Source organism: Daucus carota, chromosome 4, assembly GCF_001625215.2.
Source record: "Daucus carota subsp. sativus chromosome 4, DH1 v3.0, whole genome shotgun sequence".
Taxonomy (NCBI): Eukaryota; Viridiplantae; Streptophyta; class Magnoliopsida; order Apiales; family Apiaceae; genus Daucus; species Daucus carota.
The window spans coordinates 30,425,009-30,565,236 of record NC_030384.2 but is presented as its reverse complement, the minus strand read 5'-3'; the positions used below and the strand labels follow the sequence as shown (position 1 = coordinate 30,565,236).

Genomic DNA, 140,228 nt, shown 5'->3' with positions numbered 1-140,228 from the left:
ATTAACCTTTGGGAAACACCATTGCGGCTGTGAAATTTAAGTTTAAGGTTGAAAATGGAGATGAAGGGAAATCATGGTTCTGGAAACTCTACCACATGCAATGTTGACATCCAAGAAACTCTGGGAGATAAGATCATGATGTTCTCATCTGATCAGGTTATGGTTCTTGAGCAATTCTTTGCGGTGAATCAGGTGCCAAGTCATGTGATGCGGCTTGCAATGATTCATGAGAATTCTGTGCTGTCTAACCTCGACTCTCAACAAATCGAGGCTTGGTTTGAAAACCGCAGGTAAAATTTTATTGATTGAGGGTCTGCCTATTCTTTCTTTGCATATTTCATTTAGTTTATTTGTAAGTACTAATTTATTTACTCTATCTGTGTTAGTGTTGGTTAAACTTTTGTTATACAAGGTTAAAAAGTTGGATGATCTTTCTACTTTTTTAATTTTAATGCTCAAAGCAGCTGGAACTGTTTCTTATCTGTGGCTTTTATATTCAAATTTTTGTAATTCACCTTGTTTCTCATCTCGAGAATTTTACTGACATTTGGTCACTGAGAATACTTAAAACATTAATATTAGTCATCATGGTTGAAGTGGGGGGCAAATAGACCTCATTGAAATTGTAATTATATATTCATATTTGTTATACTTAGCATATTTGCAAAAAAAGAAACTATACATAAAAATTAAATTGTCGACCCCGCATAATTAAATTTTTTGTCTTATCTTATTAATATACTAAACCATCTGAAGTTTTAACCACATTGATAATGGTGTCTTGCTTTGGCAAAAAAAAAAAACTTCTACAGAACCCTTGAGAACAGTAAAATGATTGCGATGAGGCAGCTACTGATGTTGGAGAAAAGCTTCCTTAATGACACTGTGGAACAACTGTCAAGGCAGAGGCTATATTTGTTCAGGATGCTGCGTTTTGTAAGCTTAGTTATTTGAAGTACTTCCACTTACATCTAGTTTATATTACTTGCACCGTTACACATGTGCTTCCTTCTTATACAGGCTTCTACTGAGACTTATCCGGCTCCAGGAGCTCCAAGATCTGTTTCTGAAAATCTGATGGTGGAAGCACGGAGGGAGCTGCTGCTGTTAGAAAATGAATTACTGCACGGAGAGGTGCAACAATTGAATAGGGGGAATGGATACATTCAAAGCCTACTCGAAAATGTATGACATATGGCCAATCATTGCAAGTACTTGATTTTATTTTTACCATTTAATTTATCAGACTGGTATGTACTTGCTTCTGTTTTATTAAGGTACCTGTTGAGAGTAGATCTCATCAAAAGTTTCAAACTGGTCTTGGATTTCATAATTCTGATATTTTTTGTTGGTCCTTTGACTTCGTGCTGGAGAAATTTCATTCTTGGTATTTGTAAAATTGTTGACTGCTGCATTTATATGATTAGTTTTTGTCGGCTTATCTATCACTGGAACCAAAATTATTGGAAAAACTGTGTTATATTTATTAACTGATGTCAGATCTCTTACTCTTTGTTTCTTCCCACTGATATGCATATAAAAAAATTTTAGGGCATACGTCTGCTGATGATTATTTTCTTTGTCGGACTTGTGCCAGTTGATATGATTGCTAGCTTTTGTCCGATTCGATGACATAGGTGCTAAAATCTTTAATAATTTATATTTATATACTTGCTATATATAAAAAATGAGTACAATTAATGAACGATAATGCATCGAGCATTCGAGTCCACTTCATCATCTTCAGCCTTTGTGTATATTAAGTTACTGCCGACAAAAGGTTTGCTTTTGATTATATGTCTAAGTTTCTCCTGTTTAGAAAGATCATAAAGAGGGTGGATTTATGTGTGTCCCTTGGGTTGATGCATAGATATAATTGTCATTCCAGCTTAATCTTATATTCTTCTTTTATTGCTTCCACTCTTTGTCCCTTCTATCAGATATGAAAACCATTCCATGCATTCCTTATTACTGGTCCCTATAAAGCCATTTTATTTTCTTGTTAGGTTGAAACTACACCTTAAGTTCTTCTGAACTTTCTGTTTTCTTGTCTATAAAATTACCACAGGGTTGAAGCACCATATTCTATTCTCAGCCCCCATACAAAGCTTAAGGCAGTGACCTATAAATCCATCTCAGCAAGAGCAACCTTAGGGATGTAGCAAATGTGATTCTCTTTATTCTTTCATTTACAGACGAAGTTTATAGTGTCTCCTGTTGCCCGGACTCTGTGCTCAGATGTGACATAAGGGATTATGAATATTGTAGTAGAACACTCTTATGCGTTACCATGAAAAATAAAATGGAAATACTGAAATTGATGATCCTTCCATTGTGTCAAAGCATCCTGTTCCTGAGTGCGTATAGTTATAGACTTATTGCGCCTGTAGCCTCAGCTGAAAACCCTAATATTCTCTTCAGGATATTCTGAAGTACCATGAATGGTTCTATCAAATATTTTTACAGGATCCTCAAATTAATTAGAGAACTAAAAACTTTACATTTATATCAACTGTAATTCATATAGTTTGCTCGCTTTGCCCAGTTTATTTTTCCACATTAGCAACAGGAAAAAAGGATCCTACAAACATTCTGTGTTAGCAATAACAACAAAATTGTTCTAACAATTGTGTTATATAAACTATGAGTAACTTATGAGACATCCAAGTGATGCCTGTGATCATTCTTGCTGCTGATGATACTAGACACAAACTTAACATTTCTTCTTATAAATTTAATCTGATAAAAAAATTGTTGCAGGTGGATATAATTTTAAAAAGTGAAGTTCCGGTCAACTCTGATCCATATTTGTTCGCGAAGTTTATCAAGGGGTACTCTCGGTGTCAATCAATAAACAACGAATCTCAGTATTGTTATTATAGCAATTCAACTGGGCCCTTGACTCTCTTTTTCTTTGCTCATCACAGGTTGCTCTGGTTTTCTGATACCATGACGGAGTTTCCTCCCCGAACTTCAATTGCTTGTGACTGGGTCCAGATCCCAAGGATGAAGGTTTTAACCTTTTTTCTGTTATCACAATTCATTATGCTCATATTCACATTTGAAGTTCAAAGCTTTCCTTGCACCATTGCACATATCATAGCCTGTATCTCTAAGTTTTGAATTCTAACTATCATATGCTATTACCTCATCTACCAAGTCCCATTTTTTCTTTGAAATTTTTATTCTGGAGTACAAAAGTATGGTGTAGTTTTCAATATTATTGCAAGAAACAGGTAGAAATATTGAAATCTCTTGGCGACCTTGGCTTGGCAAAGTCTTAAGGGAATGTGGACAATGCCCAAGAAAAATGTTATTTCTCTACAGCAGTATTAATTTAAATATATTGTTGTTTCCACTTTAATTTTCTCTTACTAAGATCATAGAATTTATATCTAAAAGAAAACATCATGTTATCACGTATGTCACCCTTCTACGGCAAAATAGATAAATGGTTTAGTGGCCGTTCCTTTTTTGGCTTAAGTTATATTTTAAAGTCTGTCATCTGTCTAATAGCATCATCATAAGCGTCTTTGCCTTTTGTTTTAAGCTATGTAAAAATGCACTGATGTAACTCCTTTTACTCAATGAAGGTAATGTTCTGTTAACAACTAAATATCCATGTCTCTGATTATGACTGCACATGTACATGTACATGTATAATTACACAACTTTATAACATCTGTACAAGTTTCTTGGGGACTCACGAATCATTTTTACATCACATAGCTGAACACTGTGCTAGTCTTGACTTTTGACTTCAAATGAATTTCTCAATTTGGAATGTCCCAAAAGTTAACTGGCCAAAATACATACTATAGTGGTGAAATTTTCAATTATCTCTGAAGGTATATGGGAGTCTATTATGTTTCTGTGCTTTATATACCTTGATTACTGATATATAACATAACTATATTTTTTGCAGTTTTTGGAAGGAACCAGTGAGATTTTTGTCAAGACCAGCTTAGATTGGACTTATTTTCCGGTCAATGGCATCATTGTTGATGCATCTGTCATGCTATCATTTGTGAAGGCCGCAATGATACCAGATGGAACTCTTAATCCTTTCCTGCGTCAGCATCAGGAGTTCGTTGTATTCTGCTCGGTCAAGGTAAAAAGCAATATCTGTATTACATAATAATAAATGAAACTTACATATACGCATAAATCTGAAATCTAAAAAAACAATGACAGAGTTCATGCATGCAGTTGAGGTTTGGGCATGCTATCTTTTTGTCATCTGATATTTGTGTTGAGAATTTGAAAAAGACTTGAATTTGAAAAAAAAGTATAAGTCTTAACACTTAAAGACAACTCAATCATACAATCCATGACCAAAATAGACTTGAATATCTAGCCTGCCCGAAAGGTAAAAAAATGAATATTATGAGGGCCCAGACTCATTGCATTCACGCTCCGAAGAGCTTTTAAAAGGTATAAGGACTCACATGTTGAAGGTTAAGATTCACGGAACTTGCTGATAGATCAAGATCAGGTGTAAGACTTATCTTCTAACCCTGCTTGAGCTAGTAATTATCCAGAAAAGGTTACAAAAGGTCGTGGATTAGATCACATAAGGTTGGAGATGAGATGGTACATACTGTAGGATCCGGTATTCCTGTAGTCATATCGCTTTCTTTTGTGTAGCAAGTGCATTAGATAGCTCTTATCATGAACCCATAAGAAAATGCAACGGATGGTTTTGCAGGACATCAAGCTGGATCAGATATTTTTCAAGGATGGGGAGAAATCATCTACTGCCATTGTCCCTGCCCTCCTGCCGCTGGTAATTCTTTTTTTCTTTTTCTTTTTTCTAAGGAATACTTTTCCAAGCACGTAATCTTGCTTAAGGTATGTGTTGGCTATATCTTGCTTCGTGTTATGAACATGTAGATCCAGGATATAGAAAGTACAGTATATAGCTTTTAGCTGGAACATATAACAAGATTATATTCGGTGGCTGTCACAGGAAATTAAGTTGAAGCAGACATCTTTGAAGGAAGAAGACATGCTGACTGCTGCTGCCTCTTCTTTTCTGCCGCAGGTAATTCTGCCACTGTACATTCTTTTTGTAAGGAACTCATTTTCAAGTACCGTACATTCTTAAATATGTCATTGCGGTAAAGTTTGCAATGTAGTCGGTCGGATCTTGATGTATATTACCAACACTTTGGGTCAATTAGCAATTTAGTAAATTTCTATCGGTTGAACAAATAAACGACCCAATGGGTGACTTTTGCAGGACATCAAGCTAGAGAAGATAGCTTTCAAGGATCGCGAAGAGTCGCTGACTGCTGTTTCTTCAGCCTTTCTGCCTCAGGTAAAATTACATATAAATTATATGAAACTACATTTTTAGTAAATCTAGTTTGAACACGTCAACTTGCTTAAGGTTTTTCGTTTAGTTGCATTTGCTAATATTACTAATCTTTATCTGATGAGGGTAAGGGGGAATGATTGTGTTTAGTTGTGTTGGTCACCAAGTTGCCTAATTTACAATCATTTCTTTGACAGCGCTTTGGTGTTGCGATGGGTCGCTACTGTGTGTTAGGGACATGGCGCTACGTACCAAACGGACCAGCTGCTTCTGGGGAAGTCAAGTTCATGCTTCGCTTCAAGTTCATAAACTAGTCATCTGTATTAGTGTTCTATGTTACTGTGAACCTCCGACTGTTCTGAGTACTATGTTTATGTTTACCTGCGACTGTTTGTTGTGCCTGAGAGGCTGTACTCTCTAGTTTTAGCTGCTGGATGCAGCTATAATAATGACTTTCGGCACCTATATCTCCTGTTATTTTTGGTTATGTTGTTCTTCTCGTATGTTTGCTTATATTTGTGGCACTGCAGCCTGATGCCTCCATTGATGCTTGTTAACATCAATAAAAGAAAAGAATAAACTAGTAGAAAAGAAAACAATGCTCAGATGTTGACAAGAGAAGAAAGTGAAGTTCTCTACTGTGGGGAGAAGGTTTTCGGAAAATCAAGAAGGGATCATGTTATTGAAATCATTAATTCTCTACAGAGAACTCCCTTAAATGAGTTTTGTTAAACAGATCTTCCGATGTTCTTGTATTGATATCACATACAAGTTCTCCATTTCTATTCCTTTTAAGGCCCATCCTACAACGACTTCATTCACAACTTAATAACAGGGTTTGGAAAACGGCCTCCTAACCCTTGTGTTGTATTCTTTCAGGTTAGTTGAGGGGTTCCAGTGATTTTGTCTCCGGTGGAAATTTCCAACCCTTTTATTTTCTTTCATCTTCGCTCAATAAAACTCAATTTTTCGGGTGTTTGTGTGTCTCTTCTTTTGGAGTGTTTTTGGTTTGTCTCTCCTTTTCGAGTGTTTTGTTATATTATTCTTTAGTTATGTTTGGATTCGTTCGATGTTGAATCTATTTAAACTGATTTTATTGATGTTTTTTGGATCCGGAAAACCCGCGTCAAATATTAGCCGGTGTTAAATATGGCAAGAGCTCACTTTTCACAATTAAAGATTGTTCATTTGGGGTTTACACTTTCGGCAGTTGGTATCCGGCATGTAAATAGCTAGGATGTCGCTCCTCCAATCCCAGCTTTATGAGATTAGGTTTCCGAACATGTTCTAACAATGACTTTTACGTGATAATGTCAAATGTGATGTTGCTGCTTTATGCGATGTTGGTTCAATTTGTATTGCTTACAATATCTTTGATTTCATTTTAGCTTTTAAGAATTTTTAAATTCTATGTGTCAAACGATCATGAAATAAATCAAACTAATTATTTTTAGTATGTTATTTGTTTTTCCAACCTGGTTGTATCATTAGTTGGAAGATCATTTTCCATTAATGAAATTGTTTTTATTTTGTGTCAAAAAATTGACCATCCTACAACAAAACCAAACCAAATCCATTTGGTTTTAGTTGGCTTCATTCATCCAACAGACAATTTTTTTTATCCGATATATAATTTATGCTATATATAGTTCGAACTTCGTCAATTTTGTAATCACCATTTATAACACTTTCATTATATCATAGATTTGGACAATAGTACCTTCATTATGTTATATTCTAGATTTGAACAAAGATATGGACAATAACACCGTCATTATATAATAGTCTGTTGGCCCTAACCGACACAAATTCATACTCTAATGTCTTGAATATCACGATCCAAATAAAATGCTCCTCAAATTTATTCACTGACGACGCATCGTGTAGTGTTTTGCATTTTAGGGCAAAATGCTAGATCGTGTAGAGTTCTAAGCAAAAATAAAAATACTAAAACGCAACATTATATAGAGTTTTAAGGTAAAACGCAATTTTGTCTACCGTTTTAAAACCAAAACCCTATATAATGTAGTTTTTTCCATTGTAGTTGTATAAATATTATACTGATTCTTAGGCTTTAGAGAGCTTCTCGGCCCCAAAATCTAGAATTAATTAGGGTTTAGACTCGGGGGTTTAGGACCTAACCCTAACTCGCAGTCAATTTATTTAAGTATAAATAAATCATTCTAAAATCCAAATATGAAACTTAAAATATTAACAATTGTTAATTTATGTGTCAAATTATTATTTTATGAAACTGGTCGGCCCTGAAGTCATCAGACGAGATTTTCAACTTCCTTAATCTCTCGTGATGAGAGCATCTCCAATGATGCTCCTAAATTATTTTAGAACAATACTCTTTCAGTCTCGAAATAAGTGTCGTTTTAATTTCTTACACGTAATTTAATTTGAGGTGTAAAAAACACATATTTCCATACATCATTTTTCAAATATTTTTTTTCTAGAATAATAATGCATATAATTATGTGTTTTGTACGTCTTAAATTACGTGTAGCAAGTCAAAATAGACTTTTATTTTGGAACAAAGGGAGTAATATAAAATATGGCTCCTAGTCAGAAAAGGTGGAAACTGCAATGCTATTCTTTATACCTAAGATGAGAGGAAAATTAATATTAATATTAATATTATATTAATAACTAAAGAGTTAAGAGGTACTAGATGCTCTTTAAAAGAGAGAAGAGAGTGAGTAAGCTCTTAAATTTTAAAAAACTTTTACAACCCATTTGAACACTAATTCTTAATTTATTATTTAAATTCAGAGTTAATAATTTGTTCAAAGATTTTCTTAGAGATACTCTAATTTAAAATTATAAAAAAAAAGAAGTTCAAAATAAAGGTGTAGTTTTTAAATTCGTGAAGAGATTTGCGAATAACCTAGCTCATCATTTAGCTAGTTGTAGTTATTTTATGCTGACCGCTGGAGGAATTATCAATGTCTCAAATGATTTGATTTAATGAAAGTCTATTCTTCTGTTGGAAAAAGAAAAAAAAAACCCGCAGTTAGCGAACTACGTAACGGGCTTAGTACTGGGCCGAGGCGCAGAAAGAGCCCAAAACATGTATTTTAAGGTGTCATTCACACAGTGGCCCTAACCCGAAACATCTTCATTTCAATCGACAGCGAGAGAGATCAAGGGAGAGAGAGATTAAGAGAGAGATGAGGAAATTCGATCCATGGCCAGTGTTTTTCAAGAGAGAGTGGAACCGCAACTGGCCTTTTCTCGTCGGTTTCGCCATCACTGGCACTATCATCACCAAGTTCTCTCTGGGTCTCACTGGTATTAATCTATCTATACTTCTCTCTCTCTCTGTATCTATATGTATATTTCTTGTTTTCTGAATTTATTATAATATGCTTTTTGATCTCTTCGCAGATGAGGATGCCAAGAATTCTCCTTTTGTTCAGAGGCACAAGAAGTATGATTTTTTTTAATTGAATTTGTTTTAATTATATTTTTTTGTATATTTAGTTGAAATATCTGATTCGCCAATTGATATTTTGATACTGTAGTTTTTTGACTGATAAACCTGCATATACACGCATTATGGAACTAGGATTCCGATAGAGCTGGGTCTATAAAAATTTAATTTTAACTGTGGTTGAATATATGTTGAACTAGAAATTTATCAAAATGATTTTAAAGCTTAAAATAATCTGTTATTCTTGCACAAATTGGCAAGTAATTAGTAAGATTGTGAGCAGCTCTCGAGCAAGAAAATATGAATTTCGAGTCATAAGGCCTGTCAATCTTCGTATAGGCTCGTCTGACCATACTTTTCTCGGAAAAATTAAATTTGGTCACATTGGTGATGACACTTTATTAATCTGACTTATCTTCAACCTATGCTTATGTATAACCATAATTTGTATATATGAATGCTTGAGAGGTACGGCTAAACCTCAAGTATAATAATGAGTAGGGGCGGGCTCTGATTGGTTCTTATAGCGTATTACGCGAACTATCACATTATTTTCTGATGACTGGGTATGTCTTTATGTGTTTTTTTTATCATGATTTTGTAGATTCATATACATTTGTGTTCGACAGACAATTTGTTGTGCCTACAAAGCCTAGTTTCCTAGTTATATTGACCTGAGAGTTTCTACTTGTCATGCTTACATTTTGTGTTCAAATTTAGTCACTGCCTTGTATGGCTACTAATATCTTGTATGGGTGTGGTCAATCGGTCCTTAGTTGAAGTAGTTGTGTTGATAGTGTAGATCTATCTCTATCTATGGACAACATCAGTAAAAAGATTCATTACAAATTTTTTAGCCAATTGTAAATATTTCTTTCTAGCTTTTAGTGGGTCTACACATCTTTTCGCCTTCCATCTCCACTCCTTGCTCTCGTTCCTCATCTGTGACGTTCTGGTTTGAAATACAAAGTATGTTGATGGTTTGTTAATTGCCTGTTGCTTTGTCTTTTCAGGTCGACTTGATGCCGTTGCTCTTTGGTGATAGGCACAATCATTGAAGACGATAGATTTCTTTCTTTATTCCCCCATTGTATTTCATAAAGGGATTTGATGTAGTACTTGAGCTTGTGTTGTAGTCTAGATTTGTTCTTTTCATGTTATCCATTGCTTGGAAAAAGTTTGAGATGGGCAGGTTTTGAGTGTCAAATATTTTGCCTGATCATACAATCAGAAAAATTCGTAATAAAGAACAAGTACTCTGATTTCTTACATTGTAGCTGCCATCTGTCTTCTATACTTGCTCCATTGGATCTATTTCGAAGAGTATTTTGTCTACTGCTGTTAAGAGTGATCTTAAACAGACTGTAATGCACAGAAGAAGCAATTCTCTGTTATTACACTGGATCACAGAATCAGTAACAGCTGTGATTAGTTGAATCCGAGGATGAGGATGTTACTAATATTGCTCTATGATGGTTGGTTATAAATATTCGAAAATAATTAGACAACTAGATAAGAAATTTGTCCTCTTTTATGAAGCATGCAACTTAAGAATGGCAGTGTGCACATAATTTAAGTCTCAAATCAACCTGAATTCTAATGAACACAATCAGAAGCGATTCAGGCCCAAGCGTTTGGGTGAGTTTGTAAAGAAGTGAAGTAGAAGTAGAATTTTTTTTTTTTGACAAAATGCATATTCATTCCATTAAATTGAAACAAGTCTAATCGGGACAAATCCCCAACTGACAATGCAATCAGGTTGATTAACAATAAAACGAGCTAAACAAATAGCCGCATTGTTTCCAGATTGCTTAACACACTGAATCCAAGGATTCTTGAAACTGAAAATGATTACAAAAGCTTCTCGAGTAATCCAGCCTACATCAATCCCGAAAATGATAGCTTCACAATTGACCTTCACAATAGTTCCATGGCTGTTGCGGTGTTCAGGCGACTCAGTTGTAAAAACTAAGCAATGAGGAACAAGCTAAGACTTATAAATGATTAAATTGTTTGGGAATGAAGTAGAAGTAGAATTTAAAAACAAGCTAAGACTTATAAATGATTAAATTGTTTGGGAAAGAAGTAAAAAACATTAAACAAAAACTAGTATTCTCAACTTTCTATAAGTAATTCTTAACTTTTACACAAACGTTATGAATAAGTGCTTTCAGTGAAGTAGAAGTTAAAAACAAGTTAAGACTTATAAATGATTAAAGTGTTTGGGAAAAAAGTAGAAGGCATGAAACAAAAACTAGTCTTTCCAACTTTCTATAAATACTTCTTAACTTTTTACACAAACGTTATGAAAAAGTGCTTCTAACTTATAAATCTAGAAGCCGGGTTTTAAGGGCTCGTCAAACACCCGCTTAGTAAGTTATTTTTCTGATGGTGAACTGGATTATAACCGATGTTGTAAAAAGCGAGAAAATTTAATCAATTCAATGAGTTACGAAATAGGGATTAGTCGGTGATTAATTGTGATTATCACCGACTTTTAGAACAGTGGTCGAGTAACATTGAGTTGAAGAACACCGTGCATTGATGAGTTTTAAAACGGTGACCGTAAGTTATAATTATATGTTCTTCTATTTGATGCATCAAAAAGAATAAAAAAAAAATTAAGAACACTCGATTACTCGAATGAGTCAGATAACATTAACCAACAAGGTCATCCTTTATTTTGAAAAACAACATTCAAGTGATAATAATATGATCAGTTTTTTGGATATATATTTCTTGGAAAAGGGGAAAAAGTTAACAGATTTTAAATTTATAATTTCATTATATAAATACTCAAAATTATTTTTACCACATCAAATGTAACAGCTTATATTTTTTAAAAAATTTTAATAATTCAATTTTGAGAAGGAAAAAAAACTAAAGAAAATGAGGCATCTTCTATCTATTCTTGGTTCTCCCAGTAAAATTTGCTATCAACCTCCATCAAATTCAATCCCCTATCCACAAAACTCCACACACAAACAAATACTGTGTGTATTCATAAACCCAGAAGAGCAAAAAAGGATAAACCTTGCAAGAAATGGCTGGGAGAGCCCATTTCTCCATCCAAAGAAATGGAACATTGTTGTTGTCTTCATCTTCTTTTTTCCACAACTCCATCAATTTTGGACTGACCCACTTGAAAAATCCCAACTTTTTTCGTCCAAAGGGCTTGTCATATTCATCCAGAGGGGCTTTGTATTGCAGTTGCAGTGCTAGTAATGGGCTTGAGAAGCAGTTGAGCTCTGACCCTTTTGTTTTGACGACTCCTTTGTATTATGTTAATGCTCCTCCTCATATGGGCAGTGCTTATACTACTATTGCTGCTGATGCCATTGCTCGTTTTCAGGTATGGTTCCATTTTTGTGTTGATGCCATGACTGTAGTATGTATCTTATGTGTGTGTGAGAGATAGAGGGAGGGAGGGGGGGGGGGGGGGGGGGGATGTATCATCATGTTATTTATAATTGGAAAGTGTTGAATACTTGAATTAACTTTAAAAGTTGGAAGCTTTTGAGGATGGTAGTTATGATTATGAACAGAAAATATTGGGTGAACTCAAAGTTATTCAGTCATTAATTTGCATATGTATCCTTCATGAAAAATGAGAAGAGTCTTGTAGGATGGAAGATATCGAGTTTTAGTATACTTTTTGCAAACAATATGGCACTATCTGTCACTGAATTTGATTCATAGATGTTCAAATACCTAACTTGCCTGACTTCTCTATTTTTTTTTTATGAAAGATTAGATGTACATCTACTATGTATTTATAGTTTTAATATGGATGCCATCTTGATTATTTACATGGCAGAGGCTTTTAGGGAAAAAAGTTATATTTATCACTGGCACAGATGAGCATGGGGAAAAGATTGCTACTGCTGCTGCTGCCAGTGGTTCCAGTCCAAGTGAACACTGTGACGTCGTTTCCCAAGCTTACAAGGAGCTATGGAAAGATGTAAACCTTCTTTAATAACAATTCTTTCGATGTCTGAACTAAAATGCTGTGACATTACTGATGATATTTTTCCTTTGGATGTTACTACAGTTAGATATAGCTTATGATAAGTTTATTCGAACAACCGAGTCGAAGCATGAAGCTATAGTCAAAGAATTTTATGCCAAGGTTCTTGCGAGTGGTGACATATACCGGGCTGATTATGAAGGCCTCTATTGTGTCAACTGTGAGGAGTACAAGGTGATACCATGTCATTGTCATTTTGTTACTTGTGATTTGGTCATTAACTTGTCAGACAGTCAAAGCAAAATTTTGTTCAATTACATGAAAGAAGAGTTACTATACAATTATATTCATCCTATAATATTACTATAGAATCTACATTTATTTTTCACGATCTTTAAAATTCTTTGTCCTATTACCCTGCTCTCTTACTTCTGATCAAGTCAAACTTAAAAAAAATGGTTACTTGCCTAGCTTTTTTAATTCAGTTGGGTTCAGCAACTTTGCATTGGCCTTCTGAAAAAGTAAATTGGTTAGGCTCAAAGTGTTATGTTGTTTTGAAGGGAACTGGACTTTCATTTCAATTGATGGATTTGATCCAGATGACATGTTTGGAGTTTCAGAATAATTTATTATATGGTTTAATTGAATGACATTCAAGTGTCATTGACTGCATTAATTATGCCTTCATCTTTTATCCTTACAGTTTATTTTACCTTAATTTGTTCTGTTTCTAGTATGATTTCCCTCTCTCTCTCTCTCTCTCTCTCTCTCACACACACACACACACACAAGCTTGCTCTGCTGTTTATTTTTTCTCTCAGAAGATCGTTCTTAAATAATATCCACAATTTAAATTTTGTATATGTTATTGTACAGATTGCCTTTTTTTCTTTCTTTAATATACCAACTTTTATGTTTTTATATCATGGAAAATTTGAATCAGATCATCTAATGTCTGTCCACCTGTAATATTTAAGCTTAATCAGAGATTTTTGAGTAGCACCCGCTTACATTGGATACTTTGAGTAATCTAACAAGACCTGCACCATCTTTAGGACGAAAAAGAGTTGCTGGATAACAACTGTTGCCCTATGCACCTTAAGCCATGTGTTAGCAGGAAGGAAGACAACTACTTTTTTGCTTTGTCAAAGTATCAAAAGCGATTAGAAGATACACTTCAGCAGAATCCAGGTTTTGTGCAACCATCTTATCGGCTGCATGAGGTAATGCCACTGGCTTTCTTTTCAGACCAGCTAACATTTAGCATTTTTTTCTGCTTGACTCATAGTCCTTGTGTGTGCATTTTTGTGTCTGTGAATTATTAGCCATGTTTTTAATTTTATCTATTTCAGTTGAATGATTCATGATCCGGCTTCCTTCAGAATATGAAATGCTAATGCATGCCATTTTTAGGTGCAAGGTTGGATTAAAGGTGGCTTGAGAGATTTCTCTATTTCCCGTGCAGCAGTAGATTGGGGTATTACTGTTCCCAATGACACTGATCAAACTATTTATGTCTGGTTTGATGCCTTACTTGGGTATGTTGGGCTTCGTTGAGTTTTTTGTGAGTCTCCGTGCTTTTCTAATAATGAGATTACTTCTAGCCTGTAAGCCTATCTATGGAATTGGAATTAGTATTCGTGTTTATCTTTTTAATCTTAAGTATGTTTTTCCTGTGGACTAATTCTTATCTGTATATCTTATCACTAGTGTAGTTCTTAAAGGGTGTTCTACAAAAAAATAAGTTGTAGATAGATCTTGCTCGCTTGAAAATATTACAAACATAGTCATAATTTTGGTGTCTCAATGTTTTAGCTTTTGCAGTTAACTACGAAGATGTGGTAAATGGATTCATGTATTCAAAGTTAAAATTTGAAAAACCCAGATAATTGGAAAAAGTTATATCCCAAATTATATTTCTAGAACTAGACATATTAAACAGCCTAAATAAGCTAATTGAACCTTTCTCCCAATTCCCATCAATTTTGTTATAAATGTATTCTACAAAAGTTGTTGGTTTTATTACTTCTATTTTTTAAATGTTATGGAATTTACACCTGTGTTTCATACTCATTTTTTATTGTTTTCATGTGTACCTACTGCAGTTATATTTCTGCATTATCAGAGGACAAGGAACATTCTGATTTACAGTCTGCAATTTCTTCTGGCTGGCCTGCGTCATTGCACTTGATTGGCAAGGTATAGTCGATCCTGTCTTTTCAACACTAATCCTCTTTCCCAGATTTTGCTATGTATATGTCTATTAATACTAACAGCACCTTAAACCAGGTTATTGGTAGCATGTTGCATCCTAATTTTGATGCGTATATAAACTAAATAATCACATGACCTGTTAGTTTTATGTGGCAGAATTCAGATCTATCTTCAATAAATTGGAAGCTACAGTTTTTTCTTCGATTTTGTGTTGAAACACTTTTGATACTAATACAGCTTAATATGTAAAAATGGTCCTTGACCAATTTACTTCTGATGTGCCATGCATCCCATAATATGGTCACTTTGCACGTATACCAATTATGTTCAAAAAATTATGCTTGCATATCGTAGTTTTAAAATTTTCATCTTTGCACAAAAATTCGAATTTTAAACTTGTGTGCAACAAAAAAGAGAGTTTTAAAAATATTATGTATTTAAGTATATTTTTTATAAGTTTTAAAATGGGTGAAAAAGTTTAACGGTGACAAAAATAATGGGACGGAGGGAGTATAATATGCTGGACCAAATTTATTTTTTAAACAGTGAATATTCTCCCTACCTTCTATCTCCAAAGATATATCATCTTGCCTATATGTTTTCAATGATTATGGATGATTTGCTTTGGCTAGTTTTCTGCCGTTTGCCTTACATAGTTGCATCATCATATGACCAGAATAAGGTTCTTACCTGCTGGGCCTAGTACTTGCAAAAACAAGCTAAACTGAATAAGCTGTGTATAAAGAGTAGTGCAGCATACGTACTTTGTACATATTATTCATGTCCTGATATATATTATATCTGACCTGTAGAGTTTATGAGAAACTTTTAACAAGAAATATTTTAGGCCTCCAATGTGGTGTATGCTCTATAATTTTGTTTTTTTTAATATCACAAGTGAAACTGATATAGAAGGACTCTCTATTATGTGGAGTTAAAATATGAAACAATTTATTTTAAGTGCTGTAGTGCATGCCTTATACATGTAATTGTCATGTTCATTTATATATAGAATATTATTAAGATTAATATGCACTTTGCCCCCATAACTTCCATTAAAAAACACTTTGGTATCAAAAATTTGCATCCATAACTTCCAGTCGTGTTGACAATATGCATCCCTCGATTGATTATCCATAAAAAATGAATTTTATTGCTAATAATGAAGTGCATGTTGAACACCTACCTCTAAAGATTTTAGAAATTATATGAAACACATTGTATCTTCTCCTTCATTCTGAAACTATTCCATTTATGGTTTACCTCACCCTTCATCTTATCACCATCCATGACCCTTTAAATATATGGGTGTCGATGGAAATATTATGGATCTCAAATATTCTGTAGATGTTACGACAGCAACCAGTTTCTTCTCCAAATTTATCAATCAGTTCAGTTGTACACATAGTTACATAGGGTAGGGTTCGATACCAACGGGGTATGGAAATGGATACATAAACATCACTTTTTGTTTATCCGATATGATGGAATGCATACGTACGATTGGATACTTGGGTATGATGGGTTTTTTTTACCATTAGTTTTATACATATTATAAAGGGCTTTTTTCAAAAATACATAAGTTGCAATTTTTTTTTTCAAAAACACGGTGCAACCATATATGCAACCTTAATTGCAATTGTGGGAACTTGAAACTCAACTGCTTTCGACCAGCGTTGCAACCTCATATGCAACTTTGACCGTGTTTTTAAAAATAAGTTTGAAACACGAGTATTTTTGCAAATTTCCCTATTTTGTTTTAAAATACAATATACATTTTAATTAATAAAATAAATATATATTATAAAAATTATTCTGTATTATCACAAGTTCAATATGATTACTTGTGAGTTATAATGTTTTCCAAATTAAATGATACAATTAATTGGACATGTGTTTTCTTTTATAATATATTTATAATTGGATATAAATTTATCTAAAATAGAATATTTATATTTATAAAAATATTCGATCCGATATTAATCTGATCTAATAAGCATGGATATGGATTTTATATGATCCGATCCGTTAAGAACCCGATCCGAATATGTCTAAGTATAGTTATTATTTATATACATGACACATATTAACAAGTATAAAATTTTTAAGCATAACCATTGTTGAAAAGTAATTATGAAGTTTAAGTTGATAAAATATCATATTTTCTGACTTGGAAACTAAATGTCTGTGGAGGCAATTTATGCATATACTCTTATTGAATAATGTTTATGAAGTTTTGTGATAAATGTTTACAACTTAATGTAGGTTTCTTTCCCCTCCAAGAATCTCTTAAATTTTTATAATTATGGATCAATATTTATACATGCCGATTTAAGAAATATCTCTGAATCTGGGTGTTACCACAAGATAATGAATCGTTTTAGGTTGTCTCAATGATATGATCAGTACTTTTATATATTTAAGTTTTTATTTATCAAAAAGAAGATTGTATCAGAGATCTGATCCATAAATCGATGATCCGATTGGAGCGGTATGAATTGTCTTTGAAAATTCAATACTTGATCCGATTCGTGCCGGTCCAATATTTTGAACGGATATAGGTATGAATTTAGGTTGATCTGATCGAAATTCAATCCATTGACATGCCTACTAATTTTGATCCTTCTAAAACCCAGAATGTCACAAGGCATGCATAATCTATAAAATAAAATATTTATTCCAATACCTTTCAGTGTTTAGCTGTAATAGGACACAAAATGTTCAGTTCAAACTTCTATTACTAAAGTGTTTTTTTGATGAAAGTTCTAGGTGCAAAGTGCAAAGAACTCTATTATTAGTTACCCTCCCACGGTTTTGAAACATTTTGTTTTTTTTTTCTTTTTCGAACTCTAAAGGTGTAAATTTACTGCAACCTATTATTTTATATTTTCTTTTTTATGTTCTACTTTATGGAAATTGTGTTCAGATTGAGTTCTCATGTAAATGTGTGGGACTAGATTGTAACAATTACTGTCCTTGGCGCCTGTGCAGGATATATTACGGTTTCATGCTGTTTATTGGCCAGCAATGCTAATGTCTGCTGGACTAGACCTTCCAAAGATGGTGTTTGGCCATGGTTTTTTGACAAAGGTATGTTAATTGGTGCTAAAATATATACAGTATTCATTGCTAAACTTTTAGTTATTGTAAGGTATTCTACTTGCATTGAATACATGTATACCTTCTGTATGGTTTTGTGTATAATCTGATGTAAGCGCAATAGTGCATATCTTGTGATTACATATCATATACTAGTGGTATAATATGCAAAAATATGATAGTACTAGTAATGTATTGTAACGCTAGAAGCCTAATATAGACTGAATTTTTCTTAATTTGTGCAAACACTTTAAACTAGGAATATTGATATAGACTGTATGAAGCATGTGCAATACCTATAAAGCTATATCTTGTTTGAGGAGTTCGAATGATATATCTTTATACTAACGGACTCACAGTTACAATCATCAAGAAAATTGTGTAGATCTGTATGAATCATGTGTACATACCTTATACCTATCGGCAAATTTTTATGTTCATAGTTTTAACAATTATGTACACTTCATCATAGTTATATTTACATCAGTGTCAAGATACTTTCAATAGACAATAATGTGACTCTCTGAACCCAATAGAATTGTTAGAATATAATGATCCTGATAAAAGGTATTTCCCTCACACCCTCACACCTTGAGATTTTAGGAGAACTGGTCACGTGACAATAATATATCACAAGTTAATGTATCTACTACAGGTTTAATTACTGTTAGTGTGTTTGTAAGTTACCTGAAATTGCTCTGTGTATACTACTGCAACCATTCATATGGAGAGAATTCGTTGGTACCCTACTCGTGTCCAAGCTTTCTTCTACTAATGCAATTTTAAATCTAGCCTGTCAAGAAATCAGACTTAATATATTTGTACAATTTTTGCTATCATCCGGTATATTTTCTTTTCTGTTAAGCAATATAGTTTCTATACATTAGGCTATATATAATTTGATGTGTGTCGGCACACAGTAACTGTCACAAATTTGTCAAATGATTAGGGTAATTTAAAACTGAATGCATATTGAAAGAGTTGCAGAATCTACCTATTCAACAAGAAGAGCATTCCTTTCCTGTCCGGGTTTATGATCAGTGTTTAGCATGTATGAAAACCATGAATATTGCTGTAGTATTAATCTCAACAAAATGGACAGAAGTATGTGTTTTGTTTAAAATATTTTGGCAATTCTGCATGAATGTGGTTTAAATTTTTTTTAGTCTGTTGCCACTATTAATGTCATATAATTCCTATGGTAACTTAAAGTTTAAAACTTAATACGTGACCATATATTTCATCTATACCACTTGATGATAATTTATTTAGCTTATCTGAAGTATGGAAGGGAACACCTAACTTAGTAATTCTCATATGCTAATTTTATTTCATGCAGCAATGCTTTTTATTTTTGCAATTTTAGGATGGCATGAAGATGGGGAAGTCTTTAGGCAATACAATTGATCCAAAAAGTCTAGTGGATAGATTTGACTCTGATGCAGTCAGGTACTTTTTCCTAAGGGAGGTTGAGCTGGGGAATGACGGAGACTATTCAGAAGAAAGATTTATCAATATTGTTAATGCAAATCTTGCTAATACAATTGGTATGTCTCTTTTTTATTATTATTATTTAATGATAATTAAACACCATCTAAATCAGAGGTAAGTAATTCTTTATGTTAATCATGCAGGAAACCTTCTCAACCGTACACTTGGACTTCTAAAGAAGAATTGTAATTCAACTTTACCAGTCGATTCAGCTGTTGCAGCTGAAGGAAATACATTCAAGGACTCTGCGGAGGATCTGGTATTTGGTTATATGAATATTTGTATAAAATTATTGAGGGGACACTTTTTGCTGATTTTTTTTTATATCAATATTGTTGATGCATTTTAGATGATACACTATGCATTTTAAATATGAAAAACAGAGAATCAATCAGTGCCGCAGCAGCGGCAAAGGTACATTGGAAGTATGTCAATAACCTATAACAAATTAATGAACATTCTGGACCCACCAAAATGTGAATGTGAACTGTAGAATATATCTATTTAGAACTCTGACACTAATCACTAATTTAATTTAAGTGACACCCCATATCCAACAAACTTTGCTAACATGTGTTTTCCTTTGTGGGACTAAAACAAAAGATGTGCTAAAAACGCACAACTGTAATACTTCGGTTTCCATGTATGTACTCTGGTTCCTTTGAATCAACTACTTCCAAGTCAAATAGCAAGAACTAAAAAAACTCACTTGCAAGTTAACTGTACCTGTACTTTCTTAGACTATTGCTTATGTGTAAATTGCAGCATGTGTCCTCTTGTAATCCAGGATTTGTTTTAAATTTTTATATACTTCTCTCTACTTGGTCATCTGGAATCTTTGATAATGTCATAGTTAAGATTCTGATGAAAATATTACAAGCTCTCTTTGTACATTCAGTTTTTTGTAACTCAGTTCATTCTATAATCTGGAAATAATGAGATGCTAAATTTTTATATATAAGATGTAAACACCTATATGAAGATAAAACTGCTTATAATACCTTTAGTAGCTCTTATTAACAAAATAATAATGTTTGTCTTATAGCAGAAAAATGCATCTCCTTATTCCCGGAAAACTATATAGTATAAGTTATATATAACTCCATGCACTCTACTAAGTCTGCAGACCACATTGGTCAAATGTGTTACACTTCACCGGGGGAGAGGTGTTTAAGTTGGAGGACCAGTTGTACCTATCATTGATGATTGTATAGCTTGCTAAGTCTATGGTTGTGTTCATTTGGGCAGAATGAAACTGGGAGAGAATGAAATGAGATATATACTCTTTCATGGAGAAATTATGCTTAGCTTCTTTTCTTTTAGCATCAAAATTTTAAGTGGATTGAGTTGTAGGTCTCAGGGAACTTGCATTATCCAACTATAGCAGCCAAATATACCACCTTAAAGGTTTGAACTCGTCTTCAGGTTATTAAGAATCATTCTTGTAGGTGGCAAAGGCACGAACGGAGTATGAAAACCTGGCAATATCATCAGCATGTGAGGCAGTACTAGAGATAGGTAATGCTGGCAATTTGTATATCAATGAACGGGCACCATGGTCTCTTCTTAAACAAGGAGGTGATGCTTTTGAAGCTGCTACAAAGGTTTGCTCTCATCAACCTTATCTTAAATCTCTTACATGGTTTTTTGTATGTGAGATACCTCAGTTATCTTTTCTGCCTGAGGTTATAACTTATAATGGCCGGATAGTATATACAAGAGTTAAATGCTTTTTGTACTACAAGTTATTTTCAAGTGCATTTTGTGTACCTCACTCTTCAAAGCTAGCACTTGCAGTAGTCTAATTACACGGCCCCGGGATTTGTGTACTTCTGCCAGTTGAGGTTTAACTTTTAGTTCTTTAACTACTTCATCTTCCCCAATTCTGTGGCAAACATTGATCAACTTTGCTATAAAAAAAAACAAACTAAACAGTAAACACATCTCGCTTAATTTTAACAGAATCAATTCAATAAATGGCAAACTACTTGTCCCCGTATTCTCTATTGAATAAAATTATAATTATAAACTTAAAAGTTTTGTGAAATCAATTTCCTATGGCCAGAAACTTAGACTTTAAAGTTCTAAATTTTGATTGTAATAATATCTCAACAGGAATAAAAGACAATATTTTTGGTGATTTTGGTTCATGTTAAGACTTCTTTAGGAGCTTTTTTTGGATATATACCACTACCAGAGGCAGGTTGCATGGTCGCAACTCCCTTGGTGGTATATATTTTCTGGTGAAACTGATAGTCTATCTCTGTGCATAAAAATATTAACTTTGATCTTTAGTAACAGTTATGTACTCATCGTAAATCACAGCTTTCACATAGCGCGTGTACTTCCCTGCTCTGTTTGGAGGATAAGTAGTAATAGTAGCAGCAATGGTCCTAAATTGTCTGCTACCATCTTTAGAAACCACAGCATCAGGTCTAATTTGTCGATTTTTTGTAGCCGACAACATTCTGCACCTAACAAGCTGCTCAGCCTAACCCTTCATTCATGTTTTCACTCAAAATTTAAAGTTTCCAAGTTTAAGTTCAGGGCACTGGAATTTTTAGTTCTATAATATTAAGTTCAATTTTGAGACAGTTTTGTAGAGAATATGAGGACTTCTTTTGTTTGCTAAATAATATGAGGACTTCTTTTGTTTGCTAAATAATATGAGGACTTCTTTAACTAAATTGACTTAATTTCTGTAGATATTGACTCAGATATATAAGTTGGCTAAAGAGTAATGTAAGCCTAACTGTGATAAGGGAAAATCGACAAAAGTACACAAAGTGCACATATTTTAAAATTGGTGTATTACAAGTGCTACTTTCAGAAGTTGAGGTACAGAAAATACACTAAGAACAAACTTAAGGTATATAAATTGTATTTTACTCAATATATAGACATTTACAGAGGAACAGAGGCCATTTTGCTAGGTACTACTTGCTGATTATCACCAATACTGTCAGAAGTAAAGAAGGCCAGTGCACTTACTAGAACCAGCTTTATCTACTACACACTCATTATGTACAGTAACAACTATCAACTGTCTCTTCTCTCCACAGAAAAATAAAAAGCATTTTAGTTGGTAGGACATGTAACTTGCTGCAGCTAATTAACTATTAGAAATTAAGCATTTATAAGAATTAACAACAATATAATCTAGTCTATTGTGAAGTTCTAGTAAATTCTAATTTGCTGGGACAAGGTGAGGAGGGTTTTCGAGTGGTGAGGAACCGGAGATGGCCAGGGAGATTGAGACGAGGTCTGGAGAAACTAATTTAATTAAATGACACTCAGAAAACTCGATGATGAATATATATGCATCTGAATGAAAGAATTTTGATTAGTTATTAAGCATTCTAAAGTACTTCGTTGTCAGGTTTTTATCATAATTTTGCTTGATTTCTTAAATAATCAAACATTTAGGCCTTCATCAGGGAGTAGATTTATATAAGCATAAAATCAAACAAATTTTCTCTTCCCCTCAAATTCAAATTTAGAACATTGCCATTACCTTTTAGCAATTCTCAAATTCAATTAAGAACATTGTCTGTACCTTTTAGCCATTTCTTAGTGCCTGATTCAGAGGCTGGGTAATACTGGCTATATACAAAAAGCTAGATATTCTTATGAAAGAAACTCTAAGCATCACTAAATTACACATTCGATTTTAACCTGAGTTCGGAGAAAGAAACTCTAAGCATCACTAAATTACACTTCGATTTTAACTTGAGTTCAGAGAATGAAGATTCAAAATCCACCTGGCCACAAAGAAGTCTATCAAGTTACAAGTATCATCTTATATAGCTAGCAGTCCAGTACTGTAGCACCATCCAGTTGTGAACTTCTATAGTTACAGTTTCTTATATCCTAATCCTAAAACACGTCTTAAATTAAATGTCTCCATATTCTAATATGATACTCTTAGATATTACATTCATCATTTTCCATCAGGACCTTGTCATAGTACTGGAAGCAATGAGGATTATAGCAGTTGCTTTGTCTCCAATCACACCAAGCTTATGTCTGCGAGTATATGAACAGCTCGGCTACACAGAAGAACAGTTTAATGCTGCCACCTGGGTATTTTTCTCACTCAGCTTACTAAAATTCATTCCAGTACATGAACTTCTGTTGTATATCCCAAGTTTTTTGCTTGATCTCGCATTTTAGAATGAAACCAAGTGGGGAGGGCTGAAGAGTGGTCATGTCATGGCTCAACCACGGCCCGTATTTGCTAGAATAGAAGTGCAGAAGGAAGAGGAAGATGTAGCTCAAGTGGTGAAGAAAGTAAGCAAGAAGAAAGCAAAGATACCTCAAGTCCAGACAGTTGCAGAGGCATAGAAATCTAGGTTCTCCTCTCCATGTATATCATGTGTATTTTTATTGAAGCGATTTTGTTAAGAGCAAAGGTTAGCTTGCTTTTCTAAAACTGTAATTTTAAGATTATTTTTTTTTATTTTTATCATCACCACATAGTCTAGTACTAGTCAAATTATATTTTGCATTACAAATTTATTTATTATTGGACATAGTTATTTCGGACTCTCAAATATCAAACCTTTATAATTTTATTATTATATACTTCTATATAATAATAAGTGTAAGTGAGATAATTTGATCGCTTGTATGGTCATGTTACTACCAAAAATTTATCATCTCATATACAGGGCAAATAAGCACTCATATACAGGGCAAAATACCACCGCTCAACTGGGGGAAAAAAATTGTTCTATTCTGTAAGGCAAGTGATAAATATTGATGATTTCTTTTCTTAATTCAAAACAAATTCTGTCTTTCATGTGTTTATGATTTTTTAATGTAAAATAAATATTTTCTACCAGTTTTATTTGTAGAATCATATAAATTGAACCATCTGTTTTAAAAAATATATATATATATATAAATCGCATCGTCACAATTTTTATATAATATATTTTAAAATTAGTAAGTCGGATTTATGTGAAGAATGAATACAAAAACTTTTTCTTAATCCAAAACAAATTCCATCTTATTACATGTTTATTATTCTTTTTCTTAATTCAAAACAAAGTATGTTTACCAATTTTAATCTAAAACCATAATTTGGAAACATATTTAATCACATTTTAATAATTTTAATATAAAATACATTGATAAATATAATTTAATAGAAGTTGGCCTCACATATCCAACTCAAAATTTTATTAAATTTTGATATGAAGAATTTAATAATTTAGCATGATACATATGAGAAAAGGAATGACTTGATTGCAATCGTTTATTTGAAGACATTAATGGCTGTGATGGTGTATTTACAACGGTTCTAACTTACAAACAAATCATAATTTTAAATTTTATTTTATTGAAAATTTTGATTTATTATTTATAAATTAAATTTTTTCACACCATTTAAAATATATTTTAAAAAAATTATAAATAATTAAAAAGTTCTCGTGCGTTGCACGGGCTATAAACAATACTTATATATAATAAGTCTAACGGAGATAATTTGGTCACATGGTTGTACGGTCATGTTACTACCTACCAAAATCTTATCATCCATTGGATCATATACAAGACAAAGAAGTACCGTTAGAAATAGGAAAAAAAAGTTGTTCAGTTAAATAAGTACCAAAAGCTTATCATCTGTTGGATCATATACAAGACAAATAAGCACCGTTAGATTAGAAAAAGAAAAATTGTTTTGTTCTGCAACTGATATTTACTTGCATATATATGATTTCTTTTGTTAATCCAAAACAAACTAGGTAATCCGCATGTTTATATTATGGGACGTTTGGTTAGGGGTAAGTAACAAAAGGAAAGCGAAGCACGGACTCTCCTTCCTTTTGTTGGTGTTTATTTTGAAAAAAGTATCATTCCCTTTCTTTTTTTTCTTTTTAATTTTAGATTTATCCAAAATTTTCCGTAATCCATTCCCCACCCCCATTGAGTATTTCCTTTTCCTTTGATTTTTGTTTTCATTTTCATTTAGAACTTATTCTAAAATTCATTAAAATTAGAAGTACCATGTAAAATATCTTTGAAAATAAAAAAAAATTTAATTTAGTTTTTATGTATTTATTTTTTAAATAATTATATGTCAAGATAGTTAAAATATTAATGACTTTTTAAATAATCAATTGTATAAAAAATATAAATAAATATATTTGAGTCATTTAATATTATTTAATTTCTGAAAAATCAAATATAAAGATAATCATATAAATTTTCATTTCGTTTTTCGGATCAAAACCAAACAAGTAGTACAATTTAGTATCATTTCTTTCGTTTCTCTTCGTTTCATTTTCTGAATTGCATTCCGTTTCCGTAAGCCAAACCAAACGGTCCCTTATTATAAAATAGAGATAGTGAAAGAAATTAGTGGATGTAGTAATGTTTCATATTATTAAACATTGCTATTTTTAGAATGTATAAAAATGATAAAACATCTTAAAAAACAAATTGTATAGAAATGAATTGTGCGGGGAGAGTATCAATCAGATATGAGATAACTCTTCCATTACATTCTCTGTGTTCGTGTACGGTGCACCTCTAATAATTTTACAAAGACGACATAATAATATTTACGTGTATAATTTAAGACAAATTTCTGAGTGTTGAATTAAATTTCATTTTTATTTGGAAATAAATATAAATATATTGATTTAGACAATAAAAATTCTTACCAATTCACTCTGATACTCTCTCTTTGGCACAGTAGTTGATCAAATTTTATTGTAAATAATCTATTTTACATACTTGGACATACTCTCTCTGCCACTTTTTAGTTGTCGCTGTGATTTTTTACACGTAATTTAAGATGATTAAAAAACATATTTTCGCTTATTATTTTTAAAAAAATTTATGAATAGAATTATAGACTATAATTTTTAATTCAGAAAAAAATTGAAAAATAATATGTGAAGGTATGTTTTTTAATCAAATTAAATTACGTGTAAATATTCAAATTGGCGACTAAAAGTAACGGGTGGTATATAACTTACTCAAATGTCACAAATTATTAATTTTTATATTATTAATTTCCTGCGTGACTTCTTTTACTCTCTTCACTCTTGTTTTGCATGATTCGGTTATTTAAATGATGAATGTCTAACAACGCAGTGTTATACTATCTAATAAATGTTAAATATTTTCTTTTAAATATTGATAAGATATTAGATGTTACTAAATTTGACCGTAAATGAGTATGAAAAGTTGTCACTGATTACGTAAATGAGTATGAAAATTTGTCATTGATTACGGTTATACATTATCCTTGACAATTTTGTATAAATTCTGATTCTCATATTAATTTTAAATATTTTATTTAGAATATTAAATAATAATTATATAATATTTCAAAATCTGAATGGTCAATGTAGCCAACGTTCAGGATCCTCTAGACAACTGTTAATTGTTTGTTTAGAGTATAAATTGGGTTCAAAAAGTTATTTATAAATATTGTGTCATAAGTGATATTTGAATATTATATGAGGGTCATTTTATTTTATTATTACAAATATGGATATTTTTTTTTTTGAAAATACAATTATGGATATTAACAAATATTTTTAATATATTATGTGTACACTTCGTTGCTTGTTCCGATTTCATTAATTTTTTCGCCAAAGCTTTTGTGCGTAAAGAATTGTAACGAGCATGATCAAATGGCGTAGTAATAAAAAATTTGTTTTATGACTTGGACTTAGATACCTGCAAATTGCAATTGAAACCGTGTGACGCAGACTCATTACTCATTACTCATTACTCAGTTGGCAGGAAAAAATAAAGGGAAATTCCAAATGGTACTCCCTCCGTCCCAATAGGTTATATACATAATAGGTTATATATATTTGGTGTAGACACGGAGACCAAGAAAAAGTGTAAAAAATGAGTAAAGTTAAATGAAAAGTGGGTAAGGTGGCGGAGCCCATTTGTATTTAATTATAGATTTGTGATAGTGGAGGAAAGTAGTGGGTGTAATAGTATTTATATTACGATTTTTCTATGGTGTGCCCATGGGCACACACTAAGCACTAAAATTTATGAAATTGGAGGGTTTCTATTGGCTTACCTTCTTTAATAATGGTGGACCCCCCTGCAGTTACAACAACCACACCAATCAAAACCCTCCATTTTTATTAATGTTAGTGCTTAGCATGTGCCCATGGGCACACACTAGCCAAACCGTTTATATTATTATAAAATGAATACAGTGGAAGAAAGTAGTTGGTGTAATAGTGTTTTACATCATTAAAAGTTGCTATTTTAGGAATGTATAGAAATGATGGAACATCTCAAAGAGGAAACTGTATAAAAATGACCGGGACGGAGGGAGTAGCATTGTACTATTGGCTTTTCCATTTGATACCATAAGATATTTTAGTTTTTCATGCGGTACCACTGAGTTATTGACAACAAAACTAACATAACATTTTATTAAACAAACATTAGTTGCACTGTTAAATAGCAGAAAAAAGCATCTTCCTCTAAAAAATATCCAACAGGACATTCTAAGTAGTCAGTCATACATTTCAGCAGCAAACATGTTTCAACACAAATTCAACAAATACAAATATCCAAAATAGTTCAGTAATATAGGAACTTAGGCTTGAGATTGTGATTGAGACATCGGGAACTAGGAATCAGTAAATTTAGTTGGCTGAGATGTCGTAGCTGCTGCCTTGGCTCACCTCCAGCCTCTTTTTGTTTCCCTGTGTTTGCTCAATTGGTACATTTGATCCCACTACTAGTCCTTTCCTTCTTGTAGTTGTTTTAGAGATCTTTCTTGCAAACATGGACTGATTAGAAGGGTCAGAAGGCTGCTCTTTAGTAGGGTTAGAAGGTTGCTCTGAGGTAGGATTAGTAGTACTGCTAGTTATAGAAGAAAATCTAGGACTTCTCCTTATAGGTAGTGATTGAAAGGCTGTTTTAAATTTTTTTTAAACGGCTAAGTAACATTTCAGCTGATGGAAGAGCATTTACGGTACAATTAAATAGCTCAGTAGTGCCGCATGGAAGACCAAAATGTCTTATGGTATCAAATGGAAAAGCCAATAGTACAATGCTACTATTTGGAATTTCTCAAAAATAAATTATGAAGAATTCGACAAGTTTTCTTTTAACGCCAATGGACCCGTGAAGTTAAAGACTATGTTGATTTTACTTCAGAAAATACACATGTTCAATTTGTAAATACATAAAATATATCGCGTTATAAATTATATGATTAATTTACGTAATTCTCGTTTTTACATATATACAGCTCGGAAATCTTTTCTGGAAAGAACTTCTGAATAACGTTTGTTTATTTGAGTCAAGTTGGGTAATTACGGAGTGATTTGTCTTGAAGGTTGTCACTGAATGGGAAAAATTGAAATCAAATCCATTCAATAATTATAGGAAAAGACAGGTATGTTCGACCCCACTAATTTACTTTATTTAGAATTATTGATATATAAAGTAATATTATTATCTTAAATCGGTTGCATCTTGCGATATTTTAGGTGCAATAATGTTATCTTGTATTTAAAATATAAATTGCAGTTGTAACAAACAGCCGGATGTACGTGTACAAGCAAGATGACCATAATTTTTCTAATCAGTTTCAAATTTCTAAAATTGTGATGAATAATATTAATATATTTTGTGTATGGATTCGTACAGATATTAACAGTCTAACAAAGCAAATGCGTATCCCCGCAGGTATACACATCAATTTGTATTTTAAAATATTTTATTTGCGCATAATAATAATAATAGAAAATTTGGATGTTATTCTAGGTGAAACTAAATTTTAAAATATTAAATAATAAACTTGTGGCTCGATTCTTCGTTTTGCTTCGAATGCTCGTGTCTATCGAACACTCGATAGACATTCGGATATAGATATGAATCCTCACGTATGTAAAATTTTCAATACTTCATTTGTTTTTTAATATCAGACGTTTTGACTTTTAACACACACTTTTAAGTTTTTTCACCGGGTAGTTAAAATTATTATTTTATAAATTTTCTTTTTCTGAATAAATATAAATAATCCAAATTTTAATTCACAAAAAAAATCAATCAAGAATAATATTTTTAAGTAACCGATCTAAGCTCTTAAAAATATGTGCCGAAAGTCAAAACGTCCAATAATAAAAAAACCGAGAGAGTGTCTTATAAAATCCAAGTTGGTACAATTTCAGACTATTCCTGGATTTTACCATGAAGATGACATAAATTTGGATAATAATATTTGTGGTGATGATTGTAAAATGGCAACAAAATAGTAGTAAAATGATAAATATATAGAGTGAAGGCAAGTTGCAATGCATTCAACGGCTTACAAATGATGGAAAAAAGGTGTCAATTTCAATCGCAATCGAGATTCTAAGCCAAGGGAGCAGCCATATATTTTAGTGAAGGGGAAAGTAACAACTAACATAAACAAACAAATATTGACTTGGTACTGACTGTGCAGACCTTGTCCTCTAACATGTTCCCATGTTTTTCTTCTACCTTGTTTGTACAAATAAACAGAGCTCATATGTTAGCTAGAGCTACGTGTTCTACGTCAGGTCTACAGTAGTGGTTGGATACTGCTCCAGAGTTTATTATTTGTAACCTTGCTGCTGAGGAAGTTTAATATATGCAAGTGCTTGTTTCAAAAAAAAAAAAAAAAAAAAACAGAGGTACGGAAATAATTGGTACACAAGAGAAGTGATGCTACTCCTATATTTTACATTTTGTGATCAAAATCGGGAATGAACATCGAAGCGCCCAACCAAAATTATTTGTATGGGCGATTAGTTAGGATTTTCTTTTGATAGTGTACTGTCGTAATTAGGATTCTAACTGTCATTTTAAATCTTCATACATTTACCGGTTAAATCATTTTCGCTCTTCCATCATTTTTTTAATTTTAATTTTTCAATAAAATTTAAGATCTCACATATCTTGTTCAGTATCTTGTTATCAAGATTGTTAGGCGTACCCATATTTTGAAATTTTAGTATGTCATATTTTGAAACTTGTATATGTATTCATATGGTTGTTGGGAGTCTCTTTAAAAAAGATTCATATGATATTTTGGATGATCTATAAGACTCGTATTGATTGTGAGATGATGGTGGATATCGTAAAAACTCACTTTTCGCAATAAAGAATATTTATATTTTGGGGGCATTTATTGCCTCAAAATCAGTTGATGTGACAGATAGTCCTATGATGCTTATGTGAATATCAATTGTGATGTTAGTAAAGTTTCATACGTGACATAGGTTAGATTGCTCGATATGTCATTGTAATATTTTTTAGATCAAATCTTGAATATTCTATGTGTTGAGCGATTTGAAAACAAAACGGCTATTTGTTTAGCTTGTTTTTTATGTCACAGTCACATTGTCGTTAACAATTTAGGGTTTGTCTAGCTGGGTTCCGATCAGCTTGTTTGTAAAAAAATTACGAATGAGAACAAATCAGTTGACCTGATAGAAATTTATCGGAGATTTTTTGGATAAAGCGAGAGTTTTTCGTCAAATTCCAATGTAATCGATTAATCGGTGATTTTTTTTAAAGATTAATCAGATTCTTTTTTAATAAATCAAGAATTTTGTCTACTTCCTCTGTCCCATTTTAACAGATTTTTTTGAATTTGGTTGTTGTCTCAAAATAAGTGATTTTTTCTTGTTTCCATACACTATTGGATGGGTGAATTTATATTCTAACTTCTACTCGATCTAGCGCCACGCAAGCAGAGCGCACCGCTTCTTGAGTTGAACGATATGTTGGGGTTTAAAGTGAGTATGAAGATTAACAAAGAGAGGCTTGGCGCTATGTATTACAGGGTGGAGGACACTCAGTGGGACGCGGTGGATTGGAAACTTGGAATTGTCCAAAATCAAAATGATTGTATTGGAGAAGTTGGAGGGAGTGGTGTTGGTTGGTGTTAGCTCATTTTCTTCGCGTTTTCTTTTCGTAATAATTGGTGGACATTATTATATTCTTCTCATACTAAATTGCTAAGTACATAAATATACATTGATTATACGGCAATAATGTGTTCTATATTTGGATCGTCCCTTTCAAGTTGCACCAATCTATGAGCCGGTTGAGTAGTTTTAGATAATTATATGTGATTTACACACTAAAGTAGTTTAATACAACCAATTCTAGATTAACATCATTTTGATAATCTATACTAAAAATAACAAATCAATTATTAACAATATGACAACAAAAATAAATAGTTTATTTTGTAAGAAATGATAATTTATTCATACCTGAGTGTTAATTCTATTATATAAAATAACAACAATAAAATAACTTAATAGTTATGCTTAGAATTTTAAACTATGTGGTTAGATTATATAAAAATCTGTGCTGAAAAATTAAAAGAAACTCTTATTTGCCAGTTTTTCTTAAATTTAAGATATTCGTCTAAGTAGAACTAGAATATACACTTTCTCCTAAGATTAAAGAATGTGCACATACTTGTTTTTCTTTGTTAGTAAGATCAGAAAGTATTAGTAAAAGTCAGATCATGATATCCCACCAAATTAGAGCTATATAAACCAATTTTAGTAAATATATTAATATCATTTTAGGAGACTGTGTTACGCAATATTATAGACATTATTCTACACAAATATCCATAATAATAAGGCCTACCATGTCCTACTCTAAATGACACGTTTTGAAAATGTGAATAAAAATATTTTATATCAGATCACCGGTCACAAAACTGATTACATGCATGAATCGAAGTGACATGAAAGTGAAATAAAGTCTGGTCAATAAAATGGTAAAATGTTACTCTATCTGTCCCTTTGAATATCATTTTTTATACATATTTTTAATTTTTAATAATATAAAATACTATCACATTTGTTGCTTTCTTCCATCATCTCTATTTTACGAAGATAAAACACTATTATGCTCACTATTTTTCTCCACTATCTCATATCTATTACTGGTATTAAATACAAATTGATCTCATCTAACTTTATTCATTTTTTTACACATGTCTTGATCTCCATGTCCCAACCAAATGTATACAATTGGTTGAGACATAAGGGATAATACTCACGGTTGAATCTCCTCGTGACCATCCCTACTTTTTAGGTGTTTTTTTTTTTCTTGAAGTGATTTTGTTGAATTTTTTATTTTACAGGTAATTTTGTTGATCTGGTATTGTTGTTTTAGTTCATTGATCTCTCTAAGAAAAATTCAATTGGTGTTGGTGGGTTTTGAAAGTCTCCGTTTGTAAAAATTCACCTTTTATAATGAAAGATTATTTATATCGTAAGAATATTGATTCCAATCTTGATCGGTGTATAAAAAATTCTCAACATTTGATGCTATTGATCTCAAAATGATGTAACTTTGAAGGCCGAATTTAGCAAAAAAAAAAAAAAAATGATGTATGTTCAATTGTTTTGGAAGGTCTTTATTATTAATTTTCTAGTTTAAAGGTATTTATTTATCTATTTCATTTTATTATATTTTATAAACCAAGTTGTATTGTTAGTTTGAAGATTTTCCCCTGACACAATATTTTGTCTAAAAAACATATTTTTATATTTATTTAATAATACAATAATTTATAATAAAAATAATAAAATTATACACGAATCACAATGGCGAGATGCATCTACCAAAAGATCCATAGAAGATGTGCAATGAAAGAGAGTCGGCTATGCCTATGGGGTCACGTGCTATTTGTCTGTCAACTTCCTCTCTGACGTGGACATCGCACACTTGGGGGCCCACATTTCGACAGACAACAACTCTCTCTAGTCTCTCCCCACCCCAATCATTATCGTCTTATATAAATACACACACATTGAGATAGGAATAGAAAATAACATGAGGCTCCGTTTCACCTGAACCCATACGCCGTCGTTTTCTGTTTTCTCTGCGCCGGAGAATGGCGATTCCGTGCTGGGACGACGTCGTTTTGATCGAGAAAGGGAAGAGTTCTGGTGATACCTCCGTCGTTACGGTCAATTGTCCTGATAAAGCCGGCCTGGGCTGTGACCTCGCCAGGATTGTCCTCGAATTTGGCCTCTATATCACCCGTGGAGGTCTCTCTCTCTCTCTCCCTCCCTCCCCTCTCTCCCTCTCTCTCTCTCTCTCTCTCTCTCTCCCCCCTCTCTCTCTCCCTCCCGCTCTCTCTCTCTCTCTCTCTCTCTCTCTCTCTCTCTCTCCCCCCACATATATAAATCTATTTTTTGCCATTATTTTTTATATATAATTGTTAAATTGTTAGTTCATGTGTTTAGCTGGTCTTACATTTTGAATTGATATGCGTTTGTGCTAGTGTTTGAGAAATGATTTATTTGGTTATTGCTAAGAAGGATTCACCGCGTGGTTTGTTGCTCGTTTGCGTTTTATAATGTTGATAGTGTTGTTATGAGTTTGATGCTCGTCTGTGTTTTATCTCGGGTGATAATGTTGTTATGAGTTGTGTAGTATTGGATATGAATTGGGTTTTCATAAGGAGCTCTACCCTATTTACTCTGAATATTAGAGGAAGGTCTTTGACTCGCTTGGAGAAGTTATTAAATGGAATTATTTGCAGTGTATATTAATCGATTTGTACTATGTGAGAGGATGGACTTGCTTTCATTTTTTGTAATTTCGCGATTTTTCCACTACAACTTGTTTATGTGTTTGAGATGAAATTGATTTATTAGTTTGCTGCATTCATTTGGACACTCTCTTTTGTGGATGTTATGGATATTGACATTATCAATAATGTTGGTTGTCGTTTTGCACAGCCTATATTTGGTGTGTCGGTTTTTTGTTACTCATTAAGTATGTAAATAATGTGAAGCTATATATTGTTGCAGATTTCTCTACTGATGGAAAATGGTGTTATGTGGTATTGTGGGTTGTTCCACGCCCAATCTCATTGAAAGTTGATTGGGAGAGCTTGAAAACCCGGCTTTTATCTGCTTGTCCATCATGTTTGCCTACATTTTACTTGACTCAGTCCAGCAACTCTTCTCAACCACCTCCATTGTATCTTTTGAAGGTTTTTTCACTGGATCGTAAAGGTTTATTACATGGTAATTACAAACTTCCATCTCCTTGTTTTTTTCTAGTAATCTAATATATTTTATTTTCTGACATGTTCCTGTGCTCGTGTAGATGTCACAAAAGTGCTATCTGAGCTTGAGTTGCTAATCCACAGAGTAAAAGTGATGACGACCCCAGATGGCAAAGTCTTGGACCTTTTCTTAATTACAGATGTCATGTAAGTCGATGAAAGATAATTTCTATTAACAAAATGCCTATAGATGCTATTTCCTAGTATGTATGTCATAATTTCCAGTTAGGATACGTATTTCATCTCTGTGGTGGTTTTCATTTTATAGATTTTATTGGATACCCATGTTTTATTTATCTATTATAAGAATGGGTAACTGGTTTCTTTTACTTTGATCACTGTCTGACATGATTTCCTACGACTTCTTTTGCTCTGCTTTTCCTCTGAATGAACTCTTTGTGCTATCTTTTTTTAAAGGTCCTGTGTGTCTAGTTTACTTCAACGTACATCTTAAATGATAAGGAAGTATATGCATTTGTTCAAGTCCTTTTATTGGATCAGATTATAATGAGATTAGGTTTTTTCTTACAAATTGTACATCAAGATATTGAAAGATATATCTACGAATATTATTCATTTCCCTTTTGATATAAGTTTAGCAGATTTGTAGCAAAAGGAACTTTCTTCGCATGGGTGTTTGAATTTATTAGAATATAAATATTTTGAAAGTACAATTTGTGATCTACCAGTGATTAGATGGCAGGACAATTATTTCTGATCTGTAAAATAGAGTCAGAGAGAAGAAATCATGACTCTTTTGGAGTTACATTGGTTCAATTTAAGATGCTTGAACATGTGTTGTCTACTGAAACGGAGAGTATCCTACCTTGTTCAATTGACCAATAGAATATTAAGAGGCATGCTTTCATCTTCTGAGTCTTTAGAACATTTTTTCCGTAAAAAGGGAGTTTTCTCTGTTAACTGAGGTTGGGCAGCCAACTTGGCTAAAAGGGAAGATATAGGATTGTCAACTTGATGTATATGTATTCGGGATCTAATGGTTATTTCTAACTGTGTATTTTGTGTTTAGTTGAGTTCTGCTTATGCTATTTTTGAATCAAGTCATTGCCAGATTTCTTATCTGTCATCATCTTGCTTGGCAAATCATGCTTCAGAGCACATCTACTTAATCAAAATTTATCATCCTGAAAAACAGAGTAACAAGTAGTAACATTTTAAGTGGTGGTTGACCTCTGTAATATGTTGTTGCTTCATATCAGGGACTTGCTGCACACCAAAAAGAGACGAGATGACACTTGCGAACATATCAATGATGAAATAGGAGAGGATTGTATTAGCTGCGAACTTGATCTGGCAGGTCCCGAGTACGAAAGTCAGTTGGGTTTATCTTCTCTTTCTAAAGCAGTTTGTGAAGAATTGTTTTGTTGTGAGCTTTCTGATAGAGAAGCCTGTTCACAAGCCCTGAGTGCTGAGATAACTAAAGTTAAGAAGGCCACTATCACAGTTGATAATCATCTGAGCCCAGCACACACCTTGCTTCAAATACAGTGTGTTGATCAGAAGGGACTTGTCTATGATATTTTGAGAACTGCAAAGGACTGCAATATTCAGGTACATCAACTTGATTTTTTAGCAGCTGGATTCCACTTCAAAGTCGAAGTATCATAACTTAGGAGGCAGGAAGTGTTTGACGTGTTTTCCCTCGTGGGAGTTTTCGTATGTAGAAATGCCAAGGGATCATAAGCTAAGAGTTAGCCTTGGTTTCTAATTATTTGGCTAATGACAACTTTCTTTTTGTAGATTGCATATGGAAGAGTCCCTCCAAGTGTAAAGGGTTATCGTACTCTGGACTTGTTCATTCAAAAATCAGACGGAGGAAAGATCATAGATCGCGAGTTTCAGGATACCCTGTGTTCTCGTTTGAAGGAGGAGATGTTGCATCCATTGCGAGTCACCATCACTAATCGCGGTCCAGACACAGAACTTTTGGTTGCTAATCCAGTTGAATTATCAGGAAAGGGAAGGCCTCGTGTTTTCTATGATGTAACTCTCGCCCTAAAGATGCTAGGAATATGTGTCTTCTCCGTGAGTAGTCTCAAACTTGCACATTCTTTTCTTTACCACTCACATTCTTCTGTATTGAAGTGCAATTTGTTCTTTTCAGAGTGGAAACAAACATTGATGTATTGACATTTAACATTATCTTTTTAACTTAGGCTGAAATTGGAAGACATTCAACAGAAGATCGCCAATGGGAGGTTTACAGATTCCTTTTAATCGACAGCCGCGAATTTCCATTAGCCAGCAAACGAGCTAAAAATGAAATCGCGGATAGAGTGAGGAGAACACTGATGGGCTGGTAAGAGAACATTTGGCAATCTGACGGGTTTACATTACATATTGAGATTTGAGAATATACTTTTCTGCATCGACCATGTCCCTTGCCTGGCATCGGAGATACTTACCAGCCACAAGTCGATGCACCAGACAGGCAGGCGCCATCCGCTGCCTCGCTGCTGCAAGATATAAGTTGGCGTAAGCAGCTGCCATGGGCCGTCAAGTGTATGGATCTCCTGAACAAGGGCTAACGCAAGTAATAGGCCAGACTTTACCATTCCTTTGTTGACTTTCTTTGTTTTTAAGAAGCTTTTGCAATTAGGCTGCACTGTGTATGCAATGCTTAGTATATCGATCGATCTTCGTTGTGCTTCTATACAATTTCAGTAGTATGATATAAGTGATCAAGTTTCTAGCTGAGCACTAAGATTTTTACATTTTTTTTTTTTTGCGAAGTGTGTATCAAGATCCAAAAGTTTGTCGAAATTTTGTATTTGAGCGAGCCCAAAATTAAGTTGCAACGATTACTGTCGCGCTTCTTTCTCTTGAAGGCCTATTTAGAGACATGGAAGGGTCTGCTAGGGATGACAACAAAAATTGACCCGATGAATATCCGATCTATTTCGACCCAAACGATTTTTATTGAGTCCGATATTTTGATTTGGATTTGGATTTAGATCTTTTTTAAATTTGAAAGAGTTAGGATTTGGATTTGAATCTCAAACCGAAACCGACCCTAAATTCAATATCCAATCCAAATCGGATTCGGAAAAATTAATAGCAATTTAATTCCGATTAATGATCCGATTAATCAGTCCGATTAAACTCTCAACAGTGGTTATGCCGACAAAGCCCGATTCTCCTTTTTTATAACACTGATCTACTCTTGTTATACCTGACCACATAGAACTAGAAGTTTAAATTCCTTTTCCTGACGGGGTTAGACTGATTCGTTTCTCGCATGCCCTATATATGCATATCATAGCCCCATCGCATTCTTCACAAAACTTGAAGCAGTCATGATGAATACTCTTACTAATGCTTTCGCACTCTTGGCTGATGAACAAGGCAAAGATGCTACCAGCATTATAGCACTCAAGACTGCCGAGTTGAAGAAGATTTCTGACAAGAACAAGAAGATTGCCGTGGAAAAGAAGAAAGCCGAAGCGAAGAACAAGAATAAAAAGAAGAAGGCAAAGGCCAAAATCGGGGATGGGCAGGCTAATGAAGAGCACAACACAGTTGATGAGCATTCGGGTATTCGGGTTGCTAGAGAGAAGGAGAAGGAAGAGGAAGCACGACGACGATTGCTTGCTATGGACAAGGAGAAGAAAGAAGAGGAAGCACGACGTAGAGAATGTTGGCTGGCTAGGCAAGCCGAACTTGCTAGAGAACGTGAAGAACGACGGCTGGCTAGGGAAGCCCAACTTGCTAGACAAGCAGAACGTGAAGAACAGAGGCTTGCCAGGGAAGCGGAACTTGTTAGACAACGCCAAGAACGATGGCTTGCTAGGGAAGCCGAACTTGCTAGACAAGCAGAGCGTAGAGCAAGAAGTGCTGCTAGAGAGGCAGAACGTGAAGAACGACGCCTGGCTAGGGAAGAGGAGAGAAAGAAAGAAATACAAGAGCGGAGAAACAAGGAGATGGCAATGAAGACTTTGCGAGAGTATGAGGAGGAGAAGGCCTTTGAGAAGCAAAAGGCCGACAAGGAGATTTTGAACTTGAAAGACGAACCCCTGAAGAAGGATAGCAATATTAAAAAGCATGGGAAGGTTCGAAAGGCAATGAACATTGAGGAATTCTTGAAGCTGCCAACAGGAAGAGAAGGCTCAGAAGGTCGAGACGGACACAACAAAGAATCTGCATCATCTGATGAGAATAATAGTATCAAGGTGAAGGCAGGCCATGCTCCTGAGTTTAGTGAGGAGAGTTTTCCCCTACTTGGTAAAGTCTCAAAGCCAGCAAAAGTTTACTGAGAAGACACCAAAAAGGATGATAGCTTATAGAACTTCTTTGTAACTTTAATTTCTAATGTTTTTATTATAAGCATTTTCCTCATCTAAGTTTCATTAGTTTTTTACTCAAATTCTGCTTTACTTTTAAGATAGTAAATTAAATTGACAATACTGAAAAAGGATGAAGATTGCATAACTCATAACATTGAATTACAGGGAAAACATAAGAACATGAAATTTTATTTTGTTTCAAGATACTTGGCTTTCATATAACATACAAAGTGTGTATCCAGATCAAAGGCGTGACATGACTTGTTTGGTTAGCAAACGAGAATCCTGTAACATTTTATCAGTTTCAACAACAGCAAGCTCATGCAGCACCGTGCTGTAAAGATATTTCTTGTTTTCTGCATACACTTGACCGTCCCACTTTTGGCTCGCCAACTCTTTCCCCAGCTCCACCGCTGCTGTCACAGTCTCCTCCACAGTATCATAAGCCGCGTCAATGATGTTCTTGGTCACTGCAGCCTCTGCTGTCACCTTTTCTGCCCTTAAAACAATGTCACGTAGCACAGATGGGCTAGAAATTTTGGCCTTGAGTGTAGCCCAGACATAAGTTGCAGTAATTACCACCCCCCTATCCACTTCACTCATGTATAAAAAACCGTGGTCCTTTCTCATGAAGACGTAATCATGGCTCAGGGCGAGAATGTAGCCAATGCCAGAGGCGTGGCCATTGACAGCAGCGATGGTTGGCATAGGCAGAGACATGAGTTGAGTAAGAAGATGTCTTATCTTCGACATCATGATGAAGAATCTTTGTTTGTTGGATTGAGCCCAAGCTATGTCGATCCCATTGGAGAAATACTTCCCTTCTCCTGTAGTGACAAGGGCAGCAGAAGTGGAAGGTGTGGCTGTGAATTCACAACGAATGCGATGAAGAGCAGCAGAGATGGAGTCTGCAAGAGATGGGTTGAGACGGTGATCATCACTGCCTGTAAGCGTTAGAAAGTAGATGCTTCCTCGTTTTTCTAAGGTGCACATTTCTTGCTTCCTCTTGCAATTTTTATCTTCTCGTTCTGATTATCAACTTAAGGGTATGCATTGAAGGTTCTGGTACATATACTGCACTTGCTCAGACGCACAATTCTTATTTAACACATGCGCTGCAGCTTTATAATGTGTTGTTTTCATCCACTTATCAGAGTGGTAGTTTTAGGATGACAATTTTGATATATAGTTTTACCAACTAACCAAAAATTTAAATGAAAACCCCTGTCGTTTCTCAAGAAGACATAGGGGGTGTATTCAATTGGGATTGTAAAGTATTTTTTTTGCATTCATGAAATATTATGCAGAAATTGTCTTTCATTTGGTGTATATCAGTGTTAAAAACTTAACTTAAATTAACTCTGAACTTGGTTGTGTTCTTTAAAAGCAGTAGTATATTGAGAATGTCAGGAGAGAAAAATGACTGTCATAGACAATAATTAATTCTGAAGTAGATATTTCTCGTGTCTTGACATAGTTACACATCTATTGTTGATTAAGGGGGTGTTTGAATTAAGGTTGAGAATGAGAATTGGGAATGGAGGGTATGGGAATGGGAATGGTATGGTAACCCAAGAGATAGGAAGGGTATGATTTAACCACCTAAAAGGATTGAGGTTCCCATTCCATGACACCAAATAACTAATCCAAACACTTGTCATGAGATTAAGTTTCCGATTCCCTTTAATCGGGCTCATTAACCATGAACCAAAACCTTATTAGGACTTATCAGTTTAAAACTATTGATTAAAATACTGATTGCACCATTACTTTACAAGTTTCCATACACATAACATACTTTGCTCTGAATTGCTTGACAGGGATGTCCGGATGCTTCTGCATACCAGAACAAGTGCATTCAGAATTGGGATGACATATGTACTTTATTTGCCTCCAATAGAGCCACTGTTGATGCTCCAGTTTGAGGAGTCAGCAACCACCATGGAGCTAGTAAATGACATTAGCACTGTTGAGACGGAGTCTGGTGAATCAAATAAAAGGCAAAAAAGGGATCGTCTGGCTGATGCTGTTACTAGTTTTGCAGAATCATTTAAGGATTATGTGAGCTTTTTATTATTAGATTAACATCTTTGTTTCAAAAAAAAATAATATATAATTGTTATGCTTTTTTGAGATTCCACATGATTAGTGTAGTTTAGGAATATATTTCATAAATTTAAAATCCAAATCCATATTCCCAAACAGGTTATTTGTTCAAATTCAGAATTTCAAATGAAATCCAGGTTTCCAAATGGACCATTATTGTCAATCTAACAAAGTAAGATTCCAGTTACAATGAGCCTGATCAAGTCCAAGTCAGTGGAGCTGAAAAATTTACCAACAATTCATTCTGAAAATTGATCAAAACATTGAAAATTGAAATAAAATCTAGTAGTTCATTCTCATCACACAGACTGTAAATAATCACAATAATATATAAACTAGCTGAAGAAACAAACATGTTTTACTTAATTATTCTTGAATTGATTAAGTTTTTTATTAAGGAAGAACATATAGATTAACAGAAGATTCTGCAGGAAAGAAAGATTTACTTCTACCAGAGTAAATCCACAGATTAACTGAGAATCATGTCAAGCCTTATTATGCTACCCTTTCCATCCTCATCAACCCTGACTTAACTTCTATTTATCCCATAGAATACATATAATAATTAATAAGACATTGTTCGTAGCACCTGCAGGTTGGATAGCCTGATCAAAGCCGGGACTTGGGTTCAAACACTCGGGAATTCTTTATCATTTCATCAGTTTCAGCAATAGTTAGTGCATGCAACACATCATCAAAAAGAAATTTCCTATTTTCTGCGTAAACTTGCCCATTCCAGTTTCTCCTTGCCAACTGCTCCCCCAGCTCCACTGCTGCTGCCACTGTCTCCTCCACAGTATCATAAGCAGCGTCAATAATCCCCTTCTGCAACGCCACCTCTGCTGTCATTTTCTCGGCCTTCAGAACAATGTCACAGAGAACAGCTGGACTAGAAATTTTGGCCTTAAGTGTGGCCTTAAAAAATGGGGTAGGAAGTACTTCCCCAATATCTAGCCCACTCAAGTATAAAAACCCGCGGTCCTTTCTCATGAAGACGTAGTCGTGGCAGAGGGCAAGAATGTAACCTTGGCCCGAGGCATGGCCATTGAGGGCGGCAATGGTTGGCACAGGGAGAGACATGAGGTCAGTAAGAAGGGATCTTACTTTGGACATCAAGAGCAGGAGTCTATCTTTGTTGTACTGAACCCAGGGTATATCGCCACCATTGGAGAAAAACTTGCCTTCTCCAGTAGTAACAAGGGCAGCAGCAGTGGATGGTGTAGCAGTCGCTTCAGTTCTTATGTGATGGAGAGCAGTGGAGATAGAGTCCAGAAGAGATGGGTTGAGACGGTGATCATTACTGCCTGTAAGTGTTAGAAAGTAGATGCTTCCTCGTTTTTCTAAGGTGCACATTTCTTGCTTCCTCTTGTAATTTTTATCTTCTCGTTCTGATTATCAACTTAAGGGTATGCATTGAAGGTTCTGGTACAAATACTGCACCTAAACTTGCTCAGACGCACAATTCTTATTTAACACATGCGCTGCAGCTTTATTATGTGTTGTTTTCATCCACTAAATTACTAATCAGAGTGGTAGTTTTAGGATGAATATTTTGATATATAGTTTTATGTTTTACCAAATAACAAAAATTTTAAATTTTTTGAATCTCATAGTACTATTTTACAATCGGTGCAATGATGTATAAAAAATCCCTGTCGTTTCTCATGAAGACGTAGGGGGTGTATTCAATTGGGATTTTAAAGTATTTTTTTTCATTCATGAAATATTATGCAGAATTTGTCTTTCTTTTGGTGTATGTCAGTGTTAAAAATCTATCCTAAATCAACTCTGAACTTGGCTTTGTTCTTCAAAAGCAGTAGTATCTGGAAAATGTCAGGAGAAAAAGGACTGTCATAGACAATAATTAATTCTGAAGTAGATATTTCTCTGGCTCATGCTAACACTATCTGCAACCTTATTAGGACTTTATCAGGTTAAAACTATAAATTAAAATACTGATTGCATCATTACTTTACAAGTTTCCATACACGTAACATACTCTGCTGTGAATTGCATGACAGGGATGTCCAGATGCTTCTGCATACCAGAACAAGTGCATTCAGAATTGGGATGACATATGTACTTTATTTGCCTCGGATAGAGCCACTGGTGATGGTGCAGAGCAGTTAGGGGAGTCAGCAACCCCCATGGAGCTAGAAAACGACGTTAGCACTGTTGAGACGGAGTCTGGTGAATCAAATAAAAGGCAAAAAAGAGATCGTTTGGATGATGCTGTTACTAATTTTGCAGAATCATCTAAGGAATATGTGAGCAAAGCAAAAGAGCCTCCAAGACCCACGTGCAAAGAAATATATGAGGTCATATCTGAAGTTAATGGTATTATGGATGATGAAGCTATGAGGGCTGTCAAGACTCAACAGATTCGTGAATGGCAAAGTTGATGAGTTTGAAATCCTTAAAAGTTTACCAGATAATGAGAAAAAGCGCAGCCAGATCATGTTGCTTATTACTGATTAATACTAGTATTTAGGCATGTTCTTGAAGTTTTTCAAAAGACTATGTAGTTGAATTGTATTTTGATGAATGACTTTGTAGTTGAACTGTATTTTGACGTATTTTTGAATTGGATTTTTCAAATGAAATTCTAGTTATTTCAAATGGAATTTGGAATTCTTATGCTTAACAAACAGGATATTTGAATTTGAAATTCTGGATTTCAAATCTAGGAATTAAAATTCATTGTTTGAAATAAAACTTCTGAATCCAAATGCAATCTTTAATATAATTGTTATGTTTTTTGAGATTTTACATGTTTAGGAATATATTTATAAAATTAAAGCTAAGAAGCAAAATCTGTTATTGTCAATCTAACAAAGTAAGACTCCAGTTACAATGAGCCTGATTAAGTCCAAGTAAGAGAAGAAAAATTTACCAACAATTTCTCTTGAAAAATCAAACATGTTTTACTTAATTTCTCTTGAATTAATTAAGTTTTTTTATTAAGGAAGAAAATATAGATTAACAGAAGATTCTGCAGGAAAGAAAGATTCACTCCTGCCAGAGTGAATCCACAGGTTAACTGTGAATCATGTCAAGCCTTATTATGCTACCCCTTCCATCCTCATCGACCCTGACTGGTAACTTTTATTTATCCCATAGAATACATATAATGATTAATAAGACATTGTTCGTAGAACCTGCAGGTTGGATAGCCAGATCAAAGCCGGGACTTGGGTTCCAACACCCGGGAATTCTTTATCATTTCATCAGTTTCAGCAATAGTTAGCGCCTGCAACACATCATCAAAAAGAAATTTCCTATTTTCTGCGTAAACTTGCCCATTCCAGTTTCTCCTTGCCAACTGCTCCCCCAGCTCCACTGCTGCTGCCACTGTCTTCTCCACAGTATCATAAGCAGCGTCAATAATCCCCTTCTGCAATGCCATCTCTGCTGTCATTTTCTCGGCCTTCAGAACAATGTCACGGACAACAGCTGGACTAGAAATTTTGGCCTTAAGTGTGGCCTTAAAAAAAGGTGTCGGAAGTACTTGCCCAATATCTAGGCCACCGAGGTATAAGAACCCACGGTCCTTTCTCATGAAGACGTAGTCATGGCAGAGGGCAATAATGTAACCTAGGCCCGAGGCATGGCCATTGAGGGCGGCGATGGTTGGCACAGGGAGGGACATGAGGTCAGTAAGAAGGGATCTTACTTTGGACATCAAGAGCAGGAGTCTATCTTTGTTGTACTGAACCCAGGCCATGTCGTCGCCATTGGAGAAAAACTTGCCTTCTCCAGTTGTAACAAGGGCAGCAGCAGTGGATGGTGTAGCAGTGGCTTCAGTTCTTATGTGATGGAGAGCGGTTGAGATAGAGTCCACCAGAGATGGGTTTAGACGGTGATCATCGTTTCCTGTGAGTGTTAGAAGGTAAACATTGCCAAGTTTTTTTAAGGTACACATTTCTTACTACCTCTTAAAATTTTGATCATATTAACTAACATGCATCTTATGACTAAATACTGCAACAGTGCACTGTGCTGCGCCAGCCAGCTTGATGTTACGGTACAACTTCCAGCAGCTTGCATAGCGTCCATGAATTAAATTTTTACAATTTAAATTTTTCAAAACATTAAGAGTGGTATGAAATTTGCTAATGTACTATGGGTCAAATGTGGCCATCCATCGATAAACAAAATTGTCCTCAGTTGTCAGGTCAAACTAATTTTGATTGTCAGTTCTCAGTTTCTGAAGTTTTTCTCTCTAGCCAAATATTATTATTACTGCCCCTCTGAAGTAATATGCAATGAGTTCCATTTGTGCTTTAACCACCTATTTATAAAAATTTATTATGTCATGTTCATGTAGAAAATATATATTGAATATCTAATTGATAAGAAATACAACCTACAAGAACCTGACTATAAGTAAAAATTGCAGATTACAAACAGAAGTGAAGGGTGCCCTTTATCTGATTTGATTGGTTCCATCTTTGAGAAAAACAATAGCAGGATCAACTACAGAAACAGTAACACTGCTCGAATTACTGAAGCAGTAAGTTTTAATTGATTAAAGTCTGTCCAGAAAATTTAGTAAGATATATTCCAACTATTACGAACTTTAAAAAAGTAGAAAAAAACATTCACTAGAACCCATTGTCTGAAATTGATCCAGGTGTGAACTTTCACGACCTCCTCTTGCACATACGTAATGGATCATCCATGATATATCTAGAAGCCTTCCATTATAGTATGGACTTGCTAGGACAGCCTTCTTGCTCATAAGGGTATGCATTGAAGGTTCTGGTACATATACTGCACCTAAACTTGCTCAGACGCATCCTCAAACAAAAAAAGGAAAAAAAACCTTGCTCATACACTCAAATTCCGATTTTACACATGCACTGCAGCTTTACGAAATTTTGTGAATAAACCCCAGTTGGGTCTTAAAATTTCTGGTTTGCACAAACTTTGTAAATGAAATTTGTGGCGTCTTCTGAACATGAAGCTCAAGAAGACAAGGAAAAGATTGAATTTTGAGACTTTACGAAGACCATTTGATAAAAAGATTATGGTGGTTGTGAGTTGTTTTTCTCAAATCATGATTGGTTTTCAAGAAAATGTTAGAGAGTGCTCTCTGATGTGCTGTCACAAGCTGCGGAAAAAAGTGCCGCCCAAGTGACGGGTCGTGCTTCTTTTTGCGCGACTCTAGGATGTTTATTTTCTAATGTAATATTATCAAGTCATTTGTTGGATTCTGTGGCTACTTTAAAATCAGGACCGTTTATTTTCTAATTCAATGATTCTCAAACCATTTGTTGGATAAGGCTTAATTAGCAAACATTTGCAACGGATCTAGACCCTTCTCTTGTATATGTTTTGAAAAGTAGATATATTTTTGATGAAATTTCAAAGTATACATTAATATGTTATAATTTAGTTAAATCTCTTGATGTTGATGTGAATAATAGATTCTTATAATTTATCACATAAAATCATGTTACATAGATGTCAATAACATCAAAAGGATTGAAGGTACTCAGTAGACGAAACTCTGATGATCGACTCCGCATCTCCTAAAGAGGCGAGGATCGACAAAGAGGGCAGAGGCCACTGCAGATCTGCATTAGCTAATTCTTAGAATTTATCACATATGATTATGGCTATTATAATTCATTATTTGGAGAAAATGCAGGTTGGATAACCGGATAAAAGTGGAGATCTAACTTCCTCCATCAGTAAATGAGAATTCTTTATCATTTCATCAGTTTCTACTTTCTACAATAGTTAGCTCATGCAACATGTCATGACTCCACTTTTCCTAACCTACTGCTCAGCTTGACGGGTGCTGCCACAACTCCTCTAAAGTTATTGCAGGTGGCATCAATAATCCCCTTCTCTGCTTTCAAAACCACGTTATTCTGAACTGCTGGAATCAGAATTTGTAAATTAAATTTTTGCCTTCAGCTCAGTTACGTATAAAAAAACCCTGTCAATTCTCATGAAGAAGTAGTTGTGAATGAGAGCGAGGATGTATCCAGTGGCGGATGCATGGCCAATTGGCAACTTGGCAAAGGCAGAGACATGAAGTCAACCACGGATCTTGTTAGTCATTATAAATAAAATTCCATCTTTGTTCGATCTGGCCTATACTATGTCGCCGCCATTAGTACAAAACATGCCTTCTCTTGTGGTGATCAGAGAATCAGACGGTGAAGGTCTCCTGGTGGTTTCAGACTGAAGTTGATGGGGAGCTGCAGAGATTGCCTTTAGTGAACTGTTGTTAGTGTATATCACAAATACTATAATTGGTCAGTTTTTTTTTTTCTTTTTTTTCCAGATTTTACATGGTTACTGTAGTTTAGGAATCTATTTCTTAAAATTAAAGCTAAGCACCAAAATCTGTTATTATCATTACAAGAAAGACTCCAGTTGCAATGAGCCAAAAGTCTATGTCAGGGGAGCTGAAAAATTTACTAACAAATATTCATCCTCAAAAATGATCAAAAACACCAAAAATTGAAATACAATCTATTAGTTTACCCTCATCTCACATAGATAAAGTATCACAAAAAATATATGAATTTTCAGAAGTTGTCTCCCATCAGTTATGGGAGGGCAGATTGCTAGAATATAAGCAGTTAGCGAGATAATTAACTTCATTAGTATGAGCTAAGATAGACAATAATAAAACTGCTCTGGTTAAATTTTCTCAATTTAGTTAAGTTTTTTATCTAGGAAAAACATATAGATTATGAGAAATTTATGTAAGTTTTGAATCAAGGGAAAACATATAGATTAAACGAAGATTCAGCAAGAAAGAAAGATCAGTTTCCGCCAGAGTTAATCCCCAGGTTAACTGAGAATTATGCAGAGCCTTATTATGCAATCCCTTCCATCCTCATCCACCCTAACTAATAACTTTTATTTATCACATGATATACATATAATAATTAATAAGACATTGTTCGTAGGACATGCAGGTTAGATAGCCCGATCAAAGTCGGGACTTGGGTTCAAACACCCGGGAATTCTGTATCATTTCATCAGTTTCAGCAATAGTTAGCGCATGCAACACATCATCAGAAGAAATTTCCTATTTTCTGCGTAAACTTGCCCATTCCAGTTTCTCCTTGCCAACTGCTCCCCCATCTCCACTGCTGCTGCCACTGTCTCCTCCACAGTATCATAAGCAGCGTCAATAATCCCCTTCTGCAACGCCACCTCTGCTGTCATTTTCTCGGCCTTCAGAACAATGTCACGGAGAACAGCTGGACTAGAAATTTTGGCCTTAAGTGTGGCCTTAAAAAAAGGTGTAGAAAGTACTTTCCCATTATCTAGGTCACTGAAGTATAAAAACCCACGGTCCTTTCTCATGCAGACGTAGTCATGGCAGAGGGCAAGAATTTAACCTAGGCCCGAGGCATGGCCATTGAGGGCGGCGATGGTTGGCACAGGGAGAGACATGAGGTCAGTAAGAAGGGATCTTACTTTGGACATCAAGAGCAGGAGCCTATCTTTGTTGTACTGAACCCAGGGCATGTCGTGGCCATTGGAGAAAAACTTGCCTTCTCCAGTAGTAACAAGGGCAGCAGCAGGGGAAGGTGTAGCAGTCGACTCAGTTCTTATGTGATGGAGAGCGGTGGAGATAGAGTCCACAAGAGATGGGTTTAGACGGTGATCATCATTGCCTGTGAGTGTTAGAAGGTAAACATTGCCAAGTTTTTTTTAAGGTGCACATTTCTTACTACCTCTTGAATTTTCAGTCATATCAATTAACATGCATCTTACGACTATATACTGCAACAGTTTGCTGCAGCCAGCCAGCTTGATGTTACGGTACAACTTCCAGCAGCTTGCGCGTCCACTAATCAATATTTTTGCAGTTTAAATTTTGCAAAACATTAAGAGTGATATTAAATTTGCTAATCTACTATGGGTCTATTGTGGCCATCCATCCATAAAAAAATTGTCTCAGTTGTCAGGTCAAATTAATTTTGATTGTCAGTTCTCAGTGGTTGAAGAGGTGGATAGATGAGAGGTTGAGTTTTCAGTTTCTGAACCCTTAAATATTAAATATCTAACAGATAAGAAATACAAGCTACAAGAACCTGACTAAAAGTAAAAATTGCAGATTGCAAACAAAAGTGAAGGGTGGCCATTATCTGATTTGATTGGTTCCATCTTTTAGAAAAACTAACCTTTGGCCAGTTACATCTAATTCAAATGAAAATCATTTGCAGGAATCATAACCTCTTTGCATGATCGATTACAGAAACATTAACACGGCTCAAATTACTGAAGCAGTAAGTTTTAAGTGATCAAAGTCTGTCCAGAAAAATTAGTAAGATATATTCCGACTTTAAAAAAATTGAAAAATAACATAACTACATCCATTTCTCTTCTTGTTCCTTTATTTGTTCTCCCTAAATATAATTAACACTACCAAATGCAATTGAAATCACAGAACTATGCAAAGTATTCAAGCATTAAAATTATTTAAGAAAAAAACGAAGAGTAAGATCAAGATCCATGTACATCCGTGATTCTTATCAGGGGCCATCTCATAAAAAACACAGATACCATGTTCTTCATATATATCCGGATCAAAGTCGTGACACGGCTTCCTTGATCAGTACACGAGAATCCTGTAAGATTTTATCAGTTTCAGCAATTGTTAGCTCATGCAACACATCACTATAAAGATATTTCCTGTTTTCTGCATACACTTCCCCATTCCAGTTGTTCCTCACCAACTCTTCCCCCAGCTCCACCGCTGCTGTCATCGTCTCCTCCATATTATCATAAGCCGCATCAATAATCCCCTTCGTCACTGCAGCTTGCGCCGTTATCTTCTCTGCCTTCAAAAGTATGTCACGTCGAACTGCTGGGCTTGAAATTTTGGCCTTAAGTGTAGCTGCAAAGTAAGTTGGAGAAATTACTGTCCCCGTATCCAATTCACCCATGTATAGATAACCACGGTCCTTCCTCATGAAGACGTAATCATGGCATAGGGCAAGAATGTAGCCACCACCAGAGGCGTGGCCATTGACAGCAGCAATTGTTGGCATAGGGAGAGACATGAGGTCAGTAAGAAGATGTCTTACTTTCGACATCATGGTGAAAAATCTCTGTTTGTTGGACTGAGCCCATGCTATGTCGCCGCCATTTGAGAAATACTTGCCTTCTCCTGTAGTGATGAGGGCAGCAGAAATAGAGGGTGTGGCTAAGACTTCACAACGAATGCAATGAAGGGCCGCGGAGATAGAGTCTACCAGAGAAGGGTTGAGACGGTGATCATCATTGCCTGTAAGTGTTAGAATGTAAAGGCTTCCGCGCTTCTCTAGGGTGCACATTTCTTGATTATGAAATTGAGGGTATACATTGAAATTGCTGGGATTAGTATATATACTGCAGAATGAGAATCTTTGTTGTGATATAATGATTTTACAGCTGCAATTATTTAGAGTGTTAGGTTTTAGGATGACAATTTGGAAATATGTTTTCACCTCTGCTTAATGTATGCATTTTTATCATGCATTCTGTTTATATATCTGGATATTTCGGTATTTCTCATAAGATATATATTCATCTAATGCTCAGAATGAAGGTTAATAAGATCCAGAGGAATTGCTTAGAATCTCATGAATGACAAGAACTGAAAACAAGTAAATATAAAACAAGAAAGCATACCAACAGCCTAGCCTCTTCTGGTTATGACTCTAACCAAAACTGCAAGTACCCGGTCTTAGACCAAAAGAAGACCTGACAAGTAAATGTCAAAAAATACCATTATCTTCGTTCTTCGAGACTAAAATGAGGAGAGAACATTATGGAGTCTGGTCGGATAGGCCAGGAGTATGGATTAAAATTGTGCTAGTATAGATTCAGCCCCAACTATATTAAAAAAAAAATCAATGTAAAAATTAGTTTTAAAGATATTCAAATTTAAAAGACAGCTTGAAAATGATCTTTAGTTGCGACTAACTTCTGATGTGGTTGATCATTTTTGATAACTAGAAAGAAATTGTTAACAGAAGCAGTCAAACATATAAATGACTTGACCAAAACATATAGAGATTTCAATAACATCTGAAGGATCGAAAGTACTGATTAGGAGAAGATCTTATGATCTACTCCAGCCATCTGCTAAACAGAAAGGGAGGTCTCTGCAGATTTACATTTATTCATATCGAATCACATACAATACCTGTTATAATTCATCATTATTAGATGACCAGATCAAAGTCGGGACTTAACTTCTTCCAAAAATATTTAGCAAAAAAAAAAACTTCTTCCAAAATTCTTATATAAATTACTGAATTATTTCTTTTCTCAAAAAGAATATGGAATACGAAAATACGTAATACTACTTAATACGGAAGAACAGATATAGAGCTATAAGTCATATTTGTCAAAAAAAGAAAGGACGGTCTAGACCGGAGTATTTCGTGTGCTCATTTCGCCATTTGCCAGTTGTAAAGCACAAGTGCACAACACTTCCTTCGTCAAGAAAACGCGAACTCGTTGTAGGTTATTACTACTCTCGATTTGATTTAAATTCTGGAATCCTCATGATTTCTGATAAATAAATTGAACTCGACAAATTTTACAATAATCTTCGTTCAAATGCAAGAGTTGTTAACTTTCACAGTTGTCGCCGATTAAAACTCATATATAACCTCTATATACACAATCACTCTATACGCACATTGCGTATACGTATTTCTATGTCGGCGAGTTCCAGTCCTGCTCGGAGCTCCGGCAGCTCCAGATTACACCACCTCGGAAGCATCTCGAAGCGGCGACCATCGCCGGCGAAGAAGCCGCCGGAGCCTCTCCGCCGTGCCGTCGCGGCTTCTCTCTCGCTTTCGCACTCCAGCGAAACGTTGCGGATACTTAGGGTTAGAATTCACTCCATTCTGGTGCTTAGTTTTCGTATTGCTTGTTCATTTTGTTCATTTTAGTATATTGCTTTCCCTTCTATGAAAAAATTATGTAGCTGATCAGTTGTGTTAAGTATATCACTTAGGGTTGAAATTTGTGCACGTTACTTATTGCTTGATGAGTTATTCTTGGTTGAATTATGCTCAAATCGAGCAAGGGAAAATTAAGCCATTAAATGGCCGAAAACATTACATTCCGTGAAAATGGCCCTCTCTATCACTCAAAAACTCTAATTTAACATGAGTTTTTTAGAATCTCAATCGTGTCATGCGTTTTTACTATTTTTTTTTTTTTGAAACGCATGCATGCGTTTCTGGTGTTCAATGCGCAGCATGCGTTTTCACCGAGTTCTCATTTAAAAAAAAATAAAATTATTGTGTTTTAAAAAACAAAAAACTGGTATCTGTTTTTAAGAACATAAAAACAATTTTCGGAAAACAGATGTGGTGGTTGATCCTTTTATAAACTGAGTGAGAAAATATAGAACTAGAAAATAGTTTGGAAAAACAGAAGACATGATAATATTGTTTCTAGACAAAGGTAAATAGAAAATAGAAAATACAACCAAACAACAGCGCATAAGATGACTAACTACTTAAATAACACTATAAATGGAAGTATTTGTTGAGATTGTTATTATAAGATGATCAACTACTTAAATAATTGTGTAATATACAAATTTTAAGGTGAAACTTTAATTACGGCTGAGAAACTGCGAAGCTTGATTTCCTTTTACATACTTATATTATGAGATCTATAGTTTTTATATTAGATGATGAAAGGCAATTGATGGATTTGTAGCATCTACCAATCAATGAGATTGTTGAAGACACAAATAAAGTATGTGTTTGGAAGTTAGAGGTTTGGGATAAAATTAGAGGTTTGGGCCATATAAGAGGTTTGAACATATGAATTTAGCTGTTTGAAATAGGCTTTTAGACTCAAAAAGCTGGTTTTGAAAAAGCTACTTGTAGGAGTTTTTCATTAGAGGATCTCACGTATCTAGTCTAAGTACAAAAAGCTAATTAAACAATTGTTTACTCTTTCATCATCCAAACCAGGCAATTCAATCCTCTAGTCAAAGCAGCTACTTTCAGCTAGTCCTAGTCAAAACTATTAATTCAATCAGCTGATTTAATAACCGCTCATTGTCAAACAGGGCCAAAGTATTTTTCTTGTCCTAGTGATTGGAAATATGATCCCTGACTTAGACTTATATTTATCAACTAAAATTGTTTAAAACTTTTGTATGGAGAAACTGAAGTATATAATCTTTTGATAAGAAAAAACTGAAATATATTATCTTGTCAGTGGTAGATAGAAGGTTGTTTCTTTCATTTCAATTCATTGATACATTAAGTAGAACAGAAAATTATGAATTGGTTCTTAAACGAGTACAGTAGCACATATATAAACTAACTTCATACATTGCGTTTTCAGATATTTTTCAGTGTCTGGATAATTTTCTACTTTTTAAATCGTTGTGCTGTGTGTGGCATCAGTTGATTGTTTTCGTGAATTGCAGACATATTAAAATCATGGGTTATTTTGTTTGACATGAATTCCCACAATTGTATATTTCATTTCCATGTGCTGCTCACTACCATCCAGATATTCAATGCTTGGATTATATGTTTAAGATAAATTCTCAATGCCAGGATTATCTGGCAGCACATACAACAACTGACTTGGCTTACAGTCTGATCATTGAACATACACTTGCTGAGAGGGAGAGGAGGTATCTTGTGATGTTACTTTCTTTCTAGATTGAACCTAATATAGTTTCATGTTTTACTGCGTCGTATGCCATATTTTGTTTTGGTTTGGTCATGAATTTCTTCTGTGGCTGGAAATAGTTTTTAAAGTTTTGAACTCCTTTTCTGGGCTTAAATCTGTTATTATTTCTAACCATTTATAATTAAGATCGATGGAAATGCTGAATTTATTGTACATTTAAGTGCAAAATTAGTTAGTTAAATTGAGGTTTTTAGACTAATGTTGTACTCCCTCTGCCCCTTCCTTCTGTCCCTATCAAAATCCACCTTTTACTTAATTATAATAAATAAGCTATATGTTACCAAAAATTTGTATTGGTTTTTAAGAAAATTAACAAAATTAATGTGCAATTTACAATATTAACATAATGTGGACAACCTTTTTGGACAAAGAAACAAGGAAATGGGGACTAGAAAACCGGGTGGGAGGAAATAGTCCCTGTCATGCCCAGATTTCTAAGTGATACCAGTTTTTGCTTCATCTATAGTGGACTGCGTAAATGTACTGTTCAAATATTTGAGCTAAAGTTTCGGACAAATATTCTCTTGTTTGATGTATTTTTCCTGGATAATATAAGCTTACTATAAGTGATGGAATATGATATAGACAAACATGGGAGCAATTTCTACAATATTATTGTTATTTCCTATCTGTCTTTGTCTTGTACTATATAGCTCTTATGTAAATTACTTTCTGTTTACTACTTTGGGCACTTATACTACTTCCGGTTGCATCAGCCCAGCTGTAGTAACAAGGTGTGTGGCGCTTCTAAAACGTTATCTTTTACGGTATGTTCTGGTCACAACTCCTGTAAGTCTTCTTTGTTTATTCAGAATGCATATCCGTGGCTTAAAATTATGCCAAAAATATAATGCACATGATTCATGAAGTTGGTTACTCTGCTTGTTAATCAATATCCATCTTGTTTAATTGGTTACCTATGAGCAAGTTCGACATAGTCATTTACTTCCTGGACTTTTGAATCTTTAAGGAGTCAAAATTGAATATTTAATATCTCAATTTCATTTAATTCTATAATGCCTCGATGTCTTATGCTGAATTTTGACTTAAGATCCAAATATCTGAATTGTGCTAGTTTACATATAAAGTTGTACCATTGTGCCCCTTCCATTTTACTCTTCACAGTATTAAGGTTTCCATTGTTTTCTTACTTGTATGGATAACATTTTAGGGTTAGCTCATAAGGGCTGGTGATATATACAAAGCTATGCTTTGAAATGTATAGCACTGAGTTCAAATATGCTTCCATGGAATTGAAGTTTCATTTATTTTGTTACAGATATAAACCAAGTGAGGAGACATTACTACTGATCGACTGTTTTTGTGCAAACATAATTTGTGAGTGTGATATTAGCCCAAACAGTAAGTTTTCACCATGGTCGAGATCTTTAAGCCAATGTGGACCTTCCGGAACATCTTCAAAAATATCTCTGATGCCCTTGTCAAGTTTTGCATCAGGGGAACTTGTCAAATCTCTCAAGTATGTTCGTTCTCTAGTAGCACAAGTACCAAAAAGATCATTTCAAGCTGCTTCTATGACTGGCACACCTACAGCATTAAGACAGTTACCTCCGTCATTGTCATCTCTCTTGAGCAAGTCTTTCAGCTCTCACATAAACCCTGAAAATGTCAAAGAATCTTCCGAGCTTAAAGAATCATCTGCTGCTTCTCGTTTAAATTCATCAATTACTGAGACAGTTAAAGTAAAAGAAGATTATGAGTTTATAGCCTCCGATATTTCCAAATGGCGTTGGCAAGGACATCAGCAAACATCATTGTTTTCTCTTGATAGGTAGACTATGTGTGTTTGGCTGGGCTTCTTAAGCCCAGCTTCTCACTTATAAGTCAGAATCAACTTATAATTTGTACCTTTTGTGTAACAATATTATTTATCTGACTTATAAGTTGGGATATGAGAAGCTGAAAACTTTAGCTTCTTTCACCGACTTATTTTGATTCTTAAAATTGGACTTCTATAAAATGTATATGATCACTTCAGAATATGATTTATAATATGTTATTATCATATTACTAATTTGATACCTAATAAGTTGTAAATTATCAATAAATTTATCCAAACTAATATATTAGAAGTTACTTTTCACTTGTAAGTAGCTTCTTACTTATAACTTGTAAGCAATAAGTTCTTAAAAGCTAAAGCTAAATGGTCCCATGTACATCTTTAGTGTGTGTGTGTTTTTTTTTTTGCCAAGTTGTAATTTTTTGCTTGGACTGATTATATTTTGTGTCATGATTTATTCATTGTCATTTGTTTTAGTTGTTTGTTATAACATGTTTGCTATCTTGTCTTGCAGTGATCATCTCCTGAATATGCAAGGTGTAAGTAAGCATAGTTTTCTTGAAGCCGGGGCTGCTTCACTTCTTGTTGAAGACATGGAAGCCAAAATGAAGGGTCAACCATGGAGAATTTTTGGGACAGTTGGTATGCCTTACTTTGATAAATTGCTCCAAACTTCGCTGCTTACAACTACGAACACTGCCTCTGCTCTTTCCCATATGAGAGCAATAACAGCATCGAAACGCTCTAAGACAGCCTCTTCACAGATATGGCATGTTCTTCTTACTTAATCTACTGTTATATACTCAACCACTCTATTATTTACACTCTTATCATTCACTATTTTATTTTTATTTTGTCAGGACTTATCATTCACTATTGAATATATTAATTTCCTGTTCATCCCACTTTATATATTTATCTTGTGTTCACAACCAATAACATTCAACGAGCAATTTACCAAAATGGACATGCTTAATGTTGAAGTTTTCTAGTAAATAATTTTGTGATTATATAATTAATAGAGGTTAAGCAGGAATTTGATCGAAGTAAACTTGGAGGTTTATATTAAGAATTCTGAAGTTTCTTATTAATAAGAAGTGAATGGAAAAGATGTAGGATTAATTCATGCTAGAGAAGAGGAGTTATATAATTTAAGGGGGATGTATGACAGACCGAGAAAAGGCCCCAGATATCACAAAACCCACAAGTAACGTCCATAATAACAGAGTTGAAAAAATTGGCCCCAAATACCATTTACTAACGCCGGATAATCTGGCGTTTTGATTTTTGGGAGAAACGCTAGATCGTGTTGTGTTTAGGTCTGAAAAACTCTATACAACGCTAAACGATCTGGCTTTTTAGGAGCAAAACGCTACATGAAATAGTGTTTAGGGTTTCAAAACGCTAGATCGTGTAGTGTTAAGAAGAAAGAGGATAAACGCCAAATGATATAGCGTTTTGGATTGTAAAATGGTAGCTCACGGCCATCTTCTCCGGCACTATTATTTGGGGCCATTTTCTTGAAAATTATGATAGTTAGGGCCAACACCGACCAGATGTATTCAATTTGAACGTTTAGGGGGAGTAAGATATCTGGCAGAGAAGTTGGAGATAAAAGGTTTGTCCAGTGTGTAAGCACTTCCCTTGTACCAATTAAAACTTGCATAACCCTCCAGATTGTATACTTGCATTTTAACAAGACCTAACTGCTGTAAGACTCAAGAATTTGCCATCTTACTGGCACTACGCAACTCTTGCCTTATTTACATTACATTCAATAGCTACCCACACAAACAGAAAATTCTGAGAATGTCGAGAATGCAGGTGGAACTGCTGAAAATGAAATACTAAGATGCTGCAGAAATAAGAAAAAGATCACCGATCATATAAAGTTTAATTGGGGGCAACAAAACATCGATTCAGTAGAATATATTTTTCTTGGCGTAATACACATATCTTTGATAAAGTGATTTCCTGCCTCACAATTAATTAACAGACACCCCGTATCACATTGTCTCGACTTAAGAAAACTCTGCCTCAGATTAAAATGTAGATGAACATATTGAAGATCATGCTAAGAGTATGTCTAAAGGTTTCTATATAGTTGTGAGTGTATTTCTTGATTGGATATACAGCATACAAAATATTTTTCAAAAGTGACATAATATGAATATCACAAGGTGAGCCTTGTCATGAACCTTGTGATATATTTTTGGTAAATGATACAAAGTTGTGATTTAGAGAATGATGTTTGTGCCATAGTTCAGGTAATAAGTTTATAACCTTATTTTAGAAAGTTCATGCCTTTCGATTGAAAAGTGGTTTCTGATAGGATACAAACTTCACATGGTTCTATAAAATTGCATATCTTACAATTGGAGCCTCATCTTGAACCTTATAGTATATCATGTATAAATATAACGCAAAGTTTGAGAGTTCAGAAACAAAGTTTGGTGATATTTTGCAGCAGGAAGTTTGATGATAATGTTATGTCTGATGTCTTACATGTCAAAGTTAGTCACATTATTCCAGGATGTTCATGGCTTTTAATTTGTGATGCACAATACACTACTCATCAAGTAATGCACCAAGCATATTTTTATGCATTGTTGTGGTTTAACCAATGGACTCAATATATAGGAAATTTAATGCATGGTATGGATAAGGCCAACGAAACATTGGTCAATAATTTTTATAGGCTTTGTAAGCCCAATATTTAGAAATTTTAAAATTAAGTTTATTTATTTTATTGTTGTAGTAGATTTTATTATCGTAGTAGATCTTTACGACAAGAATCAGGAGCATTTATTTTTGTAGAGTTTGATTTTAATTTGAAAAGATTGTTAGTTCTATTAAAAATAGGGATTCGATCTTGTAATTTCAGAAGATTAATAGATTATTGTCATTGCTGAGTGTGAATTTTCCGAAGTGATGTAGGTTAACTTCCTCTTATTACTAGTATTTAGCCTTTGAACTTCTTAGTTGTGGGATTACCAAACTGGAAGCTGAATCAGCCAATTCCTTTTCTTTATGAAAGAAAATTCCTCAAGCTATTGTTTTATTTTAATCGATTAAATGATCAAACAGCTTATAAGATCCTAGTATTTATATGATTTCTTGAGCCAAGTAGGTCTGGTTGGGTTACTGTGTGTTAGACAGTTGCAATTAGGTTCATAATTTGTACCATTTGACAAATGTACTTGTCCTATTTTAGGTAGATGACCTATTTTTGCTTCCCTACTTTAAGTCTTTAAATGGTATGGGATTATGGCTGATGTAATTCACTTTTTGCTGGTCTTTGGGTAGGTTTAAGGATGAAATATATGCATTACGCAGTGAGGCTTTCTAAAGAAAGTTGTCTATCGAGATTTCTTATAGATAGCTTTCCTTGACAAGAGGAAAGCACTAAAGCATTAAAAAGAACAGGTTTAGAAGTGCTTCTCATTTCCTCAGTCTTTCTCTTCCCCCAAATAAACACTGCCCTTTCGTAACTATCAAATTGATATTTTTTTTTAATGAAAATCTGTTTCTTTGTTATGTTAAATACATGGAAAGCTCCCCCCCCCCCCATCTCCCGCACCCGGGATCTCACTCGACGTTACGGCACATTTAGTCCCTCGCTGACTGTGTTTAAGTATTATAACTTGTCTAAATGTTGTTTTAGTTGTCAGAGAATTATCTTGTTCTTTTTTTCCTAATTAGAATCATTTTACTTTTTTATTTATTTTCAGGGAAGATACTCTAGTGAGCACCTACCGCCCGCGTCCTCGACCACTTTTCCACTACCGTCATTACAGGTATATCAATCTTTAAAATTTTAATTTTATCAACCATATTTTTCTTTCTGCCACTCATAATATATGAAGTTATGTTAGTCATTGCATTATTGGTTTCAAAATCACTGTGTTGATGCCTAGTGATAATTTTCCCATGGTATTTAGTTGGACAGCTTTATTTTAGGAAAATATTCAGGAAAATGTACATTATGTCCCTCGGTATAAATCTGTATTTACATCTGATATTTTCTGATTATTTGTTTTGTATATATATGTACATCAGTGAACAACCACCGCTAAAACTAAATTCTGTGGAGGTATGTGAGGTCATTGCTGCCGTATGCTCGGAAGCCCCTTCTCCTGCTGCTAACCTGATGACTATGTCATCAAAGTTAAGTGACAGAAATGGGAAGCCATCAATGGATGTTGCCACGAGCATCCTTATTAAACTTGTTATTGACATGTATGTTTTACTTCCTAAAATCTTTTCATTAATACATGTTGCTTTATGTTCCTACATACTCCACTATCTTCACAAAGCAGAACGTGTTTTTAAAACCTTAAAGATTCCCCAATGATTCAACTGTTGCCCTAGAATTTTAATCTAGGCAGTAGATGGTACTCTCCTGCCTCGGTTTAATCGGGTATACATTTGAAATTTTATGCTTCATCTGCATGTTTTATTTTTAATAGAAATGTAGGTTGATGAAATGATTCAAACATTCCTATCTTCACCTAAGTAACTTTTCATGGTCTAGATGCTTACTCATGAACGCAGTTTAAAATTGATGTTTACTTCCTCGAAAAATGATGTGTCACAATTTTTCATTCTTTCAGTTACTCCTGTCGTCTTTCCACCTACCCATCAAATTGTTTTATGTTTTAGTGAGTACCTAAAGTTTCTAATATATGTATCATTTAACCTCGAGTGGCCTTTGTCCTCTAGTAGTCCACTTCAGTGCTCCCTTTGGCTGAGTATAATGGAATGAATAATTTAAAAAAAAACAAAATGATAAAGTGGAGATTGGAGGGAGAAATGGACAACAATGAGGCTGTGCAAATTTTTTATTACAAGATTTGTTAAATAAATGAGTAGGATGGGAGATAGAGCATTCCTTCTCAAATTGTATTTTAAATTGTTTTGATTGGAAAGGAGGAAGAAATGAAAATTAAAAATTATTACCCATATCTTACTACATTGTCATACCATTCCTTTCTTTTTATTCACTCCAACAAAACAAAATATAAGAGTTTCATGGTATCTGATTTAGTAGTGTCTTTGGCTATATACCTCATTTTATGCCATGATGATGAAGTACTGTATTTCAAATTATCGATTTGAACTAACGCATATTTGTCAAGTAGTCACCACTAGAAGACGGGGTCAGTATAGTTCATTCTAAAGTCATATTTCCATATTGATTTGCTATATTTGTTACTATTCTAAAATTAACTACTCAACATTTACTGTACAAGATCGTTCCACAACATGGTTTTGTAGGTACATTATGGATTCTGCATCAGCTGCTCCGCTGACTCTATCAATGCTTGAGGTTGAAAAAAATTCTCATCTTCATTTTGTTGTATATGAATCATTTTAGACAAGAACTAAATATATTAAGGTACCATCAAGATTTTTATATAATTATCTCTGTATTATGAATTTTATTTACAGGAAATACTAAGTACATCTAGATTAGCCTCAAAAGCTCGAGCTTTTGATTTAATTCTGAATCTCGGGGTCCACGCCCAGTTGTTGGAGCCTTGGGTAGCTGACAATGATTCGACAACTGAAAAATATTTCCAGCAACCATATCTTGACAGTTTAGCACAACTTGCCAACCATGGCACAGTAATGCCAGACTACTCAAAGATAGGAAACTCAACAGCTGTTGATAAGTTTGAGTCTTGGATTTTGGGTATTTTATATGAGCTTCTACTGCATCTCGTTCAGGTACCAGATCTCTGTTACTAGTTTTCCACATAGCAAGAGTCTGGAGCACTGGAACGGAACATATTATGTATTATTACTTTAATTGTATACCAGAACAAGAGAGTCGCGCACATTCTACATATAAAATATGGCAAAGAGTTCAAAAACACCATTATCTCTTTAATAAAGCTTATCAGTATTATTTCGATTGCTTATGTAGTTATTATTGCTAAGAAAGCCTGTTAAACAAAAATAATTAAATAATTTACATAAATAACCTTTCTCCATATAGGTGGAAAAGATGATACTTTTCACAAATCTTTAAAATATTGCCCATCTCAGAATTACACATAATATGTAGAAGTATTGGATTTTTGCACGTCCAATATGTTGAAAAGTAATCCACTTCAGAAGCACATACTGCTGAAATTTAGAGCTAGGTGGTTCCAATTCTTTTTGTTTTGGATCATTTATTATCTGCTCTGAAGTGTGAACAAAGTCATAGGCGTCATAAAGGAAACTTTTTGAATCTGTCGTATGCTTGTTATCAGATTAGTCAACCCCTGACTTAAGTTTATCTCCATTCCTGTGTCAAAAACTCGACATTATATTTTATCCAGAAACATGCACAGAGTCAAATTATTGCTGAGTATAAGACTTGGACGAATATGTATGTTGGACACTTCCAGCTAGCACATCAAAGGTTTAAAACCTTGGAGGAAGAACTTTTTAAGTTATTCATGCCATATTATCCCTTGGAGTCATATTAGTATGTCTTAAACTTTTCATGATAGAAATGGTAAATAAGGTGCAGATCTCAATGATAAAGATTAATCAGTTTCGTCTTGGGGCATCTTGCACATTCCTTTGTCTGAAGGTTTTTTTACCTTCTTATCTCAGATGCAAGAGAAGGAAGAGTTTATTTGGGCTTCTGCTCTTAGTTGCTTACTTTATTTTGTCTGCAGTAGAGGCGAAATCCGCAGGAGCAGATTAGTGGGTCTTGACATAAGAGTAAGCCATCCTTTTCATTTTCTATGCAACTTTATTCCTCTAGTAAATATGATATAGTGATGTTGGTGGTTTAGACTTTAAATCACTAAAGACTTCTGTGGATATTTTATTAGTGGTGTCGACTAATACTAAAGATATATAACAGGGTCATAAGCGGTAAAGTATTTCTTTAATTGTAGAGTAAATTAGGCCAAGGAAAAACTGCAATGTGAGAATGGAGATTCTATTCGTTCAAAAGGGATAAAGATTACAGAACTGTTTTAGTACGAGAAATATATTTGTTGAACTTCCTTTTGTTCTTTAGTTTATTTAATTTGTTTCCAGAAAAGAGTGCTTGCATACCTATCGTTTTGTTAAGTATTTATTCCCCTCTTTATGATTTTGTAAGCTTAGTTATGATTCTATTTCTTCTTTTAAGACATCACAAGTTTGTTCTTTCCGAGCTTAATGTTTGTTGACTATTCCTTTAATCAAAGAATCAGAAGTCAGAAGAAATTATTCCACATGTAGGTATACAATGCATCACATGTTGCTAGAAGACCTAATGAGATTCTGCATGTTGTGTTGTTATGATTGTGTTTTACACGTATTTCTAAATTTCGTTACCCAGGCGCTTTACTTTTTATGTACTTGACCTGTATTGGATGGAACATGCCATCTGTGTAAGCGAGGGGATCTAAATCCCATCTTTAGTGTTGCAACCAGATACTCCCCCCTCCAGCAATCAGAACCAAAACAGAATCTTAGGCCTACAGGATACTTATTTCTTAAGAGTATAGATATGAGATGAAATTTTCCAATGTTATACTTTAAATTGTGTGCTATGAATATTCATATCTAATTGTGTGTGATGGACATAATGCCAAACAATAACTTTTTTTGACCATGTTAAATGTTTAGAAATCTCCATTTCACATAGGCCTGTAAACGGATCGGATTTGGATCGGATTTGACTAAATCCATATCCTAATCCATTTAATTTTATCGGATTCGGATCGGATCGGATCGGATCAGGAGTCGGATATTTTACAAGTCAATCCATATCCGGTCCATTCGGATCGTGGATAATCGGATCGGATATCCAATCCAAAGAAAATTATGAAATATATTTCTTCACCGTGAAGAATGTTTTAACTTCTATACAGAAAAAAGTGATATTTTCTAGCTATATTAATTCATGAATTTTAACGTAACAAGCACAAAGAAAACTAATAAAGCAGTAAATTAAAGTCTACAGCTTCATGTTAATAATAAAAATGCAACTCAAAAACTTTGTTGGTTGTTCCTGTAAAAATTTCAACATAGAATGTATCAATAAATATGTCTTACATATGAAACAGGTGATTGAGAAGGTGTTAATTGGAAGAGTTTAGCTCCCATGTGGTTATACTCACTCTACACAAAAAAAGAGTCATTGTTAGATTAACCGAATAATAAAAGTGAGAGCCAAGTCAAGGCTTAGGAGCGATTAATCGGTTATAAGAAAATATGATTCGGAGTTCTGTCTTGTATTTTTAGAAATTATTAATTTGTATGTAATATATTAATATAATATAATATATTATAATACAATATAATATAAATATATAATATAGTAAGTATGAATCGGATCGGATCGTTAACAGATCGGATTTGATCATATCCATATCCATTCTTTATCGGACCGGATCATTATCGGATCGGATTATTAGCAGATCGGATTTTTTTATTAAGGATCCATATCCATTTATTTACCTACGGATCGAATCAGATCGGATCGGATATCCGATCCATTTACAGGCCTAATTTCACACTTGCATAGTTGCATGTGTCCAATTTCGGCTGTCAAAGGATATTGACATTTTCAAATTTGATACCGACTCTTGGATACATACCTGAGTCTGACTAAGAGTCAGGGACTCAGAGTGACCTTGTGTCTCAATAATAATATATTTCAGCTCGGCCTCCTGGTTACATAATCTCTTGCTTTGCAAAAATAGTTTTCTTCTGGTCTTATAACCCTAAAAACTTAAGCCTTGAAAATCGTGGTGATCGAATATTACTTACTGTTTACTTGCAGGTAATTCAGGTTCTTATACAGGTCAGCCGAAACAACTCCTGGGCAGAAATTGTCCATTGCAAGCTTATATGCATGTTAACAAACATGTTCTATGTACTTGCTGATGGACTTGCACCTAATTTGGCTAGTCCTAGAATTCTTGTTGAGCAAATTGATCTGATTGGAGGAATTGGGTTTGTTTACATGGAGGTATGGTGCTAGTCCTTTCTATTATTTCTTCTACGGGATAAATATTTCAAAAAGAAATATGATACCATAATATACCTCACTACTAAAAAAAACTTGATCTGCAAGTCATTTTACTTGTATCAGAGTTTACATTAGTAATATCACACTAGTAATTAAGCAGCAACAAATAAATATCACACGAAATTGCCAAATATTAGTGTACAAGTTTACTGATTATAGGATAAAGTGGATTGTGTATGTTTTGATTATGTTTATTACTGGAATGGACTTGTAAAATTCAAAGTGGTTACAGAATTATGAGATGTAGCTACTGAGATAATTAATTTTTTACCTATCAGGATATAATACAGCATTTCAGAAGTAGACACTGACGTAGTTGGCCTTCGATTATATTTATGTAACACACAAGATCGAGTTCAACGTATATTTATCTTCTGCATGCAGTTTGTGCTTGCAAACCTGAGGGCTGATAGGAAAAATCTTTACATGGTTCTTTTTGACTATGTTTTGCATCAAATAAATGGAGAATGTTTGGCTTCTGGAGTTCCTGAATATAGTGATGATGAAAGTCAAGTTATTGCTACGTTGCTCACTCTCGCAGATGCACCCGAAGCATTGCATATTTCTGTTAAGCTTGGGGTGGAAGGCGTTGGGGACCTCTTGAAAAATTCAGTTGCTGCTGCTTTGTCCAGATACGCCAACTGTGACAGACTATGCATGGTAATTTGGTCATGCAATCATTTGCTTTTCAAGTCTCAAAAGATGCTGCCTTTCGATTTATGCACTTGTCAAACTGTTAAAATAAAAATATGTTACTTAAACGTCATTTACCAATTTTCCCAAAACAATAAAGTGTGTAGGGCTTAAAATGTATAACCCCCCTCCCCCCACAAATTCAACTCCGACAGTCTATTATTCGAGATTGAAGATTGGATCCTTGGAGTCCTTTCTCTGGGGAAATATTTAAGCAGAGTGAAAAGAGTTTTTATATAATGTTAAGTTGCTAGTTCTCCTGGAACAATAAGGTGTTAAGAGACTTGTTATATATCATCATGCCTTTTATACTTATTATACAAAGAATATAATTTCATAAGAAGTTTTGGTATTTGGTCTTAATTCTATTATGCTCACTTTGCTTGGAGATAATGGAATGGGATCGACGACTTTCATTCAGTAGAAGTAGCGATATGAGGAAGAGTTAAAGAATGACAGAGTGTGAGTTTTATATGATGATTAAAAAAAGATGAGTAGGATGGAGAATGAAGCATTCCTTCTAAAATTGGTGAATTCAATCTCTAGTTTGGATTGCTAGGAACACAATGGTAAAAGGATTGAAATTATAACCACTTGGCCATGATATTGTATAAGTTTCATTCCCCTCCCTCCCAACTTCGTTCACTTCATACAATTTCAGAGTTCTGATTAGTAGTAATATAAGGTGCACTGTTCGTTGATGATTCGTTTACATGTCTGGTTTTATGACATTAGTTTTCATTTTTTTTTTTGAAAATGTTCTTTGCAGCTTTTAGAAAAGATTATGGAGAAGTTTGATACACTTGTTCGTTCGTTCACTAATTTAGACACAGAGTTTTCCCATCTCAGACATATATCCAAATCTTATAATTATCTGGAAAGTATTGAGGATGGATTTGTAAGAGAAGATTTTTGCATGAAAGCAAAACTTGCATGGGCCACTTTACATTCTCTCCTTCACTCAGAAAGGATTGCATATCGCCACAATGGGTATCTGTGGTTGGGTGATTTGCTTGCAGCAGAAATTAATGATAAGAAGGATGCAATATGGTCAAATGTTAAAACCTTGCAGCAAAAAATTGCTCTTGCCGGTGTCAATGATTATTCAACTAATTTAGATGTCCCTTTGTCAATTTGGCTTTTCTGTGGACTTCTGAAGTCAAAAAATAGCCTCGTCAGATGGGGATTTCTATATGTTCTTGATAGGCTTCTAACAAGATGCAAATTCTTATTAGATGAGAGAAAAAATCAGCATTTGAACAAAGAAGTGGTTGAACAATTACAAGATAAGAGTTGTCTTGAGAAAGCCAATGCAGTTTTGGATATTATGAGTACTGCGCTGTCCTTGGTTGCTGACATAAACGAAACAGACCACTTAAATATTTTAAAGGTAACTCCTGTGAAGGACATAGACTGATCTGTTACATCTATTTGATGGTAATATTAATGTGTGTCATCTTGCTCGAACAACAATTACAACTTCCAAATTGGCCAAAACATATTAAAAGTGAAAGCATTATAGTTTAAAAAAAATTCCAAACATATAAAATATATTACATTGGTTTTGTTACTCCCCTTGTTTCTGTGCTTTTTCTTGTTATTGGTGATATTCTCTCCTTGGTTTGATCCAGTGTTGTCAGCTTTTATTGGTGTTGCTACTTGGTTTATACAAACACATGGTAATCAATAGACTTAAAAGCCAATTTTAAGAATAATCAGTATGCAGTAGTAACTTTTTTTGGCAGTGGAATATTTATATTATTATTCCTTACAGAGATTACTAGCAAGTAGAAACATAGTTCAAGCTATCTGATTAATATTCTGTCAGGCATTTCTATTCTCTAGTTTACACAAGTGGCAGTACAATTAATTTTTATATGAAAATATCTTGTATTGCTATGGGAATCATCTTTTTATGTTATCAAGTCCTTGTCTTATATTTTGTTATATTTTTTCACTGTGTCAACAGATGTGCTATATCTTATTTTCCCAACTGTGTCTGGTTGTCCTGCCTTCAAATTCAGTGTCATGCGGTAATGATGATGCTAAATCAGGAATGTCATGTGAGGGGGCTACCAATGAAGATACAAAAAACAAATTTGGTATTGATAATGACACTTTAATTGGTGAAACGGCATCGATGGCCGCCCTACTACTCCGAGGACAGGCTGTTGTGCCCATGCAATTGGTTGCTCGAGTCCCTGCTGCTTTGTTTCACTGGCCTCTGATTCAACTAGCTAGTGCAGCAACAGACAACATCGCGTTAGGTGTTTCTGTTGGTAGTAAAGGTAGAGGAAACATTCCTGGTGCCACATCAGATATAAGGGCCGCACTTATCTTACTTTTAGTTGGTAAATGCACTGCTGTACCGACTGCTTTCGAAGAAGTTGGTGGAGACGATTGCTTTAGGTATCTTTGCAAGTCAGTCCTTTTCAAAATGGCTCATATGTAGCACAAATATTTAATATAGCTTTTTACTATCTTTTGTAGGGAGCTGCTGAATGACCCAGACTCCAGAGTGGGATATTACTCTTCAACTTTTCTGTTGAAGGCAAAAATATTTTATCTTTTCCAAGCCTGTCATTTACAGTTGTCCGGTTCTGTTTACTAGTTAGTCCGAACTGACATGAGACCTTATTTTTTACAGAGAATGATGACGGAAGAACCGGAAAGTTACCAACGTAGGCTTTCAAGCCTTATTCGTAGAGCTCAACAGGTGAGACCTCTCCTCAGTTTGATGTTATGTTTTACTCTGACAACGTCCAACTTTAAGTGCTGCTGTTTATACAATGTTTCAAGTTGCTGAATATCAGTATTTAATAGTACAAAAAAAAAAACAAATATTCCATTACACTCCCTGTGAGGAATTCAAAATCAAATTCTTTTGATTTCATTTGAAGACCTAGATCAATCGACATATGAATCCACCTTGACAGTAAAAGATATTTAACTTTTCTAGGGAATGATTACTATGTCTTTGACAGAGGCCTATATGTGGGAACTGAACATATCAAATGCATGTTATTAATTTCTCATTTTTGGAGTTATGTATTATCTATTCATCTTAATAATATTTCTGTCTGTTATATACTAGGTAAGCTCATATTCCTTTTCTGCATTGAGAAAATGTTGTTCCGCGTCTTATAAAATAAAGCTGAGGAAAAGTATCAACTGCCCTTTACAAAAGAATATGCTATCTTCTTGTTTCGCTTGTGCTCCTAAATAGCTTTTTCAGTATGTCAAGGCACTAGACACATCTGATATTTGAGTGATTTCTTGCTATGTGTGCAGAGTAACAATGAAAAGCTATTAGAGAATCCATATCTTCAAATGCAAGGGATACTTCAGTTATCAAATTAGCAAAATTATGGATATCTGGGTCGTACTGACTGCTCATCTACAATCTGCTTTTAAACCATTAAAGTGTGTCTGCTGACACTTTTTGCAGCAATTCTAATTTCGGATATTTAAATTTGAGTATGGACAGCTGGGGATATCGTTCGTAGGAATTCTTATACAGCTAATATGAGCCAAGGATGTTGGCCATTGAATATGCCCACAGTTTATCTAATGCTGGTCTTTGGGATGAATAGGTTTTGCAAATGGGAAATCACTTTTTCCTTAAGAATATTAAAGAGTTTAACATTGATCATCTTCGAGGCAGAGGAGTCTGCAGGCCATCTTATTTTATCCAATGTCATCGAGGCGTACCGAACTGAGGGCAAGACAAGCCAATCCACACTTGAATGCATATAGATAGGTCATGAAAAGAATGATGTATACTTCTTACTGTATAGGTTGCTTTTAATTGGTTTTAAGTTGTGTGATGCATATTAGTTCTCAGCTTTTGCAACCAAGGTACTAGTTTGTACAAAGTGTGATGTAAAAATAAATATATTATTATTGTAATTCTTAACCTTCAACCTTTCCAATCTCCTTGCATTTATCTTTCATTATTCTTGGGCAAATACTGGCTGTAATATCTCCTATTTCAGCTAATTAACACCCCCACGCTGTATAAAGAAAAGTTGGCCACCATTTAAAAGGCACAGCATAAAGAAATGATCACTGATCAAAAGCAGCAGATGAAATTGCATTCAGGGCTGGGATAATCAAGTATTCAATACACGGGTACATATATTGCTTAGAGCCCATTGAAACGATAACAGTCGATGAAATCACTATCAGCAATGTGAAAAGACCAAGGCATAGATCACTACTGGCAATGTAAAAAAACCAAGGCACAGTTTTGATTGGTAAAATTGTTCTATAAAAATAACAATTCTTTTCTTTCACTGCGCATTGGGAAAAGGCCAAACACTTGAAACATGCCTTCAAATTTGTAAGTGTTTTTTCCCAAAAAATTCAAGGAACATAGAGCCTTACTGCTCTCATTCTTTGGGCAGCTTTTACAGCATAGCATGAATGTCACAGGCTGCCAAAAGATATCACTCTCACCTCAGTGTGTAACGCATACAGAGCAAGCAGTAGGAAACAATAATTATCCTTTCAAATGGACTACGAACAAAATTTATTGAACATGGTTTTTGTGATCCTTCTATGGATAAGCGAAATGTGTCAACCCGTCCCCGTCTCCTACAGAGTCATTGTGGTTGTGCTGATTGAATGCAGGTACAACTGGATCCAGGTCCTTTCCTTCTTTGTCGAGCGGACTACCAGCTTTCCTCTTGCGATTGTTCGACTTTGGTAACTGATATTCCCTCACTGTATCATCAGAAGTAGGTACTTCCCCTTCTTCAACATTGTCAAATATTTGTCTGAGTGGTGATTGACATTTTTTTCCAAGTACATCATCTCCATTCTCATTCCGATTACCTGAATCACGCTCATATTCATTATTAGACCAGTTTTGCTTTCTTTCAGACCTGCTCCTCTCGCTCTCAGCAGCAAGTTCAATACCATCTTCTAATTCCCTCTCAATCAAATCATCCTCATCTGTGAAGTCAGTTCTCCGAGTGGTAGCACCACGAGCCTTTTTTCGTTCAAGAGCTGCTTTTACCTTGTCTTTATCAATTTTTATCACTGCATCTAGTGGTGAGCGACTGAGTTTTCCATCTTTATGATCCTGATATCGACCATTCCATTTGTCCTTCAAGTCCACTGATTCCCTTGCATCACTTCTTCCACCATTACCTTTTTGATCTATTCCAGCATGTCTCTCAGAATCATACCCTGAACCACCCTGAGTCTTCGTGTTACCCTGGTAATGCATAGATTCTGATTCAAAATGCTGACCATCATTAACAAGAATATCTTTCTTCTGGTCGTTCATATCTGTGCTTGCATAGTCATATCCATTCTTTGTTACCTTTGCACGAGCAGCATTATTATCAAGATACGACTGATTAGGGACAGGACGAGATAACCCCAATTTCATGACCCCGGCTTTTGAAGTAGCATCCCTTCCTTGAGAACTGCTATCATCTTTTAGATGCTCTTCTGTTGTAGGAGCTTTTGTTGGGCCCCTTGGTGTGGGCCCACCAGCAGCACTGCCTATATCTTCACTAGTTTGGGACTGTAGCAGTTTATTTTGCTCATAAAGTTCCAACATTTGATTGCTAACCTCTGCAAAAACAAATCCACTTAATATAGCGAACATGGAATTTCTCAATATTATGCTACTGCATTACACAATCCTAAGTCCCGTCCGCCAGGTTAAAAAAACTGTGCAGAAAATATCTTAAAAGCACCAAGATCAAATATGTCTTTGTGTTCTATGTGCAAGATGTGTTCTATGTGCAATAAGATGTGTTCTATGTGCAAGAAGATATGCATTAAAGCAACCATGCCATGCTAATGTGCACAAACCCTACATAATATATCATTTCGTTAAAACACTAGACACCAACCCTCCAATTGGTGTGGATGGACATCAAACTCTTGCCTCCAAATTACACCATCGGATGGGAGCTTTACTTTAAGAAATTTGGCAGCAAGGAATATGGCACCTGCTGCAATGTGATGAGGCTTAAATTGCAAGCATAAAGATGTCCGCAGCCTGCATGCAGCTTTCCCAGGTCAAAATTTTGGAATTATGTTGACCATGGATGGGGTAAAATTAAGAATACACAATCAAAATGTTACCCATCATTAACAAAATTCCATGCAACTTGAGCCAGAGCATTTTGAGCAACTTTAAATTTCTTTATAGCCTCTACGAGGGGCTTGTATGGGTGATGCACGTTGAGATCGAATCCAAGAGTCGCAAGTACAACCCTTTCCCCCATTAAAATCAGCTCTTTTTGCTGTTCATACACGTCCTGATAACAGCCCGAGGGAACATAAGACATCATGCGCTGATAACGTAAATTTCTAACATATAATCTAAGATGCCTCGCAAAACTAGAATAGCAGATAACACATAATAACCTATCTGCTTCATATATATTATGGGAAACTAATGACCCCTTCACGAACAAGATAATAGCTTGTTATACCACAGAGGTAAGTATATAAGTAATTCCATGTGAATTATCCAAACTGAGAAGAAAAAAAAACTTCAACTATACCCCTATAAAGCACTTTATAAAGAAAAAATGTTATGAGCTGGACCAAACATGCCCAATCACATCAAGATCAGTTCAAACACGGCAGCACAAGCAATCAACAAACGAAACACACCTTTTGTTTTATCTTCTGTGCAACAGCAGGATCTTTTTTATGTATAATTTCATAAGAAACAACAATGACATTTTTCAACGGGTGAGGAGTTTCTTCGACCTTTCCAGCGAGAAACATGCATACTGTTGCAATTGTCTGCAAGACATTTAGAAATACTTAACATTAGTCCTGCAAAGAAAATTGTAATTTACAATTGAACAAGGCATGTGCTAAAAAAGTAACTAAATATTAGTCATGCAGAGAAAATTGTAATTCACAATTGGACAAGGCATGTGCTAATACAGTATTTACAATCTTTATCAATTTTACAGTGTGACCAACATACACATACACAGTGTTGGTAAAGGCGTGCCTAGGCTCTTGCCTAGGGAAGAGGCCCATCGAGACAGAGCCTCAATCCCCTTCAAGGAGGCCCTAGCTTCATGGTGTAGGAAGAGAGGCAAGATGCGCATCAAGGCACGCCTCATTGAATATTGGCCCAATTATGTTATTTAAAAATAGAATGTGACATTAATTGAGAACCCAGATAAGGAAACAAAGAGATAACAAGGACAAAGACACGCAATGATTTATGTAAGCCTTGATGACCCCATCATTAAGCTTGTTGACATCTTCTAATAACACACACACCCACCAGATATAATCACCCCAGCTTTAAAGAGCGCAAGTGATACTAGACCTTATTATTGACTCCAAATTCTTCAGTGTAGTAGATTCTTCCAAATCAAACAATCTTTCACATATGGGTCTCTTTTAAAAAAAACCATATTATATATTAAAGACAGAGCAAACTATCACCATTAATCATAGCAAAAACCATAAAAACTCCTATCAGAAAAGACTGGTAATATGTTGTTTACTGCTAAGTTCCTATCTAGCTGCATATTTCCTTGGGCGAACATTCTGTTCATGTAACAAAGGGTGTGTTTTATCTAATGAACGCCCACTATTACAAAACATTGCAGGGACTTGATATGAATAAAGGAGCTTCTAATTTTTAACTCCTTTAGACCTAGAAAGACTTAGCAGCCCTCATATATCTTTTGTTGCAATTCTCTACTCTCAGGTCCCCACAACTTTATAATTCTTATATACTAGACTCCATCTTTCTGTAATAGATATATCCAGAACTAATAGAAAATACATCCGAGTCAATCCAGCAACATCAAATTAGAGTCAATCCATCTGAAAGTGTGTCTTACAGTGATACAATAATGTGATTAATATTATTAATGTAAACAAAACAAGCCTTTATTGACCAATTTGATCTTCATATTCCATTAAAACAGTATTTTCTCATGCAATTTACTATAACATAGCACGTGAATTTTTATGATCCACTCAAATATAGAGTATTTTATGGTTTCTTATAAGAAATTAAAGAAACCGATATTTAATTTAAACAACTGAGGACTTACCCTCCTGTCGTTCCTCACATGGGATTGACGGAGAAAGAAACGATGACAGAAAACTATTGCTGTGGCAATGGTTACCTGAGGCCTGTACTCATGATATTCACCACATATCAGTGATGAAAGAAATATTACGTCATTATCATCATCCAGCAACAACAAATAACAGGCCATATCCAAAAAGATGAGCATGAAATACTAACTCAAATCAATACCTAGGGTTCTGGAAAAGCCTTGTTAGCAGGCACGAATCCAGAAGAAAAAAAAATACAAGATGGTATTTATACTAGATCAAAAAATTTAAATAGGAGACAAGTTCTTCATCATAATTTTTCCTCTCTTCCAATCAGATCTGCATAAACTACTTTAGAGGGCCAAATACAAACATCAGGCCCTTATTCCTAGGTGTGCATACTTTTACACTCACCTTATCATGAAATTTAAAACATTTAATAGAAACAAGAAAATCCACAGTGATTCCTATAAGACCAGTTGTTCATACTTGCACTACTTTGGTTTTCTATAATTGTAGATACCAATAGATCTAAGTAGCCATTAAGGGTCCAGACACATATTTAGAGATGAGGAAGCACAAGTTCAAAGACGTCACAAGTTTAGTAAAACAAACAGGATGCTGAACTACATGTTCTACACCAAATTAACAATGTAAATCATGTAAACTAAAGTATGCAGAGCAAAAATTCACGTTTTGAATGGAGAAAAAACAATTATATGGACATTTAATACAGAAAACATACACTTTGAGCCTCATTCCCAAATCTTGCAAAAATGTGCAATAGGACTTGCGCAAGTAAGTCTCTTTCTTAAGATCAATCCCGTCTTTTCTAGAGGCGGAGTTCTCTTCAATTTCCTTTCTAGAATAGTACCACCTACCACCACCACCACTTCCATCCTCTATCTGCTGATTACTGTACAAGCCTTCATATGTCCCACTTTGCACAGAATCAGCAGGCAATAATCCAGCCATCAATGAAATAAATTACCAACGTGGTAACATTACCCTGTACACAGAATACAAATAATTACACAACCCGGAACTAATTTCGTTGCAATCTTTGAAAGATCATCAAAAAAAACAAATTCTGCAATCTAGTAATTAAACAACATCACTCAAGATACATAACACAAATACCAAAACTAAAAAAATCAAACAAACACTTAACCATGTACTCGATAAAATCAAACTTCAATTTTTCCGTCTATGTAATACAGCACAACTCCGCTAACAACATCCTATACACATAGCACTGATACAAAAACGTCCACGATGACCCGACAATTATTCAGCCATGCTTTCAGTAAATTACAACCCTAGTAACATCATCTCACGCATAAAACACATATAAAAACCTAAACCCCAGATCAAGAATTCAATTAATCGTAAAGGGTCACCAAAAAAAATATTTACACATTCAAATTAATAGATTACAATGCTAAACAAACATAATAAACAAGAAAATACACATGCGTCATGCAATAACTGTAATAACCTAGAAACGAGACATGATTAAGGTGGTTTTTTCTTACCAGCAAAAGAGAAGAGTTGAACCAAACAATCAGGCGAGGAGGTTTGTAAATGCGTGTGTGGGTGTCGGAGAAGAAAGGGGATGTTTTGCCCTAATTTGTGTTTTGGGGTTTTTTTTATCGAGGAACAGTTTACTAGGGTGTGTAGTATGCTTTGTTCGTTTTTTTAGTGGAATATTCTACTATACATTCAATTCAATTAAGTTTTTAATGAATTTTTTTTAATTTGTAAAGTTTAATGGATTTGAGATGATTTTAATTTTGTGTGAATTTTTGATTGAGAATTTTATGAATTTTTTTTACCTTATAAATTTTAATGGATTGCAGGTGGTTTTGATTTTGTGCGAATTTTTGATAGAACATCATAGAGTCGATATAGATTTTTTAATATTTAAACACAATACTTCAAAATTTCATAAATTTTGATGGGATTAAAAAATTTTGAATACGCTAAAAAATTCTCACAAAATCCATCATATTTTTATGAAATTCAAAAAAAATCATTGGCATTTGAATACTATTAGATTTTTATGAATTTTAGACGATCTCAATTGAATACCGTCTCATTTTAAAATATATTTAACTAAAGAAATCCTGACTAATTGAATACTTGTGTTTAAAATGCTAATTGAATACTACCAGATTTTATAATATAATTTAAAATATCAGTTGAATACTCAAAGAATTCAAAAAATTTAAAACAATATCAATTGAATATTTTTAGATTTCGTGAATTAAGAACATCTCAATTAAATATTTAAAATCTCAAATCAAATACATCATTAGTCAGGGGTCAAGAATTCAACATATGAAAATAGAAAAATGCCACTTATCTATTTGATATAATTATACTCCCTCCGTCTCTTAATACTTTTCCCATTTGTACTTTTCACGTTTGCCAACACACACTTTTAATCATTAATATTTTTATTTTTTTTATTTTTTTTTTTTTTTGAAAATGAGAATGAATCTCAACAATATGAAACAGCAGTTCACCGTGATAATTCTTTCATTCAAGAAAGCTTATTATCTAACCGTCGGACATGCAAGATGACCGGGGAAATTTAGACAATAAAACTTTAATGTCCGAAAAGAAAAACCCGTCTTCTTCCAAGAATCCTGAGAATAGAAGAAAGAAAACAAGAAAAATATAAGTCGACATATATAACACATTATATATATTATAAAAATAAAAGATAATATATCCAATAATTAATTAATATTAAAATCACGTGTATATTGCATGAGATGATCAAAAAATTCCCACAATTATGATAACTCATAATTGAGACAATTAAGCTCTTAATTAAGGTACAATTAATAAAATATTAACGCCCTTAATTAAGACACAATTAACGTCCTCAATTAAGGCCAATTAACACCTCAAATAAGGCACATTTAACTCCATCAATTATGGAGCACAAATTACACCCTCAATAAAGAGGCACAATTAACGCCTTCATTAAGGCACAGTGAAGCGCCTTCCTTTTTGAAACCGGATCGCATGCTGATCCCGGAACTACCGTCGCCGTCGTCACCCTCGGCCACCAAAATGGTATATATATTAAAATGCATTCATTTACAAGATTCAAAATTCAAATAACCCATAAATGGTACAAATATATTTAAATGCATTCATTTATAAGATTCAAAATTTGAATCTTTTAATTAATCTTCTAATTACTACATAAAAGTTCAAATTAAAGTATGAAGAGAAAATTCAAATTTTAAAACCAAATAAATTAAAATAGTCAACTTGCCATTCACAAAAACTAAAATTAAGACCTACATTTACTACTATTAAAATCAAATAAATTCCAAATTTTCAAATCTAAACTAAAATCATGCAACAAAATAAGTCAATCAGAATAATCTAATATCAAAACACGCGCTAATTAAGCACCATTACACCACCTCCACCGTCACCGTGCAAGAACCGGAAAAACACAAATATTCATCATGGACACTAGCGAAAACTAAAATCGAAAATGCGAATCCAAAACTCAAAAATGTAACTAATCATATGATATAAAAATGATTACAAATACCCAATCTCCTCCGAATTAGGCAAAATTGATCAAGAAATGACAAAATATGATACAAAACAACACATACACTAATAGATACAAGCACACCACACCATTATACTTAATCATGAAAATTATGAACCACACCATAATAATATATACTGTGAATCCATAAATAATCACATAACCATAATCATGAAGTATAATGTATTGGAAAGATCGCACCTTGTCGAAAAGACTAAAAGCTTTCTGAAACGCGATAATCTTATTTGGAGGAATGTATTGGTAACGGTATTGAGAAGATCATACGGACAGCCAAGAGAAATCATCCAAGCTGCCGAACTGCTGCCACAGATGCTCTCATCGATTTTTAAGCTTTCATGGAGAAAAGGAGCAGAGAAGAGCAGGAACGCCAGAAGCAATAAGAAGCTAATCGAAGACATGACACTGCTTGATATCTGTTATTCTGTGTTGACTGCTGGTCATTGCATGTCCGCTAATCTTTCTATCAGTAAGAAAAATTTTTAGTTTTGACTGTGTTGACTGCTTGATATCTGTTATTCTGTGTTGACTGCTTGTATTAATATTTTTAGTTTTGTATTAGTATTAAATATAAAAATTTCACTGTATTAAAGTACTTATAAATACGAATCTAACAAGATCACTCATGATTATATTTGATCATATGAATTATGCGTAAATTAGTAATTTGTCTCATGTCGTGAACAGTTCCAACATCCCAAATGGGAAAAGTAAAAAGAATCAGAGGGAGTATCTGATAAAAGTTGAAGGATGATGTGTGAATAATCATTTTATTAAAATTTGTGCAAATGATACTACAAACATGACAAATTATATTAAATTCATATTTTTGTATTAAAATTATATACGAATATTAATAAGATAATATAATCATGCTAACTATACAAAAATCTATTCATTATTTTATATCTTGGCACATAATTTGTGTCTAATAACAAGTATAGTAAATTTCGAAGAAAATCATATAATTCATCAAAAATACTATATATGTAAGTCAAATAAAAACCTTATTATCATTTTTAATATTAATCTTCTAATTTTTTTTATAAATTCAGTAATTTTAAAATACATGATTAAATTTAATTTATCAAAAAATTATTATAAACGTTGAATTAGTAAACTAACCGACTTGAATTTTCGATTACTTAGATATCATGATATAATTTTTATTTTTAATAAATAACTTCTAGATAGGGTTGTAAACAAACCAAAATATTTGTGAGCTATTCGAGCTCGCCTCGAAAAATATTCGAATTTGATTCGGTAATAATCGAGCCGAGCTCGAACTCGAACTCGAGCTATTTGGATGTTTTACGAGCCGAGCTCGAGTTTCAAATTACTCGACTCGTAAGGTTCGCGAGCCTTATCGAGCCTCTATTATTTTTTATTTTTTTATTATAAATATATTTTTAGAAATATATTTAATATTTTATTTATAATTTATATATTTAATTGAATCGAACTCGAGTCGAACGGGTCATATTTCGAGTTTTTGTCAATATTTGATGACTCGATTCGAGCTTTCGAGCCGAACTCAAGCCTATCAAACTATTTACGAGCCCAATTTCGAACTTGAAATTAAAAGTTCGGCGAACTCGACCTCGAGCCCGAACTTTTCAGTCCAGCTCGAGCCAAGCCTTTCAGCGTTCTGACTCGTCTCGGCTCGATTACATCTAGACAATAGACATACACGAATAAAAATACATGACAAGATAGACTTACAGAGACAGACGTAATACCAAGCAGGACGACGGCGAAGGACCAGAAAACTGGAGGCGGTGAAGATAAGAAGGGAAAGGCTTCAAGATTTTATAAAACCAAGCAGCCCCTTGAATTTGTAGCTCATAAATTCGTCTCTGGTATTTTTTTTTTCAATTTTTTTTCATTTTGTTAGGGTTTTCTGATTTTAATTCAATCAATTAATCATTTCAAGATTTTGTTTTTCGCTTTATATGTTGAAATTTACTTCAATTTATGCCACCCCAGATCAGTTTCTTGGCTTATATGTGTGTTTTATGTTCAAATTCATAGCTACATATATGCGTATATGTGGGATTGTTGAATATAAAGGAAAACTTGATGTAAATAATGATGGATTAGAATTAGTTGAATAATTGCTTGTTTTGTATCATATATTTATTTGACAATTATGCAAGTGCTTGTAGGGGGTGGGTACTGTATGAGTATAAGATTGTTGGCCTGTTAATTGTTATATTAAAGATTTAATCCTGGAAAAGATGGGAATGTTTTGATGATGATTTACTGGTTCAAGTGGTGTTAGTAATCGAAAGTTTGATATTGTGTTAGAAATAAATTATTTATACAAGTTCTTAACTGCTTTGCATAAGTTTTGTAGTTTGAGCGTATGTTTTAATTCCAAATATAGTTCGCTCACACTTCACTGCAATTCATCAGCTATTATACAAAGAAATTAGATGTTTCATATAATGTTAACTTTGTTGTGTCACCCTATGGCTCTACTGGTTTTTTTTTTGTGCTTTAAAGGTCTAATTTTCAATTGTAAATTTGTTTTTATCGTCGATTATACCATGATTACTGATATGATACAAACATTTGACTATTCAGGTGATTGGTGGCATCGTACTTGCATATGAGGATGGCTTCGTTGAATACTAATACCATTGCTAGTCCTGGCACACTGCCGCTAGGTATGTAAATGGATGTCTATCTGTTATAGTTTCTGTTTAGAGCAAACTTAAGATTTAGTTCGTTGTAGTCATCTAAGACCCTGTGAAACATCTTTTGCTGAAGTTCAAGAAACATAGGAGTTGTGGGGATTGGCTATTAACTATTATTATTTTAGCTGGCTGGAGCAGATATAGCATCTTGCATTGGTTTTTCAGATTTTCTAGGTGTTTGATTTTAGTGTCTGATGTATGAACAGAAGATCATTTGCTTAAAGCTCTATGGATATCATAGTTACATGTTTTTTTATTTATACTTATATGATAAGCTACAAGAAATGTTGTGCAGTACCTAGAATGAATAGTGCATGTGCCAGTATTATAGAAAACTATAATTATATATGTTGCTTGAACAAATCCAATATGTTTTTAACATCTACCTGTTATCTGCTTTGAAATTTGAATATAACGTCATGCAATTTGTATTGTGAAGAGATTATGATGTTTGGATATAGATAAATGTGAGGAAGGTGTCAATAAAAAGTAGTCGATTACAGAATGTGTATACATATAAATCAACTTTGTTGCAACTTACAAGGGCATGAATGTTTGAGAGTATAAATTTGTACAAGCTTTACTTTTGGAGACACTTAGCAGCCAGTAGAATAGTTTGTAAGTTCCCTTTACTAAGCAATAGATAAATGGAAAGTATGATATGTCACTTTTCTCTCTACCTCTTCTGAATTTTGAGTTCTCTCGCTCTTCATCCCAACACTCAATTTACTGATATCTGTCTACTAAGATTCCTCTTGATCTATTTTGGGCCTAAGTTGAGCAGTTTTATAATCGTTTACTTGAGCTTACCAACTCTATCCTTTTAGTTCCATATAGCGGAATCTTCTCACGCATGCACATCTGTGTATTCAACTCCATGATTGGGAATGATGTATATGGATGTCCAATGCATTTGAGTGTTCATGGTGCATAAATAAATCTTGCTTCTACATGCGACAGATATGGATAACAGACAGGCCTGAGGCCTTACAACCTTACATGGGTGGGAGATCCATCCATGACATAGTTATACTCTAAGAGAACCTAGCTGAGCTTGAATAGGAAAGTATGTGAAAATGTAATCAGATTTGGATAGTGTATAAAAGAATGTCAATGCAATCCTAGCTGAGATCTAGAGACACTCTTTATCTAACAGACAAAAATACGGTTGAGCTTGGATCTTGCAGTTATTAGTAGTGGCAGGAAATTAGAACAAGTTCGGGCGTATGAAATAAATAGAAGAACTATGATTGCAATTAGCCAGTTGTAGGCTACGTAGGTAGGTGCATATCTACTTTTTCTAATTGCTTTTTCTTTACATTCATTTTTTACTAGCCCCCTTAGGTGTATCAGAATATGTGTGTAGGATTGTTTCTATAGCATTTACACTCACTGTCCCAAAGATGCTGGGCTACAACGCAATACAAATAGCTAAGCTGGGAGTATATACAATCTCTCATAGTTTGTAACTTGTAATTTTTTTGTCTTCTGTTTTTTTTTTGACCTTTCGTCTTGATACATTTTAAGCATGGCTGGACTAATAATAATGTATATTTAGTATTCAGAAATTCTCATGCTCTTTTAATTTTGTAAGTTCTGCTTGGTCCATTTTAAGCATTGATGGAATAGTAATAATGCTTATTTAGTATTTAAGTTATTTCAGATGAGACTTGCATCTTGTTGTATTCAATGATATTCTTCTCATATAGTTTGATTGGTATATGTATCATTGGGGTGCAAAGGAATCTGTATATGACGAAATTGCTACTACCGCTTAAGTTTTTTTATTTGGGAAATTCTTGATGGTACACTCGTAGAGTTGGCTTTTCTCGATGGTACTATCGCATTTTTGACTTCTACCGATGGTACGCTCGTACTTTAAATTTACTCTATATGGTACCCTCGTGTACTTATTATTTATTCTCTATTGATTTCAAACTGTAAAACAAATTGTATATTTGAAATCTTTGCGAAAAGTTACATAAAATAGACCCTTAAATCATGTAAAACAGAGTCAAAATGAGTGAGATATATTCAAACTTCATCACCAAACTTTGTCATTAATATCTTACTCATTTTGACTATGTTTTACATGATTTAATGGTCTATTTTATGTAAGTTTTCGCAAGGATTTCAAATATTCAATTTGTTTTACAGTCTGAAATTAATAGAGAGTAGATCAAAAGTACACGAGTGCACCATAGTGAATAATTAAAAGTACAAGGGTATCACTAGTAGAAGTAAAAAATGTGATGGTACCATTGAAAAAAGCCAATTCTATGAGTGTACCATCGAGAATTTCCCTTTTTATTTTAATACTTCGTTGAAAGAAGCACTTTAAAATTTCTGGAATAGCTTAATCATGCCGTGTATAAGTTTATTTTGCATATTTATTGTGGAACATTTAGTAGATGTCTACTTTATTTTTTTACGGTTCCAAGTAATGATATATGATTTATGTTCTATTGTGATTTTACACAGTTAGTGCAGTCAGTAGGCAACCCAAGTATATTGATTCATTGAAGTTCAGTCCCCTTTCTGCTCGGCCTCGTGTATCTGATCAAACACATGCCATCTCAGTTTCTAGCCAAAGGAAGCCTGCTTCTATAATATGCGCTGCTGCTCACGTAAGTTCACAATGCTATTTATTTAAGAAAATATAAGCTTTATAAAGATGTATTAGCCATTACACATAATGCTGTATATGAACTGTGTATAAGTAAAAAATTTACTATTTTTTGTCATTTATACAGTTAAGTGTAGGAACACAGCTGCATTTTATAATTTAAAGGCTGTCTAAAATCTTGCTGCAATAGTGCAAGATGTAAATTAGAAATTAGCAGTCTTTTTAGACAATCACTTGGAAATAGTGGAATTTATTTTGGGGATAATCTTTGTGTGATCAATCATTGCAATGTTGAGTTGAGCAAGTTTTAAGCGAACTATAATTTCAAAGTTTGAATAGGAGAAATACAGACATGTATATAACGTATATACTGTGTTGTGCTTAGTTATATGTAACATTCAACATTTTTAGATTTTAAAGGGCAAATAGTATTGGAAAATAGGGCATTACCTCTTTACCAAGTTGCCGTATCTCCTTATATCTTTACTAACTACAAGACCAAACAGGTCCTCCAACAGATAGCAATTTGCAATGGCACGAATTTGAAAAATCATGACTAGAATCTAATATGTTGATGAATGATGCATTTTCTATCTCCTTGTTATGCTGGTTGGTTCAACCCAGCTAGTTAAGGACTTGTGGGCTCTTAAAACAAGGTTAAAATACAGGGGCTTTATTTACTAGGATACCTGGGAGTCTGGGACTGTCTACTGAGTCGGTACATTAGGATATGTGTATGCAAAATTGATCATGATATCAGTTCTCTTGTAAATTGCAGAATGCAAGATGTTCAGCAGAGCAGACCCAAACCGTGACGCGGCAGTCGTCCACCATAACTGTTGCTCCAATACAAGGTAATATGCTTGCTGCATTTCAGATATGTTAAACTGCATAGTATAAATTCTTTTTGTACATTTAAGATTGTATCATATTGTGTGGTTGGGAATGTTTTTCTTCAGTGGCAATAGTAATAAAAGCTCAGCAATACTTAATAACAAAACCCAAAATACTGTAAGCAAGACAAACTTATGTTGTGTTTGGTTGAGGTGAATGAATTTGGAAGGAATAGAATGCTCCATTTTCTCTTATACCCAATTTCTCCTCTAATCTCGTCATAACAATTTTGCTTTTTTTTTTTTCAAATCTTTTCTCCTAACTTTATTCTTTTCTTTTTTTTTGTTCTCATTTTGTTCCATTCTTCCCAACCAAACACAACAGTAGTTTTCGAATTCCTGCCTGCTCTGTTGATCATTTCTACTATATGGTTGCTAACTTGCTATGACTTGAATAGAACTTTGAACTCTTGCAGTTTGAGATTTTGATCATAAAGTTGTGCATATGTTATAGGTAAGGAGAAGTCTCCAGATCTTGATGATGGCGGCGATGGGTTCCCTCCTCGTGATGATGGAGATGGAGGTGGTGGTGGAGGCGGAGGAGGTGGTTGGTCAGGTGGTTTTTTCTTTTTTGGATTTCTTGCTTTTCTAGGTCTATTGAGGGATCAAGAAAGTGAAAGTCCTTACAAGGATTGATCAGTGAAGTATCCAGTTACATAGAAACTATATATCTTTCATAGGATTTTGTGAGTTTGGATATGGAAACATGTATCTTATTTTATTGTTGTATTCTTACAAATTACAACTTATAACATACCGAAGAATTTTTATTATGCAGCATCTTTCCGTTGATATAGAGGTTCTTAGCTGCATGTTTTGGTTACATGTAGAGTTTCAAAGGATTATAATTCCAGGATAACGTACATTATTTTCTTTAAATGTCAGGGATTATAATATGATTAGATTGCATTGTAATCACTTTTTTGGCATATTTTCATTAAATTATAATAGATAACGTATTATAATCCCATAAATAGACTAAAGCAAAGTAATGATTGAGATATGAATTCAAATAATTTTTTCTAAACGTCACATCCTTATCGATGATAAAAAAAAAATAATGAACAAAATAGACAATGTATAATCATATCAATGACGTAAATTAAAATTTTTTAATTTTTTTAGCAATCCAGTTTACAATGAAAGCTCAGATTGTCAATGTGAACCAGACATTGTCTATCTCATATAAATTTGAAATTATTGTATGATAACAAAATTTTTATACTAATTGAATTACGTATAATTAAAAAATTGTGTTCTCATGTATATATTCACACAACTTGTACATGTACATCACACATGAATTGTAAGATCTTCAAATCGATATGATCGACTTCTACATGTGTCATGTGTGACACAACTTTTAATTATATGAAGAGATATTCACGTTATTCAATTAGTATGAAAATTTTGTTCACACACAATAATTTCAAATTTATATGAGATATTAGTGTAAACTAACATTATTAGTTCAGAAACAAATTTGGAGAATGGTATTTTGTATCCACTAGACCACGTTTAAAATTTCTTAAGAAAAAAAATAATTTATAGGAGAAGAAGACTGCGAAGAGATTGAAAACAAAGAAGCCGAGATATGATTGAGTATTATCAAAATATGCACTCAACTTAATATTACATTCTTAATAGATGATGGATTAATATTTAAGTAGACAAATGTATAAAATGTCCTCCCTTCATTGGCCATTAAAAGTCAAAGACAATTAGGAATAACAAAACAAAGATCTTTGGCAACTCAGTTAAATGTCTGTTGATTTAATATTCTTCGGTAGCTAGACATCAATAAATAACATATTCTTTGTTAACTGACTGTTGATTTAATATTCTTCAGTAGCTAGACATCAATAAAATAGCATACTCTCTGTTATTGGTGTCTCAAATGTGCAAATACATCTCTACATCGATTGACCTTATGACAGTTTTAAGACAAGTGTAAAATTACTTGAAACTTTAAATACCTAGATTTCATGTTAACTTGCCGTTTCTATACAAGTTAAAAACCTATGTACCAACTAAACACACATTTTAGCTAAGGCGTAACTTGTTAGTTTATAATGTATTTTGTCTTTGTATATGTGTATGATTATGTGTAGTTCAATTGAAAAGTTTATGAAACTCTGACTCCTTGTTTGACTTGTGCAATAGACTGCAATTTTGTGTTTGTAATATTATACATGTATAATGTAGAACATGATGCGAATACATGTGTTTCTTATCTTGTGAGATCTATATGTTGCATGTTTGTTTTGACTAGCATCATGTAATTGTGTTTGTATAGGAGTGAAATAAACCTAAATTACAACTGAATACTAAGTTATAGTATCCCAAAACTCAATACTAATGATAAATCAATTCGAATAAGCTTAATAGGGGTATATTGGATTGAGATTTTAAAACATTTTATTCATTCATGAAATCTGAGGGTATTCGATTGGGATTGTTTGAAATCCATTAAAATCTTGAGGTATTCAATCGAGATTTTAAATTATGCTACGAAATCTGGTGATATTCGATTGAGATTGTTTAAAATCCGTTAAAATCTGATGGTATTCAAATGTTGATGGATTTTTTTGGATTTCATAAAATGATGGATTTTGTGACATTCTTCCGTGTATTTTAAGTTTTTTGAAATCCCACCAAAATCCATGGGATTTTGAAGCATTGTGCATCCTATCAACTCTGCGACATTTTATCAAGAATCCGCATAAAATCAAAATCACATACAATCCATTAAAATTCATAAACTAAAAACAATCCATTAAAATTTCAATCGAATACACTCCTCTAAAATACAACTGAAAACAACCAAAGTAAAAAACAACAATTATACCATTTAAAATCTAGAGACACAACTTAATTATTGTGTTGCTTGATTTTAAAATTAAAAACACAACTGAAATAGTAAGCTACTTTGGTTTCAAATTCTAAATCACAAAACCAATACTTAATCATGTAAGTATTTATCTACGTTAAGCAAGTTACTTAGTGTAATTGTAGTACTTAATCATGTAATTGTGTCTGTATATTTTGAATCCATGTTGTCCTTATATATAATCTGATTGTTTTTCTTTTGTAATTTACAAATTTGTTTATATATACGGGTTGTGCCCTCAGAGCACAGGTTAACCTGTCATAATTGCTCTCTTTTTCTGCAACAAGTCAATAACTACTCCTTCTCTCTCCTTTTTCAAGTGAAACAATCCATTAATGTTTCTTGATTGTTGTGTTTTCTTTTTAAACCACATGCTTTACTCTTTTTACATATTATATTCAAAAAAATATTGTTTAAAAATTATATACAATTAAAATTTTATTAAATACTAACTATATATTCACTTTTGATTTATCTTTCAAAATTTTATATTTATAACAAAATGTAATTTTATTTTAAAAAATGTCAACACAAACTAATTTTTTATCGAATTTTATATGTCAACTTTTAATTAATTTCGTCCCACAAATAATAATGAGGCCCCCTGCATATACATTAATTTTCTAATTAAAATCACCTTCTAACTAATTTTTTTATTATATATCAAATTGGATGATTTTAATTAGAAAATTAATGTATATGCAGGGGGGGCCTCGTTATTATTTGTGGGACGAAATTAATTAGAAATTGTCATATAAAATTTGATTTAAAAAATTATTTTATGTTGACATTTTTTAAAATAAATTATATATTATTATAAATAAAAAAATCGAAAGATAAATCAAAAGTAAATATATAGTTATTATTTAATAATATTTTAACTTGTGTATACTTTAAAAATACTATTTTTTAGAATATAATATGTAAAAACAGTAAAGTCAAATACATTACTTATATGGTTAAAGAATAAAACACAACAATCAAGAAAGTATAATTAATGTCAGGTGAAAAAAGAGAAGAGAGAGAGTCCAAGTTGCAGAAAAAGAGAGCAAATATGATAGGTTAACTTAACCTGTGCCCTCAGGTCACAAGATAGACTACCGTTATATATAATGGTTCATACAAGATTCTCGTCACTGTCTCACTCTCCTTCATAGCGTGGCTCTGCTTCAAAGTTTGTTACTAAGTTGGCACCGAAGAAAGTTGAAATTGAAAAATCAAAGACAAAAGAAAAAGGCAAAAGGTTCAACCTAACAATTCAAGACAATATGATTCCAACCTTTGAGGTATATGAAAGTCCTTCATACTAGAATCTTGTAGTTGGGTTTGTATATTTGAATCCATTTTGTCCTTCTGTGAAATCTTAATCTTAATGTTGTTATGTGTTTATTTAGATTTTTGGGATATGATTAGTACAAAAAAAATATATAAACCTAATTGTGCACACTTTCAATTATGTTTTCAAAATTATGCAGGCTTGTTGATAAGTCAAGAACTGTCAATGAGTCAAGTTCTTTTTTACATGCAATTGTCAAGAAGATTAATTATTTGTAATAAAGTCCGTAGACTTTGATCCTGTAGACTTTTTGGGTCTATTTTAATTGTATTGATTTTGTATAACTGGCCCCCTGTGGAAAACCATCTTAATAGTCAGATTCAATTATTTCTATCAGTTGCATCTTTGCTATCTTGTTTGCAATATTTGCAATCATGATTGCAGAAGTTGCAACTCTTATATTAACTATGCAGATAGAAAAGTCCATGTCCATAAAACCTTAAATGTCATGGTGTCAAGGAGTTTTTTGTAAAAATTATGCGTCCATTTTGCAAGTTGTTGCCTTTAGATCTGAAAATTACTAGCTTTAGCTTTTATGATTGTACAGATATAGATTTCTCATTTATGTCTTATTTTAACAAGTCGGAAACATATCTATTTTCAACCGAAAATCCATCAGAGCGGCATTGTTTCCGAAGAAAGTTGTGTAATCCAATACAAGCTAATACCAATTCTGCTTGTGTTTGAAATGAAAACAAAGCTGCAACTTTTAATATTGTAAATCTTGTTTTGAATACACCAAAAATTCTCTCAATCACATTTCTCAATGACGAATGACGGAGATTAAAATGCTCATTTGCATTTCTTGGGTGGCCATCAAGATCTTTTAGATGATATCGGACACCGCTCAGAGGAGCTAAAAACTGACAACGATTAGCAAATCCACAATTTAGAAGAAAATATTTCTTTTCCCAAAAATAAAAGTGTACAATAAATAAGCGTGAGATATACAATTACTTTGAACAATAATTTATAATAGAAGAATAAATAATGAAATTTATATACTTTGGGGAACTTCAAGCCCATTTCTTTTTGATAATGCATCATTTAAAATTTTTGAATCATGTGCCAAACCTACCCACCCACTAAGCATGAATTCCAAATCGAAGTTGCAAGTAACTAAAATATTTTAAGAATTGAATCCATGCCGATTATGGTAGCTACTTACTTCCCGACCTCGTATCATAGTTGGGATATGAGTTTCAAGAAAAAAATTAAAGTTTCGAAATCAAATCAAATTATGGTTAACTAATGGATTACAATTAAAATAATATCTTAAAATAAAGGATAAAATCTTGTGCTCTCAAAAATTTTGGTAGAAACACCTACCGGCTTTACCATTAATTATGGTGCTATAGTGTTCAAAATATTCGGAACTTTGTTAAAATTTGTACCAGTAGCAAAGTGTGAGCGATTAAACCTTTTGCCTAACATTACAACAGTGATCATTGTATTCCACAATTAGTAGAAAAGTAGCTAACATTTCTTCAATGGATACATATTTTGTATTTTCCCAAAAAGTTCCTTTTTTTATTATACAACACAGCTTGAGAAAGACATATGTTCTATGTAATTCACGAAAATTATGTGAATCTTCATCAATTATTTACAAAATGATATCCGAGTCTCGCTACTGGTCATCGTGTAAGAGAACGGCGGATAGGTTCATGCATCATGTTTATATAATCTCTCAAGATGGTCAAAATTGCATCAATTATCATCACAAAAGCTTAACCGTCTCATAAAATTCATCGTCTATCTCTTCTTCCATCTCTTCTTCGTCAATTTTGTTCTCCAATAATTTCTAATTTTCCATTATTAGAAGCCTGCATCAAAAATCCACGGAACAGATAGTACCAGTTCAACATATTAGAAAATAGACAGTACTAGTTAGCATATTCGAAAACTGCAGATGATACCAACAAATCAGGCCAGCCTACAGAATGGTCAGCCTGTTGGTATTTCTTTTGAAATTTATTCCTAAGCTGATATTAGTCCCAAACTTTCCTGAATATTAAGTTTTCAATAAATTGGAGACAGGTTTTGAGAAGTATAAAGGACAATATTACAGAGGAAGTTTTACTGAAAGAAATTAACGAGAACATTCGTCTGCCAATGTATGCTGATAGAATAAAGAGTGATAGCAAAGCAGCCAATCTAGCACGACACAGGTGATAAGCTGGCACAAGGACCGGACAAGTCATTGATACAGAGACAGAAACAGAAGCTAGCAATAGTATTATGCATTTAAATACAGGTTAGTGGCCAAGTTGTGTGAGCAAAATAGTTACTACAACTTATTAGTAGCCCATTGTACAGCTGTAAGTATGACAACTGGTGAGTTCTTTGATCCATTTGTCACTCACCTAAACAGTCCTCATGTGTGAAGAAGTTCTTTATGACATGTCAAATGAAAGTGATTAGTGGTAGCAAAGTAATAAGACAGTACCAGTTTAGCATATTAGATAACAAATATAGACAGCAGCTATCGCAAAACAGCTCCTTTTAATTTGCTTCTTCTTCAAGCAAGTAATCAGTAACAGAAACTGAACTAACTCAATAATTTAGCAACAACAGACAAAAAAAAACGAAAAAGGAAGAAAGTCAGAAAACAGAAGCAGCAAAAGTAACAAATCAATAGCTCAAGTCTTAACCATTTATATTATAAAAGCATCTCACATAAAATGTACTTTCCCCAGTCACTCGATCAAGCCCCTTTACTTTTATTGTCACATAAATCAGTTCAATATATATAACCAATTTTAAAATTGACAGACACAAATTAGTTGCATCACTATATCACATCTTTCTTTTGCTCAACACTCTCCTGTTACCAGTGGCAGGTTAATCAAACGATTGGTAATAGGACTTTCAGTTACTGCTTACAGGGAGAAATGCAGTCCAGTCATGCTAGCTGCAGCGGAAAGGGTTCCAAGGCCAAGGCCATGGGAATAGAATTCTAACTTATCAAAATAAAATTCTAATTTTTCTTATTACAAGGAACTAGAAATAGAATCTTGCAATCTGTGCGAGCAGGATTATATGGTTTCAAAATCTGTATTTTGTATGAATTTAAAGAACCTAAATGGATACTGGGAATGAGGCATTTAATGAGTACATTGATGCAAGACTGGGAATGGTCATCGGATAGGAATCCTCCAATAGAGCACACTACCAGGTTTTAAATAACTCACCAGAATTCTGAAATTTAACACGTGATTTGTTGGGGTGCGCCAGACCGAGGTAGTAGTGCAACACCTAGGCCATAAACACATGATTTTGTACCTCAGACATTGTACTTCTTATATACATATCTCCATGTGGTAACTCCAAGTTTATCAACTTGGCACATACACTCTTGCTGTCGAATTACAAAATATTTAACTCTATTTTTAAACCATATAATCCTGCTCGCACAGATTGCAAAATTCTATTTCTAGTTTCTTGTTAATAAGAAAAATTAGAATTCTATTTTAATAATTCCTTATAGGCTAGATTGCTTTATAACAGGTCACAGAGTGTTTATTCTTAATTAGTAGCCTTACATGTTATTAGCCAAATCATGTTTCCTATACTATTAAGCTAAATACCTGTCTCTTTTTAGGGACGGGTCAGTACCTGTAGATACTCCAGAAGTGAGAAGATGATCGGTGCAATCCTTACTTCTATAAGAATTTTCAGAATCCATTTTTTATCTGGCGTCCACCAATTATAGACATCAGTCTGCAACAATTGGAGATTGACATCAGTAAAGGTAGTAATACATAAGAAGATGAACACTGTATAACTTATTAATAGATGTGACAATCACAGAAATCATACACCCAATCAGCACAACCAAGGATAAAAAATGATCAACGATATGATAAAAATAGCTGATACTCCAGAATTATCAATAAGAAATGAATTAATATAAAACAAGATAGTCATCATAATTTTATTCAAACCAAACTCTGATAATCATATACCCAATCAAACGAAAGTTCTTCCAACCCAATGTCACTGATTATTAAAAATTATTCGATGATTGTCAAATAAAATTTGTAAAAATTATTATTTGCCTGTCATGCCAAGTATCCAATTTGCTCTTTCTCGGGGAATCATTCTCAAGAAACCATCCTTTTTCATTTTGGTGTAAAGCAAGTTAAATGCCTCTAAACGAACATCGTCACTTAAATATGGAACCTCCTTAATAGCATCCCAAGTTGTATACATCCTTTCACTTTTCATTCTTTGCAATAAGCCATAAACCCCTTCAAGTTGTGGTGAGCTTAGCAAGTTGTTCTAAATATCACTTTCAAGATAGTTGCTACTTGAGTTAGAACTTCCCTCGTACTCGCTTTTGCTTCTTTTGGTTAGAAGGTTTTTCTTGGGCAACTCAAAAACTTCACGAGAACCCGTCAGTGGCGAGTTAAACTGTTCAAACTCCTCAAGATCATAACTCAAGTCATCAATGCACATATCTTGCACTTCACTAGCTTGTAATGTCCTTGCACCAGTAGCATTACCCAATCCAATCGAACTTTTACCAAATATGACACCGCCTCCGACAACAATTTGTAAGTCCTCATAATCATCATCAGATACCCCATCGCGCAAGTTTTTATCTTTTAAACAAGCCTGTCCAAAACCTCAATATTATTGTTGGACTACAATCATGCTTATATAATTATAGACATGAGATTTGGATTTACCTTCAGGTAGTCATCCCATATTTCCTTGGGAGCGGTAAACTTCTTTGAAGTTGAGTCATAACCAAAACCGAAATTAAACTTCTAAAGAGTTGAATAAGAGATCCATCGACCTTTAAACCACTTTAGTCGACTATAATAACAATTATAAGTCTTATTACACCCAAGTTATGAATTAAGAGTGGGAAGAATTCTAGCTTCCATGATTTGTTTAAAGACACCGCTATTGTCATGCAATCTTCGATTTGCTGCATCAACCATAATTTTTAACAATGCTTTGCTCTCTTCTTGTGTCCATTGACCATAAACATTTCGTTTTTTAACAATATGTACATCATCCATAACACTAGTGCATAAACACGTAAAATGACTCGTCATTAACATATACAATATCAACCAAATAGACAAACATGTATATCAGAGTTATTTATAACAAATATATACAAAAAACATACAAAAAGAGACTGTCATAATGATAGTGTAGGGTTTTATATGTACCTGTGAGAGTAAAAAGCCGGTGAAAAGTAGTGAAAGTGATGAGAAGAATATGGTATATAAATAGTGATTTTGAACTTGTATTTTTTTCTTTTGATTAGAAATTTGTTAATTTGTCAATGCAATGAAATCTTACTTACTGATGGCTGATTTAATGATGCAAAATATACATATAAAATCTTCTCCAAATGCTTCAAAATCAGTGATTGTAATAAAATCCATGAATATTTGGATCTCCTGAGATTTTGATTGATATTTTAGAAACCCAATTGAATACCTGCATATTTTAAAGCATATTTTTAAATCCCAACTGAATACCTGCATATTTTAAAGCATATATTCAAAATCCCAATTGAATACATTTGGATTTCAAGAATCTAAAAAAATCTAATAAAATCCCAGTTGAATACACCCCCGCCCCCTCTAGTTTGAACTCTTTGCTTTTAGCTTCATTGTTCTGTCATCTGTGCATCACAATCTGCAAGAAATGGATAATGAATTAGGTTATGATGATGACCAATTCCGTCATCCCGTGCACATGCAGCATTTTGTACCAGTATAACCCGGGCACTATTCACTGTGCCAACTATAACCACCATAATAGGGTCATATACATCATATGTGAACTATTTTAAGAAAATATTTTTTCTATGAAAAGTTCACGACCATTTCATACCTTAAGCCCATTTCGCTGAGTTTAAAATTGTGACTTATGACTTATTGTGACTTAATGTCATAAGTTGGGAGCTTAAAATGTCTGTTGCGATAATTTTGACTTATTAATGACTCATGAGTTATTAAAATATAATAATAAAATAAAATTGATTTATGGGTAACTTATGACATATGGGTAACTTTTATCCAAAAAAAGTTTTTAAAAACTAAGTCACCGAAAAAAGTACCTCAAACTATCTTCTGGTTTTAAGTCAGTTGGCTTATTTTTGACTTTAAGTCAATTTCAGGCTTATTACACAAACAAAAAAATATCAACTTACAATCAAAAACAGCTTTAAGGACTTAAAGCTTATTTAACAGGCTCCTTATGACTTATGAGGGCCTAGGCGAAATAAAAAAAAATTAGGCCCTCGGTATCCTTTTCCTCCTTTAATATGCAATACTATAGAGCAAGTTACGATCAAATCAACATGATTATATATATATATATATATATATATATATATATATATATATATATATATTGACGAAATCAAGATAGAGGCATATAGAAGAGCATTGAGGCCCTTAAATTAAGATGAATTTATTTTGCTACTATCTAAGAAACACATAATAATGCAAAATGATAATGCAAATATAATAATGATATTGATGAGGCATAAAAAGATTTAAAACTTATGTTGTGTTCTGTTGGGGAGAATGGAATGAAATGACTCGAAATAAGAGAAAATACTAGAGGTAGGAAAAAAGTTTTAAAAAAGTTGAGTAAGTGTAAAATTGTTATAACAAGATTTGAGAAGTGAGTATAGTAAGGAATGAAACATTCTTTCCCAAACTGGGGGTGTGATCTCTGGTATAGAGCGTAAGGAATGGAATGGAAGAAGGAATGATATAGTTCAGTTTTCTTTCCATTCCTTCCAATATCATTAAATCCAACCAAATATGACATTAGAGGAAAGAATATCCAAAACCTAAACTACATATTATCACAACTTTACAAAATCAATATGATTTTAAACCACTCAAACATCAGTTAAGTCAACGAAGTAAGTTCTAAAATATATTTTTAATCATATATAATATGTAGAGATTAAAAAGTTGTGTTGCTTGAAGATGAAAGTGTATGTAAGATTGGATAATCACTTAAAGTAGCACACACATACTCATAATTAAGAAACGCATTTTATGACAAATTTATCATATTTTTTATTTAAACAAATGTATATTATTAACACCATGAAGGTCTACCAAATTCTGGCCCCCTTAGAAGGTATGGGCCCATGGCGGTTGCCTACCTACCTGCCCTCTCTCTAGGTCAGGCTTAAAAAAGTTACTCGGTGCATTTTCAATTTAGCCTTATGGTGTTTTATTAAGCCTTCATTGATATCACAGAATACACAACAATCGATTTGAAACAAGAAAGCAAATACTATCAATTATATCATCATATATATGTAGATACAAGTATTTTTAATTACTTCCTCTGTTCCTATATAAATGTACTTCGGACAAGGATGTGGTCAAATTTTATCATAAGTTAATGAATATAATTAAATACAATAATAAATATTATTCATGAAATTACATTTAGTAAACTACCAACTTAAAAATTTGTAAAGTGTCTAATTTATAAATTAATATTATAAGATTTGATTCAACTAACAAGGGCTGAGGGTTTAATTCTAAGTGAAGGCATTTGCATGCGTATAGGAATGGAAAAATTATCCGTAATCTTATTAATTAGGAAAACCTTGGTAATAGGATAATTGTACTAGTTAGCAGTTATTGTTTTGGTGGAAATGATGAGCACTGGCAGGTGCAAACACCAAGTTGAAGAATTGAACTAGGAGATTAAGGAAATAAAAACTAAATGTGGGACTAGTACCTTTCCTCATTTAATCAGTCGTACCTTGACCGAAATTTCGATTAATTAACGCAGCCAACAGCAGCAACCAGGTTGTTGCAGGCATTCCCGTGCATGTGAAGGCAATATCAAATTCAAGCAGTCATGCATTGTTTGCTGAACCTGCACATATTCTACTGTTAGCTTTCAGGTTCATAAACTTGAGACATGAAATGCTTGTTCAAAAACGTGTTTTATTGAAATATTGGGTCTCAGTTTCCCTTTCTTATATATGTATTGCTGAAATAATTAGAAATCCATGGAAGGAACAGTGGCAGAACCAGGATGAAAATTCAGGGGGGGCTCAAATATTTAACTATAGAATATCCAAAAAATGAAAAAACATACAATACTAAAAGAAAATGCAACTAACCTTTAATTTCCAATAGTTGTACTATTCTTTTCTGAAGAAGTGATGGATGATAGTTGGATCCTGCGATTTTGCATATTTTGATAGTGTTGTAGAATAGCTTCGTTATCCACACTTGCAAAAATAGCTTTCTCGATATATATCATCATACTATCATTCAGCCACGCATCTCCCATCCTATTACGCTGATAAGTCTTGATCGTTTTCATAGCAGAAAAAACTCTCTCAACAGTAGCAGTGGCAACAGGTAGAACCAGAGCTAACTCAACCAGAAGATAAACTAAAGGATAAGCAGTGTGTCTGTGTGTCTTAACCATCATGACAGAAAGATCTCCTATACTTTGAAGTCCAGATAAATCTTTATCCGTTCTCACATCATAGATAAAAGTATCCAACTGATTTGGCAACAGCTCAAGATCTAGTAAAGAGAAATCTTCTGGATAAAATTGTGCAAGGCGGACAAGTTAGAAACATTAAAAATGGCAATTGGCCCAACATGACATTCTTAGCTATGATTTTGGCTGAATGAGGTTCTTCGTGAGAAGCAACAGATATGGGATTATGGATGATGATATGCTCGTATTTACATTGTGACACTGTTGCTATCAAGTAAAACACAAATTTTGAACTTTCCAAGTTCACACTTTTAGCAAAAGAGATGCATAAAATTTTTATTGCAAGAGCTATCCTCCATAAAGAAATGCATTACCTCAATAATTTGTCATGATTTTAAAGTCTGTTGACTTTTTTCACCCACTTGAAATGCTGTGCATCATGCTTTTATCCTCAAGCCAACTACAGCCAGGAGTTTTTCTCAATCCCGTGTCAGTCATCTGTAATCTTGTGCTTCTTGCTTCACCCCACCTACCAGATTGCGCATAAATGGATGACAATACAACATAGTGAGCAGGGTTTCCTGGTTCAAGTCTGACAAGATTTTTTAGTGCTAATTCTGCTAAATCAACATTATCATGCATTTTACAAGCATCTAGAAAGGCTCCCCAAACTCCAGCATCAGGTTCCATAGGCATTGTCTCAATTAAACTCAAGGTTTCATCAAATAAACCGGCATGAGCTAACAGATCCACAGTACATGCGTAGTGTTCCAAATTAGGGACAAGATGATGTTTTTCTTTAATGGAGTAGAAAATTTTCCTCCCTTCATCCACCAAGCCTGCATGTCGACAAGCGGACAGTGCACTGAGAAAAGACACAGAATCAACTTTAACGTGACTTTCTAGCATCACTGTAAAAAATTCAGTTGCATGAGCACCATGACCATGCACTGCATAGCCAGCAAGCATAGCATTCCATGTAACTGTGTCTTTATTATCCATCTCCACAAAGAATTTCTCAGCATGATCAAGACGCCCACATTTGGCATACATGTCTATAAGACTATTCCCAATGAGTGTATTAGAATGAAGGCCTGTTTGAACTATTTGAGAATGTAAAGCCATACCTTCTCTCAGTGCTGCTAAATATGCTACTGCAGGAAGGATGCTCACAATTGTGACCAGATTAGGAACAAAAGCCTCGAGCTTCATTTGGTTGAAAACGGATATAGCTTTCTGGGCATGTCCATTTAGAATGTATCCTGCTATCATTGTATTCCAAGAAACTTCATCTTTGAACAAATCGGTTTTATAAAATAGAAATTCGGCAGCTGAAAGACTTCCACATTTGGCATACAGGTCAATCAGAGCATTCTGTACATGGCAATCTGATCCAAACCCAAGCTTTATAATTGTCCCATGAATGCATCTACCATGACCTAGATCATCTATGAAAGCACAAGCCGGGAGTACACCCACAACTGTTCCTGAATCTGGGTGTAACCCAGACAATTGTAGCTGGCAAAATAAATCCATTGCTTTGTAAGGTTCACCAATTTGAGCATATCCATTTATTAATGCATTCCATGTCACAATGTCTTTATGTAGCATCCTGTTGAATACAATTAGAGCTGAAGAATAGAGGTTACATTTAGCATACATAGATACTAAGGTTGTTCCAATTGAAACATCACCATCTATATCAGCTTTGATAGCAAAGCAATGTATGCTCTTTCCGAATTTTCCACAAAACAATTCCCCGCAAACAGGAAGAACGCCCAGTAAAGTTACTTTAGTTGGCTTTAACTTTTCATTTTGCATATCACGAAATAGTGAAAGTGCCTCTTCAGCTTCCCCATACTGTGCAGTAGAGGCTATAAGTGCTGACCAAGAGACCAAATCTCTTTCTTGAATCCCTGTGAACAAGTCTTTTGCCTTCTGCAGCTCTCCACACTTTGCATACATTGTTATAAGAGGAGTAACAACCCGAACATCGGAACACATCCTTTGGTTCTTGATGCAATCGTGAATCTCTATCCCTTTCTCCAAATCCCTCATCTCCGCAGCTGCTAATAAAGCACTTACAGCTGATACCTTATTCATAATCATGTTTTCTCCTTTCAGTTGATCATATAACTCAATAACCCGAACAAAATGTTCACTATTTTCATACCCTGCCATCATCGTACCCCAAGAAACATCATCCCTACATCTCATAAAATTAAAAACCTTTTCCCCACTTCCCACCAATCCACACTTGCAATACATGTCAATCAACCCGTTCGAAACCGCCACCGGAAACTCCCTCCTAATCACATACCCATGGACAGACTTACAAGCCTTAACATCTCCCAACTTACAAATAGCTGGAAACATATTCAACAAACTAACCGGATTAGGCTCCAACAACCCCTCTACTCGCATTCTCTTAAAACACACCAATCCATCCTCAGGATCCAAACTCTGCGAAAACCCTGCAATCATAGCATTCCAAGTCACAACATCTCTCTTAGGCAGCACATCGAACACTTTTTCAGCGCTACCCAAATCACCCATTTTACAATACATATCAACAAGCCCAGTCCCAATATAAACATCACCTTCCAACCCTCTCTCCACAATCTTTTCATGAACCAAAACACCCTCTTTTAAGTCTAACAACCCAGTACAAGCTTTAACCACAAAAGTAAAAGTAAACTTATCAGGCTCAATTTTATTCTCACACATAAAATGATACATTTGAAGACTTTCTTGAAACTGATTAGTCTTATTATAAGCTCTAATCATGTTATTACACAAAATTACATCTGGGTTTGGCGTAAAATCAAATAAAGATCGAGCAAAATCAGTCCTTTTAAAGGAAGAGTATGAGTCTATGAGGAGGGTGTTTGTGTGATTGTCAGGCTTGTACCCTGAAATTATTAGTCGGGCATGGAATTGAAGGAGAGATTTTAGGGTTTTGCATGAAGATAAGGGAGTGAGCGAGGGATGAGAGCGGTGGAATGATGATTGTTTTGAGAGAGTGTGAATTGTTTTGTAGAATAGAAAGTGTTTGATGTTCATTGAATTGTTTTGGAGGTAAAAGAAGAACAGATTTTGAACTTATTTTAAGGGTGCTTCTATATATAGGTTTGGTGCTGCTTGAAATTTGTCAACAATAAGAAATTGCTTAAAAAATAAAAATATTTTTTATATTTTCTTGTATGTTTATAATTCGTTGTTTATTAATCCGTATGATTCTTTTTTTCAGAAATTGTCAAAACAAATATTCAATGACAAACAATGAGAACGATATACTTGTGAAGACCGGGTATTAAAATTCAAGAGAAAGCCACAAGAGTTTATCATTTCAAGTTGTCCAGTATTCCATAAATTTGTTTATAGTTATATAAAATGTTTAAAGGCCGTACATTCGTCTCTATTTTTCCATTCCTAAATTTAGGATAACAAGAGTCATAGGAGAAAACTACATATTTGTTATTTGTTGTATTTAGATATATAAGTCATTTGATTATATTGTTTGGGTGGTCATAGTTGAAAAAATGTGTGATGAAAACCAGGCCAATAGATGCTTGTGTTTTGCAATAGAATTTAGCTAGGTATCTACGATCTCAATAACCAAATATTAATTAACAATGCAAAGAGGGAGACTGCTCAACTAAATTATCAAAAATTTATTAATAAATTATCGACAATTTTTTTTTAAAGAAATGTTTTCTTTTGTCAAACTTAAAGCGAATTTCATTAATATTTTGAAAAATACTCAATCGAGACAAATTCAACTGATCATGCAATCAAATTAAAACAGATAAAAGAGCTAAATAATTAGTCATTTTGTTTCTGATAAACTAACTGAAATACAAATATTCTAAAATTAAAAATAAAGATAATGGTTTCCCGAGATATCGAATCTGCATCTTCTCCGAAAACAGTAGCTTCATAATTGACCCTCACAATAATTTCATGGATAGTGCAATGACTTAGTGTCAAAACTGAGTTTAGAGGTCTCATATTATGAACATATGTTTTTTGTGAGAGATCAGCACATACGATTTTTACTACCGTTCCAAACATATCAAACCTATCTACCTGCGCAGTTATAAACCTGGCAAAAGTGTTGTTAACGTGAGAGTTCCAAATCTTCCAATACACCGTAAAATTCATTTTCAACACAACCAGCATATCATATAAAGTAAGACACATCGCACAAAGCGACACTCAAACACACAAATAATAACTCAAGCGACACTCAAACACAAAAACACACAAAATCCAAATGAATTTTACAAGTTTTGTAGAACAAAACTCGATTTTACTGAATAAGAAGCAAACAAAAGAGAATGTTTATTGATAGAAAATTAAAAAAACAAGAGAGGACGTATTGTGTGGATGGAGAAGGGGCAGATTAAGAATTGAGAGCGATTGAGAGCGAGGGGGAGGGTGGGAGAGAGAGAGGTCACAAAAAATAAAATTGAATTTCGGGCGAACATCCCCAACCCTCCATCCATCTATGATCAGCTATAGGACAGTTATATCTTGCTAAATAGTGAGTCAATCTATTCGCAGATCGTTTGACAAACCTTGACATAATAATTTGACTATTTAAATTTAACAACAAAAAATAAAATTGAATTTCGGGTGAACATCCCCAACCCTCCATCCATCTATGATCAGCTACAGGACAGTTATATCTTGCTAAATAGTGAGTCGATCTATTCGCAGATCGTTTGACAAACCTTGACATAATAATTTGACTATTTAAATTTAACAACAAAAAATAAAATTGAATTTCGGGTGAACATCCCCAACCCTCCATTCATCTATGATCAGCTACAGGACAGTTATATCTTACTAAATAGTGAGTCAATCTATTCGCAGATCGTTTGACAAACTTTAACATAATAATTTGACTATTTAAATTTAACAAGAGATCTTTGCATTCCTTGATTATTCTCCCTAAGTAGGAAATCTGAAATATGAATGAGTTACGAATCAGCTGCACAACTTGCAATCTGTTTCTACTACATCATCATCATGATCCCTATACTCAATTATGCTTAGACCTTTGTGAATTCCTACAGCCTCCGTAAATTGAGGTAAAAATTTTCCTTGAAAACATTTGGAGTTAGATTAAATGAAGATTATCTACAATAATTATTAAAGCAGGACTATAATGGTTTATGTCTTGAAAGACAGTTGTGTCGATGTTAACTATTACTCTGTTTATCTTTGATGGGTGCTATTATTTCATAGCATCTTCTTGCTGTATATAGAACTAGAAAACTATAAAATGATTTATCTTGAATAGATTGTCATGAGATAAATTGAGCATTTAAGAATAAATGACAACACAATTTTGAATGTAAAGTTTTTTAAAATTTATTCAGTCGGCTACGTACTCAAACGAGTTTTCAGAACAGCGTCGGTTCTGTCCAAATATTTGAAAATTGATGATTGATTTTCAAGAATGTACCTATTTAAATTTGTATTCAATTTTTACAACTAATTGTTCATGAACAAACCAATTTTTTTGTAGTTCAAAAAGATATCATGGAATTATTAATTATATTGGTTTATTTACTTATCTTTTTATAATTTCCTATATTTTGGAAAAAATTTCCCAAAATATGATTTGCCTAATGACGACCAAACACAAATTTATATATGCGATTGTAACCAAATACATTTTTGTGCTATATTTTTCGAAATTGATTTCAATTATATTAAAGGTTGAGTTTTAATTGGAAGCAGTTGTTTTCGTTTGCAAGCCCGTACTTTTGCAAAAAGGTGCAAAAAATTTTTTTTTACAAATTTTTAAGAATTTAATAATAGCAAACATCTTAAAATTTTAGAAAAATTATTCAAGATACAAGTTCCTTTTGGAGAAAAAATTTGTCCCAAAATATTTGTCCGTCTCTTCTTTCAATACAAATTTATTTCTATATTAATTGTGATTTTTTTTAACTCAACTCTATTCTCACTTCTCAATGCATTAAATCTCTATATTTATTGTTGTTATTTTGAAATTCAATTCTATTTTCACTTCTCAATGCACTAATTAATAATAATTAATAACAGATGAGATAAAATTATATATAACCAACTTTTTCTTAGCATTAGTGTTTTTTTCTAAAGGGACTTATAAATCGGAAGGAGTACAGTAATAAATGTTTCTTTCAAACGGACAGATTTTCCTTTCACAATTTAATAGGCTCCTTTAGCTTAGCTTTCACGAGTATAGAGAAGCAATAATATCGACAACATTATCGTTCTCAATTGGTTTTTAAAATTATCACAGTTTTGGCCATGGTCGAACTATTGATTTTTGATCTACAGCCTTAATTGCAACAAACATTTTCAGCACTAATAAAGGGACATGCATTGCTGTAATAGAAAGTACCTAAAAACACATGCTGATCCCAAACAGATGACAATTCAGATATAATTTACTTGAGATTTCCACATAATCTTCAACAAATAAAAAGTTCCATTAATATGGTAATATTATAACTAAACACCTACCAAGTTCCAAAACACAATTATAGACATCCAAAACATATGAAAGGAACATAACAGTAAGCTCCTGATACAGGAATTAACAGATTAGGCAGCTCGGCTTTTGATAACATCCATGTCCATTTCAGTTGGATCAGTAGCTTGCAACTCTACCTGAATACCATCAAGCTCTCTCTTGAACCTCTCCTTCGAGCTTGCATAAATCATCTTGCTTCTCACCTTTGCTGAGTCCGGAGACCTTTAACAAACATAGATGGACATCAAAGATTTAAATGACGAAAAGTATAAGAGACTGTGATAAAGTATCGAATGTGAAAAATGGTGGCTACCAAGCAATAAAGAAAATCCTGCTCTTCTGGCAGTTCTCCTGGGTAACAAAATCATAATCATAAACAGCATATCGACACTCATTGGCAGGGAGGCTCGCAGCAAAGTCCTCGTAGCTTTCAGTTGGATCACCAACTTTTTCTACAGTGACCTGCTTTTGTATCTCTTCAATTTTGAATATTATGGACCTGTAAGTTCTCTTGGCCTTCAGTTCTAAAAACTTTAACTTGCAGTCATCGTGGACAGCTATACCAGAAGCTGCATTGGCCTATGCATTTCACACAACCATCACTTATAAGAAATTGTGCATTTCACACAACCATCAGTTATAAAAAAGTTGTGCATTTCACACTATCACCACTTATCAAAAAATGACCATTCAGTATAAATTACACCCCAAATCACAATGTTTGACTTAATAGATTAGCAACAAAGAAGATTATGGACAAAACAATTATACAGTAAAACTATATATACCACTATAACATATCCGTATTATGACTATCCTTTGGAAAAAAAAAAAAAAAAGAGTTGGTCTCTTCAGTCAACTCCACGAGGCATTTGGTATCTTATAGCAACACTAGTACATTGCAACAATGTCAAGAATACTATTCTGAAAGCTAAAAGTATCATTAGATTTTGAAGGGCTGATCTAGAAAGGCATCACTCATATTGGAATTGATGGGGACTGGGGCGCATTTTAACCAAAATAAATTCGTTTTATTTAATGATGAAAATACATATTAAGTAGAGCAAGATGTGAAGCGTATATCTATAGCCAAGCAATTTCAATTCATGATGCAGTTATCAATATATCAATGTTCCAAATTACTGGACAAAAGATGAGGGTTCAATCCTAATCAAAAGGCATAAAAACAAGAATAACTTATATATAACTTATATATAAAGGAATAAAAGAATAAAGATAAATCTCCTCACTTCTCCAAGAAGCTAAAAACGATCCACAAAATTGCTAGTACATTTAAATGAGGCAATAATGACAGTGCAAAAACTCCGCATATTGACATCCTAATCAGTACTGGCAGGCATCTCTCAAAGAGTCCTGGACTCCTGGTCACCATCACCAAGCTATGCAGAGGATAGCTTTTTATTTTATCGAGAGTAACGACGATAGGACACGCAATGGCATTGGCAAAATATATAACATACCAAACAGTATTCCTTCACAAAATAACTATTTACCAGCTGATTTAATTTACAATTTCCAACCAGAACCACTCCTCCAGAACACAGAATAAATTTAAAAAACACGACATAGATATATACACAACTGCCGCGTACAATTTCCACTTCACAGTATCACCACAATGTACCGAAATATAAAACGCATATCGTTTACTCTTTTTCAAAAAAAAGAGCACGAGAACAGTATGCTAAACGAAAAACAGTTACACTCTAACAAACAAACAGTTAGGCTTCAACAAATTAACGGTAACAAATAACAGACAATGCAAAATCAGATTGAAAAACAGAGATCATTATGATAAAAATCAAATAAGACTGAATTACAATTATGAAATACAATAGACATAAATTAAAGATGACATATAAATACAAAGGAATAAAATATAGATACAGAAAGGCATAAAGAGCGGGGGATTTTACTGACCATGAATTGGGGGAAGAAAAGGGAGGGACCAAAATTGAGGAGAAAATCTAGGGCTTGTAATTCAGAAGCTGTGTTTGCTTTTTGTCAAACTACTGTCACAGAATCAATACTCCTCACTTTTATATTAAAGAGGAGATTGTATATTTACTTTTTTTTTTTTATTTGCAAAACTGCACGCCGTTTAATGAAATGGATGATGTAGTTGGCTGGGCCTGAGATGACTTATACGCTTTTGGGCTTCCTAGATCTGTGTTTCTTAGTTTGTTATTTTTTATATAAATCATACGTTATTATATCAAAATAATAAATTTTATTTAATAATAATTAATATAGGGATGATAATATGATATTTTTAAAATATAGTTATCCATTCCGATCAAAACACGATATTTTACGTATTTAACACATTTTTATATAACTAAAAATTCCTACCTCGTTCAAAAATATATTCCAATCCCAATATTTGGAATGTTGCAATTTCACTTTGTAATGACACGTGGACTATCTTATGTGTTGAGATATTTACAGACTGAAATATATTATAACAGTTAATATGATCATTGAAAATTGTAGGAATTACCTGTTTTCAATAAAAATTATGATTTAGATGGATCTATTTCACTCATTTGCCCTTGTATCATATTCATTTCCTCTATAATACTTTTCTATATTAAAAAAAAATATTTAGTTAGTATTATCATTTATTTTTTCATAGTCTCTATAATACTTATTTGTTGTATTTTGAATTAATGCTAGCTAAATTCTTGTACTCAATTATTTATAAAATATTTTAAAACTCGAGTCGGTTCGAGTTTTTGTGTCGGTTTCTAGCTATAACCGGAAGCGAACAATCCGTCTCGACTTTTAAGTTTTCGGTTTCGGTTTCGAATTAATTCGATTTTTTGCTCACTCTTACCAGTCACTTGTATCCTATATGTTACTTGTTATCAGTATTATATATTTATTGATTGAGTAAATATATAACATAACTGATCAAACAGGGCTCATTGAAAGTTATAAACTAGACATTTGTTATAGACGAGTATCCATCTTTTTACGAGCACTATTTCCTTCATATGTGACATATACCTGATACTGAAAGGTGAATTTTATATTGCAGATGTTCTTAGACCTTTTTTTTTATTTTGCTCTGACATATAAGTTACAGTTTTTGGAAAACACTTGGATCCGCGAGTGTTCTGAAATCTAGGTAAAGTATGAATGAGATTAAAGTTGAGAACTTCACCAATATGGGTTGACCACGTAAGTCAGTTTTTTTAGTTATATGCGTTGTTTGTTGTTATTTTCTGTACTCCCTCCATATATAAATATATGTTTCTTCTGAATTTTGGTTAGTCACATCGATTATGGTTTGAATGAAATATATATATATATATATATATATATATATATTATAATTTTAAAAATAAAAAAGTATATTTATTCTGTTTTACAATGTAACTTTCGGTTTTTTGATATAACAAATGAATAATTAATCTTTAGTCAACAATCAATCAATTTGACTTCTAAAACATTAAAATGAACATGTAAAAGGGACGAAGGGAGTATCTAATACGACACATATGTCTTCATTCATTATATTGTTGTAATAACATTTTTTGTAAATCCTAAATCTTGATGATCATAATGTTACAGTAAGCTATTTGGTTTTATAGCTTGATCTTATCAATATGTTAATTAAATTTATGTTATTCTTCTCGTACTAACCTAGTTTTGTAAAAAAGATTAGCATCAACATAATAGTAAACTGTTATGTTAAACCAACCTACTTTCACATAGTCCTAGCAAAAAACAACTACTTCACAAATTTCAGAGGTTGGCTGTTTAATTATGTTAGGATTTTCATATGTTCATTTTTGGTGGTTATATGTGTTTAGTACTCATCCAGCTTAATAAATTATTTCAAAAACATTTCCTAAATAATAAGATTTGGTTGAGACAAATTCAAACTTTGTTTTTCAAACGTCAAACCATCTCTATAATGTTCCATATTTACGGGAGCTGATCATACAAAAATTGGACTGATTTTAATTTTTATATTTGTCTAATGGCGTCCATAATACTTTAAACTCGAATTAGTCCTTGTATTACTTAGTATATATTGCTGATGACTTTTCAAACAAAGAGGACAATTAACAGTTTTGAAAAATCTAAATACTTCTCTAAACCGAAATTGATAATTTACCTTATACAAATCTTTTTAGAGAATATGATCAGAGTTGTAATCATTTTTCCTTTTATGTTGAGTTGCTTGTATTCGTGAGTTACTGGAAGTAGGCAAAGAGTTTTAGATTAGAACAAAGGAGCTAGGTAAATTAGTGTCATTGATTCTGCATTGCAAAAGGGTGCAAGGAACGGATAAATTTAAAAAGTGGAGGTCAAGAAATTCAAAAATTCAAGGAACGAATTGCAAAATAAAGTCAATATCAAGCTAATTACAGTCGGTTCAAATTGCTAGAGATAATAACAAACTACTTTTATTGACTGAGATTTATTATTATTTTATAACTGTTATATATTGTGTAATAATATATATTTTCTTGTCAGATTGGTGAGGGAACATGTAGTAGACCATTAAACTAGATTACGAACCCGACTAAAATGTTTTGTGTCTCTTTGTGTTATTACATACATAATAGATTAATATAATTGACCGCTTAACTAAAAATAGTAAGTCATTGTCTTAGATATTGCAAATTGATTTGATAACAGTCAACTATAATATTTGTTGAAAGTAAAAATCGTCATAATAAGTTATAATATATTTATTCAACCCCTTGCTGGTGTACGGCATAACTAGTGCTTCCATAATTACGAGATAAATAATAAAACTGCTATCTCAATATTTAAGATAATATTAATATTGTGATTTATATTATTATAATAATAAATTTTAGCTAATATTAATATTACTTATTAAATATAATATAAAAACAATATACGTAAAATCAATTAAACAGTGAACTTGGACTTTGTACAAGAGGAAATGTTACAACTCTCTTATAAAATGAAATTTATCTTACAATAATACGAGTGGGTCTCACAACAGGTGTACTCGGACTTTCAACCCAGAGATTGTCTAAAAGCACGCAGCAGCAGCAAGAATAAGAAAATAAGAGGCATTTTATATGTCTTAATTCTAGGGTTCGTTTTAGCAGCCTCTTCTCCTCTAAGGTACTCTGCTTTTATATCTGATTTCTAGATCTGTTTTCAATTGTGCTGTTTTAATATTCAGTTATTATGTTGCCATTTCTAATTTTAATTTTATTCATGCCTTTGTTTAGATGCTAATTAGATATATTAGTGACTGGAGTGTTTATTAGTTTTGTTTGTGTTGGATACGCAGGACTTGATTAGGTTTTGATAGAGTTTTGGGGGAGTTTTGTGTTTGGGATCGATGGCGTGGTTTAGAGCGGGATCTAGTGTGGCGAAGCTCGCGATTAGGAGGAGTTTGTCACAGACTGGGGTGTATGCTGCGAGGACTCGTGTTGTGTCGTCGGATTGTCGGGGATTTCATTCCACGGTTTTTAGGAGTAGAGCGCAGGCTGCGCCTGTTCCCAGGCCTGTTCCGTTGTCGAGGTTGACTGACAGTTTTCTGGATGGGACGAGTAGTGTTTATCTAGAGGAGCTTCAGAGGGCGTGGGAGGCGGATCCTAATAGTGTCGATGAGTCGTGGGATAATTTTTTCAGGAATTTTGTTGGCCAGGCGGCTACGTCACCGGGAATTTCGGGACAGACGATACAAGAGAGTATGAGATTGTTGTTGTTTGTCAGAGCTTACCAGGTTAATGGTCATATGAAGGCGAAGTTGGATCCGTTGGGGTTGGAGGAGAGAGTGATTCCTGATGATTTGGATCCAGCGCTTTATGGATTTAGTGAAGCTGATCTTGATCGGGAGTTTTTTCTTGGTGTGTGGAAGATGGCAGGGTTTTTGTCGGAGAATCGTCCGGTGCAGACTCTGAGGGCGATATTGACTCGGCTTGAGCAGGCTTACTGTGGAAGTATTGGGTATGAGTACATGCATATTGCTGATCGTGAAAAATGTAATTGGTTGAGGGATAAGATTGAGACTCCCACCCCAATGCAATACAATAGGCAGCGACGTGAGGTTATCCTTGATAGGCTGATATGGAGTACTCAGTTTGAGAACTTCTTGGCTACGAAGTGGACTGCTGCCAAGCGTTTTGGTCTTGAAGGTGGTGAGACCTTGATTCCTGGCATGAAGGAAATGTTTGATCGTTCTGCAGATCTTGGTGTGGAAAGTATTGTCATTGGAATGTCTCACAGGGGAAGATTAAATGTTTTGGGTAATGTTGTCAGAAAGCCACTACGCCAGATCTTTAATGAGTTCAGCAGTGGAACAAAGCCTGTGGATGAAGTTGGCCTTTATACTGGAACCGGGGATGTTAAATACCATTTGGGAACATCTTATGATCGGCCAACTAGAGGTGGGAAGAGAATACATTTATCGTTGGTTGCAAATCCAAGCCATTTGGAAGCTGTTGACCCACTTGTGGTTGGGAAAACTAGAGCTAAACAGTATTACTCGAATGATGTGGATAGGACAAAGAACATGGGTATTTTAATTCACGGGGATGGTAGCTTTGCTGGACAAGGTGTCGTGTATGAGACCCTGCATCTGAGTGCACTTCCAAATTACACTACTGGTGGAACCATACACATTGTGGTAAATAATCAGGTAGCTTTCACGACCGATCCAAAGGCCGGGAGATCTTCTCAATATTGTACCGATGTTGCCAAAGCCTTGGATGCTCCCATTTTTCATGTCAATGGTGATGACATGGAGGCAGTTGTTCATGTCTGTGAGCTTGCAGCAGAGTGGCGTCAGAAGTTCCATTCAGATGTTGTGGTTGATATCGTTTGTTACCGTAGATTTGGGCATAATGAAATTGATGAACCATCTTTTACCCAGCCCAAAATGTACCAGGTTTGCTATCCTCTTTTACATTTTGTTTGCAGAGCTAAGATCATCAATGTTGTTGATTATGTCACAGAGTTACAAATATATATGAACATATTATGTGGTGATGGTCAGTATCACAATCATCAGATACTTTCTTTTGTAACCACTGTAATTTTTACTTTGGCATGGTGCAGGTTATCCGCAACCATCCCTCGGCACTTACAATTTATCAAAACAAACTGTTGGAGTCTGGTCAAGTAACAAAAGAAGACATTGACAAGATACAAAACAAGGTCAATACAATCCTTAATGAAGAATTTATCGCGAGTAAAGATTATGTTACGTTAAGAAGGGACTGGCTATCGGCATATTGGACTGGTTTCAAGTCTCCAGAACAAGTTTCTCGTATTCGAAACACTGGGTAATATATGTTTACTTCAGTCTGATCTTCTTGATTTGTATGGTTGACATATTACTAACTCTTGTGGTGTTATACAGAGTCAAACCAGAAATTTTGAAGACTATTGGCAAAGCTATCACAACGCTTCCAGAAAATTTTAAGCCTCACAGAGCAGTGAAGAAGATTTTTGGAGACCGTGCAAAGATGATAGAAACAGGAGAGGGCATTGACTGGGCTGTCGGTGAAGCACTTGCTTTTGCAACATTACTTGTTGAAGGAAATCATGTCAGATTGAGTGGCCAAGATGTAGAGAGAGGTACATTTAGTCATAGGCATTCTGTGCTGCATGATCAGGAAACAGGTGAGAAATATTGTCCTTTGGACCATGTTATCTCGAACCAAAACGAGGAAATGTTCACCGTCAGCAACAGGTAATTGTCTTTGCAATAAAGCATCACAGTGATTTATTTCCCATTTTTCTTCAAAATAAACTCTGTGTAGTTCTTACAGTAACCTTACTTATACTTCAAAATTTTACTAGAAGGTGTGGATAGCAAGTAGTATTCTATTGGGGTTGTACAAGCTTATTAACTAAAAATTGTAGGGATAATTGATATGCATACTGTAAAAATGTACTTCTGTGAGTGTGCCTGTCAAGAAATTACTTCCATATAGAAAAAGCCAACACTATGTTTCCACATTGTAGTCTATTTCTTTAATGAGGATATAAGAAATTAGCTTGGAAAGACCTTGTTTTTGCATCAAAAAACTTAAAAAAGTTTGCACCTTGCTCAAGATATTTTGTTATTACAATTTGGAAGGGATAGGACTACTTGAGTGATAAGTCTGTCAAAACATAAATTAATTAGTCGTATATAAACGATATGGGGTTCTCTTTGCACCACGTATTACATGTCTTTTGAAGTTTGAACATAAGCATGATGGAATGGATTCATATATAAATCGACCAGAATTGACTTTCTTATATATGTGATGCTGTCATCAGTGACCAATTTACATATTGGTTGCTCGTTGCAGTAAATGGCCATCTAACGGGTACATGCCAGGTCAGAAGAAAATGCCAGTGAGTTGGTCACTTAGCTTACATCTCTAAGACCCTTTTATATATCGGTAGTGCTCAGAGCATTTTTTTTTAAGGTCCTGGTAGCTTGTAAAACTGAGATTGTATCAGATAATATATTATTTAAAAATAGACAGTGCATACTCGTAAATTTGAGTTTTAAGGAGTAAGCCCTTTGCAGTTTCTCTTTTGCCGGTGTTATACATTTTCTAGTGGCCAAGTATAAGCAACTCTGTGTTATCTGTAGGTGTTCAATATATTTGGATGTTGGGACCAGATACCACGATATTTGCAGGATATCTATTAGTTGTCTTAAACCTTCTACGGATACCACTTATGCGCGAAAGAATGTGACAATAGTTTTGTTTATGTCCAATATTATAATAGCTAATTACTTCACAGTTTTATGGCCAATGTTACTGGGTGTGCATTTAATCTGTTTGTAAATATGGAATAATGTTATTATAAATTGAGTTGTCAAAAATCTTATTGTTTATTCAGAAACTTTGTTATTTCTGCCAATGAAAAGTTTATCCTTTATGGTAGCATATCACAGGATACTAAAAGTATTTTTTTTTTCTCTTGTAAAACTGATAGTCTTATATTCACTTTTATCCAGTTCCCTATCGGAATTCGGTGTTCTGGGGTTTGAATTGGGCTATTCAATGGAAAATCCCAATTCCTTGGTATTATGGGAAGCTCAATTTGGTGACTTCTCAAATGGAGCTCAGGTCATTTTTGACCAATTTTTGAGCAGTGGTGAAGCGAAGTGGTTGCGCCAAACTGGCCTAGTTGTGGTTCTCCCTCATGGTTATGATGGGCAGGGACCTGAACATTCCAGTGCACGCATGGAGCGTTTCCTTCAGGTATAATATAATTCATAGTTCTGTTTTCATGATTTGTTTATTTATATTAGTCTCTTGAGGCTCTCTTCTTTGTGTTTGCATGTGTTTTGGGTTTCTGTGTATATAGCACTAAATGAACAAAACATATATTTACTTTTTAAATTTTAATGCGTGGTGCGCATTGAGGGAAATGTGTAACCGCCTTGTATGGTGGTAGATCCATCAGAAGGAAAATTAATTATAATAATAGTTTATTACTTGTTTTCATGTTTAATCTTAGTCTGTGTTGTGTGTCTGCCTATGGGGTTTCTGGAACTCATTTCCGGATGGAACTTTGAATAGTGAATTCTGATGGAAATTCAATTAGAGTATTACACTCTAACACTTTAAAGGGGTAAGTGAATGTGCATGCTTGTCTAGGCTGACAGACAGCCTATTACTGTATCCTTTACAAGTCTGAAACCTTTCAGATTATTTTAAAGGCTGTCTAACTCTATATTGCATATCCGTTCTATGATCTTATGAGGTACTTATCACTGTGTCAATGTTTTAGAAACTTGATTTTTTTCAGGATGAACATTACGTATTCAGACTGTAATGTTATAAAATTATATCGTGTTTGTATGCTCTCGCAAATGTACCTCTTTTTTCAAGGTCTATTTTACCTGACACATATTGCCACTGAAAGTGGTGTCCGATAAACCTGTATTGTTGATTCATCAACTAGAAACTGATTGCAGATGAGCGATGATTACCCATATGCTATCCCAGAGATGGATCCAACACTTCGAAAGCAGATCCAGGAATGCAATTGGCAGGTTGTAAACGTCACAACACCTGCAAACTATTTCCATGTCTTGAGACGTCAAGTAAGTGCAGCTACTGTAGTTTATATATTCATTACAAATTTTAAACTCTGTACAACTTGTCATTTTTTTGTTGCCTTTATCTCCAGATTCACAGGGAGTTCCGTAAACCTCTTATTGTGATGGCTCCAAAAAACTTGCTTCGTCACAAGGAGTGCAAGTCAAATCTATCAGAGTTTGATGATGTCCAAGGCCATCCAGGTTTTGACAAACAAGGAACTCGTTTTAAACGGCTTATTAAAGACCAAAGTGACCATGCAGATCTTGAGGAGGGTATCAGACGTCTGGTACTTTGCTCTGGAAAGGTACCTTGATGATGTAGTAATGTGGTTACATATGACATATGACAAAAGCAGTAAATTTCCAATGTTTTGTAGATTCAAATATTAATCTGTGCTATTTTGCAGGTGTATTATGAACTTGACGAAGAGAGGAAGAAAACCAATGGCAAGGACATCGCAATATGTCGAGTGGAACAACTTTGTCCATTCCCATACGATCTCATACAGCGTGAACTGAAGCGTTATCCAAGTAAGTATTAAACATGGCACTTTTTGGACTGAGCACATGTTACGTGGCTCCAATATTAAGGTGTCAAAGTCGTAGTATAATGAAGTTATCACTTTTTCACCCTGTGTTTTTTCGTTAAAGAATATCACATCCTAAAGCTGGAACTTCAGTTGTTTCTTTTTACATCAAAGTTCAAAGTTTTATTAGTTGAAGTAGTTTTTTGTAAAAGGACTTTAATATAATATCACTTATCGCACAGTGTATTACTACATAGTTAATAATTCCCCATTTTCTCCTTGCTTCTGGAACTTCAGTTGTTTCTTTGTACATCAAAGTTCAAAGTTTTATTAGTTGAAGTAGTTTTTTGTAAAAGGACTTTAATATAATATCAATTATCACTTATCGCACAGTGTATTACTACATAGTTAATAATTCCCCATTTTCTCCTTGCTTCTGGAACTTCAGTTGTTTCTTTGTACATCAAAGTTCAAAGTTTTATTAGTTGAAGTAGTTTTTGTAAAAGGACTTTAATATAATATCACTTATCGCACAGTTTATTACTACATAGTTAATAATTCCCCATTTTCTCCTTGCTTCCTATAACTTTCAGATGCAGAGATTGTCTGGTGCCAGGAAGAACCGATGAACATGGGTGCATACAGTTACATTGCACCTCGCCTTTCTACTGCCATGAAAGTACTGAGCAGAGGTACAGTTGATGATATCAAATATGTAGGCCGTGCTCCATCTGCTGCAACAGCTACAGGTTTCTACACAGTTCATGTTAGAGAGCAAAGTGAACTTGTTCAAAAAGCGTTGCAGTCTGAACCGATCGATGTTAATGCAATAACTGTCTGAAGATCCATTGTATCGTTCAGCCTTTGAGAACACTTGAATAAGCCTATATGGCTCTTTTACGAAAACACTGTATTTACATAAACTTACATCTTTGATGGTCAATATTTGTGGTGGTCTCAGATGCATGTAAAAAGAATGCTGGTGTGAAGTTCACACGCCAATGTTTTTCTAAAGTTCACTTTATATTTTTGTGGAGGCAATACAGGAAGGCTAGAAATTACTTGAACATCAAGAAGTTTTTCTTTATATGGTTACTTTTATTGTTTTGCTCACTGTATGTTGTAAGATGTTCAATGTACTTAAGTATTCATATACTTTGTTTTGCAACACAAGTGATTTCGTGAAGAACAAAATTCTGACGCTGGTTGATTACTAGCTGATGCAAATGCATATTATGCTATTTCCACAGAAGACTTGGCATAGACTTGGAACTTTGTAAATTACTACGCGAAAGGTTGGAATCAATTAGCGCTCTCTTGTCTGATGCTGATACCAAGAAACTAACCATATCTGCTGTCCGTAACTGGTTCAGCAAGCTTGAAGCTGTGGCTCATCTAGCTAACATCAGCAAGCTTGAAGCTGTGGCTCATCTAGCTAACATATTTACGGATGAACTTGCATATGAAGTTACTCGAAGAAAAGTAGAAACTCGTTGTAAGGTACAAGGCCTTTTTCCTTCTAAAAAACAGCATACTATATCGTTTCAAAGTTGCTCGTAAGATCAAATATATTAATGCATCCTTTGAAAAGAAATTCAAGTATGCTCAAGACATCGGACTTAAGCCAGTAGAGCAGTTAAAATCTGCAGTGCAGCATAGACAAATCTGCAGCACCCCACCCTTTGAAGATGAAGCACGAGTAGTTGGAAGAGACAAGGATATATCAGACTTAGTCCAAGCCAAGAAGTCATAGATGCCATGCAATCGTGTCTTTCTTATCAGGTGGAAAAACTATCCGCGGAAGATAGTTGGGCATTGTTCAAGCAGCGAGCATTTGCACATGGAGGAGTTTTAGAGAGTGAGACATTTGTGAGCTTAGGGAGGAATATGGTTGAGAGGTGTGGCGGCCTACCCCAGGCTGTAAAAACATTAGGGGGTTTATTGCACTCAAAGAAGTCCGAGGAAGAATGGTTGCTGATCCAAAACAGTTAAATCTGGAAATCCAAAGGTGTATTGTCTTCCTTAAGATCGTCGTATGATAATTTAACTTGTTCATCCTTAAAACGCTGCTTTGCATATTTCTGTATTATGCCAAAGAATCATCGCATATATGATAATAAAAGAATCATCTGGCAAAGCTTCCATCTCTGGAGCAGTTATTCATTTGGAACTATACTAATTTGGGGAGTCTGCCCTTGTTTGAGAAATCAAGTAGTCTCAAGTACCTGGTTATACATGGGTCGCCTTTATTGAAGGAAAGATGTGAGCAGCACGGATCAGAATGGTTCAAGATTCAACATATTCCGCATAAATATCTGTATACTATGTTTCACATATGTTGATAAACATTGTGGTGCAAGAGGTACCAATATTGTAGTAAGTACTGGTATGAAATTCCTTATCAGTGTAAAACAGATTGTTGGACATTGTTTAAGCAAAGAAGAATTTCAGATGGAGGGGTTTTGGAAACTGAGTCATTTGCGGCCCTAAGGAGAAGAATGGTGCAAAGGTGCAGTGGCTTGCCTATGGCAATAAGAACTCTAGGAGGTCTATTGTACTCGAGAAGACTGAACAAGAGTGGTTGCGGATCCAAAACAGTGACAAGGAATTATGGAAATCAGGAGGTGTATTGTCTTCCTTAAGGCTACCCACTTGCCCTTTGATAATCTTGAATGTTGCATGTTTTCATGAAGTTCCAGCAAAGGTCTGCAACCTTGTAAATTTGAGGCATCTTTCTATTGACAATTCAATTTAGTTTAAGTAGAAACTGAACTCGGGCTGTTCCCTATACTTGCAATCCCCTGTTTTTAGGTAAACACTGCACTCAGGCTGTCCAGGCCGTTGAGGAAATTCATCAACTATCAAATGCTGCCGAGGATATGCATAGCAGTTGGCATCAGTTCGTAAATTCGAGCTAATGTTTTGACTGCTATCTAGAGCATGAGTACAAGGTGAAACATAAAAAGAGGTAATGCATGAGCTGTGACAATGTCAGACAAAACCATAGCTTTATTAAATATGATCTCTGTTATGATATATTATTAAATACTTTAAAATCAACTCAAACAAGAGTAAATATAATCTAACAGCTCTAATTCAGAAAACAAGTTCAACTAACAATATAAGAATAGAAATTAAAATTGAAAAGAAGTTCTTAGTTCTAGTATATCTAATTCTGAAAGTTCTATAAGCTATCATCCTTTTTGGTGTCTTCTCAGTAAACTTTTGCTGGCTTTGAGACTTGACCAAGTAGGGGAAAACTCTCCTCATCACTAAAATCAGGAGCATGCCCTGCCTTCACCTTGATACTATTATTCTCATCAGATGATGCAGATTCTTGGTTGCCCCCGTCTTGACCTTCCGAGCCTTCTCCTCCTGTTGGGAGCTTCAAGAATTCCTCAATGTTCATTGCCTTACGAACCTTCCCGTGCTTTTTAATATTGCTATCCTTCTTCAGGGGTTCTTCTTTCAAGTTCAAAATCTCCTTGTCGGCCTTTTGCTTCTCAAAGGCCTTCTTCTCCTCCTCATACTCTCGCAAAGTCTTCATCGCCATCTCCTTCCTTCTCCGCTCTTGTATCTCTCTCTTTCTCTCCTCTTCCTTAGCCAGGCGTCGTTCTTCACGTTCTGCCTCTCTAGCAGCACTTCTTGCTCTACGCTCTGCTTGTCTAGCAAGTTCGGCTTCCCTAGCAAGCCATCGTTCTTGGCGTTGTCTAGCAAGTTCCGCTTCCCTAGCAAGCCTTTGTTCTTCACGTTCTGCTTGTCTAGCAAGTTGGGCTTCCCTAGCAAGCCGTCGTTCTTCACGTTCTCTAGCAAGTTCGGCCTGCCTAGCTAGCCAACATTCTCTACGTCGTGCTTCCTCTTCCTTCTTTTCCTTGTCTCTACGTCGTGCTTCCTCTTCTTTCTTCTCCTTGTCCATAGCAAGCAATCTTCGTGCTTCCTCTTCCTTCTCCTCCTCTCTAGCAACCCGAATACCCGAATGCTCATCAATTGTCTTGTGCTCTTCATTAGCTTGCCCATCTCCGATTTCGCCCTTTGCCTTGTTCTTCTTATTCTTAATCTTGGCTTCGGCTTTCTTCTTTTCCGCGGCAATCTTCTTGTTCTTCTCAGCAATCTTCTGTAACTCAGCAGTCTTGAGTGCTATAATGCTGGTAGCATCTTTGCCTTGTTGATCTGCCAAGAGTGCGAAAGCATTAGTAAGAGTACTCATCATGACTGCTTCAAGTTTTGTGAAGAATGCAATGGGCTCTGATATGTATATATAGGGCATGCGAACTGACAAAAGGATTAATCACTCTTCTAGTTCTAGATGGTATAGGTATTACTCTGACCAACAATAGGATTCACTCTTCTAGTTCTAGTTCTAGATGGCATATGTATTACTCTAGTTCTAAGTGATATAGGTATTATAAGAGTTGATAAATAAACATATAATATATGTTATATTAAATATAATAAAAAATATATTAAACATATAATACACCTTATATGTACATAGACATGTGAATCGACAAATCAAATCACTGTTAATCCCGTTACAAAACATGATTCTCTCTTTTAGTTCTAGGTGGTCTAGGTATAACAGGAGTAGACAAATAAACACATGTTATATTAAATATAATAATAATTATAATTATATATGTTAAAAATAATTATAATATTCGAAAAAGCTAAAATTATTATATTTTTTTTGACAAGCTAAAATTATTATACTTAGCGTAGTAATTAAGGAGGAATTGAAGGACCGATTCTATGCAGCCAATGATGTCTCAACTCTTTGCAGCCAATTTTGAGCCAAATTTCAATCTGAAGCATGTTCACAGAGACGAATACTTGGGCTGAATACTTGGGCTGCAGCAAATAAAAAGAGAACACGAAGACATGAACAGCCTGATGTGAGGTTGTGCGAAGCTTTGCCACCAGAAATTGGATGCTTAATTAATGATTCGACTCATGTATGATGAAACAATAAGAAAGAAGAATAGCCCTTCTTGCAACTTTACGATTCAAATGAGTGCGATTAGGTTTAGTACTTGCATCGAAAGTATAGCAAAACAGAGAACAAATCACAAGATTTCTGGGAAAACCAGAACGACTATCATATTTTGTGTCATAACCATCACTATCATCGATTCATCGTAATCTTTAAACAACAAACTAGATACTCCTACATCAACAAACGCCATAAAAGCCTTGATCAGTTTCTCGGCTTTATCGATATTTTTCACCAATCCTATCACCCTAACCGGACGATATAGCGCTTTAGCAGCCTCATCCAAAGGCTTCGTCACCTGAATCATTGCATCGGACGCTAACTGCAGGTCCATAACAATATCCTCACCAATTTAAGTTACATTCCATCTTCACGGCTACAACTTCTTTGTCGTTGGCACTGGAATTGGAAATTTTGATCCTAAGAGAATTTAAGTCTGGAAATTGCTTATTGTTAGTTTTCGCAATTTTCAGAGAAGCTTCGTCTTAACTTTCAGAGTAGCCTTTATTTACCGTGTTCTCCAAAGTTTATTGTCCAATTTCGTCTTAACTTTGATTTTCCATTTTCCTGTATAATTTGTTCTTCAAAGCTAATTCAGAACTGTTCCCCACTGATATATGATAATTAAAACAATAACGATACACTTGAATAATGAAACCTTTTCAGTATGATATTCTCACACACATCAGTCAAGAATACATGATTATATTTGATTAGAGTAACAAGTAGTACATGTTGATTTTTATTCTGTGGGAAGCTTATCATATAATTAGTTGTATATGGGAAATAAATCAGGCGCCAAAAGGCTTCTGGTTGTAGCAGTCCAGGTTTTCCCCGGGGCTAATGCCAAGAATGGAGCAGTATCTCTTATAGAAGCCGATCCGCCCCTCACCACCTGAGTTGGACCCTTTACCACATTCAATGCCGTTGATAATGTTTGTTACCACTCCATAGCCAGGAACCCTCCCAGCTGCAGAGTCTGCTTCTGATGGTTTCCACACTCCGGTGATAACATCATGGCTAGATGGTTTGAGGGACTGCGGTGTCATCCAGAACCAGAGTGCGGTCTTGAATGAAACGGTAGGGTCGCTTGCCACCAAATCCGGGTTGCCTAAAAGATCATAGTCTATTGCTTTTCCAGCTGGTCCATAGTTATAGTTGCTGCAATGCTCAACACATAATATATAGGCTCAGATAACAACCTTTTCGGGGAAAAAGGTTATTCATTAGTCTTCTATACTGAAAAAATTGGCCTAATGACAAACTATAAAAACAGAAGTTTGAATTCACTAATTGTCACTAATTGGATAGTATCAAATTCAGCAATTTAAAGTTTAATTGTCATTAATTATTGAGCCATCTTTCGCCAACTAGAGATTTGATCAGTCTTAATTTGTGAAATTGGTAAAAATTTTATAATCCAAAAGCCCTGAAATTACAAATGAAAACAGACAAATGAGTTTAGCAATGTCAGTAGCTGGAGAAAATGTTACTTACTAGGAGATTTGAATAGGACCACGGCCGTGATAGTTCTTATTTGGAACGCAGGGCCATTCTGGATCTGCAACACAGTAATCTGTCGGGTTTTGTTCCTCCTTGAAGCAGTATCCCCATGCATATGGTCCATCAGGTAAACTTGGTCCTCCACCTTTATTACATGGTTATATATCAAGGTTAATTCTAAATTAGAAACTGACTAATTAGCGGAAATCTCTGTGAATAATCTCTGTGATTCTACACTTTTTTTATATATCGAACGTGCTGTCCTGGCTATATAAGTGTATTAAGATTTACCAGTCGTCTCGTGTGAGGTTTGAGCAAAGAAGGCAGCGACCTCTCTTTTCTGAGTGTCAGGGTCACCAGAGGTTCCGAAAGCACCAAAGGACTTGGCAGCGTCAATAAAAGCTTCATATGTATAGAAGCCTTTGGCCGGACAGATGTCATCATTCCGATGCTTTAAGAAATCTTCAAACATGGACTTGCTGATAACGGAACCTACATCTTGTCCCCTAACACTCACTGTCCACAACAAAATAACAACTAATCCATATAATCCCCCCATATTGCCTCCCATTTCTTATGAGTTCTGAGATACTCTGCAGCAGTCTTTTTTTCTGAAGGTTCTTATTGAGTGCTCTGTGATAACTCCAAATCTCGTCTAGGGTTCCAATGCACTATTCCGGGGAGCTTCAGGCAAGACCTAACCTGCAAAACAACGCTACACGGGGGGTGACATCCCGTGAGGCGCCTCCGGCGTGATAATCAGTGATTTGGATGTGCTTGACAAGTAAGGGAAATCAGAGAGTTTTCACTCTAAGTATCTGGCGAGAGATGCTTTTTAGAGAGAGTTTTGAGGGAGAAATTTGCACTTACCTTCCACTTTGGCTGGGGAGTGCTTTATATAGGCCCTTTGCCGCCACTGTTGCTACAGTGGCGGGAATGGGCCTGTAGGCACTCCCCAGCATGGGTGGCTGTTTTGGTGCAGCTACTGTCCTTTTTTCTGTCCTTTTGGGATTCGTGCATGCTTATTATCCTGTTTGCCTTGTACTTGGTAATGATGAGGTCTGACTTTGGGGACCTTCAAGTCCTGTAGCGGGGGCGGGTACTGTTGGCGGTCACTGTAGCGTGGTACCTTATCATTGCCCCCCTACTCCTTCCATCTGCTTTAGCGGGTGGGGGGAGTAAGTAAAATTTCCCGCGCAGGGTGCATTTCCGGGTTGCATTTGGGCGAGCGTGTCGTTGTGAGTGTCTGTGTTGAGGTGGCGGGTTTTTTGGCGTTGTTCGGCCGGGTTGTGTTTGCTGGGCCATAGATTTCGAAATTTAAAAGGCGTGAAGCCTTTTGCCGCCTGGTCTTGTCGTTCCGTATGGGGGATGTACGGATGTTCCACGTGGCGCAGTGTGAGTGGATGATGTCGTGACTGCATGCACGGTTAATTTGACTGATGGCATTTTGTGCGGATATTTGTGCCAATTAACTACTGGCACAGATACATGTATGAGGCTTTTGACTGGGGTGATGGATGTGTATTTTGGCGCTTCAACTGCCTAGGGAAGTAACGGCTGAAGCTCAAAGGACTGGGTAGTGCTGTCTATATAAAGGGGGTTTTCGTTCGGTGAGAAGTGCTCAGCTCATTGTTTATCTTCGTAAAAGCTTGTTTCTGCAAATTTGGTTAGTGCTTGATTCGGGGCTTTTCCGGCGTAGTGATCATCTATTTCTTGTTTTGTTGTTTGATCGGAAGTTTTAACCGGTCGTCTCGTCTTGGTTTGTTTTGTGCAGGTGATATGTCTTCCGACAGCTCTGCAGCTAGTTCTAACTTGTATTATGGCCGGTCGATCGAGTGGCGCCGGCGGCAGGATCTGATCAACCGGATTCGCCGGTTGCCGGCCGAGCTTATCACGGTGAGAATTGCGGAGGCGCTGGAGGACGAGGAGCAGTCCTATGAGTCTGCGCTGGAGATTGTTTACCACGAGCTTTTGCTTCCGGGTCGTGCCCGGGACGCGGAGGAGGTGGACGGACGTTTGATGGTGCCGATTGACAACCCGCCGGTCCCTCCGGGTGTCACGGTGCGGGAGCGGTTGCGGGACGCGGAGGCGGAGAGAGAAGGCCTGCTTACCAGGCTGGAAGCTGTAGATGAGCGGATTGTGGAGCTGAGGGCTCAGCTTCCTTAGGTAGTTTCGATGCGGGATTAGCCCGTGTCAGATTGTATCTTTATTTCTGCTGTAATGTAAAATCGTTGGTTTGATGCGTATATCGCCTTGTGTTGTCCTTTGTTCTTCTTTTTTCCGTATGTTGTTTCTGCGATAGAGGTGTGAAGCAAACAAAACACGCAGTAAAAATTATGACTAAAATGAAAATGGTGCTCCCCGAGTATTGGACGCGGGCCAATAATTGGGGAAGTGATAAACATTTGAAGTAAAATGAAAATGTGCCCCCCAAGTATTGGACGCGGCCAATAATGAGGGAAGTTGTAAAAATTTTGAATAAAATGAAAATGTGCCCCCCAAGTATTGGACGCGGGCCAATAATGAGGGAAGTTGTAAAAATTTTGAATAAAATGAAAATGTGCCCCCCAAGTATTGGACGCGGGCCAATAATGAGGGAAGTTGTAAAAATTTTGAATAAAATGAAAATGTGCCCCCCAAGTATTGGACGCGGCCAATAATGAGGGAAGTTAAAAATTTTGAATAAAATGAAAATGTGCCCCCCAAGTATTGGACGCGGCCAATAATGAGGGAAGATGAAAATGTGCCCCCCAAGTATTGGATGCGGCCAATAATGAGGGAAGTTAAAAATATTGAATAAAATGAAAATGTGCCCCCCAAGTATTGGACGCGGCCAATAATGAGGGAAGATGAAAATGTGCCCCCCAAGTATTGGACGCGGCCAATAATGAGGGAAGTTAAAAATTTTGGATGAAATGAAAATGTGCCCCCCAAGTATTGGACGTGGCCAATAATGAGGGAAGGATGAAAAAATTTGGAGTAAAATGAAAATGTGCCCCCCAAGTATTGGACGCGGCCAATAATGAGGGAAGATAAAAAATTTTGAATAAAATGAAAATGTGCCCCCCAAGTATTGGACGCGGCCAATAATGAGGGAAGTTCTGGCGGGAAGATTAGGGAGCGGTAGCGGTACGGTCGCGGGTGTTGGAGTTGTGTGGACTTGTAGCCTGTGGGTGTCCGTGTGCATTAAATGCACTGCACAGACATTCACTGAGGAGACTGTTGACCGCTGGTTTTCCAGGTGCGTTTGAGTTATATTTGACCTAGGAAACGCCTGTGGGAAGTTTGAACGCTTTGGGAACTCCATTTGCTTTTATTGCGGGCCTATGGCTGTGGCTATATAAAGGCTAGGGAAGTTCATTTGTGCACCTCATCTGTGCGTTTATCTTTTTTCTTCCTTTCTAATCGTCAAATCGTGCTTTTTCCTGTGAAAGTATTGTAAAAAATGTCTGATAATTCCTCGGCGTCTGTGAGCAACGGGAGTGATGTGTCTAGTGGGAGCTATAGGACGCAGATGCGTTGGATGAGGAGGGTTGAACTCCTTACTTTGTTCAATGATTTGCCGACCGATCCATTTGCTAGGAGGTTGGCTGATATGCTGGAAGATGGCCTTCCCTATGATGATCTCCTTGAGGAGGTGTATGAGAGGATGTTGGTCCCGGGACGCGGGCGAGCGGCGGTGCAGATCAATGGGCGGTGGTATGTGCCCATTGATCGGCCGGAACCCGCGCCGGAGGCTACGGTGGCGGAGAGGTTGACTGCGGCCCGGGAAGAGAGGGACGAGCTGCAGGAGCGATTAGAGGATGTCCAGGCCCGCATTGCGGACTTGGAGGCTCAGCTGTAGAATAGGGCTTCCGTGTCGCGGACTGAGTCCGCTTTGGTTTGTATTGAAAAAGAATTCTGATATATATATGTGAAGTGTTTTGCTTTCCCGCTGGCTTTTGGCTTGCTTGTATTTATGTTTTTTGTCTTCGACCAATTCATTACTTGTAATAAATTGGGTAATAAATGGGGAATAAAATTGAATGCGGAGAATGTTGTGGGTAAGATTTGATAAGTAGGGTGACATATATGTATTTGTTGATAGGGGCAATCGAAAAGACACCGGTTTTCGAAGTTGGGGGTTTTTTGGGGATGGAGTACGGTTTATGCGGCTTTTGAGGAGGGGTGGGTGTGGTGGTGCAGTTTTTGAGCCAATCGTGCGTGTGCACGTGGCCATGCAGTTAATGCATCTCTTGGTAACTGTGGGGGTATATATGTGTGTCTTAAAACCCAGTTCTGAGTATATTTGTCTGAAGCTTTAGTTTTCTCGAAGTGCTCCGCTTTTTCCATCTGTAAGTTGCGAGAGGTCGTCCGGAGTAAAGTGCAACCGCTCTCTTTATCATTTCCGTTTAACAAGTAAGCATCGCCGGCGATCCTTTAAGTTTGTGCTTGTCTTTTCTCTTGATGTTGCTGCTTAGTCATATTTTGCCGATGTTTTTAGACTTTGCTTTGTTCATCGTGTTTGTTGCCGTTCTTACTGTATTTCGCGTATTTGGTTGCTCGCCGGCGTATATAAGTCTCGTAATCGTGTTGTTGCGCCGTAGTGTGGGTAGATCGGTGTTTTAGGGCTTGCCTTTTCAGTATTTTGAAGTGTCTGAATGTCTGTGTTTTCGTCTTTGATTTGTGGTGGTAGTGGTGGAGCTGTCGTCGCCGTGACTGCCGTCTGCACGGTGGCGTTGCGGTTTGATGGCGGTGTAGCGACCTCGGGATTGTTGTCTCGGGTTGTGCACCATTAGGGTTAGGTTGAAGTTTTAAGGTTTGGAATATGCGGCGGTTGCACGTGTTTGTACTGTAGGTGTTTGATAATATGTTTGTATGGGGGTCGCGGGTAATGAAAAGGGGTTGTGTTGTGAAACGTGTTTGTGTCTTTGATTTGTATGCCGCTAATGTTGACGGGCTTGGGGCGATGTATGTAACGGGCTGTTCTCTGTGTGGCCCTCTTGCAGGTAATTGATGACTGCCGTGGCTGAAGAGGTGCGTCTGGAAGCTATTCATCCGGGTACTGAAGAAGAAATGGCTGCCATGCCCGGGGAAGATTGCTTTGATCCCGTGACGCGGGAGGCAAGGCCGCTGATTAGTTTGTCTGGTCGATGGCGGGATTTTCCGCGGTTTACTATTCCACTCCCGCCGAAAGATCTGCATTACAGGTTTTTTGAGGATCAGAGTAGTTTCTATCGGACCTTCAAGATACGCCCGGTGGAAATAAACAATGCCAAAGTGGAGCAAGAACTGGCAGGCTGTGATCATCTCCAGAGGAGGAGTACGTTCAATGTGGCGGAGTATGGGCCATATATGTCGAAGCTTTTTAGGTTGGGGAGCGACTATAGCTGGAGGCCTGCCCGTGAGGAGGAGAGGTTGCATCATCGGGGTGCTGGCGGGTCCATATGTGTGACCTTGGAGCAGTTGAAGGCGGGTTTGAGATTCCCGATGCACCGCTTCATGTGGGACCTTGTTTGTGTGCATCTGAAGTGCTCGATCTCGCAGATCACGCCCAATGCGATCCGGGCTATTAATTGGTTTATAGCGAGTTGTACCGCTCTGGGGAAGCAGCCTACCTTTAAGGCCTTTTTCCATCTGTTTAACATAAAGACGAGCACGGCCAAGCCGTTTGTGGAGTTGCCTTTTGCCAATAAGAGCAGCGTGATTGGCAGAGAGCTTGTGGACTATATGCCCTTTGATTTTCCGAATAGCATGACGGACTGGCAGTATGAGTTTCTGGTGGTTGCGGGTGGCGAATTGGCATGGATGCCTAACATGGTTCTGAAGGTAGAGAAGAGTTATCGTGCACCGCGGGATCAATTGTCCGCGGTTGACGTGGAGATACTGGTTGGTATTACGAAGGCGTTGGGGAGCACCTGGACCAAGAGTGCATTCTTTGAGAATGGGAGGCTGCAACTTTACCTGCGTAAGTTTTTGACTTTACTGAATGTGGGGGGAGTTTGCTTTTGTGTTTGGTGATTTTTTGGCTTTATAGTGTTGTGATATGTTGCTTGATTTTGCAGTCCTGGACCCGCGATTGACGGAGTTGCCGCCCTTGGAGGGCATGACTGCTGAAGAAGAGGTGAAATTGCTCACGGGCCTGCTGAACCGAAATCCCCCTAGGTATAGGGGTGCTGCCCGGGTTGAAGGTGAGGGGCGGTCGCAGGCAAGGCGGCGTACGCCGGCTCAAGGCCGGGCGGGACGCGCGGCTGCCAGGGCGTCACGGGGCGCAGTGGTGCAACCTGCGGGGACTGCCATTGGGGCCTCCACCTCGGGGACGGCATCCCGGGGCCGCGTTCCGCTTTTGAGGGATGAACCGGAGCCTGCGACTGAGCAGGAAGAAAATGTGCCAAGTGAGGAGGTGGAAACCCAAGATGTGTTTGGGGATGCGGAGGATGATGAGGAGGTTGTTGAAAAGAGCCCGGAGATTCATGAGATTGCGGACAGCGAAGAGAGAGAAGGTGGAGGGCATACCACCGCGGGCGAGTTTGACGACGGTCTGGGCGGTGAGGGTGAAACCGAGGTCAGCACACAGGCTGGCGGGAAAGCTGTGGAAGCGGGATCATCCCGTGCAGTTGAAGAAAAAGAGAGTGTTGAGGCTGGCGGGACGTCGACTGTATTGATGTTGGAGAACCCGACGACAGAGGGACAGACTCCCGAGGTTCCCAGACGGAGGAAACGGGTTCGTAGTGCTGGCAGTGGTCGAAAGTTGACCTTGAGTGCCCAGATTGGGCGCCGTGTGAAGCGCCGCGGCAATGTGGATTTGATGGCGGGTGTCAGTGCTGGGGATGCGTCTGGGACCGAAGATGAGGTGGGACCTGTGGATGCCCGTCGTGTGGGGCGAGGTAATTTGTTTGGAGCCGGGCCACCAGGGCAGGTTGGCCTCACTGAGGATGATGTTGAAAAGATGGATGGGTTGGGATGGAAAAAGCTGGTGCGTCGTTCCGAGCTTCATCACAGGAAGGTATGTGTTCGTGCATTTGCTTTTGTACTTAGCGCTTAATTCCGTGTATGTGGGTTGTGATATGTTTTCTGATGGTTGTTGCAGGCTCGAGGGTATGACTTGGCGTTAAGCACCCGGGGAGAAATGTTCCGCCAGGACAACATTGCACTGCGGAAGCAGGTTGCTGATCTCGAAGGTCAGAAGAAGACCTTGGTGGAGAACTTCCATGCAGTCGAGGATCAAAAGAAAGAACTTGCCCAAGAGATGGAGACTCTCAAGGCTGACTGGCAGGTGCTTTCGGATCGAAGGGGCCTTGTGGACAAGGAGTTAGAAACCCAAAGGCTGTTTTGGGAGGGGAAGGAGGCGGCCTCGGAGCGGACATTCACCGAGCTTCGTAAGCGTGCCGAAGAAGCTGAAGCTATGGTCGCGTCGCGACCCACTGAGGAGATGGCCATCCGGAAATATCAGGCCAGTGTTGAATATCGGGCTGCCTTGGCCAAAGCTTTTGAAGAGGGAGTCTCTTCTGTGAAGGAAAGTGCAGAGTATTTGAGCTTAGTGGCGGGCGTGGGTGGTTCTTCTTCCGGTGTTGACGCTTTGGAGAAGCGGGTAGCGGATCTGGCATCTTCCTTGAAGAAAGCAAAGTCTAAGGCCCACAAGAGGAAGAAGAAGAACAAGAAACTCGCTGACCGGGTGAAGGAGCTCGAGAGTGCGGGTGGTAGCTCTGGAGGTAGTGCTGGGACGAAGAGTCCAAAAGCTCTGGAGACCGTGGATGAGAATCCCGCGGCGGAGGAAACAGAGGTGTCCCGCTCCGCAGCAGAGGAAAGGGAGAATCCGGACGCGGTTATGGCTGATGCAGAGAAGCAACCCGGGACCGAGGCTGCTACCCCAGAGGAGGATGAAGAGCTTGTTGATGATTCGACCGAGACCCCCACCATTTAACTCCTTTGTCGCTAAACTGTTGCTTTTTGAGTTATGTTTGAACTTGGCTGGTTAGACTATTTGAACTTATTCTTTTGGGATTTGTAATTTGTCGTACGATGGCGGGTGACTTGTGTGTGGATTTGGGCTGTGCGTATAATATGCTTTTATTTGCTTTTTTAGTTGCGTGTATGTGCTTGTGCTTTGTGTTGCTTGCTCGAGTTTACAGGTTGGAGCTTTGCCGTTGTCAGGGCATGGTTGCGGATACGCGGCCATGCTTTGCTACATTTTGTTGTTGCGTGTGAATTTGGTCTAGGGGAGGGATGGCGTTAGTCGTCCTTCCCCCTAGGTTATATGCTTGTTTTGTGACAGGTGGTTGCCAGGCACGTGCGCGGGAGTACTATAAATAGCCTGTCTCCCAAACGAAGGTATTATGCTCCTTCACTCCTTTGTTGTTTTATCCTTGTATTTTGCAAAAAATTGTGTTAATCATGTCTAATCTTGTAGGCTCTCGCTGTTACTGTGATCGTCCCGTTGTGGTGAAGACTATCTGGGGTGGCCGGAATGCTGGGCGGCGCATGGAAGCTTGTGTTGCGGGTGATTGTTACTATGAAGTGTGGATTGACGAGCCGCTTAGCGCTCGTGCTCGGGGTGCCCTTGAGGAGTTGATGCAAAAGAACAAAGACCTGCATGAGTCTTATCACAAGAAGATGGAGCGCGTTCGGGCCCGCCAGGTGAAGCGTCGTGGTGCGATCTGGGCGCAGTTGCAGCTCATTCACAATGAGCTTTCCGCGAGTGACTCGAGCGAGGAGGATGAGGCTTTTTAGAAGGCGCTATCGCCGCGCTAGTTGTTGTATTTCCTAAGTACCCCCGTTATATGTTTCGGGGGTCCATTGTTGTTTGTATTTTCCGTGTGCGTGCGTTTGTAATATGCTTGGTACCCGCGAATGTGGCTTGACCCGGGTAGCGTTGTTCCCGCGGCGGCCGTTAGCTGACCTTTGTAAGCTATGGATTATATATTATAAGTTGTCTTTGTGTCTTGTGCGTAAATGTGCTTTTATGTGCTTTTCGTTGAGATGTGCTTTATATATTGTGCTTTTTATGTGCTTCTTGTTGGATGAATCATCAGGACGCAAATTAACGGAAAACATCGTTAATAATATATATAAGTCCAAAAGGATGCCCGTTTACATGCTATGAATCATTAGGCCAGGTCTGCTACTGATAATATTTCTTGAGCTTTTCTGCGTGCCAAGTATTGTTGACCTCCGTGCCATCCAAGTGGGACAGCTTGTAGGAGCCGGGACGGATGACTTGTGCTATTTTATATGGGCCTTCCCACTTGGGCATTAGCTTGCCCGTGTGGCGGGGGTCTGATGCCTCGGTTGCTCTGTTGACTAAGTCTCCCACCTGGAATGCCCGCATTCGGACCCGCTTTCCGAAGAAGTCCCTTGTCTTTTCTTTGTAGATCTCCATTTTTTGGACTGCGTCCGCCCGGACCTCGTCCAGTAGCTCCAAGTTAGTCCGCATTCCCTCGATGCTGTCGTTGATGTTGAAGTTTTGCATGCGGAAGGACGGTGATCCTATTTCCACTGGCGCCAGTGCCTCCGCTCCGAATGCTAGTTTAAACGGTGTTTCCCCTGTGCTTGTTTTCTGTGTGGTGCGGTAGGACCATAGGACTTGTGGCAGGTGTTCGGGCCATTTCCTCTTGGATTCAGTGAGGCTTTTTTCTAGCCCGCGAAGGATGATGCGATTTGTGACTTCGACTTGTCCGTTGCTTTGCGGGTGGCATACCGATGCTTTCTTGTGCTTGATCCCGTGATCAGAGAGGAAGGTGGTGAACTTCTTTCCTACGAACTGTGTCCCGTTGTCGGAGATGAGAGTTGTGGGGATACCGAACCGGGTAATTATCTGGTTGCGGACAAACCGGATTGCGTCTTCTTGGGTGATGGTCCTGAGTGCTTTGGCTTCTGCCCATTTGGTCATATAGTCGATAGCCACCATGACAAATTGGAGTTCCCCGCGGGCTTTGGGGAATGGTCCCATAATATCGATTCCCCACACCGCGAACGGGATAGGGGAGAGTATTGACACCGGGATTGCGGGGGCTGCGCGTGGGACGTTGCTGAAAAGTTGGCATTGGTGGCATGCTCTGACAAAGGCTTTGCAGTCCTTTGCCATGGTGGGCCAATAGTACCCTTGGCGCAGGATTTTATGTGTAAGGGCCTTGCCCGCCATGTGATCCCCGCATATGCCCTCGTGAACTTCCCGCATGCAGTATGTTGCCTCATCGTCGTCGACGCATTTGAGAATGGGGGAGTCGAAGTTTCGACGGTAAAGAACATCGCCCTGTAGGAAGAATTTGGCCGCGTGTGCCTTGACCTGCCGGGCCTTGCTGTGCTCTGTCGGCAGAGTTCCGTTTCGGAGGTAAGCGATGAGGGGGGTCATCCAATTGTCTTCGTTAAGCGTAACGCTGAGCTGTTCCTTGGACTCTGTTGAGGGATGAGGGAGAGATAGGAAGTAGACGGGACCATCCGAGGTCGTGTATTCTCCCTCTAGGAGTTTGGAGAGGCTGTCCGCCAGTGAGTTGTCTTCCCGGTCTATTTGGTGGAGCTGGTAGCGTTTGAGTGTGGACAAGCGGGTCTGCACTAATTGCTGGTATTGAGCCAAAGTCGAATCTTTTACCGCATAGTCACCCGTTGTTTGGCGAACTACCAGTTGGGAGTCGCTGTATATGGTAAGATTTTGCAGTTGCAGAGTGATGGCGAGGTCTAAACCTGAAAGCAGGGCCTCATACTCCGCCTGGTTGTTGGTGGCTTTGAAGTTGAGCTGAAGGGCTTGTTTTATACAAAACCCATCCGGGCTAATGAGTATGGCTCCGGCTCCGCATCTGGTGTTGGTGGCGGAGCCGTCTACGTAAAGTTTCCACCCTTCCGCGACCGGGAGGGGTTTTTGGTTGTCCGGTGCTTCTTCGTCCGGTTTAGCAAAGTTACACTCCACGACGAAGTCTGCCAGGGCCTGTGCTTTGATCGCGGTTCTCGGGACATAAGTGAGGTGGAATTGGCTGAGCTCGATTGCCCAGTTAATAAGTCGTCCTGACAGCTCAGGCTTGTGGAGAATTTTGCGCAAGGGTTGGTTCGTGACGACCCGTATTTCTCGCCCTTGGAAATAGTGACGAAGCTTCCTGCTTGCCATGACAAGGGCTAGGGCTGTTTTCTCTGTATTGGGGTAGCGAGTTTCTGCGTCTTTGAGCGTTTGGCTGACATAGTAAACCGGTCTTTGCACCGTGTCTGCTTCCTTAATAAGCACTGCACCCACCGTTTTGTCGGAAACTGCCAGGTATAGTGACAATGGTTCGCTAGGGGACGCGGTCGTCAGGAGTGGCGCGGATGCCAGGTATGTTTTGAGGTCTTCAAAGGCCTTTTGGCACTCCTCTGTCCATGTGAGTTTTTTGGTTTTGAGTGCTCCTTTGAGGGTGTCGAAGAAGGGGAGGCACCGTTCCGCAAGCTTGGATATGAACCGTCGCAATGCTGCGAGGCGCCCTGTGAGGCGTTGAACGTCCTTGATGGTTTTTGGGGGCTGCATGTCAATGACGGCCTGGATTTTTTCCGGGTTGGCCTCGATCCCGCGTTGGCTTACCAGGAAACCCAAGAATTTTCCCGCTCCCAGGGCGAAAGTGCATTTGTCGGGGTTAAGTTTCATGTTGTGTTTTCTGAGGTTTGCGAAGCACTCCCGCAAATCGGTCAGGTGCGTCTCTTGGAGCATAGATTTGACAATCATGTCATCGACATAGACTTCCATGTTGCGTCCCAGTTGCGGTGCGAAGATCTTATTCATCATGCGTTGGTAGGTGGCGCCCGCGTTGATGAGGCCGAAAGGCATGACCTTGTAGCAGTATACTCCTCTATGAGTGATGAAAGCAGTTTTCTCGCAGTCTTCCGGTGCCATCTTAATCTGGTTGTATCCTGAGAAGGCGTCCATGAAACTGAGCATGAGGTGCCCGGCTGTTGCGTCAATGAGTTGGTCTATGCTTGGTAATGGGTACGGGTCCTTAGGGCATGCTGTGTTAAGGTCTGTGTAGTCGACGCACATGCGCCACTTCCCGTTAGCTTTCTTCACTAGCACAACGTTTGCCACCCAATCCGGGTATGAGACCTCGCAGATCAAATCTGCGTCCAACAGTTTATCTATTTCCGCATCGATTGCTTTTTGGCGGTCAGGCGCGAAGTTGCGCCGCTTCTGCTTTTTTGGCGTCTTCTTGGGGTCGACACTCAGTTTGTGCATGGCCACGGATTCATCAAGGCCGGGCATGTCTTTTGGGCTCCATGCAAAAACGTCTGCGTACTCGCGCAGCAGATCTGTGAGTTCTTTCTTGAATACTGATTCCAACCCGGCCCCAATGCTGATTTTCCGCGTGGGGTCGGTGGGAGAGAGCTGAATTTGTTCTGTTGCCACAGCGGGTTTTGCCACGGGCTGCTCATCCCGTAACAAGCATTTTTTGAGCTCGGCGTCCATGCGCGGAGGTTCCTCGTGCGCGGGATCGTGGGTTTCTATGACTTGCACCTCTCGGTGCCGTTTGTTCTTCCTTTGGAGGTTTTCAGCGCGTTTCTTTCGCTTCTCCTGCTTTCGTTTGTCGGCGTTTTCCCGCTTGATGTTTCCGGGCTCGGTGGCCGCCAGGACTAAGGCTATCCCATAGCATCGCTTCGAGGTTTCAGAATCCCCCTTGACTTCGCCTATTCCCGTGGGAGTTGGGAACTTCATTTTGAGGTGTGAGGTCGAAGGGATTGCTCTGAGTGCATTCAGGGTTGGCCTTCCTAGGATCATGTTGTATGAGGAGACTGCGTTGATGATGTAGAATTTGATTGTCTTGGTGATTTGGTGGGGGGGTGACCCGAAGGTGACTGGCAGGTGAGCAACTCCCGCTATGGGCACGGCGTTGTGTCCGAAACCGTATAAAGGTGTCTCTTCCAGGCAAGGCTCGGGAACCGCGTTGTTCAGGCGCAGTCGATCCCAGGTGTGCTGGAAGCAGATGTCCGCAGAGGAGCCGTTATCCACCAATATTCTTTTTACCTCATTTTCTGCTATGACCAGGGATACGACTAGGGCTTCGTTGTGATCCGGGTTGATGCCCTCGTAATCTGCATGTGTGAAGTATATGGGGCTGTGCACCTCTCCCTGGGCGATTGCATATACTGAAGGCCCGCTGGGGACAGGGGGCGTGACGGTGCCGCCGAAGACGGGATTGACCACATTTCTACCGTCTCGGTGGTCTTGTGGCGGTGGTGGTGGCAGATCGCGAGGGAGGTACTGGTTTAGGTTTCCCGCTTTTGCTTGTCGTTCCAGGAAGTGTTTGAGTGCGAGGCAGCTATCCGTGGAGTGCCCGTGTGTTTCGTGATATTCGCAGTGGCGCTCTTTGTTCCGGTCCTCCGGGTTTGTCCACATGGCTGGCGGTGCTTGGTAAAAGGGCTTGTTTTTAATGTCCCTTAACAGGGCCGACCGGGTTAGGCTGAACTTAGTCCAGTTAGGCTCAGGGCGCTTTTCGGGGCGGGAACCCACCGCGGGCCCCAGACGATCCTTTACAGATATGTTGTTGTTCTTGTTGGCAGGAGGTCCGTGCGTAGTTTGAACTTGCATTTGCTCCACGGGTTTTTGGTACGGGGCGTGTCGCTCACGTGGGTAATGTTTCTGATTGCTGGCGGGAGGGGCCCGTGCCCGTTTCAACACGGCCAAAGATTCCGCTTCCGTGACGGCTTGGGATGCCAGGTCATATGCCTTGGCCAATGTCGTGGGTTGTACTTCCATCAGCTTGACAACGTATTTTTCGCATTCATACGGGTCAAGTCCCCTCTTTAGATGGACGAGAGCCTCTATCTCGTTTACACAGATGATCTTATTGACCGCTTCCTTGAAGCGGTTGATGTAGCTCTGCAGGGATTCCCCTTCTCTTTGCCCGATGGTTTGTAAGTAGGAAGTATGCACCTCCTGAGGTTGGTTCGCCCTGAATTTGTTCAGGAATGCCCTTTTAAAGTCGGCCCAAGTGTCTATGCTCCTGGCCGGGACGCGACTGAACCACCGCTGCGCGCTTCCCCTGAGGGTGGCGGCAAAGAAACGGCATTTGGTGAGGTCGCGGTACTCGTAGTGTAGGGCCAGTTGGTTAAAATAGCTGAGGTGCTCCTCGGGGTCTCCCATCCCGTCAAAGGGGTTCAGGTTGAGATGCTTGATGTGCCTTTGCTTTGGTTCATCCTCGAGTCTCTTTGTAAAAGGGGATTCTCCGACTTCGCCATTGGTGCCATCTTCGAGGCGCTTCTTCAGGGCCATGAGCGTATTGAGCATGTCCGCGTTAGAGGGGTTGACGCTTCCTGTGTCGTTGCGGACCTCAGGGGTTTCGGTGCGACGGCCCTCGAGACGGGCGCGGGCCTTTTCGTACTCTGCCTGCTTGGCTTCAAGCTCTTTTTTCAGATCCCGGATCCTCCTATTTTCTTTCCAGGTTGAGGGGCGGTGTTGTTGTCCACCGTGGTTTTTGTGGTTCGTGTTTTGTGACGGTCCAAGGTGTGATGCTGTGGACTTCTGTGGGTGAGGCTGGCTATGAGCTTCACTTCGCTCCTCCTCGTCTTGGGGTTCATGGTTGCCGCGCGCTTCCCCTCTAGGTTGTGGGAAGGCAGATGCTACCTTCAGCATTATGTCGATCTGTTGCTGCGTGAACTTTGTCAGATCGATGGGCCCCCCTTGAGTGAGTGGGGGAGGTACTGCGTTGGTGTTTGGTCCCGCGTTGGGGACGGAGTTCCCGGATGGGGATAGGTCTTGCAGGAGTACGTCGTCGTCGACTACTCGGACGTTAGGGTTGGCAGGGTCGGGGTTTAGCAGGCTCGCGTTTTGCATGTTTGGGCGAGGGTTTGCCATGTTGCTGGTCTGACTTACTATAAGTCCGGATCGAGTTTGCATAAATTTGCCCGACTTCTAGGGATGCGATCAGGTTTCTCTTAGGGAGAAGGCCCCTTCCTGGCGCGCCAAATGATAACTCCAAATCTCGTCTAGGGTTCCAATGCACTATTCCGGGGAGCTTCAGGCAAGACCTAACCTGCAAAACAACGCTACACGGGGGGTGACATCCCGTGAGGCGCCTCCGGCGTGATAATCAGTGATTTGGATGTGCTTGACAAGTAAGGGAAATCAGAGAGTTTTCACTCTAAGTATCTGGCGAGAGATGCTTTTTAGAGAGAGTTTTGAGGGAGAAATTTGCACTTACCTTCCACTTTGGCTGGGGAGTGCTTTATATAGGCCCTTTGCCGCCACTGTTGCTACAGTGGCGGGAATGGGCCTGTAGGCACTCCCCAGCATGGGTGGCTGTTTTGGTGCAGCTACTGTCCTTTTTTCTGTCCTTTTGGGATTCGTGCATGCTTATTATCCTGTTTGCCTTGTACTTGGTAATGATGAGGTCTGACTTTGGGGACCTTCAAGTCCTGTAGCGGGGGCGGGTACTGTTGGCGGTCACTGTAGCGTGGTACCTTATCACTCTGTCTAATTGTCTGTGAACTTTCAGGAACGAATTGTTACGCTATATATAGGCTGAGCAAGTACAGTGAACATTATTGTCTGTTAGAAAAAGTAAATGCAAGCTATAGTGCGACCGTGAGAATTACGGTAGAAGTCTTAACTGAAAGTGTCAAACTGTGAACACATAAGTTACGCAGAAAAGACTTTGATAACTTGACTAACAATATACTGTGGTCAATTTAACTTGGGAAAAACTCAATTCCCCTACAACTATGAAAATTTTTGTAGTGTGAAATATGTTACAAACAATGTGCAGAATTTGAATTCCAAAAGATGAAATTCCGAGAGAGACCACTTATTAATTACTCCCTCCGTCCCATTTTACATGTTCCTTGTAATTGTATGGGTCTTCTTTAGCGTTTCTTCTTCAGTTGTGGTTTAAGCATCAACCATTTCAATATCATTTTACCTGTATTTTGCGCAAGAAAAGGCCTCAGATGACACAAAACTCACAAGTAATGTTCAAAATAACAGAGTTGGGATAAATGGCCACAAATACTATTTATTAACGCCGGATAATCCAACGTTTTGTTTTTTGGACGAAAACGCTAGATAGTGTTGTGTTTAGGTCTGAAAACCCTACAAAACACGACACGATCTAGCGTTTTAGGAGCAAAACGCTACATGAAATAGCGTTTAGGGTTTCAAAACGCTAGATCATGTAGCGATAAGAAGAAAAAGAGGATAAACGCCAGACGATCTAGCGTTTTGAATTGTAAAATGGCATCTAGCGTTAAGAAGAAAAAGAGGATAAATGCCAAATGATCTAGCGTTTCGGATTGTAAAATGGCAGTCCACGACCATCTTTTCCGGCACTGGTATTTGGGGCTTTTTTCTTAGAAATTATGATAGTGAGGGCCAACACCCGTTTTGCGCAGGCTAGGGCCTAGGCCCCTAAGCTCAACTAATAGAGGGGGTGGGGAAAGAGATATTCACACTTCCAACAAAACAAAGTTGCACTTCACTTTGTGCCAATTAACCAAACTTGTTGATGTGTACTTATGTGAAACAAATCTAACTACAACCACTTATAAGATTGTGGGCTGGGGGACTGAATATCGAAAGCTTGATTTCATTTCAAGCCTTTTTTGTTGTGTTCTTCAGAGTTTGTCATCCAGTTTCATATTAGCTTATGATTTTGCCGTTTGCTATTTAATTTGTTCTTTATCTCTTCGTCCCATTTTGCTTGAACACAAAGCTGACACATAACTATTCACTACTGGTAGATGATTAATACAGTAACAATACGCTTGCATAATTGAAACATTGTTACTTTTAGTATGATGTTTTCTCACACCACAATCAAGCAACTATGATTTTAATTGATTGCAGTAACAATTAGTACATATATTTCAATTCTGTGGGAATCGCTTATACTTGTTCGCGAAGCATATCTTTTAGTAGCAGATGTGTTAAAAATCAGCCGCCAAAAGGCTTTTGGCTGTAACAGTCTAAGTTTTTCCCAGGGCTAATTCCAAAAATGGAGCAGTATCTCTTATAGAAGCCGATCCGGCCCTCACCACCTGGTGTAGACCCTATACCACATTCAATACCGTTGATGATGTTTGTTACCACTCCATATCCAGGAACCCTCCCAGCTGCAGAGTCTGCTGCGGATGGTTTCCACACTCCAGTGATAACATCGTGGCTTGACGGCTTCAGGGACTGCGGTGTCATCCAGAACCATAGTGCAGTCTTGAATGAAATGGTAGGGTTGCTGGCCACCAAACTCGGGTTTTTTAGCAAATTAGACCTTATAGCTTTTCCTGCTGGTCCATAGTTAAAGTTGCTGCAATGCGCAATACAACTTAAATACTAAGTAATCTTTCGCAAACTAAAGATCATTTCACTATACTTGTAAATTTGGCAAAAGTCTAATTTTCCAAAAAATATATATAAAACATCGAAAGAAAAGATAAAACAGAACATATGGCTTCAGCAATGTGAGACAGAGTAAAATGTTACATACTAGGAGATCTGAATAGGACCACGGCCATGATAGTTCTTGTTCGGAACACATGGCCATTCTGGATCTGGAACGCAGTAATCCGTCGGGTTCTGCTCCTCCTTGAAGCAATATCCCCATGCATATGGTCCATCAGGTAAACCTGGACCTCCACCTTTGTGAACATGCAATTGCAGATATTAGTTACTTTTAAATAAAGAATTGAACCTAGAAACCGATAGAGGGTCGCGCTGTATGAAGAATACAAGTGTAGTAATAATTACCGGTGGTCTCGTGTGAGGTTTGAGCTAAGAAGGCTGCAATCTCTCTCTTCCGAGTGTCACGGTTACCAGAGGTTCCAAAAGCACGAAAGGACTTGGCAGCGTTTATGAAAGCTTCATAAGTATAGAAGCCTCTGGCCGGACAGATATCATCGTTTCGATGTTTTAACAATTTCTCAAACATAGATCTGCTGATCAAGGAACTTACATCTTTTCCATTAACACCCAATGTCCACATCAAAACAAGAACCAGTCCGCATAACGAACCCATATAGCTTACTAGAGCTTAGAGCTTATTAGTTCATATATTAATCTTGAGTATTCTGTGATGTTACAGGATGAGATTGTTAAGCTATATATAGGCTGAGCAAGTACAGTGAACATTTTTATTAAAAACCATCAAAAGCCTGTCCCTAAGATAAAATCCCGACTGAACTTAAAAATTTGGCAAAAACTATTTTTTCAAATCATTACTACTTCCGTCCCTTTTTACTTGTCACTTTGACTTTTTGCATGTAACTTAAGGTGATTAAAAAACATAATTTCGCTCATTTTTTTTAAAATTTTCTTTTTATGAATAAAAATATAAACTATAAACTTTAATTCAGAAAAATAAAATTTTAAAAATAATAAGTAGAAGTATGTTTTTTAATCACCTTAAATAACGTGCAAAAAGTCAAAGTGACAAGTAAAAAGGCACGGAGGTAGTATTAAAATGGAGTGTAAATTTTTATTTGAGCTTCCGTTAATCTTGAATAATCAATGATAACTTTACTAGTAAGGTATGTTCTAAAAGTCAGTAATTAATCACAATTAATCAACGACTAATATCTGTTCTGTAACTCACCAAACTGATTAAATATATATGATCAATCCAATTAATCTTTGTTTTGTATCTTCACTAATTAAATCCGACTCCCGTTTTTTACAACACTACACTATCAAGTAATGTTTCCTGTGATTTCGGAATTCTGATTCCATCACTGACCATAGTAGATACCGTGAGAGTTACGCTCGGTCGGGTATCAACTTCAACTGAAGTGTTATCTCCGAACACACGATAAAACCAATGAAGACATATTAAAATTTCTGCCTATATACCCATAAGAGACTAATAGCTTCGGTTAACTTTTCAGTTGTATACAAATTATATTTGACCATATGTGTCCTATTTAATTACCACAGTTACGCAAATAATGGTCAATCTATATTGGGAGCAAACCAATTCCCCTGCAGCTATGTAAAATTTTCTAGTGTGAAATATCGTACAAAACAAAGTGCAGAGATATGAATTCCAAAACGTAACTATCTGACAAAGACCTCATGTTTTGTATCAATAGTTCAAATAAAAAACACTTATAACTATATAGTAGGTAGATTGCGTGTAATTAGTAATAATTTGATTAACAGCTATAATTGAGGTCGAGCAGAAAAATCGAATCAAAACCGCTGAAAACCGAACCATTTAAAACCGAACGAACTAAAACCGAAAAAACCGCATTCAGTAGTTGGTTCTCTCTCAACCTGATATGTAAACTGAGACTCTAGGAATCTCAAGTTGTGAAGGTATTCTGCATGGACGCGACATATATAACAATATACCATACTAATATGGATTTCTGAATCGACAAAGAATAGACAAGTTCTTCACCAAATTCCTATATAAGCCACCGGGAAGACTATGGGGGTGTTTGTCATGCCTTCAATGTATGACAAAGCTATTTTTGGTGTTTTCTGTGTTTATGAACTGAAATAACAGGAAATCCAGTAATAGAACAGTAGATTATAGCTAAGCAGAGGTGAATTGAGGCAGAGAGATGGAGAATTGAGAGAGAAATGAGAGAGAGAGATCAGATCAGGAGAGAGAGACAGAGTTTAGAGAGAGAAAGAGAGGGAAAATCAGTTAGAGAGAAGAGAGAGAGAAACTTGGAGAAGAAGTTGTATTTCATAATATGCATAATCTCATTTACAACTCCACACTCCTATTTATAGACAACACACAAGTACAGACACATGACAGCTGGACTAGCTAGACTTAACAGAATTAATGGGAAAATGACTATACAGCCCTTACTACACCACTACTCCTCACTACTAATATGCTACTGCTATTACTGATTCATACTAATAGTAATACTACTACCCATTTCCTGACAATCCTTCCCCCTTAAAAATAACCATGTCCTCATGGTTGATCTTTCCCACTCCATTTATGTATATGATAATGCCACCTTTCTGCCCTCATGGATCAAAGATGGTTATTGTATACTTTCTTCTCCAGGCTTCAATGACTTCAGTCCTCATTAGTTGTACAATCATTCCATCTCTCACAGGATCATATTGTTGATTATTTTCAATCAAAATCATGTCGGCTCCTGCACTCCCTTGGACATTTTGACTTTGAACTCCAGCTAAATTGTAAAGTTTAGTGTCAAACACCTCCTTGTGCAACTGAAAAGGTTCCTTCCTTTGTTCAGTTGCCTTAGCTGGCAGCTTGGATAATGACTGGAGTAATGTCTCAAGCAACATATACTGAACTAGTAAAATCCCAACAAGAACAACAACTAGAACACCATGAAAGCAACTTAATCTTCCTCCTGGATCAAATATACATATGGCAACACTGTTACTTAATCCATGGTATTCAGGTCCCCTTGACTTGTGCATTTCAAGTCTACCATTTTCCAGCACCATATTTTGGCACTTGTAGGGTAGTACAATCCCAGTTCTCCCATAATCAACCTTTTTCTGATGGCTTTCACTAATAATATTGCCAAACCCATAATCACCCTCTTGTTGACTATTCTGGCCTTGGCTTTGCAATCTATCTGCATTCCCAATCTCAAAGATATAGACCTTCCATTGCAGTTGAGATGGTTCCAGCAATAGCTTCTCCATGACTAGAAAATCCAAACTAGTATCCAGCCGGTACCTAAGTTGATTGCCCACAGAAACTTTTACTGGAACTTCTAGTTTCACTTTACTTCTGTTCATATCTTTGAACTGGTTGTAAACACCTTTCGATGGCTTATTTTGCACCTTTCGGCTTGTAGGAATGATTGATGACAATTCTTCTAACTGGATTGTCATCTCAGATTTTAGATTGTCATTA

The 140,228-nt window shown here is 36.1% G+C and overlaps 18 protein-coding genes and 1 pseudogene across 29 annotated transcripts in view; 7 read left to right on the top strand and 12 right to left on the bottom strand.

Annotated features, from left to right (window-relative positions):
* Positions 1–5,820, top strand: part of LOC108216594 (uncharacterized) — a 7,979-nt gene extending 2,159 nt beyond the window's left edge. For all 6 annotated transcript variants that reach the window (XM_017389400.2, XM_017389397.2, XM_017389399.2 and 3 more), the window contains 10 exons: positions 1–290; positions 813–936; positions 1,021–1,185; positions 2,761–2,831; positions 2,928–3,012; positions 3,926–4,111; positions 4,709–4,786; positions 4,970–5,044; positions 5,243–5,320; positions 5,515–5,820. The exon at positions 1–290 is cut by the window's left edge. In XM_017389400.2, coding sequence (XP_017244889.1) covers positions 55–290; positions 813–936; positions 1,021–1,185; positions 2,761–2,831; positions 2,928–3,012; positions 3,926–4,111; positions 4,709–4,786; positions 4,970–5,044; positions 5,243–5,320; positions 5,515–5,631 — 1,215 coding nt within the window. In that variant the 5' untranslated portion in view covers positions 1–54 and the 3' untranslated portion in view covers positions 5,632–5,820. The remainder of the gene's footprint in view (positions 291–812; positions 937–1,020; positions 1,186–2,760; positions 2,832–2,927; positions 3,013–3,925; positions 4,112–4,708; positions 4,787–4,969; positions 5,045–5,242; positions 5,321–5,514) is intronic.
* A 2,600-nt stretch (positions 5,821–8,420) lies between these two features.
* LOC108216634 (ATP synthase small subunit 6, mitochondrial) lies at positions 8,421–10,025 on the top strand. Its single transcript, XM_017389453.2, has 3 exons — positions 8,421–8,614; positions 8,711–8,753; positions 9,770–10,025. The coding sequence occupies exons 1-3, from the start codon at positions 8,494–8,496 to the stop codon at positions 9,777–9,779; spliced, it is 174 nt and encodes a 57-aa protein (XP_017244942.1). The 5' UTR covers positions 8,421–8,493; the 3' UTR covers positions 9,780–10,025.
* Positions 10,026–11,673: 1,648 nt separating this feature from the next.
* LOC108219485 (methionine--tRNA ligase, chloroplastic/mitochondrial) lies at positions 11,674–24,073 on the top strand. The gene is made up of 12 exons (XM_017392959.2): positions 11,674–12,108; positions 12,574–12,717; positions 12,808–12,957; positions 13,779–13,946; positions 14,137–14,261; positions 14,829–14,922; positions 17,929–18,027; positions 19,403–19,583; positions 19,671–19,786; positions 20,976–21,131; positions 23,482–23,610; positions 23,701–24,073. The coding sequence occupies exons 1-12, from the start codon at positions 11,800–11,802 to the stop codon at positions 23,869–23,871; spliced, it is 1,842 nt and encodes a 613-aa protein (XP_017248448.1). The 5' UTR covers positions 11,674–11,799; the 3' UTR covers positions 23,872–24,073.
* A 9,244-nt stretch (positions 24,074–33,317) lies between these two features.
* Positions 33,318–37,327, top strand: LOC108219155 (ACT domain-containing protein ACR9). Its single transcript, XM_017392450.2, has 6 exons — positions 33,318–33,581; positions 34,350–34,568; positions 34,651–34,756; positions 35,830–36,181; positions 36,371–36,655; positions 36,787–37,327. Exons 1-6 carry the CDS (start codon positions 33,425–33,427, stop codon positions 36,931–36,933), a joined length of 1,266 nt encoding a protein of 421 aa, XP_017247939.1. The 5' UTR covers positions 33,318–33,424; the 3' UTR covers positions 36,934–37,327.
* A 1,714-nt stretch (positions 37,328–39,041) lies between these two features.
* On the bottom strand, positions 39,042–39,972 carry LOC108217902 (enoyl-CoA delta isomerase 1, peroxisomal). The gene has a single exon (XM_017390807.2). It carries the CDS (start codon positions 39,904–39,906, stop codon positions 39,157–39,159), a length of 750 nt encoding a protein of 249 aa, XP_017246296.2. The 5' UTR covers positions 39,907–39,972; the 3' UTR covers positions 39,042–39,156.
* Positions 39,973–41,328: 1,356 nt separating this feature from the next.
* LOC108217966 (enoyl-CoA delta isomerase 1, peroxisomal) lies at positions 41,329–42,442 on the bottom strand. The gene has a single exon (XM_017390881.2). It carries the CDS (start codon positions 42,370–42,372, stop codon positions 41,629–41,631), a length of 744 nt encoding a protein of 247 aa, XP_017246370.1. The 5' UTR covers positions 42,373–42,442; the 3' UTR covers positions 41,329–41,628.
* Positions 42,443–44,197: 1,755 nt separating this feature from the next.
* Positions 44,198–44,941, bottom strand: LOC108217203 (enoyl-CoA delta isomerase 1, peroxisomal-like). Its single transcript, XM_017390047.1, has one exon. The coding sequence runs from the start codon at positions 44,939–44,941 to the stop codon at positions 44,198–44,200; it is 744 nt and encodes a 247-aa protein (XP_017245536.1).
* A 3,033-nt stretch (positions 44,942–47,974) lies between these two features.
* On the bottom strand, positions 47,975–48,702 carry LOC135152289 (enoyl-CoA delta isomerase 1, peroxisomal-like; annotated as a pseudogene).
* A 615-nt stretch (positions 48,703–49,317) lies between these two features.
* LOC108218055 (enoyl-CoA delta isomerase 1, peroxisomal) lies at positions 49,318–50,385 on the bottom strand. The gene has a single exon (XM_017390979.2). It carries the CDS (start codon positions 50,331–50,333, stop codon positions 49,584–49,586), a length of 750 nt encoding a protein of 249 aa, XP_017246468.1. The 5' UTR covers positions 50,334–50,385; the 3' UTR covers positions 49,318–49,583.
* A 1,072-nt stretch (positions 50,386–51,457) lies between these two features.
* On the top strand, positions 51,458–69,175 carry LOC108219002 (uncharacterized). Of its 2 annotated transcripts, XM_017392226.2 has the most exons (17): positions 51,458–51,881; positions 53,583–53,662; positions 54,438–54,488; positions 55,001–55,513; positions 56,037–56,291; positions 59,254–59,319; positions 59,582–59,761; positions 60,800–60,851; positions 60,974–61,252; positions 62,132–62,242; positions 64,302–64,490; positions 64,935–65,210; positions 66,013–66,633; positions 67,213–67,652; positions 67,734–67,794; positions 67,891–67,959; positions 68,535–69,175. In XM_017392226.2, exons 1-17 carry the CDS (start codon positions 51,708–51,710, stop codon positions 68,601–68,603), a joined length of 3,486 nt encoding a protein of 1,161 aa, XP_017247715.1. In that variant the 5' UTR covers positions 51,458–51,707; the 3' UTR covers positions 68,604–69,175. The 2 variants fall into 2 exon arrangements, with proteins under 2 accessions (XP_017247715.1, XP_017247716.1); XM_017392227.2 differs by lacking the exon at positions 54,438–54,488 and having other exon boundaries at positions 51,557–51,881; positions 68,535–68,754.
* A 296-nt stretch (positions 69,176–69,471) lies between these two features.
* On the bottom strand, positions 69,472–74,985 carry LOC108218979 (cyclin-T1-4). 2 transcript variants are annotated; one of them, XM_017392183.2, is made up of 7 exons: positions 74,846–74,985; positions 74,056–74,319; positions 73,304–73,385; positions 71,886–72,020; positions 71,349–71,524; positions 71,114–71,262; positions 69,472–70,829 (listed from the first exon to the last, which is right to left on the bottom strand). In XM_017392183.2, exons 2-7 carry the CDS (start codon positions 74,283–74,285, stop codon positions 69,802–69,804), a joined length of 1,800 nt encoding a protein of 599 aa, XP_017247672.1. In that variant the 5' UTR covers positions 74,286–74,319; positions 74,846–74,985; the 3' UTR covers positions 69,472–69,801. The 2 variants fall into 2 exon arrangements, with proteins under 2 accessions (XP_017247672.1, XP_017247674.1); XM_017392185.2 differs by lacking the exons at positions 73,304–73,385; positions 74,846–74,985 and having other exon boundaries at positions 74,056–74,196.
* A 3,536-nt stretch (positions 74,986–78,521) lies between these two features.
* On the top strand, positions 78,522–83,921 carry LOC108216352 (protein FERTILITY RESTORER RF2, mitochondrial). The gene is made up of 5 exons (XM_017389097.2): positions 78,522–78,770; positions 79,498–79,580; positions 82,092–82,237; positions 83,015–83,090; positions 83,584–83,921. The coding sequence occupies exons 2-5, from the start codon at positions 79,523–79,525 to the stop codon at positions 83,763–83,765; spliced, it is 462 nt and encodes a 153-aa protein (XP_017244586.1). The 5' UTR covers positions 78,522–78,770; positions 79,498–79,522; the 3' UTR covers positions 83,766–83,921.
* A 4,785-nt stretch (positions 83,922–88,706) lies between these two features.
* Positions 88,707–98,906, bottom strand: LOC108216035 (pentatricopeptide repeat-containing protein At2g39620). 5 transcript variants are annotated; one of them, XM_064092594.1, is made up of 6 exons: positions 96,199–98,906; positions 95,493–95,925; positions 95,126–95,242; positions 92,050–92,818; positions 90,974–91,975; positions 88,707–89,181 (listed from the first exon to the last, which is right to left on the bottom strand). In XM_064092594.1, exon 1 carries the CDS (start codon positions 98,885–98,887, stop codon positions 96,239–96,241), a length of 2,649 nt encoding a protein of 882 aa, XP_063948664.1. In that variant the 5' UTR covers positions 98,888–98,906; the 3' UTR covers positions 88,707–89,181; positions 90,974–91,975; positions 92,050–92,818; positions 95,126–95,242; positions 95,493–95,925; positions 96,199–96,238. The 5 variants fall into 5 exon arrangements, with proteins under 5 accessions (XP_063948664.1, XP_063948661.1, XP_063948659.1 ...); XM_064092591.1 differs by lacking the exons at positions 88,707–89,181; positions 90,974–91,975; positions 92,050–92,818 and adding an exon at positions 92,825–93,019 and having other exon boundaries at positions 95,102–95,242; XM_064092589.1 differs by lacking the exons at positions 88,707–89,181; positions 90,974–91,975; positions 92,050–92,818 and adding an exon at positions 92,825–93,019.
* LOC135152288 (uncharacterized protein At2g29880-like) lies at positions 91,640–92,388 on the bottom strand. Its single transcript, XM_064092163.1, has 3 exons — positions 92,305–92,388; positions 92,050–92,130; positions 91,640–91,975 (listed from the first exon to the last, which is right to left on the bottom strand). Exons 1-3 carry the CDS (start codon positions 92,386–92,388, stop codon positions 91,640–91,642), a joined length of 501 nt encoding a protein of 166 aa, XP_063948233.1.
* Positions 98,907–102,238: 3,332 nt separating the features above from the next.
* On the bottom strand, positions 102,239–104,437 carry LOC108216407 (actin-depolymerizing factor 1). The gene is made up of 3 exons (XM_017389160.2): positions 104,298–104,437; positions 102,670–102,935; positions 102,239–102,578 (listed from the first exon to the last, which is right to left on the bottom strand). The coding sequence occupies exons 1-3, from the start codon at positions 104,298–104,300 to the stop codon at positions 102,428–102,430; spliced, it is 420 nt and encodes a 139-aa protein (XP_017244649.1). The 5' UTR covers positions 104,301–104,437; the 3' UTR covers positions 102,239–102,427.
* Positions 104,438–107,327: 2,890 nt separating this feature from the next.
* LOC108218476 (uncharacterized) lies at positions 107,328–114,074 on the top strand. The gene is made up of 9 exons (XM_017391432.2): positions 107,328–107,492; positions 107,665–109,266; positions 109,437–109,663; positions 109,741–110,073; positions 111,343–111,589; positions 112,309–112,437; positions 112,524–112,739; positions 112,842–112,965; positions 113,555–114,074. Exons 2-9 carry the CDS (start codon positions 107,716–107,718, stop codon positions 113,800–113,802), a joined length of 3,075 nt encoding a protein of 1,024 aa, XP_017246921.1. The 5' UTR covers positions 107,328–107,492; positions 107,665–107,715; the 3' UTR covers positions 113,803–114,074.
* A 2,101-nt stretch (positions 114,075–116,175) lies between these two features.
* Positions 116,176–117,168, bottom strand: LOC135152287 (vicilin-like seed storage protein At2g18540). The gene has a single exon (XM_064092162.1). The coding sequence runs from the start codon at positions 117,166–117,168 to the stop codon at positions 116,176–116,178; it is 993 nt and encodes a 330-aa protein (XP_063948232.1).
* Positions 117,169–118,624: 1,456 nt separating this feature from the next.
* LOC108217951 (basic endochitinase) lies at positions 118,625–120,063 on the bottom strand. Its single transcript, XM_017390864.2, has 3 exons — positions 119,746–120,063; positions 119,449–119,599; positions 118,625–119,112 (listed from the first exon to the last, which is right to left on the bottom strand). Exons 1-3 carry the CDS (start codon positions 120,023–120,025, stop codon positions 118,743–118,745), a joined length of 801 nt encoding a protein of 266 aa, XP_017246353.1. The 5' UTR covers positions 120,026–120,063; the 3' UTR covers positions 118,625–118,742.
* Positions 120,064–136,175: 16,112 nt separating this feature from the next.
* LOC108217202 (endochitinase) lies at positions 136,176–137,428 on the bottom strand. The gene is made up of 3 exons (XM_017390046.2): positions 137,120–137,428; positions 136,860–137,010; positions 136,176–136,679 (listed from the first exon to the last, which is right to left on the bottom strand). The coding sequence occupies exons 1-3, from the start codon at positions 137,385–137,387 to the stop codon at positions 136,310–136,312; spliced, it is 789 nt and encodes a 262-aa protein (XP_017245535.1). The 5' UTR covers positions 137,388–137,428; the 3' UTR covers positions 136,176–136,309.
* Positions 137,429–140,228: the final 2,800 nt, after the last annotated feature.

Coding starts and splice junctions, on each gene's coding strand:
- LOC108216407 (XM_017389160.2), bottom strand. Junction 102,579..102,669: donor AGGATTTTCTTTATTGCTTG/GTAGCCACCATT, acceptor TGTTTGTTAAAG/GTCTCCGGACTCAGCAAAGG.
- LOC108218979 (XM_017392183.2), bottom strand. CDS start 74,285: ATGGCTGGATTATTGCCTGCTGATTCTGTGCAAAGTGGGACATATGAA. Junction 73,386..74,055: donor TTGGGAATGAGGCTCAAAGT/GTATGTTTTCTG, acceptor TCATGAGTACAG/GCCTCAGGTAACCATTGCCA. Junction 70,830..71,113: donor CCATCCACACCAATTGGAGG/GTTGGTGTCTAG, acceptor TTGTTTTTGCAG/AGGTTAGCAATCAAATGTTG.
- LOC108219485 (XM_017392959.2), top strand. CDS start 11,800: ATGGCTGGGAGAGCCCATTTCTCCATCCAAAGAAATGGAACATTGTTG. Junction 18,028..19,402: donor GCCATGGTTTTTTGACAAAG/GTATGTTAATTG, acceptor TTGCAATTTTAG/GATGGCATGAAGATGGGGAA. Junction 19,584..19,670: donor AAATCTTGCTAATACAATTG/GTATGTCTCTTT, acceptor TTAATCATGCAG/GAAACCTTCTCAACCGTACA.
- LOC108217902 (XM_017390807.2), bottom strand. CDS start 39,906: ATGTGCACCTTAGAAAAACGAGGAAGCATCTACTTTCTAACGCTTACA.
- LOC108219002 (XM_017392226.2), top strand. CDS start 51,708: ATGTCGGCGAGTTCCAGTCCTGCTCGGAGCTCCGGCAGCTCCAGATTA. Junction 54,489..55,000: donor CTAAAACGTTATCTTTTACG/GTATGTTCTGGT, acceptor ATTTTGTTACAG/ATATAAACCAAGTGAGGAGA. Junction 67,653..67,733: donor GGTGGAGACGATTGCTTTAG/GTATCTTTGCAA, acceptor TATCTTTTGTAG/GGAGCTGCTGAATGACCCAG.
- LOC108216035 (XM_064092594.1), bottom strand. CDS start 98,887: ATGAACATCAAACACTTTCTATTCTACAAAACAATTCACACTCTCTCA.
- LOC108217966 (XM_017390881.2), bottom strand. CDS start 42,372: ATGTGCACCTTAGAAAAACGAGGAAGCATCTACTTTCTAACACTTACA.
- LOC108217203 (XM_017390047.1), bottom strand. CDS start 44,941: ATGTGTACCTTAAAAAAACTTGGCAATGTTTACCTTCTAACACTCACA.
- LOC135152288 (XM_064092163.1), bottom strand. CDS start 92,388: ATGGATGATGTACATATTGTTAAAAAACGAAATGTTTATGGTCAATGG. Junction 92,131..92,304: donor AAGCATTGTTAAAAATTATG/GTTGATGCAGCA, acceptor TCAACTCTTTAG/AAGTTTAATTTCGGTTTTGG. Junction 91,976..92,049: donor TATGGGATGACTACCTGAAG/GTAAATCCAAAT, acceptor GGTTTTGGACAG/GCTTGTTTAAAAGATAAAAA.
- LOC108218476 (XM_017391432.2), top strand. CDS start 107,716: ATGGCGTGGTTTAGAGCGGGATCTAGTGTGGCGAAGCTCGCGATTAGG. Junction 109,267..109,436: donor CCCAGCCCAAAATGTACCAG/GTTTGCTATCCT, acceptor GGCATGGTGCAG/GTTATCCGCAACCATCCCTC. Junction 112,740..112,841: donor TGGTACTTTGCTCTGGAAAG/GTACCTTGATGA, acceptor GCTATTTTGCAG/GTGTATTATGAACTTGACGA.
- LOC135152287 (XM_064092162.1), bottom strand. CDS start 117,168: ATGAGTACTCTTACTAATGCTTTCGCACTCTTGGCAGATCAACAAGGC.
- LOC108216634 (XM_017389453.2), top strand. CDS start 8,494: ATGAGGAAATTCGATCCATGGCCAGTGTTTTTCAAGAGAGAGTGGAAC. Junction 8,615..8,710: donor GTTCTCTCTGGGTCTCACTG/GTATTAATCTAT, acceptor ATCTCTTCGCAG/ATGAGGATGCCAAGAATTCT.
- LOC108216352 (XM_017389097.2), top strand. CDS start 79,523: ATGAGGATGGCTTCGTTGAATACTAATACCATTGCTAGTCCTGGCACA. Junction 82,238..83,014: donor TAATATGCGCTGCTGCTCAC/GTAAGTTCACAA, acceptor TGTAAATTGCAG/AATGCAAGATGTTCAGCAGA. Junction 83,091..83,583: donor AACTGTTGCTCCAATACAAG/GTAATATGCTTG, acceptor CATATGTTATAG/GTAAGGAGAAGTCTCCAGAT.
- LOC108217951 (XM_017390864.2), bottom strand. CDS start 120,025: ATGGGAGGCAATATGGGGGGATTATATGGATTAGTTGTTATTTTGTTG. Junction 119,600..119,745: donor AACCTCACACGAGACGACTG/GTAAATCTTAAT, acceptor CATGTAATAAAG/GTGGAGGACCAAGTTTACCT. Junction 119,113..119,448: donor GGTCCTATTCAAATCTCCTA/GTAAGTAACATT, acceptor TGAGCATTGCAG/CAACTATAACTATGGACCAG.
- LOC108219155 (XM_017392450.2), top strand. CDS start 33,425: ATGGCGATTCCGTGCTGGGACGACGTCGTTTTGATCGAGAAAGGGAAG. Junction 33,582..34,349: donor CCTCTATATCACCCGTGGAG/GTCTCTCTCTCT, acceptor ATATTGTTGCAG/ATTTCTCTACTGATGGAAAA. Junction 34,569..34,650: donor TCGTAAAGGTTTATTACATG/GTAATTACAAAC, acceptor GTGCTCGTGTAG/ATGTCACAAAAGTGCTATCT.
- LOC108218055 (XM_017390979.2), bottom strand. CDS start 50,333: ATGTGCACCCTAGAGAAGCGCGGAAGCCTTTACATTCTAACACTTACA.
- LOC108217202 (XM_017390046.2), bottom strand. CDS start 137,387: ATGGGTTCGTTATGCGGACTGGTTCTTGTTTTGATGTGGACATTGGGT. Junction 137,011..137,119: donor AACCTCACACGAGACCACCG/GTAATTATTACT, acceptor ATGTTCACAAAG/GTGGAGGTCCAGGTTTACCT. Junction 136,680..136,859: donor GGTCCTATTCAGATCTCCTA/GTATGTAACATT, acceptor TGCGCATTGCAG/CAACTTTAACTATGGACCAG.